Genomic DNA, 144,179 nt, shown 5'->3' on the forward strand with positions numbered 1-144,179 from the left:
ATCTGGTTCACTAATGTCCTTTAGCGAAGGAAATCTGCTGTCCTTACCCGGTCTGGCCTATATGTGATACCAGACACACGGCAATGTGGTTGACTCTTAACTGCCCTCTGAAATGGCCTAGCACACCACTCAGTTGTATAAGGTGGCTCACCACCATCTTCTAAAGGGCCATTAGCGATGGGCAATAAATGCTGGCCTTGCCTGCAATGCGCACATCCAATAAATGAGTTAGACATTTCTCTGCTCAAATACTTTTTGCACTGTAACTTACTGGGAGTGCGAACTGATAACAGTGTGGCGAGGGCAAAATGGCATCTTGGACCTCAGTCAATGGCAGGACCAACAGTGTATCTCCTTAACCAATGAGAATTAAGGATTGAGAAAGAAACAGAGGAATGACCGAGAAGGAGGGTGAATTAGAGTCAAATTAGGTACAGAAAGAGAAATAAAGAGACAGAAAGAAAGATTGGATTAAGTGAGAGAAAAAAAAACTGTAACAAAAAGGAAAAGTAAGAAAAAATTTAAAGTTTTTTTTAATTCTAAAATCTCTAACAACAATTTACCACCTGAAGGAATGAGACACCAGAGTTAAAAAAATTTCAATTTTTAGGCCAGAAAATTTGATTGGTACTGCATTAACAATGATCATGTTGTTAAAAAGTTACTTACTATGTCAATTACCAGACTTAACTTTCTGCGGTGAGTTTAATGGGCAATTAATGTGCAAATCCAGCGAGCTCTTAAAAATAACCGAGTGCCATAAATTGACCAGCAAGTTCTGGAGATTCGCAACCGACACTGTATTCTTGATCCCTGAACTTGCTGGCCAATTTTCACGGCAAACGTTGTTAACACACCATTATTTTTTTCAGCCTAAATGCTCAGAATTGGCGTAGGTGGCTGGTAACGTCCCCTTTTGAGGAAAAAAAACTTATCTTTAAAAAAAACTTAACTGAGTTATGCTGGTGCAAATTGATTGAGGAAAGTGGGGATTTTTAAGTTAGGCCAGAAAAAGCAGCCTACTCCAAAAAAAAGTGCAAATACTGGGGAAAATTGAGCCCTATGTACGAGATCTGTGGTAGTGTTTTGCCATGTAAGAAATGAACAACAGTGTTCAAGGATCGAGCTTATATTAGGGTTTAGTGTGGGAGAAGTGTCTTTGTTGCTTTGACAGGACAGGTAAAGGTTCACTTTAACTTTGTGGAGGATGTGAGGTTGACTTAAGGGAGGACGTGATGATGTTGACCCAAGAAGACTGTCTAGCAACAGAACAGAGAAACGTAACATGTGACCAGTATTTGGCAGCCACTTCTTTTAGTCCTCTTGCATAAAGTCCACACACGGCTGGTGGCATGTCTTCCTTTAAAAATGGTTTTACATAGATATAGAAACATAGAAAATAGGTGCAGGAGTAGGCCATTTGGCCCTTCGAGCCTGCACCACCATTCACTATGATCATGGCTGATCATGCAACTTCAGTACCCCTTTCCTGCTTTCTCTTCATAACCCTTGATCCTTTTAGCCGTAAGGGCCACGTTTAACTCCCTTTTGAATATATCTAACGAACTGGCCTGAACAACTTTCTGTGGTAGACAATTCCACAGGTTCACGATTCTCTGAGTGAAGAAGTTTCTCCTCATCTCGGTCCTAAATGGCTTACCCCTTATCCTTAGACTGTGACCCCTGGTTCTGGACTACCCCAACAAAGGGAACATTCTTCCTGCATCTAACCTGTCCAATCCTGTCAGAATTTTATATGTTTCTATGAGGTCCCCTCTTATTCTTGTAAATTCCAGTGAATATAAGTCTAGTCGATCCAGTCTTTCATATGTCAGTCCTGCCATCCCAGGAATCAGTCTGGTGAACCTTCGTTGCACTCCCTCAATAGCAAGAATGTCTTTCCTCAGATTAGGAGACCAAAACTGTACACAATATTCAAGGTGTGGCCTCACCAAGGCCCTGTATAACTGCAGTAAGACCTCCCTGCTCCTATACTCAATTCCTCTCGCTATGAAGGCCAACATGCCATTTGCCTTCTTCACCGCCTGCTGTACCTGCATGCCAACTTTCAATGACCATGACACCCAGGTCTCGTTGCACCTCCCCTTTTCCTAATCTGTCACCATTCAGATAATATTCTGCCTTCCTGTTTTTGCCACCAAAATGGATAACCTCACATTTATCTACATTATACTGCATGAGTACTTGTTGCTTCAGTACTTGTTGCAATGTTTGTGGCGAAGGAACAGCAAATGAGGGTATGGGGCCCAGAGGAGCCGAAGTCCCAAGGGCAGCACGGGCCAGCCCACACTGCGATATGTGTGTGCACGAGGTCCGTGCAGCAGTCCTGGTTAACCCTTGCCACTGGACCAAGACCTAGCTCTGTCAAGCTCGTGTTGTGGCTAATGTGCAACGGTCACCACACGTTAAAAAAATCCACGCACAGGCATCTTCCACCCCTTCAATTGGAGTTCAGGACTGGAATATCGGGTCCTTCATTGAAACATCTGTGAACTCATGTGGAAGCAAGTCATCCTCATTCGAGGGACCACCTATGATGATGATGATGATGATTTTTTTCCCCCCAGCAAGATACGGCCCAATAGTGGATCAAGTAACAGTGCAAAATGCTGCAATAGTAACAGAAAGAGGTGGAGTGAAGTGCACTGCAGTGATGAGAGGAGAGTTCTGGTAATCGGGGAAGAGGTCATGCAGGCTAAGCAAAGAGTAATGGGAGATATGAGTTAGGAGGCTTGCCTTAGCTGTCCTGGTGAGGTCATTACATTTTTTAACATTGCAGCCATGACCTGAGGGTAATGCTTCTGGTATTCATGCACTCTACTAACTCTGTCCACTTGTGCCGGGCAGCTTGCCTGGATATCTTCCTGAATATTTCTCTCCTCCAGCTACCAAAACCTCCAATGCAGCATTCGAAAACCAGGGGGGGGGGGGGGGGATCGAGACAAGCTAGCAGGTATAAACGTCTATTTAAACTCACCCACCCTCTACACCCAGACAATCTGAAGGCGTGTAGTTGCACGCCTGTTCCCTCTCCAATTTTCAGGTGCAAGGTCCAACCACGAAAATGGCCTGCACCTGAAGTGCTCCTTGGTCGGAGCAGGAAGATTGCATAGTCCTCTGTGATGACAAGCACACTACACCAAAGATTGCCTGTTAGATGTTCAGTGGGAACCCACAGAGGAAGGTTGGTCCCTCTAATTCAATCAGTCTATCCATTTGTCACATACTTTCCCCATCAATGTGTGCCATCTTCTACATTTGTCAGTAGGAAATTTCCCGTCACATTTGTTAACCCAATCGCATAAAAGATTTAGGGATAGAGTTTCTGGTAGGTTGCACTAGTTAAATCAGCGCATTTGAGGTGAAATCGGCCAAAACAGCGTAAAAGATTGCGGAAACTCAAGCATAAGTTATGTTAAACGTAAATCGAGTTTCTGCGATTTTTAACGCTGGTTTAAAAATAATTTCAGCCAAAGCCGGCCCTGCCCATAAATGGCCATGTCCCTGATCGAAATAATGACCTTGGCAAGTTTCTGCCAATTGCATCGTTTGTGGCCATTTAAGGAAGGTCTTCAAACTGAGCTGGTATTCTTAGGTGCACAGGCACTAATAGGTATGTTTTACATATTAAAAACAATTTAATTTACTAAGAAGCTGACTAGTGTACACCAATGAAACTAGTAAATGGTTCTGTAGAGCTTGCTAAAGTCATTTTCAGTGATTTAAAAACAGGTGGAAGAGTGTACGTGATAATGTGTGTGTAAGACAATGTGTGAGAGAGTGTGTGAGAGTGTGCGAGAGAGTGTGTGAGTGAGTGTGTGAGTGTGTGAGAGAGTGTGAGAAAGTGTGTGTGAAAGTGTGTAAAACAGTGACACACACAAACTCTCTCACACTCTCTTACACACACTCTCTCCCACACTCTCTCACACACACTTTCTCTTAGTCTCTCTCTCACATGCGATAAACCCGTTTTCAGCTGTATTAATAAAACTGCACCAGGTTACTATTCTGAAATCATTTAATGAATATTTTTTAATGCAAAAGAGAAGAAAATAAATGATTAAGTTCTATTACACTGACCGATTGCGCTGGTTCATGGATGATCTTACGTTTGTGATTATGCAGATACATTTTAGCAGAAACTTGAACTGTAACCTAACCAGCACAATTTCAAGTGCAACTTGCGCCCAATTTCCCGATTGTGCACAAAGCGGAAACTCTACCCCCTAAATCCTTCTTCAATTCTTTCACTTTCTCCTCTGTGCTCAACTTTCTCCCTTCTCCTTTCTCTTGAAAGAGTTGACATCTTGCTGGACTTATGGATCCAGAAGTCTACTGCTACTTCACCCTAATGACCACTCTTCACGTGTGAATCCTGGCAGGAGATCTGACTTTTGGGGACGTTGCAGCTGAGCTAGATTCTGTCTTCACCCAATCTCCACACACACACACACACACACACACACACACACTTACAGGTGAGTTTGAGCAATAGTGATCTAGAGCCATCTCACCCATGTCAATCAATAGTGCAACTTTGCCCATTGGTTTTATACATCTTGTAGCTTAGAGAGGTGGTGGTATGCCTTATAAGGACATTTCAATTAATGATTTGTAGCTCATGAACCTGTTAGCAGACTTGAGCAGGAAAAGGGGCAAGTGTATTTTTAAACGTATTTTCAAGAGTACAACAGAGATTGAACACAGAGCCTCATGCTTGGGTTTCCCCACTGGGATGCAAGAGCTGGGCCTCAAGAAAGGACTTGCGAGCTCAACTGTTCGGTATGAATGGGTCCATACATGGTACGACATGTTGCTGTGTGAAAGCCTAATGAAATGGGTTCAGAGACCTTGAAGGAGGAAGTAAAGATGTTCTGGGAAAGTGAAAGGACAACATTCTGAGATGAAGCCATCTCACCCATGTCAATCAAAAGTGCAACTTTGCCTTTTGGCTTTATACATCTTGTAGCTTAGCGAGGTAGTAGTATGCCTTATAAGGACATTTCAATCAATGATTTGTAGTCCAGAAAGGTATAAAAACTGTAATAGGACTTTTGATTCGACATGGGAAAGTTTGCACTCAGGAGCTGTACACTCGATAGACCTCAAATCCGCGAATCGAGTTCACTTGATTTGTGAGTACTTCACCTTATTTGAAGGATTCAACTTTGAATAAGTGAAACTTGGCTTGTGTGTGTGTTCTTACCGTAATTGAATGAACTAATCTAAAGATAGCTCGCTAATAAACCCAAGAGCACGGAGATATCCAACAGCACAAATGCAAAGTACTAAATTAAGAAAGTATTAGAAACTCTCTCAGGCAGGATGAATTTATGTGAATTTCTTGCGTGTCACATTTCTCGGGTATGGAAGAGCGAGTTGTTGAAGTCTCGCGGACGCAACAGCGTTTTTAGCCGCCTCCGAAATTTCAAAGGGATCTTCAGCCTTGATTGGTGCAATGCGGATCTTTGGTTTAGCAAGTTCTTGAATCCTTTCAGTGGCGGTATAGTTTAATGCAATTTCTGATAGAAGTTGATCCAATGGTCTATTGTGAACAAAACCTGCGTAGTCTCCTTTAGGCGCTATAAAATATAAAGTATTATTTACATTATGGCATAAATATTGGGAAAAAGTAAAAACTGCATAGCCAAGTGGCTAAGTAGAACTTATTCTAGTTGTCCTCTTTCATCCATTCAAAATTTATTTTTCAATTGTTAAACTAACTTAATAAAAATGGTTTAAAATTGCTATCCAGGTTGTCTATGCATTATCCTGTAATCTAGATTTGGCATTTCCTGTTTGTGACACAGCTATTTGCTGTGTCACGATTTGACTGTTACACAATTTCAGTTACACCCCATGACAATCCTGAGTGTTAGTTTTACAATGCGTTTTATGCTGTAAAACCACACTGCCCATTATATGTACCTTTCAGCCCTCCAAAAGCTAGCTTGCACCATGGCCTTACGTGCCATAGTGTCATCTTCTTTACTATATTCTTACTGTGCTGACCTGATCCCAGGAGCATATCAGCGTGCAGAGAAGTGAAATATGAAAAAAGGGAGAGAGAGAGAGAGAGAGAAATACAAGAGAGAGAGAGAGAGAGAGAGAGATCCGAAGAGAAATGGGGAAAGAGAGAATTCAGCAGAGGCAGAAGCTTAGAGAGAGAAGCAGAATAGATAGAACCATAAGCAGAGAGTGAAAAGTAGACTATCAGACCAAGACAGTACGATGGCCGACAAAACGAGAAAGACTCGGGCTAACCATGAGTAGTGCCACACAAGATAGAAACATAGAAAAATAGCAGTAGTAGGCCATTCGGCCCTTCGAGTCTGCACCACCATTCAATATGACCATGACTGATCCTCTATCTCAACACCATATTCCCGCTTTTTCCCCATACCCCTTGATGTCTTTTTTGTCTAGAAATCTATCTATCTCCCTCTTAAATATATTCAGTGACTTGGCCATCATAGCCTTCTGTGGTAGAGAATTCCACAGGTTCACCACCCTCAGTGAAAAAATTTCTCCTCATCTCAGTCCTAAATTTCCTACCCTGTATCCTGAGACTGTGACCCCTTGTTCTAGACTTCCCAGCCAGGAAGTATAAATATATATATATATAAAAGTTTTGAAGTATGTCCATTGCAAAGTCTCACACTTTGTCACGCATGCAAAGTTTTGTGTCACACTCAAAAAAAGGTTTAGAAAAGGGAAAGAAAATCATTCATTTCTTGTTACTTTCAGTGAAACCGTCAGAGCAACACAAAATATTTTCTGAATGACCTAGGAGCACACAAGGAGGCCCATCATGCCTGCATCGCTTCTAACTCTTCAGCTGGATCTATTTACTCTCATTTCATCTCCCTGCCCTTGCCCTGTATCCTATTTTATTGTTAGTTTCAAATGCACATTCAATTCCCTTTTAAATTACATTGTGGGAGCCGAAAGGTCTTGGATGTAGGTCCAATTTGGGCGCAGAAGGCCCAGCCACGACCGGGATGCTAGTAAGACCTCATAATGCCTGGTCTCTGCTCAAAGTCCTGTTACCTCCCAATTTGAGAGGGGAATTTCTGTCCATCTCAAACATGACTCCAGACATATAAGGGGATGGAGCCAATGGGAGAGAGTTCCCATCTTGGACCTGCCTTGGACCTGATCTCTCTACTGTCCAGCAACCGGCTCACAGGTTGACTCAAAGATGTAAGTGGGGCCTAACAGGAGATTCAGGCCTGAATGTCTCAGAGAATGCTGGAATATTTCAGGCCCCTAATAAAGGGGGCTGATTTGTCATAATGTTTAAAAACTACTAGAGCTGGTCAAGGAGTGGTTTGCCTGCACCACATTTCCTGCATCCTGCCCCTTGTAGCAGGCGCCCATGATGCACATGTGTTGATGTCGTTACCCGATACTGGCAGACAAATTCCTTGACCCCACCCAGAGCACGTAAGCTCCAATGTGAGCAGGTATGGAGGCAACTGATGCCTTGTCCTGCTGCATTATACCTGCATAACGGGTCCGAGGATTTTTTCACTTCATGGTCTCTACCTCAATAGCCACTGGTGGGCAAACATTCAAGCCCTCAAATTTTCAGAGTTTCTGCTGGTCTCCCACAGCAACTCTGGCCCTGTAGAAAACAGGATATCTAGCTGTAATGTATGCACCTGTGAGTATGCTCACAGGTTTGTAGAGCTGTTGACCATTATTTGAAGGGAGTGCACCTCAAATTCTGGTTGCACTTCAGTCCCACACTCCTGATCTATGGGCACCCTGTGCGGAGGGGAGCAGGCAGGTCAGAAGGCCTCCTCGTAGGACTGCACCTGGGCATGGCCAAGGGTGCCATCAGCCTGTCCAGGCAGCGGGCAGTTGAGAGGGTCGTTCAGCCCGACTACCTGCCTCTCTTCCGTGCTTACATACGAGCCAGGGTGTCCCTGGAGATGGAGCACGTGGTGTCCACCGGTACGCTCGCGGCCTTCCGCGAGAGGTGGGCACCGGAGGGACTTGAGTGCATCATCACCCCCGGCAACCAAATTTTAATTTGATTTTATATGTTTTAAAGTTTAATTTGTTTTATTGCCGGATTTTAGTGTCCCCCTCCTCTTTTATAGGGGGGCACTTGTATTTGTGGTTTTAGTGCCAAAAAAAAGCAAAAAAAACCCACAAAAAAAAACCAAAAACAAAAAGGTACTTGTAAACTGTTTGGAGTGCCCTCCCCCCCTTTAATAAGGGGGCACTTGATTTAATGTTAATTTATTGTTTTGCAACAAAAGAGTTGTAGAGCTGTTGCCCATTATTTGAAGGGACTGCTCCTCAAATTCTGGTTGCACTTCAGTCCCACGCTCCTGATCTTTGGGCACCCTGTGCGGAGGGGAGCGGGCAGGTCAGAAAGCCTCCTCGTAGGACTGCTCCTGGGCACGGCCAAGGTGGCCATCAGCCGCTTCAGACAGCGGGCGGTCGAGCGGGCGTTCAGCCCGACTGCCTGCCTCTCTTCCGTGGTTACATCCGAGTCAGGGTGTCCCTGGAGATGGAGCACATGGTGTCCACCGGTACGCTCGCGGCCTTCCGCGAGAGGTGGGCACCGGAGAGACTGGAGTGCATCATCACCCCCAGCAACCAAATTTTGATTTGATCTGTTAGCGCCTAAAGTTTAATTTGTCCATGTTTGTCGGTTTGTAGGCCTCCTTGTAGGATTGCTCCTGGGCATGGCCAAGGGGGCCATCAGCCGATCCAGACAACGGGCGGTCGAGGGAGTCGTTCAGCCCGACTGCCTGCCTCTCTTCCGCGATTACATCCGGGCCAGGGTGTCCCTGGAGATGGAGTATGCAGTGTCCACCGGTACGCTCGCGGCCTTCCACGAGAGGTGGGCGCCGGAGGGACTGGAGTGCATCATTTCAACCGGGAGCAGAATTTTAATTTGATTTGATTTGAGAAAGATTCCCTTTATGTTGAATTGTTAATTTATGTTTTTGTTGCCCTCAAAAAAAAACAAGGGGGCACTTGATTAAAAGTTTCTGGAGTGTGACCCCTCCTTTAATCAGGAGGCACTTGTATTAATGTTCCTACACAAAATAGTTGTAGAGCTGTTGCCCATTATTTGAAGGGGCTGCTCCTCAAATTCTGGTCGCACTTCAGTCCCACGCTCCTGATCTTTGGGCACCTTGTACGGAGGGGAGCGAGCAGGTCGGAAGGCCTCCTCGTAGGCCTGCTCCTGGGCATGGCCAAGGTGGCCATTAACCGGTCCAGGCAGCGGGCGGTCGAAGGGGTCGTTCAGCCCGACTGCCTGCCTCTCTTCCGCGGGTAATTCAAGGCAGGGTGTCCCTGGACATGGAGCAGGCGATGTCCACCAGTAAGCTGGTGGCCTTCCACGAGAGGTGGGCACCGGAGGGACTGAAGTGCATCATCAACCCCAGCAACCAAATTTTAATTTGATTGTTTAAAGTTTAATTTGTTTAATTTGCTGGTTTTAGTGCCCCTTTAACAAGGGAGCACTTGATTTATAGGTTCACAAAAATAGTTGTGAAGCTGTTCCAGGCACTTGATTTGAAGTTTCTACTCAAATAGTTGTAGAGCTGTTGCATTGTGAGTGTCTTGTGATGTTCACAAGACTCAATAAAACCCCAGTCAGTTGGTGATGACGTATGCAGTTGTGAGCCAAGTGGATGAACTGGTAATGTGTAATGTGATTGTTAATAAACCAACTAGTTCTTAATAGCAATGTGTTGCTATGAATTCTTAAGCAGAGAACCCATGAAATAATTACATTTCACTAGCTACCATTTACAGTGTAATTGAAGGCCAGGGGATGGAGCGAGAGAGGGGGAACTTCATAAATCAGGTGTTTCTGGTCCTCAGGCTGGACCGGGACCCTGCATAATTATGGTGGCTGGTTGGTCAAGTGAGTGCAAGTGTACTGGCCTCCACAAGGGCATATGTGGTCCCCACTGGTGGGGCCTGGGCCAAGCAGGCAGCCTGGAGCACTGAAGTCTTTGATTTTTTTGGAAAAAAAACAATAGCAGATTGGCTATAATTTTGTAAATCCTCGATTTTAATTTTAACCACACAGGAGCAGAATTCCCTAAACAGGCAACAACGGGCACAGCTTCTTGCGTGTGAATTCGTAACATTCTGGGAGCTGTCATGGTGTTTTTATGCTCCGTCAATCCATTGTCTTAGTTCTGTATCAACAACAGGAGCAGAATGGCTGCTGGGTGACACAGGATACCCGCTAATTCCATGTCTCATGAGGCCACTTTGTAGGACCACTTGCATGGCAGAGTGCTATTGTGAAGTACATATGAAGACAAAGATAAGGAGCAAGCCATTGGTCAGGGGGTTTCCAGCGTCTGCTCAGGCCTGCGGGGGTGGGGGTGGGGGGTGAGAAGGGGGTTACCTCACAGCATGTGATCAGCACCATCTCACGAATTGTGGTCGCAGATTGCGTGCTGCAAACTTTGGCAATCAGCTAAATGTCTCAGAGGAGTGCCTGCTGATGGCACTGCTGATGTTAAGACCCAGTCCATGATGAACAGGAAGTAGCTGAAATGCCAACAACTGCTAGAAAGCTGAGAGACCCATTGGGCATACCTTCCCAGGATTTCGGCAACAGTCTGGCAGCTTGATGGTCACGGTCATTTTTATTGATATCAGCTTTATATTTCCAGATTTTATTTTTATTAGACTGAATTCAAATTCTAAAACTGCCACGGTGGGATTTGAACTCACGTTCTGCCTGGAGTATTAGTCCAGGCCTCTGGATTACTAGTCCAGTAACATAACCACTACGCTAATGACCTCCATGACATGGAGGTCTGACACAGAGACTGCCACTTCCTTTCACATGGCTCATGCCGTTGTATGGAATGGCTTCTTCCCCTGGTATTCCAACTCTCCTTCCTCTAATTTGAGCTAACTGTACTTCAAATCAGTCTGATAAATCCTCACCTTGTCCCATACAATACCAGTCATATTAGTCCCTCGTCCAAGAGCCTGCTCAGCCCTTTAACTGCATGTTGCAATTTAGATGCGCGTGTTGCCCCCTTCCTTCCAACCCCTTCCCAAATTTTCCACCCCTCGCGTCCTACAACCGGCCTGGAATATCTAGCCCCCTGTTGGTGGTACATTTGCCCTTGTCCCACCAACATTATTTAAATTATATGATTTCTGATGCCATCACATCAGTAACCCAGGGAATTTCCAGACCATGTGTTCTGTCTCAGAGGCAAGAATGCTACCAACTGACCCAAGCTGATACTTCTCAAAACTACCAATTCAACTAACAGCATCTTATCCTCTTGACTCGAATCCTATCTAACCCTCATACAGGTGGATTATACAATTGATATACTTCTGATGCAAATTTGAAAGCAAGTTTTTTTTCTCATTCTAACTGCTGCATTAGAAATAAATATAATTTTCTCAGTTAAGCATTACAATTAACATTCAACTTAAAGACCTTTTACATTTGCTGGTACACTTAAATTCAGTCATTTCTTACTTGCTAATTTCACAATCCTATTGGTTGGCTTTACAGTTTTTGCTGTTTCACTTATCTCATGGTCCCAGTAGGGGTAGTCCCACAGATAGGATTTTCGGGCAGGTGGAGGAATGTGGGTTTTATGCTTAGCAAGCATGTCCGTTCGAGATGAAGTTGTACCATATAGAACATTCTCACTGATCTGATTTTTAAAATTGTGACATAAAATAAGATTAGAATGAAAAAGCTTACAATTTGATGCTGATGATCTTACAACAACTTGCATTTATATAGTGTCTTTAATGCAGTGAGACATCCGAAGACGCTTCACAGGAGCATTAACAAATTTGGGCACCGAGCCACATAAGGAGATATTAGGACAGATGACCAAAAGCTTGGTCAGAGAGGTAGGTTTTTAAGGAGCATCTGAAAGGAGGTGAGAGAGGTAGAGAGGTGGAGAGGTTTAAGGAGGAAATTACAGAGCCTATGGGCCCAGCAGATGAAGGCACGGCTGCCAATGGTGGAACGATTAATATCGGGGTGTGCAAGAGGCCAGAAATTGAGGGAGTGCCGATATCTCGGAGGGTTGTAGGGATTGAGGAGGTGACAAAAATAGGGAAAGGTGAGGCCATGGAAGGATTTGAAAACAAGCTTGAGAAATTCAAAATTGAGGCATTGCTGGACTAGGAACCAATCTGGTCAGTGAGCACAGGGTGAATGGGACTCACATCGAGAACATGCATTCGGTGACCATTCAACAAGTGACCGAATGTCAGAACTTACAAGCTATTGAGGGTTAAATTCCATTGCGATGCAGCCACTTATCAATTTTATTAAGAATCACGTAGGCATATATTTTTATTCTGGTGGGGCAGTAACTGATGATATTGACTGATTAGTCAGACCATTGCTCCGGAACATTAAACAAAATTATCTTGTAGTTATTTCTGGATAGGACAAATTACCTTCTTCATCTGTAATTATCTTGTGATCATCAATAATCTCAGTCCTTGTTGCATTGAGTAGAAGTCATTTTTATCAGCACTTTACAGTCCCTAGTAAATTATTACAAAAATCTAGCTTGTGTCAATCATGTGATTTTTTAATAATTTTTCAAAAGAAAAGAAAGACTTGTATTTATAAAGCATTATTTCATGACCTCAGGACGTCCCAAAGTGCTTTACAGCCAATGAAGTACTTTTGCAGTGTAGTCACTGTTGTAATGTGGCAAACATGGCAGCCAATGGGCACACAGCAAGCTCCCACAAACAGCAATGTGATAATGACCAGATAATCTGTTTTTGTAATGTTGGTTGAGGGATAAATATTGGCTAGGATATTGGGGAGAAGTCCCCTGCTCTTTTTCGAAATAGTTCAATGGGATCTTTTATGCCCGCCTGTGAGAAGACAGGGCCCTTCGTTTGTCTCATCAAAAAGACAACACTTCTGACAGTGCAGCACTGCTTTAGTACTGTACTGGAGTGTCAGCCTATGTGCTCAAGTCTCTGGAATTGGAATTGAACCACAACCTTCTTACTCATAGGAGAGAGTGCTACCAACTGAGCCATAGCTGCCACCTAATATTTTATTGAGATACCAAGGAATACCACCAAGGTTGAAACAAGTAAAAGGGAGGACATGGTAAATCAAAAAGTAGCAACTAAGTGGCACCAAACAGCTTGAGGTTTCACAATCTTCAGGTTGTGTGAAGAAGGAAATGCTGAGAAGTGTATGGGAAAGAATGAATGAGAATAGGAGAGTGTACACTCCCGTAGTATTTCAATCATGCTAAACTGGCAATTTGAATGTTTTAAACCAACTCAACAGCTGAAATGAGAAGATGCAAAAAATGTTATTTAAAGAATGTTTCCGTCTATATAATTGGAAAATAACAAATGTTTTAAGTACTGAGGAGGAAGTTCAGTCTGCAATTTAGGGCTATGTGGTCGATGACGTTTGTAAATCCCCTGAGCTCTACTGTCATACTTTATGATCTTATCACAAACCTTCCAACTGAATTACAAACTTAGAATTCCCTGGCCAGCTTCCATTATGATATATATGCAAAATATAATTTCACCAGTTTCACAATTCCGGCCAAACGATGTTACTGCAATTCATTGCTGCATTTGATACTTTCACCCATGGCTAACGATAAACATGGTTCCTGAATAATTAAAAGCGTGGGGAATCATGGCTATCAAATCATGAAATAGTATAGGCATGGGAACAGATAGCCACACACTTAATTCATCTATATTATAATTCCCTCTTCTGATATACATACCGGTTTGTGGCAGGAACATTCAAAGCAGGTTATTTATTTTCAATTTGGTTTCATTGCATTAATGATATTTGCATGTTAATATTGCACAGCATGACCAATTCACTTGAGTCTATGACCTCGGCACATCAGCTGATCTCAACAACATGATTAAGCCTGTCAGTCACCATTTCTCCTGTAAAGCCTCTGGAAATAACTATTTTAAACTTGGGTATCAGTTTTCACCTTATTTTAGTCATTCATCAGTAATACTGTAAATGTAGATCATAAGAACATGTCAGCTTTCAGAATGTACATTGGAAACAAGGGACCTACTGTGGGCTGAGCGAAGATTAGGAACAAAGGCATGAGATCACAAATAGCTCAATGAGTAAAGACTCTACTCAGTTGTGGTACTGAGCTGTCCCAGGTTCGATTGCTGGTCTCTACTGATTTAGAAGATGTCAGCTTGACCAATGCTAAGGCCAGCAGAATTGGGCTGAGTGCCCCCCCTGGGTGACGGAAGAGAGGAATTTGCCTGGGTGTCTACTCCTGATTCCAATCCAATGACCCCTGATGTAGACATCAGATAAGGACATGCAAAAAAAATCTAAGCAACATACCCAAAGACTATTGCCTAGATTTCCATTTGTGGAACTGGGGTATATCGCCTTGTGCAATGAGAATACTGCCTACCACAAAGTGTGCTCATGACCCTAGCCAATCTTCTAGCCTTAAGGTCATAAATAAGGGATTCCAGCAGGTGTTGTAGTAGTGCTAGCAGCCTCTGAACTGCCAAGCTTTCTACTCTTTAAAAATTCAATATTCTTCCACTGCTGCCATGGCAACATTGAACAACAGGCATCCCCTGGCATACAATGTTGCTACGGTGCAAATAACACAAAATATGTCAGAGGATGTCATCTCTTCATTTGCATATGCTTACAATATACGGGTGGGCATATTGTAGGCTGCAGGGCCCTGTACGAAATCGAGAAGGATGTAATGATGGGCATTGCACCCAGGAATACATCCCGACCCATTTTCCTCCCCTACTTGCCCCAATTATTTTGTCGTTTTTGGCGGGAGTGCAGGAAGTCCTACCCCATGCATTTAAATATCAAATAACCTACTGAATTGGAAGAAAAAGGTTATTGTCACATCTAATTTGAAAGATCCAAGCTCAGGCCCTCTACATCTTAGAAAGATAAATCCAGTCCCCAACCGTTGAAAGCCTGCCACCACTCCCTGTGTAGACTCACACATAAAGACTAGCCATATGGGAAATCCCAGGAATGATTCCATAGCACTGTATTATCAGCGCCCTTCTTTTTCTGTGAGAATCCCCAAGAATCCCACGTCCATTTGGGGGAGCCAGTTTGACCCCAGTTAGAAGATCATTGCTGATTCCTGTAGAAACATCCGCTAGCACGGATCATTGTCTTCGGGAGGAGAGGCGAGGGAGGAAAAGCATCACAAATATCTACATGGGTATGAAGCCACCTTTAGCTTAGAAAAGTTTCAAGGCCACCCTCAAAGCCTCCTTGATAAAGTGCAACATCCCCACCGGCACCTGGGAGTCCCTGGCCAAAGATCACTCTAAGTGGAGGAAGTGCATCCGGGAGGGTGCTGAGCACCTCGAGTCTCGTCGTCGAGAGCATGCAGAAAACAAACGCAGACAGCGGAAGGAACGTGCGGCAAACCAGACTCCCCACCCACCTTTTCCTTCAACGACTGTCTGTCCCACCTGTGACAGAGACTAGAATTTCCGTATTGGACTGTACAGTCACCTGACAATCCACTTTTGGAGTGGAAGCAAGTTTCCCTCGATTTTGAGGGACTGTCTATGATGAAACTCTACTTTATATCCGGTTAACTGTACCAGCAGGCCAAAATGAGGCCAGTTCCATGGACGTATACACAGGCATAGAGAACACAAAGCATCCTGTGCTTTGCAGCTAAAGGGTAGCAGTAGACCCAAACAGACAATATCCAATCGGTAGCTTATTTTATATTCAGCCTGATATTTTTTTCATTGGAGTTTAAAATGGATGGCCAATTCGCTATCACCCAAGATAAATTGCACCCACAAAGTTTCTGCAGAGCATCTTCCAAGATGAATGTGTTCACAATCACCTGCTGGCTTTAAGAATGATTTCCTTTCCCACTTTTTTCTTCTCTCTATGGTCCCAAGGACAAACCATAAAATCAAAATAAGCTCGAAGGTACTTTTCTTCTGACTGCCTATTGACCTCATAGCCTGATACTTTTCCAGGGAGAATTTCTGGTGGAACAGATTCTGACTATCTTGCTCTCAAAGAAGCAGCAGATCTACTATTTATGTCTAGAAAGTATCTAGCAAAGGTTTTGACATCTTTCTCAAGCTGGTGCAATACGACCAACGTGATGCCTCTTTTACACAATCTGACATTTTAACCTGCGTACATGAAAGTTTTAGGAAGGAACGTCATATGAGCTTAACAAACAAAGTGCTGGATTTTCGGTTGTCTAACGCCTCAATTAATAGCCAGAGAGGCTGTTAATGGGAGCGCAAGAGGTCACCGACCGAGAGCCAGCGTTTAACGCCCCGACCGAAAATTCGTTAGAGGCTCAAAGGGGGCGCAAACCAGTCGCACCTGGTTGCTGACGATCAGTCCGATCATGATGTATTCCTGGTACAACACCCACGCTTGTGCCCCGGTCGGAAAATGAGTTGCGGCCACTTCATTTAGCAGCCGCCAAGAACAACGTCTGGAAAAACAATCAGTACAGGCTTGCAGAGTCGTTAACTGGTGGCTACTTAAAAGGATGAGGAAGCAAGCACTTCCCTCGGAGGTCATGGTCAGTGCAAGGTCTACACACAGCACGGTGGTGAGCCTCCAAGTTTGCAGTGGCAGACAGAAAATAAGAGTCCAGCTTGAGAATAAGTGATTTTGAAAACTTTAATGGGTGCATTACTATGCCGCGCCTTTAAGACTCGGCTTTTCCCGGGACCTGAATCGGAGTTCAGCGCATACGCAATGACTCGGTTAAATTTAGCACCGGCATTTTCGTTAGCGTTCCCGCCGCCCGCCCAGCTCTGGCATGCAATGGCTGATTTAATGCCCCTGTCAAGGCGCTCAAAGTACCGCTCTGCCTCGATTAACGCTGCAACAGAGGCGCGACCAAATTTCCCCCCAAGAGAGTCTGAGCATCTTGCATTAGGTATCAAGACTCTGTGTATAAGCTTTTCAAAGCAACCTAAATACATCATTCAATGAGGTGCAGTGTAGTCGTTTAATAGAATATCAATCTGAATTAGGGCTTTTGTGCATCCTCCTGGTGAGCCTCTTGTGTCTATTAAAGTTTGTTAATAGGTCAAATGTCTGCTGAATCCTCTTTTCTTTGAAAAACTGTAATTTAGCATTTTTATTTGTAGTTATTTCCTTATTTAGGTGAAGGGGAGTTGGTTGGGGGGAATGTACAGTGGAGGGCTAGTCACATACCTATTTACGTATTATCAAACTTCCTGTTCTTACACCTCTGCCAGGTAAAAAGACAGAAAGAATCAATGAAACGGGAAGATATCTGAATAAGATCAATCTTCTGCCTAGATAGAGATGCAATGCAGGATACTCAATCTGAATGTATCAAGTATTCTTTCCACCTCAGTCTGGTAAGACATGAAGTAGTCTTTCCTTTGCTGGGCTGTGAGGATAATGGTTTGGTATAGATGTAGTCCACCTTTGGTATTATTTTAATATGAGTGTGTGTTCTTTTCATTCCCTCCCCTTTGCAGACTTCCCATTCCTTACATTTGTCAATTTGTAGTGGACCATAGCAGGGGGCTTTTGCCTTGGATTGTCTCTCCTGTACTTCAAATGATGGGACTCTGTTCTCCCCGTAACCCAATAATTATTCTGTTCCTCTTTTCTTCCCATCGTTTCTTTATGCATGCTGCGCTCTGCAGTATTATTCGCTTTCTCAGATTGTTCCAAATAGGAATATCTTGATAATTGGTGAGAAAATGATTGTTAATCTTTAAATGCTTAATTGTTTTCTTGTTCAAATTTGAAATTTGCCTACTTGCAATGATTGGCTTTTAGGCATCTGTGTTTTTTTTAGCATTTTATTCCTGCAACATTCTTCGTAAGAAAGAAAAAGACTTGCGTTTAGTCAGACTAAATGACCTTAGGAGCGAATATGCTTTATTTTACACCATGAATCATTATTAACTATCTCGCTAGTTTAACTAACAGTAAGATCCTATATGTATTTCCTTCCAACTTCATTTTCAGCCTCAAAAATCTTATTGTTGCTCTGTCACACCAGTGACACGGTCTTGAACTTATGGTCCTTGTCCATCTTTTATGACTTTAGCAGGAGTTGTACCATTGGTGTTCATAGTTCTTCATTATTCCATTCAGGGCCTCACAGAAATGCCTCAAGCCATCCTTATTGGACAGACTGTCAATATTACAAAAGAAAAAGGTTAGAGCAGTATTGATGTTCTGCCAATAGATGTCACTAGAACACTTTGTACAGAATACCTCTGGGGGTGAAATTACTCTGTGGGTTAAGTGTGTGTTAATGTATAGTAATTTGGTAGATTGGCATTAATAAAGCATCAACACATTTTTACTCATGTTACCAAGGTTTTTTCTGTGTCTGAACTGTATTAATACACATTAACACATAGGCCTAGTATTAATAAGCTTTTTATTTAATTTGTTAAACAGCAATTTAAGGGAAGGTTGCAAACTATTTCAGGCTTTCACTCCATTTAACAGCATGGAGAATCAACAGATTCATGGAGCAGAGCAGGAGACGCTAATGTCTTAAGGGGCTTTTAGTTTCGGCCTCTTCCAGTCTGACACATTTCAAATAGCCTCCCAGACTCTCCTGATATGTGGATCTCATATTCACCTCTTTTCTGATGACACGATGTTCGCTTCATCCTCCAGGCATTGTAGCTTGCCCCTCCACTGCACTGCACTCTCATACCATCTACTGTGATCTGCAGATCCTGATCCATAAATCTTGCTATGCACCTCTCTGGGCTTTCCCTCATTTCTCACAGTAGTTGTGCACTCCACGCATGGAATGGGCCACAGTCAATGTTCCCACAAATAGATAACGAGGAGGGTCGATGAGGGTAGTGCATTTGATGTAGTTAGTCTACGTGCATTTTAGTAAGGCCTTTGACATGGTCCCACATGACAGGTTGGCCAAAAAGTAAAAGCCCATGGGATCCAAAATTGGCTCCGTGGCAGGAAGCAAAGGGTAATAGTCAACGGGTGTTTTTGTGACTGGAAGGCTGTTTCCAATGGGGTTCAGTACGATGTCCCCTGCTTTTTGTGGTATATATCACTAACTTCGGGCTAGACTTTCCATTATTGTGCAGATTGCCCAAAAATGGGCGTTATTTCCAGCGCTGGTGTTTATTATGGATTTTGAGATCGCTGGATTATCGCCCATTTTCAAAACCCCAACTTACCACTTTATAAAATGGGTGTTAGCGGGAGTGATCTGAAATGGGCGTTAGTGGTAATTTTTTTTTTCTTCTGCCGTAAAATGTCAGCGTCCATAGCAGCGCCATGGCGACGGTCATTTCCCGCGTGTCAGGAGGTCAGGGGCCATCAATACATGGGGAGAGAGAGAAAGAGAGAGAGCAGAGAGGAAGTGGAAGCATGTGTGGGTGTGTTGTCTGGTTGTTTGGCTGTTGTGGGAGGTAGGAAAGATATATTGGAGGAGTAAGAAGAATTGAGAGCACAAATTAGTTAGTTTACACCGAAAGTTTTGCGAAAAAAATTATTTACATGGAAGGCATGGAGGAGGCGAGACAGCACGATGTGAAGGGGGAGGAGTCTGGTGAGAGCAGTGAAGTAGGAGAGGAAATCAAAGTGGGAGGACGAAAATGAGCTGGGAGATTCTCCGACATGGTAAATGCTGCCCTACTGCAGTAGTTGGAGTCATGCTGGGGTCAATTTGGGCCGACATAGCTGAGGTGGTCTCGTCGGTGACGCACGAGGTGCACGAGGGCAACCAGTGCCGCAAGCACTGGAACAACCTTGTCGGATCTGCCAGAGTAAGTATTACATTTATTTACTTTTACTTATATATTTATATAATTGGAATTGTAAGTATAATGAGTGAATAAATTCAGATCTGATGTATTGCACTTAGACCGGGAATATTTAACACAAAGCCTACATTTATGGTGTACACGTTTAGGTTAATAATGATAATAATAATTATAACGTCTGTTAGTTATGTGTTGTATCAGTTTCTGTGACAGTACCTAGCAATGATCTTACGCAATGATCTTATGCCATGTCGTGCTGTTGTTACCTTTTGCAGAAGAAGCTTTCGAAGAATAGGGCCGAGCAGCGGCGCACAGGTGGCGGCCCACCAGTCATCAGCGAGCTGATCAACCTTGAGGAGCGGGCGCTGGCACTAGTGAGGAGCCACCCCCGGTCAGCCATGCAAGCTGCAGCAGCAAAACCTGATGTGATGCCACGTGAGTAAAGTACACACCACTGCGTGATGTAAAGTCAATAGATGCCACACCCACTCATATCTGAACAATAATATATGATAGATGATTGATGAAAGTGTTATCTAATTAATGATGGGCTCATGAAAATCATTGTAATGCACAATTTGGTTATGTTCATGAAATGTGATGTCTGTGATCATTTTGATAGAGGTAGTGCTTTTGTGGTGCATATGCTGTGTAGCGGTTGAATCACCCTGTGATCCTAGCACCCGCTTCTCCTCTAATAACCTCAAATTTATGTATTGTAGCTCAGCCAGCAGCGCAATCCCGGGCAACACCACTGAGGCAAGGTACGGATTCGGCGGCGGATCGTCATTCTGGTGGTTAGGAGCCCCGAATCTCGCCTGTAGAGCTACAGGCTGCCTTCTCCACTGACGACAGTGCGCATTTGAGGAGAATGCAGCAACAAGCTCCATCATCTCTACAACCCCGATGACATTTAGTGTTTCTGCGGCCATATCCTCCTCCACCGTAGAGGTAGTGGGCGCAAGCAGTTTGCCGCAGGGCACCCCAAGTGTCTCCATGCCAATGCCGACCCCGTGGAGGTTGGTTCGACGCAGCAGCACTGCTCCATGAGCGGCAGATCTAAGCGGGGACATGGTTAATTTGTCCAGGAGGAGCGTTGAAATAGGTCAGCAGATCCTCCAGACAGTGGGGGGGCATATCCCAACAGCTGGCCACCATGTTCAACACCATGACAGAGTATATGCCGTGGATCGCGGAGGCCCTGGAGGTGATAGCCAGGAACACTGGTGTCACAGGGCTACCAGCGGGCCCGGAACGCGGCACTGAACCCCAAGGTGCCGCACCCCCATTGCTAACGACACAAGCGAGCCAGAAGGAAGCGCTTGCTTCTGGCTCGGAGGCTGTTCCCTCCTCGGGACTGTCTGCTCCAGTATCCGGCCAACCAGCGGATCTGCCGTCATCCCCCCTCAATGAAGCAGCGCCTGAGGAGCACTTCTGCAAGGTGGCTTGAAGTCGAGAGGGGATGGGGAAGGCGTAAAGGTGGGGAGGAAAAGCAGGGGCGGGGAAAGGAAAGTGAGGTGTATGGCCGCAGGTGTTGTACCTTGTTTTTTTGCATTTGTGTTCTGCGTGTTTAAAGTGATGTTGGAAGTGTTAAAAATATTATAGATGATTTAAATGTTTTAATTTTGTTGTGGGGTGGGGTGGATTGTTTTGTACAGTTCTCAGTATGACTTAATACACATATATTAAATTGATTTTATTTTACATAACATTGTTGCGCATTTTCTCAGATAAGACCGCTTCTCCCGGTAAGTGCGTCGAGTGTACGTTCTCGTCCTCCTCCTCCTCAATCTGCCACCTCTTTGATTGAGCGCATAATGCTCTTCAATCAACCTTTTGCCATCTCTAGTCTGCAGCATGTGCATAGTCATCAAGACAGGCTGAGAAACGACAGGCCCCATTACAATAACTATCAGTATTGGATCTATTGTTCACAAACAATCAATTTACCTACTGAAACAAATAAAATAAATTCCAATCGTCTACAGCATGATAAGTTGTTTGTTCAGATGTTCAAATCACCTTAAAATAACTCCAGATTACATCAAAGCTCCCCAGAAGTTGAAGAAGCCTTTTTTATGAAAATCCCTCTGATTTACAACATGGCGTCCATGCCACTGGGTGTAATTCAGGTGAGAGCAATTTTTTCTCAGCGTTTGTTTCGGCGAGCGATATTTTCGGTGATATGTGGTCGAGATGCCGAAAGTAACGCTCGGCGATATTATGGGCATTAGTTTCCATTTTTCTGATGTTTACGGCAGGAAAAAATGGGCGGGCAGTATTATTAATTCTCGGTGTTAACTAAATGCCGAAAGTAACGCTGGGTGATAAGTGAATGATAAATGGGCATTAGTTTCCATTTTTTTGTGAAATGGGCGATATCTGGGCGGTATACCTCATCTCAGCATTAAAATGGATGTTAAGTGGGCGGTAGCAATGCAAATCTAATGGAAAGTCTAGCTCTTAGACTTCAATGTAGGGGGCATGATTAAGAAGTTTGCAGATGATAATTGGCCGTGTGGGTGATAGTGAGGAAGATAGCTGTAGACTGCAGGAAGATATCAATGGACTGGTCAGGTGGGCAGAAAAGTGGCAAATGGAATTCAATCCAGAGAAGTGTAAGGTAATGCATTTGGGGAGGGCTATCTAGGCAAGGGAATACACAATAAATGGTAGGATACTGAGAAATGTAGAGCAACAGAGGGATCGGAAAAACCAAAGGCGAGATGATGAAAAAATGTGTTATGCAGCAAGTGGTGGTGGAGCCAGGTTCAATCGTGGCTTTCAAAAGGGAATTGGATAAGTACCTGAAGGAAAAAACATTGCAGGGCTACGGGGAAAGGGTGGGGGAGTGGGACTAGCTGAAGTGCTCGTGCAGAGAGTCGGCACGGGCTCGACGGGCCAAATGGCCTCCTTCTGTGCTGTAACCATTCTATGATTCTATGACCTTAGAGTGTGTAAGGGGGTGAAAAATACAGAGAGATTGTATGTAAAAATCGCTTATTGATAATAGAAAATGGCCATATAACTTAAATGGAAACTTTAGATTTTGGGGGAACACATAGAACAGGCTGAAAAGGCTAGAGCAAGGTCAAAATTGGAGAAACAACACATTCCAAAAATCTGAGATTGATTCCGTTTTCTATTGAAGATGAAGAGATTGCAAACCACTCAGCAGCCAGTTGATAAGGGTTAACCAATCAATGTCACTCCAATGATTAATTGTGGACCAATTAGTGGTTGTGGTTTAGTGTTCACGAGGCCAGCATGCCTCGAAAACAGTATAATTGTGTGTGAAACCTTTGTGTTTTTGGAAGATCCTATCTTAGGCTGCTAAGACTGAGAGCTTCCCCTGCATATGTTGGAATAGTGATCGTTTCAAACCTATCTCTGGAGTCTGTCATCAATCGGGCATCGATCCTCTATTTCAGTGGGTCCACTCGGGAGAAAGGAAGATTTCTCCACAACAATTCCACCCGAGTGTGGCCAGCAGAGGCGAACCAAAAGGGGTGAGTATTTTAAGTTACCACCCAATAGTTCAACCCAATGCTGGTCGGCCGGTAAGACCGAGGTATCCAAACAAATTTGAGACAGACCCAGGAGAAGGTGCGGTCAGGTCGGAACGTACTTGTAAAGCTGCGTAACTAAAGAGCGAACCACAGAGTCAGACTATGAAAGAGCAGAAAAACAAACCGCGCAAGAACCACCCGAAAGCAGTGGTCGGGAGAAACCCGCTAGGCTTACGATTTTAAAGGGGTGGCCGAAACAACCATGATTGGGGACCCGAGTGATCGATTGCTATGTTCTTAGCTAATGGCCGAAACATCCATTGGGGAACCAAGGGGTCGATTACTAAGTTTTTAGCTGAGAGAGATAAGAAAAAAATAGAAAGATATGAAAGTGTGTGTCTTTTTGGAAGTTTTCTTGACTGTGGAATGTTTGGGATGGGAGTTAATGAATTTTTCATTTGTCTGAAAGCCTGTCTTTTAAAAAGAAAAAAGAATCTGTATGTTTGTTTTAGCTCCCCCACTTTTCGGATATGGAGCTGAAAGCTTTTTTAACCCTTTGTAATGTTGTACTGGATCTGGGAAAATTATGTACCTAGAATTGAACTAGATTTTAAGTTAGAAATGCAGGTGCGAATTTATTTTGATGATGATTTACGGAGCCATGAAACACACAAAAGACAGGTTGTTTAACAAAAGATAAAACTTCAGCCTTGAAGTTACAGTTGTTAAAAAAACCCACAATTTTAGTTGGATTACCTAAAAAAAAATTCCGTGGTCTTGTTTTAAATCAATTTGAATCATAACAAAGCACAGTCTTTTCAATTTGGTTATTGCAAGCAAATCAATTTGAACGTTTAAAAAGCATAGTCTTCTTTAGTGTCCCTTTTTTTAAAAAGCCGGCATAAATTTCTCGGAGCTACATAGAAAGATAGAAAATAGGTGCAGGAGTAGGCCATTCGGCCCTTCTAGCCTGCACCGCCATTCAATGAGTTCATGGCTGAATATGCAACTTCAGTATCCCATTCCTGCTTTCTCGCAATACCCCTTGATCCCCCGAGTAGTAAGGACTTCATCTAACTTCTTTTTGAATATATTTAGTGAATTGGCCTCAACAACTTTCTGTGGTAGAGAATTCCACAGGTTCACCACTCTCTGGGTGAAGAAGTTTCTCCTCATCTCGGTCCTAAATGGCTTACCCCTTATCCTTAGACTGTGACCCCTGGGTCTGGACTTCCCCAACATTGGGAACATTCTTCCTGCATCTAACCTGTCTAAACCCATCAGAATTTTAAACGTTTCTATGAGGTCCCCTTTCATTCTTCTGAACTACGAGCTAAGGGAAGCTCTGCTCTCTTTTCCCTTTTGTGTAAAATGTGTGAAGTTTGCTACATATAAAAACTAATTCAGTATTTTTCCAGTTCATTGGAAAGGCTTCCGAAGAAAGAAGAATACGGAAACTGATGTCAAATTTTATCTGCTTTGTATTGTGTTTAGTTAATAACATATTGGCTACAGAAAAAAAAACATATTGGTCTGAATTTAATTAAGGTTAATTAACCAATGAAAATCAGACTTTCATTGTGGTCACAGTGAAATTCTGGTTATTTCAAAGTGTGAATGCCCCTAGTTCCAGATAGGAAGCGTTCACAACATTGGAAAAAGAGATAAAAGACCTTCTATGTTGATAATGATTTTTGCTAGGAAAAATAAAAGTTGCCGTTTGGTTGTTTGGGAAATTATATTCTAAATTACGGGAAAGTTTCTAGATCGGTAAAATAAATTTTAATTTTGGGGTTGGAAACCTTTTTAAAATGGATGATACTGGACAGTTTGGAAATAATGCTGGAAAGTTTAGATGCAATCTAAAATGCCTTATTCTCTGATGAGAGACAGTCGTGCTCGAGGTGGCGAGATCGAGATGAATTGTGAGCACTTGTCTCTCATATCAGGAAAGGTTTTTAAAAAAAGAAAGAATTACGCGAAGTCACGTAATGACATCATGCCTTCTTACAAACCTGCAAAGGAGTTAACCCTTTCCGCTGACAGCTGTTTTATTTACTGACACCTGGGAGTCCTTGGCTGAAGACCACCCTCGGTGGAGAAAGTGCATCCGGGAGGGCGCTGAGCTCTTCGAATCTCAACGCCGAGAGCGTGAAGAGGTCAAGCAGCGGAAGGAGCGTGCAGCAAACCAGTCCCACCCACCCCTTCCCTCAACGAATGTCTGTTCCACCTGTGACAGGGCCTGTGGCTCTCATATTGGACTGTTCAGCCGCCAAAGAACTCGCTTCAGGAGTGGAAGCAAGTCTTCCTCGATTCCGAGGGACTGCCTATGATGATGATGACTTTTTGGACAACAACGTTAGCATCGCTGCATGAAATTTTAAAATATTGGACATTATTAATTTAAATTTCTTAATTGGAAGTGAATGTTTTCCAACGTGCCAGAAGGAAAATAAATAGCAATCGTTTTTTAAAATATTTTTAAAAATGTATAATGACTGGGACCAAGTTAGAATGTTTGATCTATGTTTTCTATCTTTAATGGAATGTGTAAAATGGAGAGAGGAAGTAAACATGCTTAAGGTACAGGGAGAAGCCACTCCGCAGGAAAAGGAGGGGTGGAAGCCAAGGGGATTGGTAGAGGCCGCAGGGCTCTCCATAGAGGCCGCAGTAATAAAAATAAAAGTGCACCACACGGTAGAATCCCCGGAACAGTTAGGGAATCAATGTAAGAATAAAAGTGTTTATTAATGATTAAAATTGATCATGTGCATGTATAAATGTTAAAAGTGTAGATTAACAGAAAGGCCTGTTTGTGTTGAGATAAAATGGAATCCCACAGATTGCCAGCATGGGCTAAGTTTTGTAAGAAATAAAATTAAAGCCCCCAGAGCTGCCGCATGGGTTTTGTGTATTGGAAAGCCATTTAAACTAATCAGAGTTGGCTGAGCCAGACCAGACAGCCACATGTGTGAGGAGAGCCAATAAGAAGCTGCCCTGGAACCAAAGTCCAATCGGGAGACTTTGAGGACAATGGCCTTGAGGAATATAAAAAACGCAAGCCAGGAACTTTTCTCTCTCTTCTCTCCCTGCTGGACGGCTAAAGGGATCAAGGGGTATGGAGAGAAAACAGGAAAGGGGTACTGAGGTGAATGATCAGCCATGATCTTATTGAATGATGGTGCAGGCTCGAAGGGCTGAATGGCCTACTCCTGCACCTATTTTCAGGGCCCATATGAGGTGCTTATGACCAGTGACACCTGCGCATATGTAGACATGGAGGAAAGGGAAGATGGAAGCATTGGACACAGCTAATACCGTACAAATAATTAACCGATGACGACCGGATTATCTTTTGTTACAGACAAGTGGCGATCCTACTATCATTCCATATGATGAAACTGAGAAGTACTATAGAAGACACTGGGACTGGGAAAATAAACTAATTGACGGAACTATATAGTCAATACCGGGGACCATAACAATATCTGTAACAACTGTGCTGCTTTGGAAAGTCTGGCTAGAAAGACGACAGTGGAGAGGCATCAATCACCGGCAGGAGTTCGAGCTGGTGCGAGTATAAAATGCAGTTAATGATAATGATAACATTGGTGATCAGGATCCTCCGGGGGAGCATGGGTACTATACCCCTGATTTTGGGAGCTGTATCAATGAAACTACCATATCCGTGCCAGCTGATACTGGACTTCAGCTGACATGTGAAGGCCCAATAACCCTATATTCAAGGAAAGATCACGGCCCACGGCCTCTTCTTCCACACCAATGGCGAATCCATTGTGACAAGGTGGAACAAGGATGGCAGCCAAGTGACCAAGCACGATGGGTAGTAGTCACTCGCAGACAGCACAGGCTCGTTAGGTCCGGGTGAAATGCGAACCTAAGACCACAATGGGATGGTGTAAAAGGAATTCAGCTTTAGGCTCCTCGTCCTGTGTTAACCCACAAGAGAAGTACACATTGATGCTGGCACAAGGGGCAAATGAGCCATGGGAAACTATATATTACAATAACATGCCCGCTAACACATATAATAGCCAAACTAAATGGCAAGAGACGATGGTATGAAACTGTACCAAGAGACATAGAGGTGTTGGGATAGAATGGCGGAGAAATAGTAAGAAAACGGAATGTGTAACATGCTCAGAGACATCTGTTTCAGTCATTATGGCATATGATACCAAACAGCAACAAGGAACAAGCTCAGGAGAGTGAGACCCAGGAACGCCAAAGTGAGAAATATCTGATTGGCCAGACAATTCAGATCCCCTGACTAAGACAATGACTAAGTTTAAAATAACAGGAATGACACGGTCAAGAATGTCACAAGGGTGCATACAAAAGGGGAAAGAGGGAATTGTCGTGTGCATAAAGCAGGAACAGTGTCCACAACCACCAGGTATAACGATGGTAACAAGGGACGAGCCTACCACCCCATCCCCAACAACCAGGTCACAGGCAGCTGAACTAGATACACCGTCAGTGTCTGATAGGCGGGTTCAGTGCCCAGAACACTCACCAGGGCTACAAAATAAATTGGTGTTAGTGAAATGTGAAGAGCTATTATATTATGTGAAGAGATAAGATAAAAGTTCATGGGGTTGGGGGTAATATATTAGCATGGATAGAGGATTGGCTAACAGAAAACAGAGAGGATAAATGGTTCATTCTCTGGTTGACAACCAGTAACTAGTGGGGTGCCGCAGGGATCAGTGCTGGGACCCCAACTATTTACAATCTATATTAACAACTTAGAAGAAGGGACTGAGTGTAACGTAGCTAAGTTTGCTGACGATACAAAAATGGGAGGAAAAGCAATGTGTGAGGAGGACACAAAAAATCTGCAAAAGGACATAGGCAGGCTAAGTGAGTGGGCAAAAACTTGGCAGATGGAGTACAATGTTGGAAAGTGTGAGGGCATGCACTTTGGCAGAAAAAAATCAGAGAGCAAGTTATTATTTAAAAAGATTGCAAAATGCTGCAGTACAGCGGGACCTGGGGGTACTTGTGCATGAAACACACAAAAGGATAGTATGCAGATACAGCAAGTGATCAGGAAGGCCAATGGAATCTTGGCCTTTATTGCAAAGGGGATGGAGTATAAAAGCAGGGAAGTCTTGCTACAGTTGTACAGCGTATTGGTGAGGCCACACCTGGAATACTGCATGCAGTTTTGGTTTCCATATTTACGAAAGGATATACTTGCTTTGGAGGCAGTTCAGAGAAGGTTGATTCTGGAGATGAGGAGGTTGACTTATGAGGAAAGGTTGAGTAGGTTGGGCCTCTACTCATTGGAATTCAGAAGAATGAGAGGTGATCTTATCGAAATGTATAAGATTATGAGGAGGCTTGACAAGGTGGATGCAGAGAGGATGTTTCTGCTGATAGGGGAGACTAGAACTAGAGGGCATGATCTTAGAATAAGGAGCTGCCCTTTTAAAACTGAGATGAGGAGAAATTTCTTCTCTCAGAGGGTTGTAAATCGATGGAATTTACTGCCTCAGAGAGCTGTAGAGGCTGGGACATTGAATAAATTTAAGACAGAAATAGACAATTTTTTAAACGATAAGGGGATAAGGGGTTATGGGACCGGGCAGGCAAGTGGAGCTGAGTCCATGGTCGGATCAGCCATGATCTTATTGAATGGCGGAGCAGGCTCGAGGTGCCATATGGCCTACTCCTGTTCCTATTTCTTATGTTCTTATGATAGTGTTCCCCATGATTTGGTACCCACTGTGTTAAATTTGACTAATCTGGAACTCCCTGAATAGTGTTCTTAAAGAACGCAGCAGTTGTACCGAGGATTGGTACAATAAATCCTCAGACAAAGTAACTATGCCAACAGGGGGCCAATTAGGTCCCGTTCTCATAGACAATAATCAAGGAAGAGCATGCAGCCTCTGACCAAGCAGCTAAGAATGATGTCTGCAGTATAATCGGGACCTGGGTAGTAGAACAGACAAGGGAAAATTTAGCACAGATCCACCGAGGGGAGGTTCCCCGAAGGATCAGCAAAGACCAATTGGTCAATTTGACCATGCATTCAAAGGAAACACAAGGATGTCAATTCAGGGGGATGATACGCGTCTATCTCGCACAAGTGGAATGTAATAATGATAAAGGGGACTAATAGGATTGGTACTGGCCATTCCAGTAATTATGGAAGGAGATAACCCAAAAGAAGTGTATGAAGTACAAAAATAGGGATTATTAGAGAAGGTGTGTATATAGCTTATCACGAGATGCTACCATATGCTGTAACTTACGGAGACAGTTTGATAGGAACAAAATTGGAAGGATGTGTTACTCATCAGGTCACCACGATATGCCCTCATAAAATTAGCTGTGATCCTGAGGCGGCTTGCGGATTTAATATTACAAGTACGCAGGTAAATTGCACCATGGAAACCGTGGATGCACAATGGAGAAAGACATACGTGGTGTATGTAAGCAACGGAGAATACTGTGTAACGACTAAGCAGAAATCCTTTAAGTACAATCAGCAGGAATGCCAGATCCCCACTGCTACATTCTGCTTTGTTCCGGAAATACCTGTGAGAATCATAAAGGAGGAATTGGTAGACATTCATCGACGATTGTCAACATCGATACAGGTGTTAGGAGACATAAAGGAGGAGCTCGCCAAGTACGTGACCATGTTTGGGGATGAGGTGCCCCCATTACCAGAACACCTCATCAAACTGCGAGAAATAGTTGTCAAGAGTCAGAGAGCCTGCTACACTCTCAGGTAAAACAACCAGGACATTCGGAAGGATATCATTAAGTTCACCACATGGTGGGATGATCTATGGAACTGGGGACTGAACATTCAAATTCATTCTTGGATAAATATAATATCTCATGTACTTATCGTGCTTCAATTACTGATTGTGCTATATTTGTTGTGTTTGCAATGTGCTGCAGCAAGAAAACGGAAGGCCCGACGACGAGTAAGGGCAATTAAGGCTAGGTCAACCTCGGGGCAGGAAACATAGAAACATAAAAAATAGATGCAGGAGTAGGCCATTCTGCCCTTCGAGCCTGCACCACCATTCACTACGATCAAGGCTGATCATTCCCTCAGTATCCCTTTCCTGCTTTCTCTCCGTACCCCTTGATCCCCTTAGCCGTAAGGGCCATATCTAACTCCTTCTTGAATATATTCAATGAACTGGCATCAACAACTCTCTGCGGCAGGGAAAATATTTATGAGCAGAGGATGGACAAGGGGCGCACTGTTTGAGGTTTGGAGAGACACGTGATGGTACTCCAGGCTAGGTGGCCACTGGTCAAGGAAAACCGGAGGGTGTTCTTAAACAAATCTCAACGGTATGGCCTGCTTGTGTATAGCCAAGGGCCATAAGGGGAGATTGTAAGGGGGTGAAAAATACAGACAGATTGTATGTAAAAGTCGCTTAGAAATGATAGAAAATGGCCGTATAACATAAAATAAAAGCGTTAGATTTTGAAGGAACACATAGAACAGGCTTGTATGTTTATCTATTAAAGAATACAGAACAGGCTGAAAAGGCTAGAGCAAGGTCAAAATTGTAGAAACAACACATTCCAAAAGGCTGAGATCAATTCCATATTCTATAGAAGATGAAGAGATTGCAAACCACTCAGCAGCCAGTCTGATAAGGGTTAACCCATCAATGTCACTCCAATGATTGGTTGTAGACCAATTAGTGGTCGTGGTTTAGTGTTCACGAGGCCTGAATGCCTTGAAAACTGTATAGTTGTGTGAGAAACCTTTGTGTTTTTGGAAGATCCTGTCTTAGGCTGCTAAGACTGAGAGCTTCCTCTGCATATGTTGGAATAAAGATCATTTCGAACCTATCTCTGGAGTCTGTCATCAATTGGACATTGATCCTCTATTTCAGTGGGTCCACTCGGGAGAAAGGAAGATTTCTCCACAACAGAATGTATGTCCACAAATCCCTGAAGGTAGCAGGACAGGTCAATAAGGTGGTTAAGAAAGCATACGGGATACTTTACTTTATTATCTGAGGCATAGAATATAAGAGCAGAGAGGTTATGTTAGAACTGTATAAAACACTAATTAGGCCACAGCTAGACTACTGCGTACAGTTCTGGTCACCACATTACAGAAAAAATGTGATTACACTAGAGAGGGTACAGAAAAGATTTATGAGGATGTTGCCAGGACTGGAGAATTTTAGCTATGAGGAAAATTGCATAGACTGGGTTTGTTTTCTTTGGAACAGAGGAGGCTGATGGGATAATAAGAACATAAGAAATAGGAGCAGGAGTAGGCCATATGGCCCCTCGAGCCTGCTTCACCATTCAATACGATCATGGCTGATCCGATCATGGACTCGGGTTCACTTCCCTACCCGCTCTCCATAACGCCTTATCGTTTAAGAAACTGTCTATTTCTGTCTTAAATTTATTCAATGTCCCAGCTTCCACAGCTCTCTGAGGCAGTAAATTACACAGATCCACAACCCTCTGAGAGAAGAAATTTCTCCTCATCTTAGTTTTAAATGGGCGGCCCCTTATTCTAAGATTATGCTCTCTAGTTCTCATCTCCCCTATCAGCGGAAACATCCTCTCTGCATCCACCCCGTCAAGCCCCCTCATAATCTTATACGTTTCGATCAGATCACCTCTCATTCTTCTGAATTCCAATGAGTAGAGGCCCAACCTACTCAACCTTTCCTCATAAGTCAACTACCTCATCTTTGGAATCAACCTAGTGAACCTTTTCTGAACTGCCTTCGAAGCAAGTATATCCTTTTGTAAATATGGAAACCAAAACTGCACGCAGTATTCCAGGTGTGGCCTCACCAATACCCTGTACAACTGTAGCAAGACTTCCCTGCTTTTATACTCTATCCCCCTTTGCAATAAAAGCCAAGATTCCATTGGCCTTCCTGATCACTTGCTGTACCTGCATACTATCCTTTTGTGTTTCATGCACAAGATACTTAATTGAACAAAGAAATGGCAGACCAATTGAACAAGTACTTTGGTTCAGTATTCACTAAGGAGGACACAAACAACCTTCCGGATATAAAAGTGGTCAGAGGGTCTAGTAAGGAGGAGGAAGTGAGGGAAATCTTTATTAGTCGGGAAATTGTGTTGGGGAAATTGATGGGATTGAAGGCCGATAAATCCCCAGGGCCTGATGGACTGCATCCCAGAGTACTTAAGGAGGTGGCCTTGGAAATAGCGGATGCATTGACAGTCATTTTCCAACATTCCATTGACTCTGGATCAGTTCCTATCGAGTGGAGGGTAGCCAATGTAACCCCACTTTTTAAAAAAGGAGGGAGAGAGAAAGCAGGGAATTATAGACCGGTCAGCCTGACCTCAGTAGTGGGTAAAATGATGGAATCAATTATTAAGGATGTCATAGCAGCGCATTTGGAAAATGGTGACATGATAGGTCCAAGTCAGCATGGATTTGTGAAAGGGAGATCATGCTTGACAAATCTTCTGGAATTTTTTGAGGATGTTTCCAATAAAGTGGACAAAGGAGTACCAGTTGATGTGGTATATTTGGACTTTCAGAAGGCTTTCGACAAGATCCCACACAGGAGATTAATGTGCAAAGTTAAAGCACATGGGATTGGGGGTAGTGTGCTGACGTGGATTGAGAACTAGTTGTCAGACAGGAAGCAAAGAGTAGGAGTAAATGGGTACTTTTCGGAATGGCAGGCAGTGACTAGTGGGGTACCGCAGGGTTCTGTGCTGGGGCCCCAGTTGTTTACATTGTACATTAATGATTTAGACGAGGGGATTAAATGTAGTATCTCCAAATTTGCGGATGACACTAAGTTGGGTGGCAGTGTGAGCTGCGAGGAGGATGCTATGAGGCTGCAGAGTGACTTGGATAGGTTAGGTGAGTGGGCAAATGCATGGCAGATGAAGTATAATGTGGATAAATGTGAGGTTAGCCACTTTGGTGGTAAAAACAGAGAGACAGACTATTATCTGAATGGTGACAGATTAGGAAAAGGGAAGGTGCAACGAGACCTGGGTGTCATGGTACATCAGTCATTGAAGGTTGGCATGCAGGTACAGCAGGCGGTTAAGAAAGCAAATGGCATGTTGGCCTTCATAGCGAGGGGATTTGAGTACAGGGGCAGGGAGGTGTTGCTACAGTTGTACAGGGCCTTGGTGAGGCCACACCTGGAGTATTGTGTACAGTTTTGGTCTCCTAACTTGAGGAAGGACATTCTTGCTATTGAGGGAGTGCAGCGAAGATTCACCAGACTGATTCCCGGGATGGTGGGACTGACCTATCAAGAAAGACTGGATCAACTGGGCTTGTATTCACTGGAGTTCAGAAGAGTGAGAGGGGACCTCATAGAAACGTTTAAAATTCTGACGGGTTTGGACAGGTTGGATGCAGGAAGAACGTTCCCAATGTTGGGGAAGTCCAGAACCAGGGGTCACAGTCTAAAGATAAGGGGTAAGCCATTTACGACCGAGATAAGGAGAAACTTCTTCACCCAGAGAGTGGTGAACCTGTGGAATTCTCTACCACAGAAAGTAGTTGAGGCCAATTCACTAAATATATTCAAAAGGGAGTTAGATGAAGTCCTTACTACTCGGGGGATCAAGGGGTATGGCGTGAAAGCAGGAAGGGGGTACTGAAGTTTCATGTTCAGCCATGAACTCATTGAATGGCGGTGCAGGCTAGAAGGGCTGAATGGCCTGCTCCTGCACCTATTTTCTATGTTTCTATGTTTCTATGAGGGGCCTAGATAGAGTGGATAAGAAACACCTATTTCCCTTAGCAGAGAGGTCACTAACTAGGGGGCATAGATTTAAAGTAATTGGTAGAAGGATTAGAGGAGAATGGAGGAGAAATATTTTCACCCAGAGAATGGTGGGGTCTGGAGTTCACTGCCTGAAAAGGTGGTAGAGGCAGAAACCCTCATCACATTTAAAAAGTACTTGGATATGCACTTGAAGTGCTGTAATCTGCAAGAGCTGGAAAGTAGAATTAGGCTGGATAGGTCTTTTTCAACCAGCGCAGACAAGTCGGGCTGAATCGCCTCCTTATGTGCCGCAAATTTCTATGATTCTATGAAGCTACATAAAGTAAATTTGGGCATCCTGTGAATGCATTAAAACAGGGCAAAGTTTTAATTTCCATTTAACATATTGCCTATGCACTGAGTAATTTCACCCCCATCATACACAAGACATCTGGCAAGCACATCAGCATTATTCTTTCACTTGAAAGTTGATCAAAGGAGTCGAAATGTGCTCTATAGTTTCAATATTCTAGATCCAATAGTGAATTATGGTGACACGTTTATGGACTGAACTATTAAGACTTCTTCTGGGCACCAATATTTTGTTTACTTGGTACAGATGCAAAAAGAAAGTTAGGAGCTACACATCATTGGTCATGACTATGAGGTGCTCCAAACACACACAGGATTTTTAAATAATAATAGAAACTGAAATAATCAGCAGGTCAGGATATTTCAGGTCGATGAGCTTTCGCCAGTGTTCTGATGAAAGGTCATCGAGCTGAAACATTAACCCTGTTTCTCTCTCCTCAGACTTGCTGAGTATTTCCAACATTTTCTCTTTTTATTTCAGATTTCCAGTATCGGCAGTATTTTGCTTTTGCAATAGGATTTTTTTTTTTTTTTAAGTGTATTATCAAGAGTTTATAGGTTATAAACTTTCTGTCGACAAATGGTGAAATTCAGTATGCCGGATCTTTAACAGGCCATTTGTTGTGAAGCACAAATAATTTACAAACAGGAAGAAATGTTGATGTTCCTTCTCAGCACCTCCATGTTGCCCTCTATTTGTCAAGCTGAGAGAATGGTTTTCAAGCCATTCCAGCAGAGCAGTGATTATTGCAGCGTAGCACTGTAACAAGATGGAAGATGACTCTGAACCTCTTGAGCCTGATAAGGAATGAACTTTTTATGCATACAGACGTTCCGCAGGGGTTCCCCAATCTCTTGCCACAACATTGGTGGAAATTGCAGAGAAATGGAGTAAACGGCTGGTTGCAGCGTGTCCCTGGGGTGTCCACCAGTTTTCTACCAAGGTTATGCCGGGAGATCACGAGGGAAGCCCCCTTGGAGCATACTGCCAGTGGAGCACAAATCAGGTGGCAAAATCCGAGCTAACTGCGAAGTGAGTGACACTAGTGAGAATCACTCCTTTTCACTATTGGACCCTGGCATTGGATTCAGGCTGCCCTACAAATGCAGCAGGGTGAAATCACTTTGCGCCGATGCTAAAGTTGTAGTGTGAACGCAGCTTAAATCCAATTCATAAATTTGAGGGTCCTATATCTTTCTTTATTTGGGTTGCATTAACTGAAAGCAGTCATTTTGCTCGTTAAAAAAAAATGATTTTATGTTCTTGCCGCCTTCTGCACCATGATCCATGTCTCACTAATGTTCCCTCGTGATTTCTGATGAATGACCAGTCATCCAGAGATTGATACTCAAGTTTAAAATGATTCAGCTGAGATTCTGTTGAGAAAATTGACTTACCTAGCTCAAAATGAATTGTAATCTCAGTTTTCTAATTTCATCCTGGGCATGCTAACCGAATAATTATCTAAAATTCACGTCAGATTATAATTCCAATCAGAGGATGCCTAAACGAAAAGCCCTTGTGGTCTCTTAAATCTTTTGGAAGGTGATACAGTGGAAAAAGCTCTGAATTATTTTCAAAATCAACAGACATATTACTTGCTCTGATTAAGAAAGAATATTTCGAAAATTAATGAGCCATGTTATGGTCTGATAACAAATTCTCCTTTATTTTAACAAACCTGTTTATTTTAAAGAGATTAGCACATCAGCTAAAATAACAGTGAGGAATTTCAGATAAATGTGTTCAACATTTGTACGTTGGTGTTCCATAGCATAAATTCAGGGCTAGTATATACTAAACAGTTGTGGCGAGAGAGTTAAATAAGTTGTGCACACCTACCGTAGTGTAAACTGATCGGTCTGGCAGCCAATCCTTGTGGACCTGTTTTGGTTTGGCTAGTTCATAGATCCTTGAACTGGGCAACGCTCTCATTGTTTTACGGCGCACAGGCCAGATAGGTGTCGATCTACATCAGAAATGCTCATGTTAGCTTTGGCTTATTCCGACTACAATGGATTCAAATAATGACAAGCTCCCCTGTAATACAATCCCAGCACAGCATCCGATAGTCACCACGGAAATCTTAGCTAACCAAAAAAACTACATTCACACACGCACGCACGCACGCACACATATACATACAAATTACAGGCACACTCTGCCAATCTGTGGCTTTCTGGTATGTACGACATGGGGGTCATTAAAAAAATGATGTTCTGTTGTTGCTTGCCAAACACAAGTCTCACTTCTCAATAATCAACCAATTTATCTGTTTTGTCTTATAACACTGCTGTGAAGCGCCTTGGGTCATTTTACTACATTATAGGCGCTTATATAAATAAAAGTTGTTGTTCTTCTTCTTCAATATGCAATTATATTTGATGGGTTTATCAGAATTTCATTCAGTTGCTTTTCAAGCAGCCATCTTACAATAAAGTTGCTGTGTGTGTAGAACGTTTAATAAGAGAATTCCATTTATAAACATGGTGTTTGCAGTAATATCGTTGCTGCGGTTGGTTGTCTGTGGAATGACCGACACCTTGATAAGACCACCCGAATACCTGAGGTGTATCTTCTATCTTGAGCTCCTGTATGGCTCACATGTGTCCTGTTACCTTCTAAGCATGTTGGAATGATTTTTTTCATGAGATTTTGAAGAGAATTTATACCATTCAAGTTGCTCGATGTGGGGGGCAGAGTGTTATCACTACAGAGTGTGGTTCCCTATTAGCGGATTCCATCTATTGTAGCACAAAGATTTCCATGACAGCTTTACCACACAACCATGAGCCATCAAGAAAATATATATTTTACTCATACCTGGGGAAGCTGTTACGTAGTATCTCTCTTGCACTCTTTGACAGGATACAAGAGAAAGCTTATCAAATGATAGCCAGTTCTTCTAGCTTCACAACCTTTCTTGTCTTTCTTGTCTTGGAATTCTCTACCACAGAAAGTAGTTGAGGCCAATTCACTAAATATATTCAAAAGGGAGTTAGATGAAGTCCTTACTACTCGGGGGATCAAGGGGTATGGCGAGAAAGCAGGAAGGGGGTACTGAAGTTTCATGTTCAGCCATGAACTCATTGAATGGCGGTGCAGGCTAGAAGGGCTGAATGGCCTGCTCCTGCACCTATTTTCTATGTTTCTATGTTTCTATGTCTTCCTGTTTCACCAATGCTACTTTTATCACTGCTCCTCCGACCTTTCTTCTCTTAAGTTCCATATATGATGTCCTACATGTTGTCCTGTCACCGCTGTCTTGAAACGAAATCCCCGATTTTAACCAGGAATTGAGCAGGTGCAATGTATGCCGTTTGCAGAGCTGTTGAGTTGGGAGTGGCTTAGCCAGTCACGCGATGTTCACAAGACTCAATAAAACCCCAGCCAGTTGGGTTTAGGGGATCCAGCTGGTTGCAAGCCTGGTGGATGAACTGGTAATGTTCCGGAGGAGGCGGGTTCCCCAATGGAGTGCACTCTATGCGGGAGTCCTCCCTCTATTTATTGGGGACTTGGCCTGGAGCAGTCCCGTGCAATAAGTTTTTAAGTCAGTTCATGGGTTCCCAGGCCGCCTGCAATTTCTGAGGTCTGGAAGAGTCCGTGTTCCATGTTTTTATCGAATGTGCGAGGTTGCAGCCCCTGTTCCATTATTTGAAGGGGCTGATCCTCAAATTCTGGTTGCACTTCAGTCCCACACTCCTGATCTTTGGGCACCCTGTACGGAAGGGAGTGGGCAGGTCGGAGGGCCTTCTCATAGGACTGCTCCTGGGCATGGCCAAGGGGGCCATCAGCCGGTCCAGGCAGTGGGCGGTCGAGGGGGTTATTCAGCCCGACTGCCTGCGTCTCTTCCGCGGTTACATCCGAGCCAGGGTGTCCCTGGAGATGGAGCACGCGGTGTCCACCGGTGCACTCACGGCCTTTCGCGAGAGGTGGGCGCCGGAGGGACTGGAGTGCATCGTCACCCCCGGCAACCAAATTTTAATTTGATCATTTAAGTTTGAAGTTTAATTTGTTTAATTTGCCGGTTTTAGTGCCCTCCCCCCTTTTAACCGGGGGCACTTGTAAAATTTCTGTTTTTAGTGCCCTAAACCCACACCCCACCGCCCCCAAAAAAAAGGGCACTGGAAAAAAATTTATTTTGGAGTGTGACCCCCCTTGCAGGAGGCATTTGTTTAAAGTGCACAACTAAGACAGTTGAACTGGTAAGGTGTAGTGTGATTGTTAAACCTTTGCTAATAAACCAACTAGTTCTTAATAGCAATGTGTTGCTATGAATTCTTAAGCAAAGAACCCATGAAGCAAATGCATTACAGCGGGTAGGGTGTTCGATGAGTGCCAAGTCCCTGCCCCCGCCCCCCCCTTCCACCCACCCCCGAATCTTGGCAGTGTGAGGCCGGGACAATTTTAACACCTGGGCCTCAACTGCATTCAACCAGTCAGCAGCCAGTCTGAAACGGGCAGGAAATGGCAGCTAGCCAGTGGGCAGGTGCGGAATTTTGGGCGGCAGGAGGTACCAAAGGAACAGTCACTGGCAAGGAGAGTCGCGGGGAGGGGGTTTTGGGAGAGTCTCGTGGGAGGAAAGTTTGGGGGGTGTGGGGCGGTGGTGAGAGAAGCCTGGAGCAGGGGAGGTCTAAACTTTCCTTCTCAGGCTGAGAGAATCACTCTTCCTCCTCCTGGCCCCAAAACGAAAGTAAAAAATCTTAGCTGTTTTTAACCTATCATGACCTCGGATCCCCTGATGACATCATCAGAGCCCGATTTGCATATTTAAAGAAGGACCCCGCGGTTTTCAGGAGGTTGTCCTTGGCACCTGCTCAGAAGAACAGGTTAAAATAGAAAATGGTGGGATGGTGCGGTACATCAGTGAATAAATCACTCCGCCGATTTTAACTGCCCGCCGACCTGATTTCCACTGGATAGGTAAGGTTAAAAGTCCCTTAAGACTCATTGCAGCATCTCCTATTCTTATCATTCTTTTCTATGACCTCAGGACTTTACCTCCCTTGACCTTCCCTTCCTTCTACAATGTACAAGCTTTGAAAACCCAAACGTGGCATTATCTAATGACACGTTCTTGATTTGACTCATTTCCTCACCTACTCTTTTTGACTTTCATGATGTCCGACTCTGTGGCCTCAAAGTTTCACCTAGATTTCTCAATAAGAAATATGCTTTTCCAAGATTGTGACTGGGATTCTTAACTGCGGATGAGTGGGTGGGGACATTAATGTAAATCATGCCTCCCTGCCAATCTTACTTGGTCATTGGTCAATATAGAAAACAATTAAAGTCTGCATTGGTACTGTTGAGAGATTTAGCAGGACAGGTTAGGTATGAGGGAAAGGATATGGCCAAAGTGCCAAATTGATACGGTGTACTCAAGTGCCAGTAGTGCTGGGTAGAGATGTGGCTAAAATTGATTCAATAGAAATGTGCAGAAATGGTCTCATTCTGTGGCCTCTCCGAGTAAGACTGACAATTCTGTGTCAATTAATGCCAAACCTTGCTTAAATCATGCTCGCGAAGAACTGGGCTGAGACTGTCCAAGCTCTTTCATATCGGATCCTTATAAACAGGAGGCAGCCAAAACTTTCACGATACAGTTTGGAATCAATTTAAATGTAAACCAAGAATTGAAAGGCCTAAACCACTGCACCATCCAATCCCTGACTACTTAAAAAAAAAAGTGTATAAAATAAAAATGTTCTTTGCTTTAACTTTTCTGTTATTGCTATCAAAATAATGGAATAGGCCAGTGTGCCATTAGTGTGTTAATACCCACGATGCACATGAGACGAGGGCCTAGATATTGGTCCATTTAGCACCAGTTTGTGGGGCACTTTTCAAACTACAAAGGCCCCAATATGGCGGGCAAAAAGCTGGCGCATATTTCCAGCCTCCCATATTGGGTAAGGACAAAAAATGCGTCCTTTATCCCTACCTGAACCAAGCCATAGGCCCTTTGCATATGCAAATAAGAGGCCTAGCGCCTGTTTGAGGAGCCCGCTACAAGATTGGTCTGTCCATGGACAGCCAGCGCTGGCTCGGGCCAACCACGATGGTAAATAACTTTCCTGAATGCCTTCTGACCCCACATTAAAGAAAGCAAACACCGCCACTCCCCCACAATTGTTGCCGTTCCCCCATGTCGCTGCCGCCACCAACGCCGAACTGTCCTGCTCCCAATCCTGACTCCCAATCTCCCCACACCCGGCCCGACCTCCTGGTCCCGACCCAAACTCCCCTCCCTAGACTCCAGCAACCATACTTCCTGACTGCGCCACCCCCCCCCCTCCTCCCCCCACCACCCATCCACGATCCCCGACCTGACCCCTGGCCCCGATCCCAGATCCACAGCGATGCTAGCAACAGCCCAATCTTGTACCACTTTTTGCCCGTGAGCTCTGATGCTGGGCTGACTTCACTATAACGAGGCCCAATGCCCAATATCTGGGATACTCGGGCCTCACCAAACAGCCACACTTTATGCCTGAATTTTGGGCCAGAGAATGAGGGTGGCACATCACCAAGCATTTTTTTTTTGATTTAAAAACTAGTTTCAAGTAGGAAAACATTCCTCTTTGTGACAACTGTCCTTGATCATTTCCCTGAAATTAGGAAAAAAAAACACAGAAAGTGGGAAGATTTGGTAAATGGGGGAAGGGTATTAACTTCTGTGCAGAACAATAATACAACGCAAAATAACAAAAACAAAGGATTTCTGTGCACCAGCAACAGTAAAATTACATCTAGAAAAATGTGCCCTTAGGCAAAAAGCAAATAGCCTAGGTGTCAATAGATACTTTGCATCAGTTGTCACGATTGAAGACAATGTTAAGGTGCCAGTAGTACTTGACAGGACTGCTGATAACGATTTTACAGTAGAAGTAAGTGCAGAAATGACCTTAGCTAGGAACTATTGTTCCTTACTAAATGCCTGAATGTATTTACCTGTTTGACTTATAACCTTCGGCGAGCTTTTTGGGTTCACTGAGATAAATGAATCTTGGTACATCAGCTGAAGGAAATAAAATTATTCAAGTAAGTGAAAACAGCAAATGCTCACTCCTGTCCTATTAGCTAATTCAACAACATTTTTTTAAAAACCCATAGGGGTGAACTTGACCTTGGCTAGTATCTTCTCCATAAGAGAAAAAAAAGAGTGTGAAGCGGGTGATCAAGTCCCTATCACCCATTTGCGCTACCGCCCCAGACCAATTTCAACACCCCCCCCACCCCGCTGTTTCTTTTCTTGTGGTTTGGTCCAATGTTACAAACACCCATGGGCCTACCTCAGGTCTCTTTGTTGGAGTCTTTTGACAGAGATCCTTGCTGAAAAGTGCCTGTGTAGATTTCAGGTGGGAATGGATCAGGTTCAGCGGCAATGTTGTCCATAAATGAACAACCTGTTAACACTCATTGTCTGCGCTCCAATATGAAGAGAGGCCACTTGGGTAAAGTATGTGGGGGTGGGGTCTGGAGGAGAGGAAAGAATCTTCCTTTTGTCTGTTGGGGTCTATTACAGAAGCCTGGTGCTCAGGTTCTTGTTAAGTCTCTCTCTCTCTTCAAGGTCATCATCATCATAGGCAGTCCCTCGGAATCGAGGAAGACTTGCTTCCACTCTTAAAATGAGTCCTTAGGTTGCTGAACAGTCCAATACGAGAGCTACAGTTGCTGACACAGGTGAGACAGACAGTTGTTGAGGGTAAGGGAGGGTGGAACAGATTTGCCGCACGCTCTTTCCGCTGTCTGCGCTTGATTTCTGCATGCTCTCAGCGATGAGACTCAAGGTGCTCAGCACCCTCCCGGATGCACTTCCTCCACTTAGGGCTGTCTTTGGCCAGGAACTCCCAGGTGTCGGTGGGGATGTTGCACTTTATCAGGAAGGCTTTGAGGATGTAGCTTCTTCAAGGTGCAGATGGAAGCAAAGCCTGTTGCTTTGCTCATTTACTGAAATTCTCTGCACCTCCTGTGAATCTGACTGAGGGAACTACAGATCACTCCCTCATAGAACCAGAGAAGTCTACAGCACAATTCGGTTCATCGTATCTGAGTAATCTAAAGCTAATCCCAGTGCCCTTTTTCTCCCCATAGCCCCGTAAATTCCTCTGCTTCAAATATTTAAACCAGTTTCTCGTTAAAAGATGCAATGATCTCTGCCTCAACTATTCCCTGTGGTAAAGCATTCCATGCTCCAGCAACCTTCTGAAATTTCTCCCAACCTTTCTCCTTACTCTCTTAGTGACAATTTTAAATGGTTGACCCCTTTTCACTGATTCCCCAAACAGAGGGAGCAACCTTTTCCGATACACCTCATCAAAATCCTTCATAATTGAAAAAATCTCCATTAAATCTACAGTTTCTTATCCCTGGCGTCATCAGGTTGAATCTATGCTGTATGTTCCCAATGGCTTTAATATCTTCTCTAGAATGGGATACTTAAAGATGCACACAGTACTCTAACCACGGCCTAACTATTGCTTTGTACAGAATTATCATTACAAGAATACTCTATGTTGTGTATGTATATACCCTGTACACTCAATGTACAGTTACATAAGACCAATGAATGTATACAATATACCTGCAACAGGTGGAAACCTAGAGGTCACCTGCACACCACAGGTAACCAGGTATAAAAGGGTATCCACCTTACTGTAACCTCATTCAGGAGCTGCAATACATGGATTAAGGTCACAACAGTTCAAGTGCAATACCTTGCCTCGTGGAGTCATTAATAAAGTGCCTGCAAACACCACAATTGGCGACGAGAATATGAATTCCATGCAAAAAATGGCTAACCTTGACAACTTTCAACAATTTGCTGATGGAGAAGATTGGGATGTCTTTGTGGAAAGGCTAGAACACTACTTCATCGCGAACGACCTGGCTGGAGACACACCGACCTCGCTGGCTGATAAGCGCCGAGCCATCCTGCTCAGCAGTTGTGGGCCCACCGTTCATGGCTTTGTCAGGGAGTTGCTAGCCCCAGAAAAGATGACCACGAAAACGTTCGTGGAGCTCGTAACCCTGATACAGGAACAGCTTAAGCCAAAAGCCAGACACCGGTGCTACACACACCGGCGGCCCGAAGGCCAAGAAATCGCAAAATATGCTGCAGACCTGAGACGATTGGCTGCACCGTGTGATTTTGGTGACCACCTCACCAAAGCACTGAGGGACATCTTTGTTATTGGAATCGGCCACAAAGGCCTCCTCCATAGGCTGCTCTCTGCGGACACCACCGTCACCCTGCAGAAAGCAATTAACCTGAGCCAAGCATTCATGGCTTCGGCCTGCGATTCCAGAAGGATGATGACTCAACTCCAGGACTCCAACACAGAAAGTACAGTGAACCAAATGGCGTCTTTCAGAGGCAAGACTGTGACCCCGAGCCCCACAACCCTGAGTCTGCCGCAGGGGCCCAACCGGCCAGCCCCATGCTGGCGCTGTGGAGGAAATCACAGAGCCCACCAATGCAGATACAGAGACTATACTTGCAAGGGCTGTAACACTAAAGGCCATCTCCAGCGAATGTGTGAAAGAAATTTTACTCACCGAGTCGCTGAAGAGTTGGCCGATCACCCGGGCTCCAGCGCTGATGAAGACGAAGAGAGTCCAGGAGGCAGCTCAGCCCCAGGAAGAGGTGTATGGAGTGTTTACCTGCTCCACCGAGAGTTCCCCGTTGAAGATAGAAGTTGAAATCAACGGTGTTCCAGTCTCGATGGAGGTCGGCGCAGGGGCGAGCCAATCACTGATGAACTAGGCGGCCTTCGAGAAACTCTGGGACAACCCTATCGAACAACCTAAAATGTTATCAATGCAGGCGAAGTTGCTCACTTACACAAACAACACCATCTCAGTCGTTGGCAGCGTGGATGTCCAGGTGTCCTATGGCGGCACGATGCACAAGCTACCTTTGTGGATCGTTGCTGGTGATGGTCCAATGCTGCTAGGAAGAAATTGGATGAAGCAAATCCAAATCTGTTGGAGCTGGGAAAGCCTCCAGGCCTCAGTGATCGATGTCCTAGGCGGCCCCAAATTTGGATCCATCGCAGCACCTGAAGAGCCTACCGTCCAGCTAGACTGCGCGCCGATGATACAGACCGCACTACCCAGCGGCGAGATGATCCAACCCGAACTAGCAGAACACACCTTGCGGGCCGAGGCAGGACTCCAAAGGGAGAAGATTGACGCAGAAGGTGTTTCCCCAGCTTCAGTGGCAGAACCTGGGGAGAGAAGGATCACCGCAGCCTACCTCGAGGAGAGTGAAAAGATGGCGCCCGCATCACAAGGCAAAGTGCCTGAAATCAAGATGGCTGCGACCAGAGCAGCGAACCGGATTGGGGTAAAGATTGTAAGGCCCTCTTAAAGGAGACCGGCAACCCAGAACAATTAAAGGGAAGTCTTTTTGTACAGCGATGCCAGTGATACTAATGTGAGACATGTAATTAACAAATGCAAGTATTTAACTGAACCGTTGAACAGCGATGCCATTAGGATACGTGGAAAAGGTGTAATTGATGAACACATGTATCTAAATGTAACATTGTACAGCGATGCTGGCAATATACAGGGAAAATATGTAATTGAGGGTAAAGATGTAATTGACAAATGTGAACTTGTACCTGAGCGATCGGAGCCAATGTATCATGAATGTAAACGATGGAATAATGTGTGATGCCGGGTTCAAGATGCACGGCGACAAAACCAAGGGCAATCTCCCGTTTGAAGCACCCAGGTCCAGCAGGCTACCCAATCATGTAGCCTGCGCCTCCGGGACCAAGGTGATGCCTCAGGGAGTGTGGCCACACACAGTGGGAGCTTATTCACTGCAGGGCCAGCGATCAGCAGATGGCACAGGCACCACAACTGGCACCCTGTCCCAGATCGGCCCTACCCCTCTGGCCACTAGGCCCAGCACCAGGAGCAAGAGGCCAGCACCCTCCAGCCCTCCCGATGGGACCTGGGATGACCAGGGTCCCACTACCGCTGAACGGCAGCAGGGAGACTCTGCAGCCCTCAAAGGAGGACAGGGGGGTCACACATTCCTGTGGCTCTGCCCACCACTAGCAAAGGCCCTGAGACCCAGCCAAGGGAGCGATTCGAGCCCACCCAGCTGGCAGGGAGTGCAGTGCCGCCATCAGACAACCTGGACACAGTCCGGTCACTCAGGAACTAGTGTCCTCACCCACCTGCACCTACACCCCAGGGGCAAGACTGTAATACCACGTATGTACCTTATCTGTAAAATGTACTTGCTCCACTACTGCTAAACCTAAACAGTCATGTAACCAATCCTATTTTTTTGTACATGCATGTAAGTGCAACTGTCGAGCCACACACATGGTCTATGTATGGGGGGGTGGGGAAATGGGGATATGTAGCCATGGATACATGGCTCACACCCAGAACCCACTCAAACCCCCACTTCAACCTCCAATCGTCCACTGCTGACCATTTCCCAATGTTGTGTCAATAAGGACTTGGGGATCCAGAGGGAGAGAGCCATTCCCAAGCACAGACAAAATGCAAGGGCTTTGGGCACTCAAGTCGAGGGCCAGAACACCCAGTGCAAAGGCCAGTGGCACAAGACTTAGGGGGGAGTGATGTTGTGTATGTATATACCCTGTACACTCAATGTACAGTTACATAAGACTAATGAATGTATATTTACACTGTATACAATATGCCTGTACCACCAGAGGGTGCAATAGGTGGAGACCTAGAGGTCACCTGCACACTGCAGGTAACCAAGTATAAAAGGGAGCTCACCTTACTGTAACCTTATTCAGGAGCTGCAATAAATGCACTAAGGCAGTTGAACAGTTCAATTGCAATACCTTGCCTTTTTGGAGTCATTACTAGAGTGCTTACAGACACCACACTCTATGCCCCTATTTATAAAACCTGAAAAGCTGCTGGATGAATAACATTCTTTGAGAACTCTGGTAAAAGACCCTGTTAGCAAACGATGATTACATTATGAGAGAGGGCATGTTGCCACCCCATACAGAAGCCTCACCACACGTTGGCACCGACACTATTTTCTTCATATAGTTACTATCAAATGATTGACCCCCACTTTGAATTCAAGTAGCATCCTCTGTGGCCGAAGACCAAACAGTGAAAAGCACTTAAAAAGCATTGGTGCTTCCATAAAGTACATGGATTGTGGAAACTCATGAGAACAAAGTGCAATATATAACCTCAAAATGAAGTAGAACAGTGCATAATTTACATTAAAAATGTACATAGTGGGGGGAAAAAACAGATGAATTATCTACAATACCTGTAGTTCCTTGCTGTTTATTTTACTCAATTATTCATTTCCATAGTTTATATTTACTTCTCTCCTGCCTAGGCGCAGCCATATAAAGGTGATTCACCAATCCTAGCTCCGAGCAAGGATTGCTACAAGAAGGGAGTGTGAGTTGAAGAATCAGCACTACAATGCTACCTCTCCCTTTGAGCATGGTCCCCTTGGTGGAAGCACATGGTTGCTGAATTTATCCCATTGCCTCTATAAGTTTCTAATAAGTATCATCTCACCAGAGACCTATTTTTATTAAATATCTTTTACACTAAGTTTTACATAATACATTCATTATATCATTTAGCTTTCGAATGTGCAGTGTGCCATGCAAGCCCCTCCAAGTATCACTTTGCTAACATACCATAAATGTGGTGTCCTTTATTACTCCGTGATGTTTTGCCTTTTTGACTGTTAAAATAGGATACAGGTTTTAGTGAAGAATAACTAAGCGAAAAAATACTGTCAATCAGTAACATTATCTAAACAAGGTCTTACAGGCCGGGACGGTGCCGGGCCGTTGCACGCTGCTCCCTCTAATGGGAGCAGTGTGTGGTGGCCCGGCCCAGAAATCGGCACAGTCTCGGCCTGCAAGATCATCAGCAGGCCTGGGCCATCCGAGGGAGCAGCGTGCGGTGGCATACCACTGCAGGGAGCAGCGTGTGTTGCTGCAGGAGGGCGACGGCTGATTGCAGTGCGGGTAGCTACAGCAGGAGCGGTGAGGTCAGGGCAAAGGAGCAGCAAGAGTTTGTAGAGGGATGTGATCGGGGCCCAGAAGAGGCGAGGGCCCAGGGGCAGCACGGGCCAGCGCACACTGCGAAATGTGCACACTCTAGGTCTGTGCAGCAGAGCTGGTGTCCAGTCGTCTTGGTTAATCCTTGCCACTGGACCAAGACCTAGCTCTGCCAAGCCCGTGTGGTGGCTGGTGTGCAACGGCCAACACATGGTAAAAAAATCCATGCACAGACATCTTCCACCCTTCAAGATGTAGTTCGGGATCTGGAATATTAGGTCCTTCATTGAAACACCTGTGAACTTATCCCTTTTCGGCATGGAAGCAAGTCATCCTATGATGCCTATGATGATGTTGATGACTACTCAAGGGTAGGCAATACATGTTGTTAATTGATACGACCTTTACTGCTGCCTTCCGGGACCTATCGCCATCTTCCCTAAGGCAACCCCTGGAACAGGTGGAGGATGGAAATCCTCTGGGGACCCAGGCCCTTGCCTCGTGCGAGACTCTTGTATTCTGTGGGCAAGGGAGGCACTTCCAGCAGGGCTGGGAGGTCCCAGTCAGGCGGGTGAGCTGATGGTAACCTCACTCACTTCAATTCTCCCTCATTCTCCACCGTCCTCTGTTAAAATCTGTACCAGAAAAATGGCTGTTAGGCATCTGGCAACTAGATGCTGATCATTTTAATGAGGTCCCCTGCCGCTGATGGTCGGGTCTGCTCAGCGTTGACAGACCCGACATTAGGAAAGGTGGTGGCGGCAGGTTGACTGCGGAGTCCCGACCCACTGTGGAAAAAAAACATTCCCGCCCCACCCACTAACCCCCAGGATAATTTTGGCCTGTGTGTCTTGCACTTAAGAAAAATCTTAAAATGCACTCTGACAGGACCAGAATGAACAGATTATCAGACTGTGGATGTTGCACAACTGCTTATTTTTCATCCATGCTGAAGGCCCTTATGCCTCATTCATTCCTTTAGCATGCAAAGCAAAAGTAATATTACAAAAATAAGCTTTCTATTATGATAATGCGCCAGTGTACTTCATTGCATCTGGACCTCAAACTCAAAGCCGGTTTTGCACTATGGGGAAAAAAATAGAACTACTGTGCGGAACTCATTCCTGCAGCTTCATAACAGATTGGATTGTCTGAGTCCTGTCATGACCATAGCCACAAAGGGCTCACACCAATGTCCTCATTCCATCATTTTTTTTGCTACCTTTTGTGTCTCTTCCCAGGTCATGTTACCTTCCAGGAGATCCTGGCTTTGCCGGGACATTCTTGGAACACATTCTCTATGCTCCATTTGGCTGCCATTAAAGTCTTGAATCTTCAGCACATGACCCAGCCAAGTTGAAGACTGGATTATAAATTAATGGTTTATTCCAATATATTTCATTTCAAATTAATCTCTAACTTTCCTCATACCAGGAACATTGAAGGAGTATCTGGCGACTGCATTTTAACATATGATTAGTTTTATATTTCTATATATAGATCTTACCCATCACCAGCCTTTAACTTGTCCTGGAAAAGAATAGTGAATTTAATTAATGATTCAAGCAAATGTTTTGTTATATTTTATGGCTTAAGTTTGTTGATAGCCATGTTCTACCTCAGTGTGATTGAGGTATCTTTTTCAGAGGCTGCAGATGATGTATGAGGGGTCATCTAGCGATATGGAGAAACGCAATTGGGAGTTAACAGACATCATGTTTGCATAGAGATTTTAATTAACATACCACAAATCTGGAAGTGCATGCATGTCATATCCAACTAAGTGCATGATAATGGTGACATACACTTTAGGTTTATGCATTTTAAACAATCAAATCCCATCAACAATACACTTAAAATCTTCAAAATTCATCTCCAGTAATACCACCTTCATGAAAAGCTTATTGGTAAACCACTTTGAGAGTATTTGCAAACAAATGACACAAGTGATATAAATCATTTCGAACAGCATATAACATCGACCTGACAAAATAACTATCTGCTGGTATCATCATGTCTGCATGTATCAGGATGGGAAAAGGCGAAAAGATGCTCAGGCAAGAAAAATAAATACTGTTAACTAGCAAAAATTAACTCCCTGAATGAATTTCCTGTCTGGTCTCAACATTGGGGACAAATTGCTCTGGTCACTATGGTGCAGTGACACTGTAAATGGATTCATAAAGATTTGCTCTGGTTGGAATTCCTGGTGAAGTTGTATGCATTCTTTCTGAAAGTACTTGGACTGGATTTTCGGCTTTTGAGATTTTGGGGCAGTAATGGGGGGGTGGGGGGGGGCTGCGGGGGGGCAGTCCTGATACTGCCTGGAAAAACTTTGTGCCCTTGTCTGCAAAATTCGGCAAAAAACTGAGGTTTCATGATCGGGGGCGCAAAATCAGGCATTACACAAGGAAGTTTTTGCGGTCTCCCCCTGCAGCCGAAAATCCCAGCGTTAAAAAAGTTTGGTTGATTTAAGGGACTTCATTGTTGTTCAGTGCCCTGGAACATAACATTGTATATTGTATGGTTTTATTTGGGGGGGGGGGTTGAGTTTTTGTTACTTTGTTGCAGTAAAATTTATGATTCATACTTTGCCATTGGTGTCTAGTGTATCATTGCAACGTTCACCAGAAATGCAGCTTTATGGGGTCACATAGTGTGTCCAGTATTAGCTCCATCCCTCAGTTTCCTCCATTTAGGAGAACTGGTCCACTATGAGCTGGCGACGTGCGACTCTTGGTCCGGCAGCATCTCCACGCTGCCTTCCCCGTGGATGGTGCGGCTATCCAATGGGGGCCTTCGCCAGGCTCCTCTTCGTTGTCCTCCTCCTCCTGAGGTGGGCCTGCGATCCCCACTGGCAATGCCTGGCCCCTCATGATGGTCAAGTTGTGCAACATACAGCACACCACAATGAATTCAGAGACCTGGTGAGGGGAGTATTGAAGGCTGCCTCGAGAGCGGTCCTGGCATTGGTCTGCCTGTAGGAGATGGCGCCAATACTGGAAGCGCAGTCTTCCCACACACTGCTGCTCAGAGAGCTGGAGGCATGAGCGTTGGTGCCTGTAAACCCGTGGGGGGTAAGCCCTCCTTCCCAGACGTCATCGGCCTCTCCTCATCTGTGGGCCGACATGGCCAAGAGCCCTTCTTCTGGCTTGATGCTGTCTGCCAATAGCATGGAGCATAATATGCTGTCGAACTAGTATGCCCCCATGAAATACTCCAGACATTTCCTGGGGTGGGCGTTAAATAAGCTGTTAGGGCCGAATTTTGCATCCGGAGTGGTAGTGGAGCATTGCACGATGAATGGCATCATGATCTCAATGAAACTAGAGGGCGGGGCGGTAAGTTTTTGTGCCGCCGCAAACCATGAGCCAAATTTTTCGGCCAGACGATAAAAGTTGGACGCCCACCATAATGCCTACAAACACCATCTACCGCCCCTCCGGGGCACTAACAGAGGCGCAAGTGAGCCCTAACAATGATCTCCAATATGGTTTCTTTCCAGTATCTATATTGCAGAGTAGAAAGAAAGTAAAAGCTATGGAAATTCTGGTAGGAATCCCTCCGATCGATCACATCTCTTTGTGACCTCAGGGACCTTACTTGGGCAGATGGAACTTCTGCCTGCCCTTGGCACAGGTGGGGATCTGAAATGTTCATGTCCTGTTGCTTTTCCTTCTCCCTGGGCCTCTGTTACCAGTTTTATCCCACTACATTGCACCTCAGATCCCAGTGAAGTTTAGAGCCAGATATTTAACCAGTTGTACATCCTAATTACAAGTTATTTCCTTATTTGGCTGCTGGGAGCAAATATCTGGATATTTCTATGGTCCTAGTAGCTCAGAGTCTTTCATGTTCCACACAAATGCACCACATTTCTAACTAGATATTTATACCGTTCTTTTTTTTAAAGTTGTTAACTAATTAACTACTTGAATAGGGGAGTCTATCGCAAGGATCACAAATCTTTGTAAAATAAATTCCTTCCAATATCAAGTCATTCTGGAGACTTGTTACTGATATAGTCTTGTCCTTTTTTTTAATGCTTGCAATGCAAGTTACATTGGGTATTTGCACCTATTTGTCTGTTTTTATTAAAGATGGGGATTGTGTCTTCCATCAAAATTTTTTCTTCAATGTAAACAAGTTCACTTATATGAGTCACCCTTCAGGGCGTCTTCAGAATTAGAACCCTAAACTTTGGAATTATTCTTACTGCTCGCCCTTCATCCTCTCCAAATCATCAATGTCCTTGTCAAGGTCGGTTACCCTAAATTGTATACAATATTCCAAATGTAATCTCACCAATAATCTTTTTAAGATTATTTGATTTGTGGTAAATGGTAAATTCAACAATACCTGCACCCGGTGGATAGTCACATTTGAAAGGGGGCATGGGGTCAGAGATAGGGTTAAAAGGCCTTCATCCAACCTGTGCCCCCTGTAAGTTTACATTCCTCACTGTGTGAACACAGGATTACTGAACTTACCCTATAGAAGGCCCTTGATAATGCATGCCTGTACCCGATTAGCCTTTCTGATAACATCTTGAGAGAGGCTGCCACATATTTCAGCCCTCTGAGGATGGTTTTTATTGTTATTGACATTATTATATGATTTTTTCAAAAATATGTTTATGTGGGCATCAATGGCAGCATTTATTGCCCATCACTAATTGCCCTTGAGAAGGTGGTGGTGAGTACCTTCTTGAACCTCTGTTCTTTGTAGCAGTTTAGTACAATTGAGTGCCATTTCAGAGGGCAATTAAGAGTCAACCACATTGCTATGTGGGTCTGGAGTCATGGTGGGATTTGAACTCCTATCTCCAGATTATTAGTCCAGATCTCTGGATTACTAGTCCAGTAACATAACCACTATGCTATCGATCCTACTCTAATCCGTGCTTCTTCTGGTTCTAAAAAGATAATTTTGCTAATAGCAAGAGCAGTTTTGAAAATTGGGCTATGATGCTGTAGCCAACACAGCTTCCTTACATAAAGCACATAACACTGTCCCCCTTATGTCTTTCCCTAGTTGGGTTTCATTAACCGCTGAGAGAGAGGCCTTTAAACAAAATTTTGCAGACAGGATCATTTTCACATCTTCGTCTCTGTAACCTTCCTTGTTAATGTTTGATGAGGTGCATCGAGACAAATACCCAATGCTTTAACAGACTTTCTGAGAAATTATATTTACTTAGTCACAAATTCACGGGTAAAGTCATTTTTTAAAATGTTATTCCAGGCAAGTGTTTTTTAATAAGTAGATTTAAAATGCAAAAAGGATTATAACTGTTAACTAGAGGAGAGTTAAAAAAAAATTGTAGGCTTCCTTGTGCATTTTTTAATCTTTTAGAACAGTACTGTGGAATAAAAAATTGAGTATTCTTTTTCAAGCTTAGCTAAGAGAAATTATATGCTATAATTGCCAAAGAGTGCTGATCAATAGTTTTTCTTCTGCATGCTGAGCGGAAAGATTTAAGCCAAACAATCGAAAAAATAAGTTGAACGTTTTTACATTTTACATTAATATTGTTCGTTAGTTTAAAAAGAAAATGAACAGTGTAAACCAAACCGAATAGTTTACAATGACAGAGTAAAGTAAAATTGCACATATTTACCTCGCCGTAAATTGATCGCTTTGACGTGGAGTCTTTATGAATTGACTTTGGCTGAACGAGTTCATAAATTCTGGCCGAAGGGTTAGCTCTCATTGCAGCAGATTTCACAGGCCAAATGACTGGTCTACATTGTAAATGAAAATGTTAGTTTTAAATGTTGATTGCACGTCACAATGAAATCTTTAATTGTATATGTATTATATATATATATATATTTAGAATACAATACTGACAATGCCATTCCTCATACAAGCACAACATGGCCTCTGATGGTTACCATGGAAATATTAAACAAATAAAATGTGCTGATAAAATAAATACGAGAAGATATTAACAAACCTGCAGAATGGGCATGTAATTGGCAAATTAATTTCATTGGAGATAAGTTTGAAGTGGTGCATGTTGGTAGGAAGAATAAGGAGGGCACATACGCCTTGGAAATTATGAATCTAAATGGGGTAGAGGAACAAAGAGATCTAGGGGTACAGATGTACAAAAAAGGGAACATCAATAATCATGGGTATTTTAACCTCCATATTGATTGGACAAATCAAATTGGTCAAGGTAGCCTTCAGGAAGAGTTCATAGAGTGCATAAGGGATGGGTTCTTTGAGCAGTATGTAACGGAACCAACTAGGGGGCAGGCTATCTTGGATCTGGTCTTGTGTAATGAGACAGGATCAATAAACAGTCTCCTAGTAAAGGATCCCCTTGGAATGAGTGATCATAGCATGATTGAATTTCAAATTCAGATGGAGGATGAGAAAGTTAGATCTCAAACCAGCTTACTAAGCTTAAATAAAGGAGACTATGAAGGCATGAGGGCAGAGTTGGCTAAAGTGAACTGGGAAAATAGATTTAAGTGTAGGACGGTTGATACAACAGTGGTGTACACTTAAGGAGATATTTCACAACTCTCAAGCAAAATATATTCCAGTGAGGTGAAAAGGGTATTAAAAAAAAGATGGCCATCCATGGCTAATAAAGGACGGTATCCAATTAAAAACAAGGGCATACAAAGTGGCCAAAACTAGTGGGAGAACAGAAGATTGGGAAGCTTTTAAAAGCCAGCAAAGAATGACTAAAAAAATGATTAAGAAAGGGAAGATAGACTATGAAAGGAAACTAGCACGAAATATAAAAATAAATAGCAAGAGTTTCTATAGGTATATAAAAAGGAAAAGAGTGGCTAAAGTAAATGTTAGAGGATGAGACCTGGGACTTAGTAATGGGGAACATGGAGATGGCAGAAACTCTGAACAAATAGTTTGTATTCAGTCTTTACGGTAGAGGACACAAACAATATCCCAACAGTGGATAGTCAAGGGGCTATAGGCAGGGGGAGTGGGATAATGGGACTAAAGGCAGATAAATCCCCTGGACCTGATGGCTTGCATCCTAGGGTCTTAAGAGAGGTAGTGGCAGAGATAGTGGATGCATTGGTTGTAATTTACCAAAATTCCCTGGATTCTGGGGAGGTTCCAGCAGATTGGAAAACCGCAAATGTAATGCCCCAATTTAAAAAAGGAGGAAGACAGAAAGCAGAAACTATAGACCAGTTAGCCTAACATCTGTAGTTGGGAAAATGTTGGAGTCCATTATTAAAGAAGCAGTAGCAGGACATTTGGAACAGCATAATTTGATCAGGCAGAGTCAGCATGGATTTATGAACGGGAAGTCATGTTTGACAAATTTGCTGGAATTCTTTGAGAATGGAATGAACTGGGTGGATTAAGGGGAACCAGTGGATGTGGTGTATTTGGACTTCCAGAAACACAGAAACATAGAAAATAGGTGCAGGAGTAGGCCATTCGGCCCTTCGAGCCTGCACCACCATTCAATAAGATCATGGCTGATCATTCCCTCAGTACCCCTTTCCTGCTTTCTCTCCATACCCCTTGATCTCCTTAGCCGTAAGGGCCATATCTAACTCCCTCTTGGATATATCCCATGAACTGGCATCAACAACTCTCTGCGGCAGGGAATTCCACAGGTTAACAACTCTCTGAGTGAAGAAGTTTCTCCTCATCTCAGTCCTAAATGGCCTGCCCCTTATCCTAAGACTGTGTCCCCTGGTTCTGGACTTCCCCAACATCGGGAACATTCTACCCACATCTAACCAGTCCCGTCTTGTCAGAATCTTATATGTTTCTATGAGATCCCCTCTCATCCTTCTAAACTCCAATGTATAAAGGCCCAGTTGATCCAATCTCTCCTCATATGTCAGTCCTGCCATTCCGGGAATCAGTCTGGTGAACCTTTGCTGCACTCCCTCAATAGCAAGAACGTCCTTCCTCAGATTAGGAGACCAAAACTGAACACAATATTCCAGGTGAGGCCTCACCAAGGCCCTGAACAACTGCAGTAAGACCTCCCTGCTCCTATACTCAAATCCCCTAGCTATGAAGGCCAACATACCATTTGCCTTCTTCACTGCCTGCTGTACCTGCATGCCAACTTTCAAAGACTGATGTACCATGACACTCAGGTCTCTTTACACCTCCCTTTTTCCTAATCTGCCGCCATTCAGGTAATATTCTGTCTTTGCGTTTTTGCTCCCAAAGTGGATAACCTCACATTTATCCACATTATACTGCATTTGAAAAGGTGCCACATAAAAGATTACTGCACAAGATAAAAGTTCACGGGGTTGCGGGTAATATATTAGCATGGATAGAGGATTGGCTAACTAACAGAAAACAGAGAGTCGAGATAAATGGTTAATTCTCGGGTTGGCAATCAGTAACTAGTGGGGTGCCGCAGGGATCAGTGCTGGGACCCCAACTATTTACAATCTATATTAATGACTTGGAAGAAAGAACCGAGTGTAACGTAGCCAAGTTTGCTGATGATACAAAGATGGGAGGAAAAGCAATGTGTGAGGAGGACACAAAAGATCTGCAAAAGGACATAGATAGGCTAAGTGAGTGGGCAACAATTTGGCAGATGGAGTATAATGTTGAAAAGTGTGAGGGCATGCACTTTGGCAGAAAAAAAATCAAAGAGCAAGTTATTATTTAAATAGAGAAAGATTGCAAAACGCTGCAGTACAGCGAGATCTGGGGGTACTTGTGCATGAAACACAAAAGGTTAGTATGCAGGTACAGCAAGTGATCAGGAAGGCCAATGGAATTTTGGCCTTTATTACAAAGAGGATGGAGTATAAAAGCAGGGAAGTCTTGCTACAGTTATACAGGGTATTGGTGAGGCCACACCTGGAATACTGCATACAGTTTTGGTTTCCATATTTACGAAAGGATATACTTGCTTTGGAGGCAGTTCAGGAAGGTTCACTAGGTTGATTCCGGAGATGAGGGGGTTGACTTATGAGGAAAGGTTGAGGAGGTTGGGCCGCTACTCATTGGAATTCAGAAGAATGAGAGGTGATCTTATTGAAACATAGATTATGAGAGGGCTTGACAAGGTGGATGCAGAGAGGATGTTTCCACTGATAGGGGAGACTAGAGCTAGGGGGCATAATCTTAGAATAAGGGACCGCCCATTTAAAACTGAGATGAGGAGGAATTTCTTCTCTTAGACGTTGTACATCTGTGGAATTTGCTGCCTCAGAGAGCTGTGGAAGCCGGGACATTGAATAAATTTAAGACAGAGATCGACAGTTTCTTAACCGATAAGGGATTAAGGGGTTATGGGGAGCGGGCGGGGAAGTGGACCGAGTCTATGATCGGATCAGCCATGATCGTATTAAATGGCGGAGCAGGCTCCAAGGACCATATGGCCTACTCCTGCTCCTATTTCTTATGTTCTTATTGTTTCACCAGTGCTGAATTCAAGGAATTCTGCCCGTTCTGCCTGGCCGTTGGATGCGGACTTGAACGGGGCAGATGTGACATGCTTGATCCCATTGCGGGTCATACGTTCCTTGAATTCAGCACTGGTGAAACATGGCCCATTGTCGCTGACTAGGACATCATCAGGCCATGCGTGGCAAACATGGTTCGTAGGCTTTCAATAGTGACTGTGGACGTGCTTACATACATTATTGCACATTCAATCCATTTTGAGTAAGCGCCCACGACAACCAAAAACATTTTGCCTAGAAATGGGCCTGCATAACCCACGTGGATCCGAGACCACGGTTTGGAGGGCCACGACCACAAACTTAGTGGTGCCTCTCTGGGTGCGTTGCTCAGCTGAGAGCAAGTGTTGCACTGGCGCAAGCAGGACTCTAAATCTGAATCGATGCCGGGCCACCACACATGGGATCTGGCTATGGCTTTCATCATTACAATCCCTGGGTGGGTGCTGTGCAGTTCACAAATGAACGTATCGCTGTTTTTCTTGGACAAGACCACGCGATTGCCCCACAACAGACAGTCCGCCTGCAGGGACATTTCTTCTTTGCGCCTGTGGAACGGTTTAATTGCCTCCTGCATCTCCGCTGGGACGCTGGACCAGCTCCAATGGAGGACACAGTTTTTTTTAAACTAAGGACAGTAAAGGATCCTGTCTGGTCCAGGTCCTGATCTAGCAGGCCGTAACGGGGAACTTTTCATTTTCGAATGCATCCATTACCATGAGCAAGTCCGCTGGCTGTGCCATTTCCACCCCGATGGTGGGCAATGGCAGCCGATTGAAAGCATCTGTACAGTTCTCTGTGCCCGGTCTGTGGCAGATTACATAGTTGTATGCCAACAGCGTGAGTGCCCATCTTTGGATGTGGGCAGAGGCACTGGTGTTAATCCCTTTGCTCTCAGAGAACAATGATATGAGTGGCTTGTGGTCAGTTTCAAGCTCAAACTTGAGGCCAAATAAGTACTGGTGCATTTTCTTTACCCTGTAAATGCACGCCAGAGCCTCTTTTTCAATCATGCTGTAGGCTCTTTCGGCCTTGGACAAACTCCTGGACGCATAAGCAACCGGTTGCAAAATCCCCGATTCATTAGCCTGTTGTTACACACACCCGACCCCATATGACGACGCATCGCAAGCTACCACTAATCTTTTACAAGGGTTATACAGGACAAGCAGTTTCTTTGAACACAACAGATTTCTGGCTTTCTTAAAGGCAGCCTCTTGTGAATTCCCCCATACCCAGTCATCTCCCTTGCGCAGTAGCGCATGTAGGGGTTCTAGCAGGGTGCTTAACCCAGGTAGGAAATTACTGAAATAGTTAAGGAGTTCCAGGAACGACCGCAGCTCCATCACGTTCTGTGGTCTCGGCGTATTCTTGATGGCCTCCATCTTGGCGTTGGTGGGTCTGATGCCGTCTGCTGCAATTCTTTTTCCCAAGAACTCGACCTGCTGCACCAGGAAAACACACTTCGAGCATTTCAACCTGAGCCCCATGCGAACCAACCGACTAAGAACCTCTTCCAGATTCTTCAAGTGCTCAATTGAGTCCTGAGCTATAACCAGTATGTCGTCCTGGAAAACCATGGTGCGAGGAATCGACTTTAGCAGGCTCTCCATGTTCCGTTGGAAGAGTGCCGCAGCCGACCGAATCCCGAACGGGCATCTGTTATAGATGAACAGACCTTTGTGCGTGTTGATGCAGGTGAGGCCTTTCGAAGACTCCTCCAGCTCCTGCATCATGTAGGCTGAGGTCAGGTCCAGTTTGTCTTCCCTCCAGCCAGGGTCGCAAATAGGTCGTCTGCCTTGGGTAGCGGGTACTGGTCTTGTAGTGAAAAACGGTTAATCGTTACTTTATAGTCCCCACAAATTCTGACCGTGCCATCCTCTTTAAGTACCGGGACAATCGGACGAGCCCACTCGTTGAATTCCACCGGCGCAATGATGCCTTCTCTCTGCAGCCTGTCCAGCTCAATTTCCACTTTCTCACGCATCATATATGGTACCGCCCGTGCCTTGAGGTAGATGGGTCGCGTACCGGGAACCAAATGGATCTGCATTTTCGCCCCCGAGAAGCTTCCAATGCCTGGCTCGAACAACGATTGAAACCTGCTCAGAACCTGGGCACATGAGGCGTCGTCGCCGGATGAAAGCACTCGGATATCGTCCCAGTTCCAGCGGATTTTTCCCAACCAGCTTTTACCAAAAAATGCGGAGCCATCCCCTGGCACAATCCACAGTGGGAGTTTGTGCGCTGCTCCATCCTAGGAGACTTTGACTTCTGCACTGCCAATTACAGGGATTAGTTCCTTGGTGTAAGTCCTTAGTTTGGTGTGAATGGGGCTGAGCTTGGGCCTTTGTGCCTTTTTGCCCCACAGCCTATCGAAGGCCTTTTTACTCATTATGGACTGATTCGCACCCGTGTCTGGTTCCATAGATACTGGAATTCCGTTCAGTTCAACTTTCAACATTATTGGTGAACATTTTGTGGTGAATGTGTGTACCCCGTACACTTCTGCCTCCTTGGTACGAGTCTCCAATTCAGCCTGATCCACAGTGGATCGATCTTCCTCTGCAACGTGGTGGTTTGCAGGGTTTACAGCTCATCTGCACATTCGCTGGAGGTGTCCCATTGTTCTGCAACCGTTGCACGATGATCACCTCCACAGCGCCAACAAGGTGTTAACTGGCTCGCATTAATGATTGATGGCGGACTCTTGGTCATCTGAGGTCGGACAGCAGCAGCCGGCGTGTACGTTCTGCCATGTATATTCCTGCTCTAAAACGGCGTTACTTTGTGCACAGTACTAGCCGAAACTTCTTTACTCTGTGAAATCTGTTTGGTGTTGTCGCTGGTGGACATAAATTCCTGGGCTATTGTTATGGCTTTACTTAGATTTGGAGTTTCAACAGTCAACAGTTTGCGAAGGATTACCTCATGGCCAATGCCCAGTACAAAAAAGTTTGAGTATTTGTTCTAGGAATCCCTCAAATTCACAATGTCCTGCGAGGTGTCTTAGTTCAGTGACATAGCTCACCACTTCCTGGCCCTCCGACCATTGACACGTGTAGAACCCGATATCTCGCCATCAAAACACTTTCCTTAGGATTTAGGTGCTTCCGGACCAGCGTACACAATTCTTCATAGGATTTAGCTGTTGGTTTTGCCGGAGCGAGGAGATTCTTCATGAGGCCATGGGTTGTTGTCCCACAGACAGTTAGGAGGATCGCCCTTCGTTTGGCAGCGTTCTCGTCCCCTTCCAGCTCGTTGGCCACAAAGTATTGGTCGAGTCTCTCCACTAAGGCCTCCCAATCGTCCCCTTCTGAGAACTTCTCCAGGATACCAACTGTTCTTTGCATTTTCGCGCGGTTATTCGTTACCTCGTCACCAATTGATACGTTCAAAATAAAGGATGAAACTGAGTACTGTGTACAATAAACAATTGTGACCTTAGCTCCTTTAATAAGACTCCAGAGTGCAGGTACCTCATGGGTGGTTTGCTTATATACCGTGCTCCCACTGGTAGGCCCTCTGGTGGTAGTGTAATATAGGTTGCAAGGGGTTAAATACATAGCACTTATGTTCTTATGTAAATCACTAAAAGTAGCAACACAGGTTAATAACTACGTGTTGATTGGCAAAAGTTTTTTTTACATTACTGATGCTATGCTGTTTTCTGAGAAAGTTGAGTGAGACTATTTTATTTATAAGTCAACTCAATTTATAAATATGCCATACACAATAACGTGACTGTTCATCATGGTGTCTGTCCTGTATTAAATGTTGATTGATTTGTTTAAGCAATGGGATAAAGAAATTGTACCAGTGAAATTGCTCTTACTGCAACAGAAGTGGGGTTTCATATTAATAGGCTGCATCTGCTGTAGCACCAACATTACCATAAGGATCATCGCAGCTTTACCGCACAGACTATTCACTGATGAAATCTATCAGCCCCAAGAGAATAGTTACACTGGAATCCTTACCTAGTTAATTAATAGATCAATGCGGGGGGGGGGGGGGCAAAGTTAACTCATGCCTCCTATCAATTTAAATGGAGCATGATCAATACATGTCTATCTTGTTCAACTGGGAATTCTATGTAACGATAGCTTGTATAGCACCTTTCTTGAAACACCTGCATCCTTTTGATATCCAACTTTGTGGTTCTTACCATGCCACATGTATCTGATGATCTGACTATGTAGGTCAGCAAGATAGTTTGGTGAATCCTTACTTGGAAGCATTTGAGAACAATTTCAAAAACCTGGGCTAGATGTTCATTTTAAGAACGCTCAATACCTCTAGAAGGGCTGCTTGGAAGGATATCCAGCAGGCCATTCCTGCGTTTTCCCAGTAAATTTGCTTCTTAGAGATTTTGATGTTCAGGACATACTTTAATCCCAGATACCTGAATCCTGCCAGGTCTGTTATAATGATTAGGGGACTTGTGCTTCTATTGGTGGTACTTCTCAATTTTTAAATAGATAAAATTGCAACAGAGCTCAATGTTAAATTTTGAGATGAAAGGTATAAAACGCCACTTAAAAAGTATTTTGTTTCAGCAGTAAAAACTGTACTACATGGACATTAATTACAAGGTTTGAATGTGTTAAAAGCACGTGATGGGTTTCAAATTGTACAGCAGAACTCCACTCCAACTATTTTTTTAAATTACAAAATTCGCAATAATTAAACTATCTTTTACTGCAAATGAAAAAACACAGCATAGAAGTCACTGGGACTCAGGGAGCCGATGGATCTTGGCAAGACTGGGGAAGATGAGTGTACGTGACTTTGTGCGGGAGTTCTGGATTAGCTGCAGTTTTTGACGGATGGAGGCAGGAAGGTCACCGAGGACAGTGTTCAAAAAGACCATTTTTTATGGTGATCAAGGGATGGGCTCTTTGCAGTTCTTTCAGTGGAAACTATTGCACGTTTTAGGAATGTAGAATTATATTCCTGAGGAAACTGCTGATTCGCTGGATGCCAAAGTACTAATCACACTAATTATATGGTATCAAAATATATTTCTATATAAAGCCCAATTAAATATTGATAAGGACATGATTTTGTTTTAAGTGAACATATTTGATGGCAACAGAAAAGCCTACGTCAGCACAATTACACTGATGAATATGTCTATGAAATGTAACAGTTGCAAGTTGCTGTTGTGCCGGCTATTCGCATCACACCACATGTTGCAATCACACAGACATACGAACGTTATCAACCAACTCTCGCACAAAATTAACAAGTCAGCTTATGGGGGTTGTTTGGCACAGGATGTTGGAAGATTGTGCTTTTAGTGCATGCATGTGCCCAGAATTTAGAATTCATTTAAACTAATTCATTGATCTTATTGTGGAAAGCGATATGAATGGAGCGTGTGTTGGATAAAAAATATTCGGGATTGTTCAGGAAATGTAAGGGAGGTGACCTATGATGTGCCTGATCTATGAGCGTTTTAAAACAGGGTAGAGGGAAAACTGATAAAGGTCTGGTGGAGTCGTATCTCTCAAAGATACTGAAACGCTACAACTCTATTATTGTATTGAAATAGAAATATTCCATTACAGCATCACAAATACTTAAAAGATTTGTATAAGATTCTCTGATAAGATGAATCGCAAGCTACTGATCTCAGTTCATTGGCTGTGGATGAGATACTGCCTTTCCACATTACAGGAATGATGTGATTGCACTGGGAACAGTGCAGGGGAGATTTACAAGAATGTTGCCTGGACTGGAGAATTTTAGCTATGAGGATAGATTGGAGATGCTGGGTCTGTTTTCTTTGGAACAGAGGACGCTGAGGGGAGACCTGATTGAGCTGTATAAAATTATGAGGGGCCTGGACTGAGTGGATAGGAAGGACCTGTTTCCTTTGGCAGAGGGGTCAACAACCAGGGGGCATAAATTTAAAGTAACTGGGGGAAGTAAAGAGGAGATATAAGGGGACATTTCTTCACCCGGAGGGTGGGGGTGATCTGGAACTCACTGCCTGAAAAGGTGGCAGAGACAGAAAGCCTCACCACATTTAAAAAGTACTTGGACGTGCACTTAAAGTGCTGTAACCTATAGGGCTACGGACCAAGGGCTCAATTTTCCCCAAAGCTGTTTTTTGACGTACTTGAAAAGTTACACCCATTTTTGGGGGGCCCAAGTATGCCCAAAAAAATCTTCCAAGTTTCCCCGTTTGATTTCTTCATTTTGGCGCCACCTAGCCTGTCGTTTAGTTTTGGGGGTGGAGCCTTGGTCTGCGCCAAAAAGATGGGATTGCCATGGTAACCAAGGGCACAATGTGGGCTGAGGCTGGAAAATGAAACATACAGCGAGCTCACAGCAACGTGCACAAGCACATTAAAATACAGTGCAGCAACTTACCAAGCATAAGCACATTACAGCAACTTACCTCCATTAAATGATTAAAGTCCCATCCCCCCCGTCCCCCTCACGATCCCTGCACCTATCCCAGGCCGAATGGCCTCCTTCCGATGCCAGTCCCCGCACCTATCCCAGGCCGAATGGCCTCCTTCCGATGCCAGTCCCTGCACCTATCCCTGGCCAAATGGCCTCCTCCCTCCCGGTCCCCGCTCCTATCCCAGGCCGAATGGCCTCCTCCCTCCCAGTCCCCGCACCTAACTCTACCCGAAAGGCTACCCCCTTCTCTTATCTCTCCTGCTGTTGCTGTCCGGGCATCTGCTGCGCTGATTTGCTTACCTGCACCGATTTCCTTAACTCACCAGAAGGTTTTTCTACAGAGGCCACATACGGCGGCCTAAGAAGAACTGGAGTAACTCTGAGCTGGCCAAACTTGCCTAACTGGCCAGAATTGGTACAGGTGGCAGGTTACGCCTCCTTTGACTGAAAAAAAAAACTAACCTAAAAAAATCATAACTAACTGAATTACACTGGTGCAAATTGATTGGGGAAACTTGTATTTTTTAAACGTAGGCCAAAAAAAGCTGCCTGAGCCAAAAAAACGGTGCAAATCGCTGGGGAAAATTGAGCCCCAAGAACTGGAAAGTCATTATCATCATAGGCGGTCCCTCAAATGAGGATGACTTGCCTCTACACCAAAAGGGGTGAGTTCGCAGGTGTTTCAATGAAGGTCCTGATATTCCAGTCCTGATCCAGGGGTGGAAGATGCCTGTGTGTGAATTTTTTTAATGTGTGGTGACCATTGCACATCAGCCACCACATGGGCTTGACAGAGCTAGGCCTTTATCCAGTGGCGAGGGTTAACCAGGACGACCTCGAAGTCGGATTAGGCTGGATAGCTCTTGGTCGGTCAGCATGGACATGATGGACCGAAATAGCCTCCTTCTGTGCTATGATTCTATCAGTCATTTCTATCAATCAGGATCTTCTGAATAATAATCAGAAATAGTTCTTGAAGTAATATGAGTTCTGCACACAACGCGTCACTGTCTGATATTTTGTCATAAAGCTATGTAAAATCTCCGTTTTGTTATTTTATCAAGGTTTTCTGTCTATGAACATACTGTACCATACAGTGGATGGACAACTGTAAGCCTGCAAATTGGACATGCGCCTGAAATGCTGATAGGTGATCATAGAATCATAAAAATTTACAGCACGGAAGGAGGCCATTTCCGCATAATGCTCTGAGCTGGAAATGCTAAAGTTGAAAATTTACCCCACTACTGATTTTGGTGAACATAACCCAATTGTGCTACATAATACTAAACAAGTTTTAATGGAGTTGCAAAAATTAATGTAATCTATAATTTTCTTTTTAATATGGTCACCACTCTTCACAAGAGACAAAACATATTTACATAATTTTTCAAAATATCCAAAAGTCCAGGAAAATGACAAACCATTAAGAAAGTTCAAAAATAGCTACAGTGCATAAAATTTCAAACCGGAGATCGATTGCACCGGGAGGCCACTCAGCCAGGGATAGGGGCGGGCATCGGGTCCCACATACACAGTGGCTGCAGCACGCACAGAGAGACTGGGGGCGAGGAGCTACTGCGCATGTGCGGATATTCCACTGCACATGTGCAGACGTCCTGGCACTGTTTTCAGCGCAGGACGCTGGCTCCGCCCCCGGCCCGACTGGCCACACTGCGCAATGACCGAGGAGAGGCCGGACAGTGGCCAAAGCGGGGAGCGTTTTTTTTCCCCCCTAGCGCACTTATCAACGGAGAAAAGCACGCATCTCCGGTAAGTGCGCCAAAAAAAAGGGGTGGGCCAAATTTGAGCTCTTTATGACTTATTTTGCCCCAACAAACGCTTTTCCCTTTCTCCTTCCTGCTCCGTGTCCTCTCACTATCTTCAAAGCACTTTACAGGACAGTGATGTTTCTCATTACATAATGAATACTACATAAATGTCAATGGGTGTGATTAAATATTGACCCTGGATTACCTAGTCTTGGTGTAGACCCTCATTAAACTGTAACAAGTGACATGCATGATGAAGTAACCCCACTAAACTTTGAACCAATCATGAACAACAAGGGGTAAAGCCATGCTTGAATGAGCCAATCATTGAGCTGTACACGTGAGAGCCACGAGAGAAATTTTCAACACAAAAAATATATGAATTGATGCAATATCCTAGCTCTTTACTGCAGTCGGCTAGGATAAATGTATCCTGGTCTAATGAAGAGAAGACATCTAAAGATTCCAACAGACTTCAAGTCATCATTGGTTTGGCCACCGGACGCTTGAAGACTCCAGAACAGGTAAAGTTGGGTTCTTATTTAATCCGTATGTTAGTGATTAAGTAAAAGATCTCTGGGAAATAGTGTATCTGGGTTTTCTGTTAAAGGTGGGTTCAACAACAATAACAATTTTTTATTTATATAGCGCCTTTAATGTAGTAAAACGTCCCAAGGTGCTTCACAGGAACGTTACAAGACAAAACAAATAAATTTGACACTGAGCCACATAAGAAGAAATTACAGCAGGTGAGAGGTAGGTTTTAAGGAGCGTCTTAAGGGAGGAAAGAGAGGTAGAGAGGCGGAGAGGTTTAGGGAGGGAGTTCCAGAGCTTAGGGCCCAGGCAGCTGAAGGCTATGAACCTCACTCTAACACCTAATGTGGGAGGTGTGAAAGTCATAAATTCCTACACTACCGTAACATTGGTAGAAGATCTACAGAAACCCCAGAGAAAGGTGTAAATCGCCGTTTATACTGGTACTTCTGCTGTAGTTATGGCAGAAGATTGAGAGGATCCCTGTGAAAATCCTACCTGCCCAGCATCAAATACTCTTTATAAGTTCTCTACAGGACAAGTGTCCTTAATCATATTCCTCCATTTATAAACAAATAGAAAGAAATGGGATAAACAGGACAATTCCTGACTAGTGTTCAGGACAAAATTGAGCCAGAATGAGTTGATGTGACAGAAGAGTCATATAAGGTCACACTTTTAATATGTAATTATAATGAAAACATAATAAAATCACTTCTGCATTCCGTTAACTGTAGCCATACCTATAAAAATGCATTAAGAAATTTGTGACCTTTGCTATCCATCTATTTTTAATACATATCAGGGGAATTCTGAGGAAAGGTCACAGACCTGAAACATTAACTCTGTTTCTTTCTCCACTGATACTGCCTGACCTGCTGCGTATTTCCAGCACATTCTGTTTATATTCAAGTATTTACCTGTTTGGTTGAAAACGTTTGTGGAGTTTTTTGTGTGCGCTGAGTTTGACGAATGTTGGCATGTTGTCTGAAGGAAATGAAATTGTTGAAATTAGCAAAATTCTGGCCAACTTATAATTTAAACCTGAAATTTGTTGGGCTGGTACAATTACATAAATAGATTCTGGCATCCATCGCAAGAGAAATTTGGCCCAATATTTTTTTGGGAAGGCAGCACTGGGTAGCCAGCACAGATTTGGTGCTCTTTGAAAGGACTAAACTGAAGCCCTGAGTCTTGTACACTTTCCTTTTTTGCTCCAGAATAGCTGCACTGTCAATGAAGACTGGCAGACACGGTGTTAAAAAAGTTACATTATAATGCAGGTTTTAATTCATTCAAATAGCTGTTCTGATGGCTCTCAAAACTGTGAGTGCGTCATTACCTGCAGACCTGCAGCCCCTGGCTTGATTCAAAGTCTGTGCTGTTCTCCGCTGGGGTAGCAATGGGGCTGCTGCAGCTGACCTTATCGTCCCCATGTGGAAAAAGGACAATCAGCCGGCCTTCTCACTCGTGGGATGGGAATTTCCTTGGAGCTGCTCCTGCTCCGCTGCCGTAACTTCGATGCAGGTGTGGCGGCTCAAATGCACAAATATGGCATCCGCCACACTTCCGCGAGGCTACGGCAGCAGAGTGGGAGCACCTCCGAGGAAATGCCCGCCCTTGATCATCGCCCAGAGATCGCTAATGGGAAATGTACGTGTGTGGACACTTCCCCGGGATTTTTGCGGTGGTAACGACGGCGAAACTGTTAGCATTCGCCGTCATCACTCCTCGGGAACTGACAGCAACCTCTGGAGCTGGTGCATGCACAGATAGACGAGGAAGTTGCTGTCAATGATTCTGTGCTTTTCCATAGGGTGCGCTGTTGAACACCCTCCGCAGCTGGCAATCTTTGAGAAATCACTGGACTGGTGAGAACTTAAGATTTTACCCTCGACTTGATGCCAGCATGAACTTAATGCTGGGAAAGCTGAAATTCACGCCACAAAGATTGGTAGATTTTTGTGGACAGCTTTCTTCGAGATCAGCGGTAAGCGCTGTTGCTTTGCTGCTGACCGCAAATTCAAGACCATTTTATTGGTTTAGGACAAGGTGGGGCTTTTCAATGCCCTCCTTGGAAAAAAGACCCATGAAGGTAGAAATCAACAAGTAAAGTTTGGGGACTCTTCAAAGCTCTCGAACACTTCACCAAGCGCCTGTTTATATGGTTCTACCTTTCGCAGGCTGGAGTAAAACAAAGACATTTCCAGGCAGTGTGCCACCAAGTGAGTGACGCTCCGATGCAAATGAGCCTGGCGGGGCTTGCCTGAGTGGATCATCAAAAAAGAACGAGGGATTTCGAGTCTAGTGCATTAACGTCACATAAACGGCGTATTGCATTGAACACGAGTTTCCTCGTCTGTTCGAGCGCAATAACGGCATTAGTGCTGAAGATAATGAGGAAATTCAGGGCAGCGGTCCGTTACACATAATGGGGAGAGTGATTCCTCCCCCACACTGGGAGAGAATTTCTGTTGAGATTCTCCAAATCTATCATTGTAGATCCACGTAAACCTCAGATAAGTAGCATAAACAGCAGCCTAAATGATTGGCAATTGTTTTTAGCTATGTTTGCAGTACTTTGAAGGACCAACATGCAGCACCATCATGTACAGGAGTACAGAACTGATTTCTCCACTCCATGCATTCCTAACTTCAACAGTGATGTGGGGAGACATCAAGCACAGGACAAAGGCACCTCCTCCCAAGGAGGTGGGAACAATTGCTCTGAGCAGGCTGCTGCCATATGTTTCCAGGCAATGATAGTTGTAGTGGCCTGGGACTCAACTGCTCGCAAATCCAAATGATTGCAGGGGACGTATGGCCTGGTGTAGGAGCAAAGAGGGTTACAATATACACTGATATACTTACACAGCTCTGCTTCAAACAAAGTGACTGTCACAAAGTGCATTTTGCATGTAGGCAATTTTAACATTTCCTACCTTGTCCAATGCGCGGCCCACATGGTACATAGACATCTGTGATAAAAATGAAAATATATTTATGTTATTTCTGATCTTGGGACATTCACTGGATATGTGCATATCATGTTGTTCTATGGAGGCCAAGAGGCCAAGTTCTTTGTGCTTGGCTGTTGATTTACAAGTGGTGATATAAAACTCATTGAGGCAGCAATTGGACCTTGGTGTGCCCATTTTATGGCCAATTTCAGGCACCAACATCCCATGTCCAAGGGCTGCCTGAAAGACGTCCAAGCTGATATTGGGCCCTTGACTTCCAAATAGCAGAGGAAGGAAATTCAGAAGAATGCTTTTAGCATTTGTATACTAATATACCAAAGCATGATTTCATGCCAGTGGAAGGTTAATAATGGGTTAACAACTTTTAAAACAATGCATGATGATCTTTTTCTGCTGCTCTGCAGACACTGACAGCACGGGAGGAGGCTGCCATTGATATCATTGGCAGGGAGAGGGCACACTGCATTGGAAATGGTCAAGCTGGCGGCCAAGCACTGTGGTGCGTTTGGACATCTTTCCTTCATTTTTTCTTTCGACTTAACTGTCTCACTCATACAGCTTAACAACCTGTTGGTGCATTTCACTGCTACTGATCTGCAACTGTTTGTCCTTGCCACGACCTGCTAACATTTGTCTCCCTTCTCCTTTTCCTAGGTCCAACGGATGACTCAGATGTTGTAGTCACACAGATTGAGGGAGGGGGGTGGGGGCGGGAAGCACCCTCCCGAAGATGAACTGTCACTCACTTTCGCCCTTCTAAGTACCAGCACAGAAATCGGCACCCTACGGGGCATTGATAATGAGTTTGAGGGGTCTGCACTGGGTTATTCACCGAGCACCAGTGAACAAGGATAGGAAAGTATAGCCAAGGCAACAGCTCACCACAGGGCCAGCTCACAACCTAGTGCTGCTGAAGATGATCGAGATGCAGGGGCCGAATTCAGGTGCGCAAGAAAGCTGGTGCAATTTATATGATTTTTTTTAGTGGCACTTCCCGCTGGGATCCTTGATGCGGTCGGAAGAGCCATTTTCAGGACTTCGACATTTTTTCTAAGTTCCAGAGGAATTGAGTTGTAATGGGGGCAGGCCATAGACTGAAAGCCAGGCTGAATGGCTGAAAATCGGTCGGACAGAGACTGCGCGCTGTCAATCAGCGGTGGAGTAGTAGTAGTGGTGACCTCACAGTGCATGTGCGTCACCACGCTCTCTCCCCTCCGTTAAAGGGAAGAGTCTCTGCTATTTTTTTCATCTTTGGCCACTGGGCCACCAGGGAGAGTTTCGGCTGGGCCAGCAGCCTGGCACCCAAGAGAGGGTGCTAGGTTGCCCGTTGGCGGCCCAGTCGAACCCAGGGGGAGGGGGCACTATTGCTGGCCGGCAAAAATTTTAACATGCTGGACACGGCAGTGGGCCCTCCCCTTTAATGACCGCTGCGCTGTCGTGCTGCACTCATTCTTCAGAAGGTGCACTGACAGAAAAACTTGCCGGGGGCACCACGCAGCAGGGGATCGACGAGTTCAGCTGAATTTAGGGAGGTAAGTATTTGTCTTTATTAAAACCGCCGGTGCACTAGCTGATGACTCGCTTTCGGTGATCATCCGAATCGGGCGGGATCAGGTCAAGGCCGAAAAATCTCCGACCCCGATCCCAAAGCGGCGGTCATTCGATTTTGATGAATGGCCGCAGCAGACTCTCTGAGACCCTGAATTTCAGCCCTGCAGACTTGAGAGGCCCCGCTTTGAAAAGAAAAATGATTTCTGTGTACCACCAAATTGCTCAATGCATTGGGTTGCCTACCAGGGAGCCTCAGCAACATGTCAGAGTGTGTAGAGGATTCCACTACCAACTTGTGTGGGGTTCTGGTACATGTCATCGGCACTCTGCAGTCAACCATGGAGCATGTGGTCGCCACAATGGATCCTGCACCTGAACCCTCCCTGTAGGAGCCTGTAGAACCAATACGAGCACCTCTCAAGGATGTTCATATTGGGGCTCTGGGCTCAACCATCTCCTCCGTCTTGGACAGGCTAGGAGACTGAAGGGATCAGGGCTTCAATTTATTGGCCGATGTCCTACAGTCTGCTCTCCCACAGGTCGAAGTTCGGAGATACAGCCAGATAGCAAGCCAATGACCTTGGGAGAAACATATTTTCCAAAAGATATTCTATTTCTTTAGAAGTATTTTCCTCTAAGCAGGTATATTTATTGGTAAGTCATGGTAATATCATGCAATGGGAATGGAACATGTTACCACCCGCCCTCAGCCAATGCCTGCCCTGACGCCAGAAAGCTAACTAGGCCAGACTGCCCCAGGAGTTGCTGAGTTACTGCAGGTTACAGCTGGATCCTCTCAGGCCTCAAGAGGTGACTGAACCTGAGCACCTAGAGGTCAACCTCCCGTTGTGCTTGAATATTTTTGTAATCGCTTAAACCTAAAAACTTCGACTAGTTATTTTGCCTTTTCCATTACAAAGCTTTAACACAGTTTAATACAACAACAGAAATTTTAAACATTCTGAATCAATTATATCGTTTTCAGATGCACACTGAGTCTTTTTCAGGCACAAACACAGTGTTAGCTGTGGCTCAGTGGATAGCACACTTGCCTCTAAGTCAAAAGGTTGTGACTTCAAATCCCACTCCAGGAACTTGAGTACATAAATCTAGGCTGACACTCCAGTGCAGTGCTGAGGGAGTGCTGCACTGTCAGAGGTGCTGTCTTTCAGATGAGATGTTAAACTGAGGCCCTATCTGCCCTCTCAGGTGGATGTAAAAGGCACAATTTCAAAGAAGAGCAGCGGAGTTATCCTTGGTGTCCTGTCCAATATTTATCCCTCACTCAAATTAACAAAAACAGATTATCTGGTCATTGTTGTTTGTGGGAGTTTGCTGTGTGCAAGTTGGCTGCCACTGTGCACCAGTGGTGGAGGGACTGAAATGTTTAAGGTGGTGGATAGGATGGCAATCAAGCGCCTTGTTCATTACTTTCACTGCAGCCACCAACTCTTTTCTCACATGGTACCTATTGCAGAACAAATAACTCCTCTGATGATTACTTCCTCCCTTCACACTCCAGCCACTTACTTTCCGTTCGAACACCACCCCCATCCTATTTGCATGTTGCATCTTCTCCTGCTCAACATGAGTAAACCAGATTATCTGGACAGTATCACACTGCTGTTTGTGGGAGCATGCTGTGCACAAATTGGCTGCTGCGTTTCCAACATTACAACAGTGACTACACTCCAAAAAGTACTTCATTGGCTGCAAAGCGCTTTGAGACGTCCGGTGGTTGTGAAAGGTGCTATAAAAATGCAAATCTTTCTTTTTACATACCAGTATTCCTGGACGATTTGTGCCTGCCTTTGCGATTTGATCGTCTGTTAAAAGACAGGAAAGGTTTTAGTCGATAAGAATAGCTTTGTCAACAAATATTGTCAATCATAATCTAAAAAATAATGTTGGTGATATTTAATGACAAATGCTTAGTGGCCTTGCATGCCACGTCCACTATTTTAAAATGGGTGTTAACTTATTTATTTTAACCTTCTGCTGAAACAGCAAACACTGAAATGTCATATGAATGTGTTGAGTATTCATTTGCCACTAACAATAATTTTCGAGCTAATTTGTTCACCATAGATGATAAATTGTTTTATGCCTTCATGCTTGAAATTAATTGAAATCTGTTCTATGACTTCACAATTGTGGAACGGCATTGTAAATATAAGCTTTTTTAAAAAACTGATTTTATCCTTCACTAAACCCAAATCAGAATTCCTCTATCAGCAATGCGATTAATTACTATTTGTGGTGAAATTTTAGGCATATATAAATTTGGACAAATCCAATAGCTTTCTTCATTTTTTGCCTCCAATTCTCTCCTGTGCATTGATTTGCTAGGGTACAAGTTCACTGGGCATATCAGCCAAGAGGCTATTCTTTATGTGTGAGCACAGACAGTATGTGCTGATAAACCTCTCTACCGTGAGGGTTCCAGAGCCAAGCACGATTCCGACTTGATCAGATGTGTATAATTGGGAACTTTCCACCAGCAGTGGGGACCAGGCCTGATAATTCCCTGCTGAGTATTTCAGATTTCCAACGGCCGCAGTATTTTGCTTTATGTGCTGCTATTTCCCTTCCTACGATAGGAGCTCTGGGGTCAATGCCACTGTCCTTGCTGCCTGAGATCAGCTAACATCACAAGCAGATGATTGTACTTGGGACCTCCTTGTTCTGTACAGTAAAGTTCCATACTGAGCAGTTGGCTTATGAACTTATAAATTATGAGACAGACTCTTTAAAAATCATGAGATTTGCTGATTTTCGGTTTTGGTGATTTCGGGGCGGTAATGGCGGTGGGGCGGTAAAGTTTGCGCCCAGGAACAGTTTGCGCCTCAGTCAGCAAAATTCATCAGCTGGGCCTTGAGTGTGGGGCGGAGCGCTAAGGAGGTGTTAGACACCTCTTTTAGGGCGCAAGGCCGGCTAAGCAACGGAAAATACGTTGCTAAACAGCCGGCCTTGGTGCGCCCCAAGAAAGGCTTCTGTCGCAAAAAAAAAAATCGGACCTAAAAACACAAAAAACATCCCCAATACCTTAAACACCCCACAATAAGCTACATCACAAAAATAAAACTAAACTAAACAATCAAACTTACCTCATTCACCAATTCCATCATTCACCGCTGCCGGGACAGCTCTGGCCACCTGGATTTCCAGGCGGTCCCATCACGGCGCACTACTGGGCGCTTTAGGGTGAGCGCAAAACAAATTTCATGGCGCAGTCAAAATCGGCAGCGTTGCATGCCAACTCGACGCTCCCAGGCCGTGCCGCTCGAGGCAAAACTGCCAATTAATTTCCTGGCGGGGCACGAGGAGCTGGCCGCCCACCTGGAAGCCATCCCCGCGGCCATTACCGGCCCTCCGGAATGTGAACAGAGGCGGCAATGTACAGAAAATCCAGCCCATCATGCGTTGCTACTTTTTCCAAATATAGACCCGTTCGTTTATAAACCTCATTGGTGGCTTGATTTAACCTCTACCAAGTCACAGCTCATTACGGGGTTAATAGTTCATTCTCTGGTTGGCAATCAGTAACTAGTGGGGCGCCGCAGGGATCAGTGCTGGGACACCAACTATTTACAATCTATATTAATGACTTGGAAAAAGAGACTGAGTGTAACATAGCTAAGTTTGCTGATGATACAAAGATCGGAGGAAAAGCAATGTGTAATGAACAGGGTGGATAAAGGGGAACCAGTGGATGTGGTATATTTGGACTTCCAGAAGGCATTTGACAAGATGCCATGTAAAAGGTTACTGCACAAGATAAAAGTCCACGGGGTTGGGGCAATATATTAGCATGGATAGAGGATTGGCTAACTAACAGAGAACAGAAAGTCGGGATAAATGGTTCATTCTCGGGTTGGCAACCAGTAACTAGTGGGGTACCGCAGGGATCAATGCTGGGACCCCAACTATTTACAATCGATATTAATGACTTGGAAACATAGAAACATAGAAACATAGAAACATAGAAACTAGGTGCAGGAGTAGGTCATTCGGCCCTTCGAGCCCGCACCACCATTCAACAAGATCATGGCTGATCATTGACCTCAGTACCCCTTTAATGCTTTCTCTCCATACCTCTTGATCCCTTTAGCCGTAAGGGCCATACCTAACTCCCTCTTGAATATATCCAATGAACTGGCATCGACAACTCACTGCGGTAGGGAATTCCACTGGTTAACAACTCTCTGAGTGAAGAAGTTTCTCCTCATCTCAGTTCTAAATGGCTTACCCCTTATTCCTGAGACTATGTCCCCTGGTTCTGGACTTCCCCAACATCGGGAACATTCTTCCTGCATCTAACCTGTCCAGTCCTGTCAGAATTTTATATGTTTCTATGAGATGCCCTCCCAGCCTTCGAAACTCCAGTGAATACAAGCCCAGTCGATCCAGTCTCTCCTCATATGTCAGTCCTGCCATCCCGGGAATCAGTCCGGTGAACCTTCGCTGCACTCCCTCAATAGCAAGAACGTCCTTCCTCAGATTAGGAGACCAAAACTGAGCACAATATTCCAGGTGAGGCCTCACCAAGGTCCTGTACAACTGCAGTAAGACCTCCCTGCTCCTATACTCAAATCCCATAGCTATGAAGGCCAACATAACATTTGCCTTCTTCACCGCCTGCTGAACCTGCATGCCAAATTTCAATGACTCCTGTATCATGACACACAGGTCTCGTTGCACCTCCCCTTTTCCTAAACTGCTGCCATTCAGATAATATTCTGCCTTCATGTTTTTGCCACCAAAGTGGATAACCTCACATTTATCCACATTATACTGCATCTGCCATGCGTTTGCCCACTCACCTAACCTGTCCAAGTCACCCTGCAGCCTTTTAGCGTCCTCCTCACAGCTCACACCACCACCCAGCTTAGTGTCATCTGCAAACTTGGAGATATTACACTCAATTCCCTCATCCAAATCATTAATGTATATTGTAAAGAGCTGGGGTCCCAGCACTGAGCCCTGCGGCATCCCACTAGTCACTGCCTGCCATTCTGAAAAGCACCCATTTATCCCGACTCTCTGCTTCCTGTCTGCCAGCCAGTTCTCTATCCACGTCAGTACATTACCCCTAATACCATGTGCTTTAATTTTGCACACCAATCTCTTGTGTGGGACCTTGACAAAAGCCTTTTGAAAGTCCAAATACACCACATCCACTGGTTCTCCCTTTTCCACTCTACTAGTTACATCCTCAAAAAATTCTTGAAGATTTGTCAAGCTGGATTTCCCTTTCATAAATCCATGCTGACTTGGAGCGATCCCGTCACTGCTTTCCAAATGTGCTGCTATTTCATCTTTAATAATTGATTCCAACATTTTTCCCACTACTGATGTCAGGCTAACCGGTCTATAATTACCCATTTTCTCTCTCCCTACTTTCTCAAAAAGTGATACATTAGCTACCCTCCAGGCCATAGAAACCGATCCAGAGTAAATAGACTGTTGGAAAATGATCACCAATGCATCCACTATTTCTAGGGCTACTTCTTTAAGTACTCTGGGATGCAGACTATCAGGCCCGGGGATTTATCGGCCTTCAATCCCATCAATTTGCCGAACACAATTTCCTGCCAAATAAGGATTACCTTCAGTTCCTCCTTCTCACTAGACCCTCTGTCCCCTAGTATTTCTGGAAGGTTATTTGTGTCTTCCTTCGGGAAGACAGAACTAAAGTATTTGTTTAACTGCCATTTCTTTATTCCCGATTATAAATTCACCTGAATTTGACTGCAAGGGACCTACGTTTGTTTTCACTATCTTCACATATCTATCGAAGCTTTTGCAGTCAGTTTTTATGTTCCCAGCAAGCTTCCTCTCATACTCTATTAACCCCCTCTAAATTAAACCCTTTGTCCTCCTCTGCTGTATTACAAAATTCTCCCAGGTTTGCTGTTTTTTCTGGCCAATTTATATGCCTCTTCCTTGGACTTAACACTATCCTTAATTTCCCTTGTTTGCCACGGTTGAGCCATCTTCCCCATTGTACAATTGTTGAAGTTCGTCCATGTGATCTTTAAATGTTTGCCATTGCTTATCCACCGTCAACCTAATGAACAAAATGTTGAATCATTGTGGGTGGAGATTAGAGATAGTAAGGGGAAAAAGTCACTGGTGGGCGTAGTTTATAGGCCCCCAAATAATAACTTCACGGTGGGGCGGGCAAGAATCAAGGGAATAATGGAGGCATGTGAAAAAGGAACGGCAGTAATCATGGGAGATTTTAACCTACATATCGATTGGTCAAATCAAATCGCACGGGGTAGCCTTGAGGAGGAATTCATAGAATGCATACGGGATTGTTTCTCAAAACAGTATGTTACAGAACCTACAAGGGGGCAAACTATCTTAGATTTGGTCCTGTGTAATGAGACAGGAATAGTAAACGATCTCCGAGTAAAAGATCCTCTCGGAATAGTGATCACAGTATGGTTGAATTTGTAATACAGATTGAGGGTGAGGAAGTAGTGTCTCAAACGAGCATACTATGCTTAAACAAAGGGGCTTACAGTGGGATGAGGGCAGAGTTAGCTAAAGTAGACTGGAAACACAAACTAAATGGTGGCACAATTGAGGAACAGTGGAGGATTTTTAAGGAGCTCTTTCATAGTGCTCAACAAAAATATATTCCAGTGAAAAAGAAAGGCAGTAAGAGAAGGGATAACCAGCCGTGGATAATCAAGGAAATAAAGGAGAGTATCAAATTAAAAACCAATGCCTATAAGGTGGCCAAGGTTAGTGGGAAACTAGCAGATTGGGAAAATTTTAAACGACAGCAAAGAATGACTAAGAAAGCAATAAAGAAAGGAAAGATAGATTGCAAAAATAAACTTGCGCAAAACATAAAAACAGATAGTAAAAGCTTTTACCGATGTATAAAACGGAAAAGAGTGACTAAAGTAAATGTTGGTCCCTTAGAAGATGAGAAGGGGGATTTAATAATGGGAAATGTGAAAATGGCTGAGACCTCAAACATTTATTTTGCTTCGGTCTTCACAGTGGAAGACACAAAAACCATGTCAAAAATTGCTGGTCACGGGAATGTGGGAAGGGAGGACCTTGAGATAATCACTATCACTAGGAGGGTAGTGCTGGACAGGCTAATGGGACTCAAGGTAGACAAGTCCCCTGGTCCTGATAAAATGCATCCCAGGGTATTAAAAGAGATGGCAGAAGTTATAGCAGATGCATTCGTTATAATCTACCAAAATTCTCTGGACTCAGGGAGGTACCAGCGGATTGGAAAGCAGCTAATGTAACGCCTCTGTTTAAAAAAGGGGGCAGTTAAACGGCAGGTAACTATAGGCCAGTTAGTTTAACATCTGTAGTGGGGAAAATGCTTGAAGCTATCATTAAGGAAGAAATAGTGGGACATCTAGATAGGAATAGTGCAATCAAGCAGACTCAATATGGATTTATGAAGGGGAAATCATGTTTAACTAATTTACTGCAATTCTTTGAGGATATAACGAGCATGGTGGATAGAGGTGTACCGATGGATGTGGTGTATTTAGATTTCCAAAAGGCATTCGATAAGGTGCCACACAAAAGGTTACTGCAGACGATAAAGATACGCAGAGTCAGAGGAAATGTATTAGCATGGATCGAGAATTGGCTGGCTAACAGAAAGCAGAGAGTTGGGATAAATGGGTCCTTTTCGGGTTGGAAATCGGTGTTTGTGGTGTGCCACAGGGATCGGTGCAGATGACACAAAGATTAGTGGGAAAGCGGGTTGTGTAGAGGATACAGAAAGGTTGCAAAGAGATTTAGATAGGTTAAGCGAATGGGCTAAGGTTTGGCAGATGGAATACAATGTCGGAAAATGTGAGGTCATCCACGTTGGGAAAAAAAACAGTAAAAGGGAATATTATTTGAATGGGAAGAAATTACAACATGCTGCGGTGCAGAGGGACCTGGGGGTCCTTGTGCATGAATTCCAAAAAGATAGTTTGCAGGTGCAGCAGGTAATCAGGAAGGCAAATGGAATGTTGGCCTTCATTGCGAGGGATGGAGTACAAAAGCAGGGAGGTCCTGCTGCAACTGTACAGGGTATTGGTGAGGCCGCACCTGGAGTACTGCGTGCAGTTTTGGTCACCTTACTTAAGGAAGGATATACTAGCTTTGGAGGGGTTACAGAGACGATTCACTAGGCTGATTCCGGAGATGAGAGGGTTACCTTATGATGATAGATTGAGTAGACTGGGTCTTTACTCGTTGGAGTTCAGAAGGATGAGGGGTGATCTTATAGAAACATTTAAAATAATGAAAGGGATAGATAAGATAGAGGCAGAGAGGTTGTTTCCACTGGTCGGGGAGACTAGAACTAGGGGGCACAGCCTCAAAATACGGGGGAGCCAATTTAAAACCGAGTTGAGGAGGAATTTGTTCTCCCAGAGGGTTGTGTATCTGTGGAATTCTCTGCCCAAGGAAGCAGTTGAGGCTAGCTCATTGAATGTATTCAAATCACAGATAGATGGATTTTTAACCAATAAGGAAATTAAGGGTTATGGGGAGCGGGCGGGTAAGTGGAGCTGAGTCCACGGCCAGATCAGTCATGATCTTGTTGAATGGCGGAGCAGGCTCGAGGGGCTAGATGGCCTACTCCTGTTCCTAATTCTTATGTTCTTATGTTCTTATAACCCTTTAAGTATTACTCGCCAGTCTATTCTAGCCAATTCACATCTCATACCATCAAAATTACCTTTCCTTTAGTTCAGGATCCTAGTCTCTGAATTAACTGAGTCACTCTCCTTTTTAATCAAGAATTCTACCATATTATGGTCACTCTTCCCCAAGGGGCCTTGCAAAACAAGATTGCTAATTAGTCCTTTCTCATTACACATCACCCAGTCTAGGATGGCCAGCCCTCGAGTTGGTTCCTCGACATATTGGTCTCGAAAACCATCCCTAATATACTCCAGGAAATCCTCCTCCACCGCATTGCGACCAGTTTGGTTAGCCCAATCAATATGTAGATTAAAGTCGCCCATGATAACTGCTGTATCTTTATTGCACATATCCCTAATTTCTTGTTTGATGCTGTCCCCAATCTCAGTACTACTGTTTGGTGGTCTGTACACAACTCCCACTCGCATTTTCTGCCCTTTGGTATTCCGTAGCTCCACTCATACCGATTCACATCATCCAAGCTAATGTCCTACCTTACTATTCCTCTTTAACCAGCAACACTACCCCACCTCCTTTTCCTTTCTGTCTATTCTTCCTAAATGTTGAATACCCTTGGATGTTGAGTTCCCAGCCTTGGTCACCCTGGAGCCATGCCTCCGTGATGCCAATTACATCATATCCGTTAACTGCTATCTGCGCAGTTAATTCGTCCGCCTTATTCCGAATATTCCTCGCATTGAGGCACAGAGCCTTCAGGCTTGGCTTTTTCACACACTTTGCCCCTTTAGAATTTTGCTGTAATGTAGCCTTTTTTGCTTTTTGCCTTGGGTTTCTCTACCCTCCACTTTTACTTTTCTTCTTTCTATGTTTTGCTTCTGCCCCCATTCTACTTCCCTCTGTCTCCCTGCATAGGTTCCCATCCCCCTGCCATATTAATTTAACCCCTCCCCAATAGCACTAGTAAACACTCCCCCAAGGACATTGGTTCCGGTCCTGCCCAGGTGCAGACCGTCCGGTTTGTACTGGTCCCACTTCCCTCAGAACCGGTTCCAATGTCCCAGGAATTTGAATCCCTCCCTTCTGCACCATTCCTCAAGCCATGTATTCATCTGAGCTATCCTGCGATTCCTACTCTGACTAACATTGGTAGCAATCCTGAGATTACTACTTTTGAGGTCCTACTTTTTAATTTAGCTCCTAGCTCCCTAAATTCGTCTTGTAGGACCTCATCCTGTTTTTTACCTATATCGTTGGAACCTATATGCACCACAACTGGCTATTCACCCTCCCTCTTCAAAATGTCCTGCACCCGCTCCGAGACATCCTTGACCCTTGCACCAGGGAGGCAACATACCATCCTGGAGTCTCGGCTGTGGCCGAAGAAGGGACTGAGTGTAATGTAGCCAAGTTTGCTGACGATACAAAGATGTGAGGAAAAGCAATGTGTGAGGAGGACACAAAAAATCTGCAAAAGGACATAGACAGGCTAAGTGAGTGCGCAAAAATTTGGCAGATGGAGTATAATGTTGGAAAGTGTGAGGTCATGCACTTTGGCAGGAAAAATCAAAGAGCAAGTTATTATTTAAATGGAGAAAGATTGCAAAGTGCTGCAGTACAGCGGGACCTGGGGGTATTTGTGCATGAAACACAAAAGGTTAGTATGCAGGTACAGCAAGTAATCAGGAAGGCCAATGGAATCTTGGCCTTTATTGCAAAGGGGATGGAGTATAAAAGCAGGGAAGTCATGCTACAGTTGTACAGGATATTGGTGAGGTCACACCTGGAATACTGCGTGCAGTTTTGGTTTCCATATTTACAAAAGGATATACTTGATTTGGAGGCAGTTCAGAGAAGGTTCACTAGGTTGATTCCGTAGATGAGGGGGTTGACTTATGAGGAAAAGTTGAGTAGGTTGGGCCTCAGACGAATGAGAGGTGATCTTATCGAAACCTATAAGATTATGAGGGGGCTTGACAAGGTGGATGCAGAGAGGATGTTTCCACTGATGGGGAGACTAGAACTAGAGGGCATGATCTTTGACTAAGGGGCCGCCCATTTAAAACTGAGATGAGGAGAAATTTCTTCTCTCAAAGGATTGTAAATCTGTGGAATTCACTGCCTCAGAGAGCTGTGGAAGCTGGGACATTGAATAAATTTAAGACAGAAATAGACAGTTTCTTAACCGATAAGGGGATAAGGGGTTATGGGGAGCGGGCAGGGAAGTGGAGCTGAGTCCATGATCAGATCAGCCATGATCTTATTGAATGGCGGAGCAGGCTCGAGGAGCCGTATGGCCTAATCCTGCTCCTATTTCTTATGTTCTTATGCTCTTATTACAAAACTATTTTACTGCATCTGAAAACGCTTTACAAAAAAAACTTTTTTAAAGTCCTACCCATTATCACCACATTGCCATGCATCTCAGTTGGATGAATTTTCATTAAAAATCGCATTACTGTGAGCTACAGGAGCAAAGTCCATTTTTTGCCACTGACAAGCTGACTTTACAAGCTGTGCACCCACTCGGCCTTTTTTTGATGGACCAATAAGAGTGACACTGGATTGCCCCAAAGTCACCAAACAAGAACCATCACAAATGTCCCTTTTAGGGCACCACTAATATAGGAAAGATACGGGCTAGAAATTCGGTCGCGCCCCGTTTGCCATGCTAATTCTGAAATGTTGAAAATATAGCACCAGACGCTAATGATTGAGCTTCCAGTAAGTTGCCTGTTAGCGCTCAAAGAAAGGACTAGAACGCTAAATCAAGCGCTAATGTCTCACTAGGGCGCTAAGCAGCTCTACCAGCAGAGCGATAATGAATTTCAGGTGCAATGAAATCGGGAATGATCATTCACACTGGTTCCCTCCAGCTCTTAAAGGGGAGGTTCCTTCATTGTGCAGATCCTCATTATCAACATTGACTGTGAAGGCGACCTGCAAGCAACTCAATCCGGTAATTGTCATGGCCGATCCCAGTCCCAGGGAGCGAGCTCGCCGTTTCACCGACCAGACATTGGAGACATTGGTCGCGAGAATGGAATGAAGGAGGGCAGTGCTGTTCCCAGCCAGTGGAAAGAGGCCATTGCCCAGGTCTTCAGGGCAATGTGGAGGGAAGTGGCCCAGGAGGTCTCAGCCAGCAGTGTGGTCGTGTGGAGCCTGACACACTCCCGCAATAAATTCAATGACCTCACTCGGTTGGTCAGGGTGAGTAGATGCTGCAACAGGTTCTATACAGAACTTCAGTCTGTACACATTGCACAAACCATTGCCCCACCATCACCCATCAAGCATCTGCACTTACTAAAACTCACATCCACATCTCATGCCTTGCCTACAATTACAATTATTCAACTGTGGCACATACTTCTCCCAAATACATAGCTGCACTCGTACTCACACACATTTGCTGCTCTTGCAGGCCAAGATGGCCCACAATAGGAGGGAGTGATGCGCAGATCCGGCACCTTACAGATCTGGAGGAGTGACTGCTGCGACTCATTGGGCACCAAGTGGTGGGCGCCATGACCGTCAGCGATGTCGACCCTGCTTGGGGCAACAATGGTATCTTCATCCCCTCTCCTTCTCTTATCCCACTTCCCCCTCACACCGGAAGCCTTTCTCACTTTCCAGCTCGTGATGCTGTCTGCCTTCCTTGCTCCATTCCTGCCCCCCTGCCCTCACCTGAACACGAGTCTTGTGCATTTATGCTTTCAGATAATCAGCAACCAGATGACCAGCCTGTCCCTGAGCCTCCCAGTGAGATTGAGGCGGGAGAAGAGGAAGAGGAGCAAAGTAGCGCGTCACTGCATCTTTCACCCGCAGGCACCACCTCAGAGACTGGCACTACGCGATCTTTAGAGGCAAGTTTAGTAGAGGGGTCTGCACTGGGTGATGCACTGGGGACAAGTGAGCTGCAGCAAGGCCAGGGAGAAAGAGTAGTTCTGGAGCCAGCTCCCTGGAGGATAAGTTTGGAGAGCAGTGAGAGAGTTGGCAGGTAGAGAGAAGAAAAGGATAAAGGTAAATTGATTGATTTTTATTCCCCAGAGGGGTTGTCTGGCATGGACTGGGAGACAATCCTTGAGGATTTGGAGGGGGAAACTGACAACAGTTGGTGGGTGGAGGTTAACCATTAATTGAGGGCAGGATGTCATGACGTTTGTGGGTGGCGAGTGCTATTGGAACTGATAAACCCTTAACCCCCAGCATCTTGTCTATACTGAGGGAAAGGGTGGGAGCTTCAACTGTGAATCCCTTAGCTGCTGAGCAGGATTCAATTGATCTGACTCTGTTTACGCTCCAACATCAACATCGCAATGAAATGAAAACCGATTTGCTGTGACGCTAAAGTTGCAAACACACTTGGAAGATTCTCTCTCTACCCTTTGAACGATTCCATTTATAATGGTACCAATGTTTCACAGCTGTTTCTGTTCTTTTTGGCTGAATACAGTGGTAGGTGATGTAATTTACATCATATTACTAGCATCTATGATGTACCAAAATGCAGTGCAATCTAAAATAGAGTGGATTACATTACATTAGTGCTAGTTTCTAGTTTTTTTGAATCACTATGTTGAATACTTTGCAAAAAGTATGGTGCTTTAAACCTTATCTTAAGAACATAAGAAATAGGAGCAGGAGTAGCCCATTTGGCCTCTTGAGCCTGCTCCGCCATTCAATAAGATCATGGCTGATCTGATCATGGACTCAGCTCCACTTCCCTGCCCACTCCCCATAACCCTTTACTCCCTTATGGCTCAAAAATCTATCTATCTCCATTTTAAATATGTTCAATGACCCAGCCTGGAGCAGAGAATTCCATAGATTTACAACCCTGAGAGAAGAAATTCCTCCTCATCTCAGTTTTAAATGGGTGGCCCCTTATTCTACTATATTCCTAGTTTTAGTTTCCCCTATGAGTGGAAATATCCTCTCCGCATCTACCTTGTCGAGCCCCCTCATTATCTTACATGTTTTAATAAGATCACCTCTCATTCTTCTGAACTCCAGTGAGTATAAGCCCAACCTACTCAACCTTTCTTCATAAGTCAACCCCTTCATCTCCGGAATCAATCTAGTGAACCTTCTCGGAACTGCCTCCAATACAAGTACAGGTATATCCTTCCTTCAATAAGGAGACAGTAGCAGTATCTTGGACAGTGATAGGAGAAAACAGCAGCAACAGAGGGGTACGGTAGCATAGTGGTTATGTTACTGGACTAGAAATGGACGAATGATTTGAAGATGTAAGTTCAAATCCCATGGCAGCTGGAAATTTAAATTGTTAAATAAATCTGGAATACAAAGCTAGTATCAGTAATAGTGACCATGAGACTGCCAGGTTGTCATTAAAAACCCATCTGGTTCACTAATGTTCTTTAGGGAAAGAAATCTGCTACCTTAATTTGGTCTATATGGACCACCTTCTCAAGGGCAATACATGCCTTGGCAGTAATGCCTGCATCCTGTGAACGAATATTTAAGCAAAATGCACAGGCACTGGCCACAAGGCAATTAAGTAAGCGGAGAACACTAGTTAATTATTATTAGTCGTCCAGTGTGCCACATTCAAGAAACACTTGGGCTAGATTGTGCATTGCTATTTATCTATCACCTCTGATAAAGACCCTAATTCATTTCTCTTTCATGAGTCCTGTGTCATATGTATATATGCAGCAATATGCTGGGGTGGGGCTGAAATGAGTGTTTGGTGTATTTTAAATGCCAGGAAAAAAAAAAGCTAACGAAAATTTAGTTCGTAAATGCCAGTAGATTGGTTAACTTTCATCTTAAATCCATGCATAACTCTTTTTTCTGGAGGGGGGTGAGGAATGAGCAGAAGTGGCAGGAGCTGTTGTACTTGACTTAGCTCACCTATCGCCAGTCAGCGGGCAATCTGGGCGATCGCTCTCAGGATCCATTGGCCGCTGCAGTGAGCGCAAGAAGCGACAGCCGCCACCGCGGTTACTTCACTGGTGGGAGTCAGCCCGGGAATGGGTTACGCTGTACTGATGTCCATTCCTGTCCACCGCCTCTCGGTGACTACGCAAGGCGGCGCCGACACTGCAGGTGATGCATAGATGTGCTGCCTAGCAACTGAAAGGGGTGGGGGGTTGCTAGGTAATGGACGCTGGAAAGGATGTCATGGCAAATGCAACCAGCCAGTGGATTTTTGTCGCTTGCGATTGTCTCGTTTCCAGCAACATGGGAGGGTGGGAATGAGCTGCATTATTGCGGTACTTGAAGTGATCAGGTCAGGCCCACAGCACACTTCAAATCTTTAGAGTTGATCTCCAATAGCACACAGTTAAAGGCCAAGCGATGCTGTGTAAGAGTGATGAACAAGCCTTTTTTGTGTGTATGTTTGCAAATAAAGAAATTAAAAAGAAAGATACAGCATCTTTCGTGACCTCAGGACGTCCCAAAGCGCTTTAAAGCTAACAGTCATTTTTGGAGTGTAGTCACTGTTGTAATGTAGGAAATGCAGCAGCCAATTTGCTCATACCAAGCTCCCACACACAGCAATTTGATAATAACCAGATAATCTATTTCAATTATGTTGGTTGAGGGATAATTATCAGCCAGGACACCGGGGAGAACGTCCCTGCTCTATTTTGAATAGTGTCACAGGATCTTTTACCTCCCACTGAGAGGGCAAGCGGGCCTTGCTTTAACACCTCATCTGAAAGACTGCACCTCCGACAGTGCAGCACTCCTTCAGCAACAAGGTAGGATGGGGATGACATACAGTGGGTCAAACCCACAGCATACATCTTTAAAGTTGATCTCCAATAGCACACTGTTAAAAGGTACTCCCTCAGCACTGCACTGGAGTGTCAGCCTAGATAATGTGCTCAAATCTCTGGAGTGGGACTTCAACCCACAACCTTCTGACTCAGAGGCAAAAGTGCGACCAACTGAGTCCCAGCGGACACCTAAGTGCTGCAACAACACAACTGTATCAAAGCCAGTTTGGTAACATTATTGTGTCTAAATGATGCAAAACAGTCTGGTATCACTTCCCCTCTAAGTATATAAAGACTTTAATTAAGCAGGTGCTCTTTTTAAAGCTGTTTACATATTTGTAAGCAGACGAGGATGTATACATGTAATGTGTATGATGGCATTTTATGCAACCAAGATTTGTTTATTTATCGTATACATCTTTTGCTTATCAAGATAAAACTTGATAATGTTACCATATTATGAAAGTCAACACAGCATCAGATCTGAAACCATACAAAATTAATGACAAAACGAGGCTATTTGTTCCATCATCTCTGTGCCAGTTCTTTGCTAGATACAATGCAAAATGAAGTACTGCTTGGCTTTCTCCTGTATCCTCCTCTGCTTCAAATCTTTATCCAAGTTTCCCTCAAATGGTGCAGTGGATTATGCCTCAACCGTGCGCTACTGCAAAGCATTCTGTGCTCCAACCATGACCTAACCATTGTTTAGTACAAATCTATTAGTACATCTTTAATCTTAAACTCAGTGCCCTTATTTATAAAAGCCCCAAATGTTGTTGGCCTTTTTTATGGCTTTATCTACATGCACTCCCACTTTCAATGAGTAATGTAAATGAACTCCTAGACCGCTTGGTTCATCCATACCCTTCAGTACCTTTTCATTGAGTGCATATCGCTGGTCCTTGTTTTTCCTCATACTTATCCACATTAACTTGCATTACAACAGTGACTATGCTCCAAAATTATTTCAATTGGCTGTAAAGCACTTTAAGATGTCTGGTGGTCATGAAAGGCATTTTATAAATGTAACTCCTTCTATTTTTTCTTTGAACTGTTTTCCCTTTCCACTCACCTGTCTATGTCTTCCTGAAGTCTTTTACTGACCTCCTCACTGTTTACCAAACCCCCTACTGGGGGTTGTCAACAAATTTTAAGATTCTACCCTCTATGTCCAAATTATCTATCTATATATACCTAGAACAAAAGTGGACCCAGCACTGACCTCTAGGATATTCCAATCTGAGCAAAATCCATTTATCTTAAATCTTTGCTCCTTCTCTGTCAACCAATTGACCACCCATGTTGCCCGAATTTGTGTACCAAGCTTCTTGTGAGACACTTTTATCAATCACCTCCTTAAAATCCATAAGCACTACATCTCCTGCATTCCCTCTATCCATCTGATCAGTTGCTTTTTCAATAAACTCTCTTCAATTTGTCAAACATCGCCTTTGACAAATTCATGCTGGCTGTCCTTAATTAATCCATGCATTTCTAAATGCTCAGTAATGTTCTCTGATATTAGACTAACTGGTCTATAATTGCCCGATTTATCCTTCTCTTCCCTCTTGAACAAAAGTGTTGCATTGACTACTCTCCAGTCCCATGACACAATAATGCATGTTTAAGAAAGATTGTCAAAATTCTGCTCACAGCCTCTGCTGACTAAGCTTATACAACAGCTTAGAGTGCATGCCATCAGGGTCCAGCGACCTAGAGTTCTAATTTATTAATACTAATTACTTCTTCATAACACATACTGCAATGCAAATCTGCCAGAGTAGCCAACATGGTGGAATCACAGCAGTGTTTTTTGGAGTCTGCCCTTAAACTCATCATCATCATAGGCAGTCCCTCGAAATCAAGGAAGACTTGCTTCCACTCTAAAAATGAGTTCTTAGGTGACTGAACAATCCAATACGAGAACCACAGACTCTGTCACAGGTGGGACAGATAGTCATTGAAGGAAAGGGTGGGTGGGGAGTCTGGTTTGCCGCACGTTCCTTCCGCTGCCCGTGCTTGATTTCTGCATGCTCTCAGCAATGAGACTCGAGGTGCTCAGCGCCCTCCCAAATACACTTCCTCCACTTAGGGCGGTCTTTGGCCAGGGACTCCCAGGTGTCGGTGGGAATGTTGCATTTTATCAAGGAGGCTTTAAGCAAGGAGGCTTAAACTACCCAACATAGCAACACTACCCCTTTAAAAGACTCTGTGCGGCCATGAATTTCTGAATGGGGCATCTGTGGAATTAACAATTATGATGGAAATAGGCTGGACTAGAAATGTTCTAATAAAAATACACATAGATATGTTCAGCAGTCTTTATATGGATTTTATTTTTAAATCTGGAATGCATCTCATAATAGTGGTAATGCCTTTAGAAAAGAACAAATTAGGACACTGACATAGGAAATGCGACTGAAAGAAAGTTTTTAACAACTACTTTCAGTCAGATGAATTTTAATAGAAAGGTAACAGCTCCTTTAGTTTATCCTTCATTTAGAATCTAAACAATTTGTCTTCTGCCTGAGACCCAAGTGACAAGCTCTGTATCAATTATGGTTGGCTATTTCCTTTTTCAGTACACTCAGTGCACTAGGTGGCAGTCTGTTTTAACATTGTATTTTCTGTCCATGTGAATCCCAAGATTTAAATTGATTTTAAAGAGCCAGGATATCAAACTGGCCTGGAGGTCATTTCAAGGCGTACAACCATAGGAAAACCACCACTGCTGAATTTGCAGCAGCACCCAGGCAATATTCTTCCAGTCTATAAATTATGTCACTAGTTATAAAAACCATGCTTAAAAATCCTAAAATTCCTCTGTGATTGGATCATTGTCAATACTAATTGAGTAGATCACAGCCGTTTTATATGTAACCAATTATATTACTTCAACAAAAGGAGGGAAAACATTCCTGTGGTCGCTATGTGTAGAGGCATTGCAAATACGTTTGTGTAGGTTTTCACTGTCCATTACTTCTTGTGAAATTGTAAACACAACCTAAAAGATTGTGTTTATCATTAGGTTAGAAATACTGAACAGGAGTTTTTCCAATGCTTTTGCCATTGCTACACTTGGCAACCAGAGGAAATCTTACCCCAGAAAGTTTTAAATCCTACTTCAAATGTGTTTTATCTTGGACACGAATTGTGTAAAATTATAAAAGGGATTACTTGTCTAACTAACATTCATCCCTCAACCAACAGCACCAAAACAGATTAACTGGTTTGTCAGTTAACCGATTAACCGTGTCAGCTAACCAATTAACCGTGTCAGCTGTGACTCAGTGGGTAGCACACTCACCTCTGCGTCAGAAGATTGTGGGTTCAAGTGCCACTCCAGGGGCTTACGCACAAATAATCTAGGCTGACACTCCAATGCAGTGCTGAGGGAGCACTGCACTGTCAGAGGTGCAGTCTTTCGGATGAGACGTTAAACCGAGGCCCTGTCTGCTCTCTCAAGTGGACGTAAAAGATCCCATGGCAGTATTTCTAAGAAGAGCAGGGGAGTTATCCCTAGTGTCCTGGCCAATATTAATCCCTCAATCAACATAACAAAAAAAAAAGAGGTTATCTGGTCATTATCACATTGCTATTTGTGGAAGTTTGCTGTGCACAATTAGGCTGCCGCATACCCTACAGTACAACTGTCACTACACTCCAAAAGTAATTCATTGGCTATAAAGCGGTTTGAGACATCCAGTGGTTGTGAAAGGCGCTATATGAATGCAAGTCTTTCTTCCTTTTTGACAATGAAACTGTCATTACATTATTCATCTGTGGCGGAGCCATGAATGACTGACCATAACTTTATGATTTAGCACATGGGCAGATATACGTGGAAATCCTGAGGTTTGATGCCGGTCATTCACTGCTCCACCACAGATAGTGCAATCAAACTCCCCAAAGCCGGCAATTAGTTGAAATCACATATAATGATGAAAATCTCCCCTTTTGCGATGGAATATCGCTGTTTAAAAAAAAACCACTAAGACGTTAAGCCTTGTTGAAAGAGGTGTAACTGGGGTTTTAATGACGTAATGACTGCTGAACAATTGTTCTGGTCCTGAAAAATGAACTTTATATTTATGGAATGTCAAATTTTTCCATTAATATGATTAAGAACTACACTGTTTTTAAAATATATTTTTTTAAGTTTGTTTATATTTCAACTTCTACCTTAACCCGATGTGTATGTCCCAATCTTTATTTTGTTCTCTGAAAAATTTATAACAAGTAAAAAATAGAATCTATCCATTTTACTTCCTGGTTTGCTGTCTGTGAGAATTCTGCAATGTGATTGGCTGCTTAGCCAGCTTGATGACATCACTGTTACTGGACCCTGCAGCTCCACTGGATTTGGCGCTAGATTCAAACAAAGGTGGGGAGAGGTGAAATTCACATCCACAGAGATCGCTAGATCTTTGTGGGCAGCTTTCTTCGAGGTCAGCAGTGAGCGCCTTTGCTTCATCACTGAACGCAAATTCTGGGCCAATGTATCCTTCTCTGTGCACTGTGTGCTGATAGCACATTTGGTTTAGGTGGTGAGTGACAGACATGCCTGCTGACTTGCCTAGTGAGAAGGACCAAGCCTCTGTTTGTCACCTCTCTGTGTGGTATGACAGAGATCAAAATGCATTTGATCTGGGAGTGTGGTGAAAATTCCATATCTTGTTTTATATATGATGCAGGAAATTGGAGTGCCAGGAAAATGCAATAGTTACTTTTTCCCCTTCACTTCCCTCCACTGTTGCATCTATCTCATTTTCATTCTTCTCCCTCCTGCTTTATAGTTGTTTTAGTGTCTGCCTCACCTTTCATCCTTTTTTCGTTGTTTATGTCATTTTCTCATTGCTTCGTTTACCCAGGTAGTTTCAGTGGTGTTAAGCATTACAGCGTTCAGTAGAGTCGATTTTCTGCTCCTTGCCTGAAGGCGGTATCTTGCCGTGGAGCAAGACTTCGACAAACATAAGGACATAAGAAATAGGCAGGAGTAGGCCATTCGGCCCCTCAAGCCTTCTCCGCAATTCAATATGATCATGGCCGATCTGATCTTGGCCTCAACACTTTCCTGCCCGCTCCCTTGACTCCCTTATCATTCAATAATCAGTCTATCTCTACCTTAATTATATTCAATGACCCAGCCTCCACTGCTCTCTGGGGTAGAGAATTCCAAAGATTCACGACCCTCTGAGAGAAGAAATTCCTCCTCATTTCTGGTTTAAATGGGCGACCCTAGTAGATGAGCACAACAAACTGATGCAGCACAGAGTGGCAGTGGGACTGTTTGTGGCCATGACCATCAACATTTCCACTTTCCAGTCCCAGCCAGGTCTATGAGAGAGATGCAGAGTGAATGAAAAGCACTTTAGCAATGGCATGGAGATGCAATGGGGGAATTACCAGACTGTGAATGATTTTCTAGCAGTCAGGATAGCATTGATGAAGATCACGTAGCTGTGCTTTTCATAAGGAGCTGACACTGAAGAGTATAAATAATTAAATGAGAAAAAATATAAATTGCAATACACTTTAAAAATTAAAAACGAAGTAGGCTTACAGCAGCTCTATCAATTTAACACTCCGTTTTGGAGTATTCTACTCATACATTCCATTTCAATTCAGGGTGAATAATCTAACAGGCAGAAGAAGGAACAGTCGAGGTAAATACATCCTCTACATTTTATATAACGGACATCCTGTATAGTCTTACCAGTGGGATAGCAAGAATAAGATCATCTGGTACCTCAAATATATCAACCAGGTAACTGTTGTTTCAGTCAGGAGAGCTGAATGATATGCAAGTCTTTTCCTCTTGACCAATTACAGCAACAAAAACAAAACTTAGCGTTTTCAACCTCAGTAGGCCCTGGCTTTTCTCTTTACTTTCTCAGTTAAAGAAAAAGACAGAAGTCTGTCCCCCTGTTAGACCTTTATATCTCTTAGGGAGGTGCTGACTGCATTCAGCTGACAAAACTTAGCTGGACAGAAAATTATGGGCACAAAACACACCTAAGGCCCAGTCGCCAATTTTACATTCTTCCCACGCCCATTCTTAGCCTTGCCAACTCTGGCTAGACGTATTCCTCGAGGTTTCATCACATGGCCTCCCATTAAAACAGCCATTTTACCTATCTCTAATATTCCATCACTAATAAATGAAAATGCTCAAAGAAATTGAAAACAATCACATTATTTTAATGCCACTGATTTTTCTCCTGGGTTTGCTCGCAGCTGTGTCCAGGAGATTAATCTTCATTTGCTGGAGACTCCAGGGCAAACCTGGAGGGGTGCCAACCCTGCCCATTCTGTGCCTACACAACTGCCACAGCTGAGTGCAAAGTCTCCCCTTACATTCTCAAGTGAACGTGTAGGGCATCCTGGTCTGTCGCATGGCACACAGGAGTGTTGCTCGACACAAAATAAACCCTGCAGGGAGAGAAATTGGCCAGCCTTGAGCACGTTTTTCTCGGCGATATTTTGCCTTTTTTGCACCGCGGAATTTCTATGGAGGTGCAGGAGATCGGCGGTGCACCGCCGGAAAAATCAACGAGGTAAATTTCGCTGGCAGCAGCCATTTGACTGCAAATCGGCGGCCACTCGACTCAGCCACTTGGCAGCCGCTTTCCGACGGGAAGAGGTCTTTTCAGGAGGCTGAATTTCAGCCCCTAGGTCTTCGGCAGTTAAAGGCACGGTCGCCAATGTTGGAGTGATTAAAATAGGGGATGGGTAAGTGACCAGAATTGGAGGAATGCAGATATCTCGGAGGGTTGTAGCGCTGGAGGAGGTCACGGAGAACAGGAGGGGGTGACATAGAAACATAGAAACATAGAAAATAGGTGTAGGAGTAGGCCATTCGGACTTTCGAGCCTGCACCACCATTCAATAAGATCATGGCTGATTATTCCCTCAGTACCTCTTTCCTGCTTTCTCTCCATACTCCTTGATCTCTTTAGCCGTAAGGGCCATATCTAACTCCCTCTTGAATATATCCAATGAACTGGCATCAACAACTCTCTGCGGCAGGGAATTCCACAGGTTAACAACTCTCTGGGTAAAGAAGTTTCTCCTCATCTCAGTCCTAAATGGCCTACCCCTTATCCTAAGACTATGTCCCCTGGTTCTGGACTTTCCCAACATCGGGAACATTCTTCCCGCATCTAAGCTGTCCAGTCCCGTCAGAATCTTATACGTTTCTATGAGATCCCCTCTCATCCTTCTAAACTCCAGTGAATAAAGTCCCAGTTGATCCAGTCTCTCCTCATATGACAGCCCAGCCATCCCTGGAATCAGTCTGGTGAACCTTCGCTGCACTCCCTCAATAGCAAGAACGTCCTTCCTCAGATTGGGAGACCAAAACTGAACACAATATTCCAGGTGAGGCCTCACCAAGGCCCTGTACAACTGCAGTAAGACCTCCCTGCTCCTATACTCAAATCCCCTAGCTATGAAGGCCAACATTTCATTTACCTTCTTTACTGCCTGCTGCACCTGTATGCCAACTTTCAATGACGGATGAACCATGACACTCAGGTCTCGTTGCACCTCCCCTTTTCCTAATCTGCTGCCATCCAGATAATATTCTGCCTTTGCGTTTTTGCCCCCCAAATGGATAACCTCACATTTATCTACATTATACTGCATCTGCCATGCATTTGCCCACTCACCTAACCTGTCCAAGTCACCCTTGCAGCCTCTTAACGTCCTCCTCGCAGCTCACACCACCACCCAGTTTAGTGTCATTTGCAAACTTGGAGATATTACACTCAATTCCTTCATCTAAATCGTTAATGTATATTGTAAAGAGCTGGGGTCCCAGCACTGAGCCCTGCGGCACTACACTAGTCACTGCCTGCCATTCTGAAAAGGACACGTTTATCCCGACTCTCTGCTTCCTGTCTGCCAACCAGTTCTCTATCCACATCAGTACATTACCCCCAATACCATGTGCTTTGATTTTGCACACCAATCTCTTGTGCGGGACCTTGTCAAAAGCCTTTTGAAAGTCCAAATACACCACATCCACTGGTTCTCCCTTGTCCACTCTGCTCGTTACATCCTCAAAAAATTCCAGAAGATTCGTCAAGCATGATTTCCCTTTCATAAATCCATTCGGACTTGGACCGATCCTGTCACTGCTTTCCAAATGCGCTGCTATTTCATCCTTAATGATTGATTCCAACATTTTCCCCACTACTGATGTCAGGCTAACTGGTCTATAACTGGTCTATATGTTTTCTCTCTCCCTCCTTTTTTAAAAAGTGGTGTTACATTAGCTACCCTCCAGTCCATAGGAACTGATCCAGAGTCGATAGACTGTTGGAAAATCATCACCAATGCATCCACTATTTCTAGGGCCACTTCCTTAAGTACTCTGGGATGTAGACTATCTGGCCCCGGGGATTTATCGGCCTTTAATCCCATCCATTTCCCTAACACAATTTCCCGCCTAATAAGGATATCCTTCAGTTCCTCCTTCTCACTAGACCCACTATCCCCTAGTACATTCGGAAGGTTATTTGTGTCTTCCTTCTTGAAGACAGAACCAAAATATTTGTTCAATTGGTCTGCCATTTCTTTGTTCCCCATTATAAATTCACCTGAACCCGACTGCAAGGGACCTACGTTTGTCTTCACCATGGAGTGATTTGAAAACGAGGGATGAGAATTTTAAAATCGAAGCGTTGCTCAACCTGGAGCAAATTTAGGTCAGCGAGCATAGGGGTGATGGGTGAATGGGACTTAGTGCAAGTTAGGATACGGGCAGCAGAGATTTGGACAAGGGTGGTAGATAGGAGTCTGACCAGGAATGTGCTGGAATTGTCAAGTCTGGAGGTAACAGAGGCATGGATGAGGGTTTCAGCAGCAGATGAGCTGAGGCAGGGGCGGAGTCAGGCAATGTTACGGAGGTTGATGTAGGCAGTCTTAGTGATGGTGCGGATATGTGGTCGGAATCTCATCTCCGGGTCAAATATGACCCTAATGTTACAAACAATCTGCTTCAACTTCAGACAGTTGTCAGGGAGAAGAATGGAGTGGCATGGGGACAATGGCTGCAACTTTGCTAAGTGTCAGCCGTGGCTCAGTGGGTCGCATTCTCACCTCTGAGTCAGAGGGTTGTGGGTTCAAGTCCCACTCCAGATACTTGAGCATAAAATCTAGGCTGACACTCCAGGGTAGTACTGCACTGTCAGAGATGCCGTCTTTCGGATGAGACTATTTCGAAGAAGAGCAGCCTGATGTCCTGACCAATATTTATCCCTCAATCAACATAACAAAAACAGATTATCTGGTCGTCATCACATTGCTGTTTGTGGGAGCTAGTTGAGTGCAACTGCTGTCACATTTCCCACATTACAACAGGACTTCATTGACTGTAAAGTGCTTTGGGACACCTGAGGTCATGAAAGGTGCTGAATAAATGCAAGCCTTTCTTTCATTCACCAGAACGATGAACCTGAAACATTAATGCACCTTTTTTTTTTCCAGGTGCTTGCTGACCTCTGAACATTTCCAACATTTTCTATCCTTAATAACATTTCACTTATGGCTGCACTGGGGAACTGTTCGGCAGATTTGTGTGAGGGAAGGACAAATGTAAGAAATAATACAGTTTGAGCAAAAGGTATTCATTTTCGAAGAACGTATCACCCAACCAATAATTTCTAAAAAACTGGCAGAGGCTGTTAACAATCATAATTAACCTGAAGGCAAAATAAGAAGAAAATAAATTGAAAAGATTTTTCAACAAGATTATTATGGGAAATAGATCCCCTGTGCCACGTGTAATGAAATTGTTAACCTATTCTTTCGGAACGGGTTTGCAGAACCATTACCTCTAGCAGGCAAAGGGAATTTTGTTCCCTACTCTCCAATGGGAGTCACATGTATTTTAGTGCCATATTGTATTTTCTACATAGGGTTGGACCTGGTTCATTCTGGCTGTGTGATAGTTGGATAGTTGCCTCAGTGTTTTATTAGTTGCCTTTGTGAGTTACAGTGCTGCTGTTGGCTGGTGTAAAATCTTCCTCAGGTTGCACTAAGTGTATCAAGAGAGTCTGGTACCCTCTAGAATCCAGTGCCGAAGTTGCCCTTCAAGCAAACCTCCAGAAAGATGCTCATCCAGATGTTAGGGAATTTGGGCAGGGATGTTTCTACCTTAGAATTAGTCACATCTGCCCGGGTTGGCTCGTTACCATTCAACTCTTTGAACAGAATATTTAGTTTTTTTATTTTCCTACGTGAAGGCCCATAATGCAGGAAATAAAAAAATAGGAGTAAGGATGAGGTAAATCAAGATGTAGTGATTAAGCAATGTTAAGCTTGGGTTTTAGGGGCTTCATAATAATTTACAGCCATTAAATTGAATAATCCAATGTCATCTGTGGGACAGAAACGCAAGCGTAATCACTATTGGTATTATAGATGATTTCAGCAATTTAAGACATTACAGGTTGAATCTCCCTTATCCAGAACTCCCTTGTCCGGAATCACCCCTCGTCCAGAACCAATCCCGGCCACCGGGTGACGCATGCGCAGAACACCGACATGAACAAATTGAAGTCCTTCCTCGCTGCCGACTCCCGTAATTGCTGGCCTGACCCCAGCAATCGACCACTGCCACCCTTAACCAACCACCCCCTCCCCACCCCATGATCTCTCTGCCACACTCCCAGCCCCAAGCCAGCCAGCCCCGATATCCCCTCGTCCGGAAAAATTCCTTATTGCAATCAGGCTAGGTCCCGAGGGTTCCGGATAAGGGAGGTTCAACCTGTATTAGAATTCCATCCCTGCATTTATACAAAAAGAACTGTCTGCTTGCCTATCTAATACCCTATAAGATTATAATCAGTCACTGTGCTTTGCAGTTTTTCATTCCTTCTCACATGAAGGTGCTTTCACAGCAGAGGAAGTTCCTGTTTCGGTGACCTTTGTGTGTGTACCATGCGCCTACTGTTACAGTTGGCATAAGATGCCAATTTCCTTTGGCATGCTGAACTCTGCCAAGTTATGGGGCCCAAGTTTCGGGTGGAGTTGCTCCAATTTTCTTGGAGCAACTATTTTAGTTTGGAGTATCTTAGAAATCGCAATTCTCGGCACTTGGTTTGCTCCAGTTCTAGTGAGTTAGTTTAGGTTCATTTTAGTTCAGGTATTTATTTTCAAAAGGGGGTGTGTCCAGCCACTTAGGCCTGTTTTCCAAGTTTCGGCAGCGAAAACTTACTTCAAACTAACTTAGAATGGAGTAAGTGGCCACTTTTGTAAGTTCTGAAAAACCTTACCTAGAGTTAAGTTTAGTGCAGGCACAACCAGAGACTGCGATTAAGAAGCATTAAACACAAAGGACACATCAACATCACATCAGGGGCGGGGGGGGGGGGGGGGGGGGGGAGGGAAGTTAGAGGATTTTCCATAAACACCTTCACAATAACATTAAAGAAGCAAAGTACATTTAAAGCACTAAGCACTAAACAAAGCAGTACATTTAAAGCACCAAGCACTAAATGAAGCACAAAAAGTAATAAGCAATTAATTAATAAAAAATAGAAGGAACCCTGCACCTAAAGCACCAAGACCAAAATAATAAGCAATCAATCAATAAAAATAGAAGTCCTACCTTTATGTGAAGGGAAGGTGTCTCTGTCAATGTCTCTCTCTCTCTCTCTGTATCTGACAGTGAGGGGTGGGGGGGGGGGGGGTGGTGTGTATGTGTGGGGAGGGTGTGTGTGTGTGTGGGGTGTGTGTGGGAGGGTGTGTGTGGGGGGGGTGTGAGGGGATGTGTGTGGGAGGGGGTGTGTGTGGGAGGGGGTGTGTGTGTGGGGGGGGTTGTGTGGGAGGGGGTATGTGTGTGTGGGGGGTGTATGTGTGGGGGGGGTGTGGGAGGGGGTATGTGTGTGTGGGGGGTGTGTGTGGGGGTGTGTGCGTGGTTGTCAGGATTGGCTGTGTGTGTGTGTGTGTGTGTCTTTGTGGGGGGGGTGTGTGGGGGGTGGGTGTGTGTGTGTGGGTGGGGTGTGTGTGTGTGTGTGTGGGGTGGGGTGTGTGTGGGGTGGGGTGTATGTTTGGGAGGTGTGTGAGTAGGGGGATGTGTGTGTGGGGGGTGGGGGTGTGTGTGTGGGATGGGCATGTGTGTGTGGGGTGGGGGGGGGGTGTGTGGGATGGTGTTGTGGGGGGAGGGGAGGTTGGAAGGAGGCACCCCTGCTCTCTCCTCTGGCCCTTCAATCATTTCGAGTGCCCTCCAACCCACGCTCCTCCATCCCTTGCCACACTCCTCCATCCCTTGCCACGCTCCCCCTCCATCCCTTGCCACGCTCCTCCCCCACTGATCACCTCCCCAGTGCCCCACTCCCACGCTCCTCCATCCCTCCCCGGTACACACACCATTCAAACACAGACTGGAGGAAAACGCCCTGCTGAGCCATTGCGCAGGAGCGCATGCTCCAACGCGCCTGCGCAACGCTGCCAAGAATGCTGATCCCTAGCCCCGCCCCCCCTGCAGGCTGCGATCGGCTTGCTCCGCCCCAGGGAGACTACGCTGCGCTACGCCACGCTCCAGGAGGACCGGAGAATTGCTCAAGAAGATTCCGGCGCACCTTCGAGCCCAGGCAGGTCACGTAAGTCTCGGAGGTGCGCCGTTTTCGCCAGAGCCGGAAACGTGGACCCATATGGTGACCCATTTGGAGTACTTAAGATGTCCATTGCTTTTTCCCATTTGCAATACTTTACACTTATTCCTATTGTTTAATCTGCCACTGTTCTGCCCATTGTTATAATTTATCTCCTCCTTCTGTAACTCCTTGGCAGTTTACTCATATTCAACAGCCCCCTCTTCCCTTTGGTATCGTATGCATATATCACTGATTAGCATTGAACTTCTGAAACAAAGTTACTCAAGTACATAAAATGCTGCAGGGCTCCCAACACGGATCCCTGGGAAACTGCATGTGACACAAACAAAACCGTTTTGTCTGAGATTTAACTTGGCTTCTTTAATTCTGTCATGGTGCATAAAGAGTTAAAAGCCAGATTCATGCACACAAGTCATAACTAAGGTTAATACAGTTACTGCAACAATTAGTCAGTTTCTCTGAGGCAAATGTGTGTGGGCTGGGTCAAGCTACCCATTTCAATTCAAATATAAACATGGTTATTTTGGGGGATTTTTTAAGAACTTTTCCACTGAAAAGATTTTAGAAAGAGTTACTTTTAGAAAGAAAGAAATATTTGCATTTATATAGCGTCTTTCACGGTGATACTTTTAATGAGATTTAGTCAGGCTAGCTTCTGTAGATGGCAAGAAGAGGAAATGAACAACTATGTAACAATAACTTGCATTTATATAGCTCCGTTAACATAACAAAACATACCATACACTTCACATATGCATTACTGTTATCTGTTGATGCTTGGGGTCACCAGACACCAGAGGGCACCACTGTCAGAGGTCATCGGGCTGTATGCGCGTGTGCGCGGTCACTGGTATATAAGCGTGGGTATTGTGTCACGCGGGTACTTTGGGCGCGAATAAAGTTGGATCAGGTTTACACCTGAGGCAGTTTACAGTAACAAGTCATTACATTTGGCGTCAAGGTAACTTAAGAACCTTCGCAAGTACAATGGGCACTATTGGAATTCTGGAGAGATTCGTGGTGGGCGGATTTTATCGACCGCCTGGATCAGCATTTTGTGGCCAACAAAATGGAGGGAGAGGCTGATGCAGTTAGGCACAGGGCGGTTTTCCTCACTTTTAGTGGTCTGAAAATTTATGGCCTCATGAAGAACCTTCTCTCGCCTTTACGTCCAACGGACAAAGAGTACGAGGATTTGTGTGCTTTGGTGTGTGACCATCTTAAGCCAAAAGTGGGGATCATCATCTCACGCTATCGCTTCTATACGCATGTTTGTGCTGAGGGCCAGGATGTGTCGGGATTCATCGCCGACCTACGCTGTCTTGCTGAGCCGTGTAAGTTCGGGAACATGTTGGAAGACATGTTGCGAGATTTCTTCGTGATAGGCATCAACTATGATGTGCTTCTCCAGAAGTTATTGGCTGAAGAGAAGCTGGATTTAAGCAAGGCCATCATGACTGCCCAAGCATGCATGACGACTGATGGTAATTTGAGGCAGATATCATCGAAGAGTCAGAGCTCTACGGCAGGTACTGTAAACAAGATTGTGTCGTCTGGCAGAGCTGCTAATGGCAGGGCCTACTCGACTGCTTATGCGAAACCTGTCGCTGCTCAGAGTCCGCCAACTGGTACGAATCTGATTTCACCCTGTTGGCGTTGTGGGTGCAATCATCGGCCTCATCAGTGTCGGTTTAAACAGTACTCCTGTAATGGCTGTTCGAAAGTGGAGCACAACCTGAGGAGGAAGTGTATGGTCTGTATTTGTTTTTGGTAAAGAGCCAGCCGATAATTGTCAATGTGAAGCTGAATGGCGTGCCTGTGTCAATGGAGCTGGACACGGGTGCAAGCCAGTCGATAATGAGCCAAAGGACATTCGACAAGCTGTGGGACAGACACGGGTGCGAGCCAGTCGATAATGAGCCAAAGGACATTCGACAAGCTGTGGGACACTGAGGCTGTGAAGCCTAAGCTGAGTCCAGTCAATGCCAAGTTGTGTACCTACACTAAGGAACTCATACCGGTGATTGGCAGTGCAGTAGTCAAGGTGTCATATCATAATGTGGTTCAAGATCTACCATTATGGATCATCCCATCATTGTTCGGCAGGAATTGGCTCGAGAAAATCAAGTGGAACTGGAATGATATCAAAGCGTTGTCCTCGGTGGATGACACTTCGTGTGTTCAAGTGTTGAAGAAGTTTCCTTCTTTGTTTGAACTGGGCATTGGTAATTTTACTGGAGCCAAGGTGCAGATTCACCTTGATTCTGATAATCATAAAGCTCGGTCTGTTCCTTACTTGATGAGGGAGAAGGTTGAAATTGAGCTTGACAGACTCCAACGTATCACCGGTTGAGTTTAACGAGTGGGCCAGTCCTATTGTTTCTGTGTTGATGGCACTGTCAGGATTTGTGGAGACTACAAGGTTACGATTAACCGATTTTCGAAACAGGATCAGTATCCGTTACTGAAGGCTGTTCGCCATGCTAACTGGTGGAAAGTCATTCACTAAACTAGATCTGACGTCGGCCTATATGACACAGGAGTTTGTCGGCACTTCGAAGAAACTCACCTGCATCAACATCCATAAAGGGTTGTTTGTCTACAACAGGTGTCCTTTTGGAATTCGTTTGGCTGCAGCCATATTTCAGAGGAATATGGAAAGTCTACTGAAGTCCGTTCCTAGAACTGTCATGTTTCAAGATGACATTCTGGTCACAGGTCGCGACACTGCTGAACATCTGAACAATCTTGAAGAAGTCCTACATCGTCTGGACAAAGTGGGACTCAGGCTGAAACGTTCGAAGTGTATCTTCATGGCACCTGAAGTTGAATTCCTGGGGAGGAAGATTGCTGCTGATGGCATCAGGCCTACGGATTCGAAAACCAAGGCCATCAAAAATACACCCAGGCCTCAGAATGTGACGGAGCTGCATTCATTCCTTGGGCTACTCAACTACTTCGGTAATTTCTTACCCAGATTGAACACTTTATTAGAGCCACTGCACATGCTTTTCAGAAAAGGCGATCACTGGGTCTGGGGTGTGTCTCAAGATAGAGCCTTTGAGAAAGCTAAGAATCTGCTCTGTTCAAACAAGTTGCTTGTTCATGATGATCCGTGTAAGCGTCTTGTATTGGCCTGTGATGCTTCATCATATGGAGTTGGCTGTGTATTCCAACAAGCAAATGAGTCGGGTAAGCTACAACCTGTTGTGTATGCTTCGAGAGGTTTGTCGACAGCGGAAAGAGCTTACAGCATGTTAGAAAAATCTTTGGTCTGTATATATGGGGTCAAAAAGATGCATCAGTACCTGTTTGGTCTTCATTTTGAACTCCAAGCGGATCACAAGCCACTCATTTCATCTTTTTCGGAAAACAAAGGTATTAATACCAATGCATCGTCCCATATTCAGAGGTGGACGTTGATATTGTCTGCCTATGATTATGTTATTCATCATAGACTTGGTAGTGAGAATTGTGCCGATGCACTGAGTCGTCTGCCTTTGCCCACACCTGATATGGAGACGCCCTCAACCTGCAGATCTACTGTTCGTGATGGATACTTTTGAGAGTGAAGGAACTCCTGTCACTGCTCAACAAGTTAAGATCTGGACCAGTCATGACCCTATTTTATCAGTTGTGAAACGTTGTGTCCTCAGTGGTGATTGGTCTGCAATACCTATGGAGATGTGTGATGTGACCAAACCTTACAACCGTCGCAAAGTTGAGCTGTCCATTCAGTCAGATTGTTTACTGTGGGGTAATCGTGTCATCATGCCGAAGAAAGATAGAGAAAAATTTGTACATGAACTACATAGCACTCATCCCGGTATTGTCATGATGAAAGCCATTGCTAGGTCTCATGTATGGTGGCCTGGAATTGACTCTGATCTGGAATCATGTGTGCATCAGTGCAATACTTGCATGCAGCTACGTAAAGTACCAGCGGAATCTCCGCTGAGTCTTTGGTCGTGGCCATCTAAACCACGGTCAAGGATCCACATCGATTTTGCGGGTCCTTTCCTGGGAAAGATGTTTTTTGTGGTGGTGGATGCATATTCAAAGTGGATAGAGTGTATTATTATGTCATCCAGTACATCTACAGCTACTGTTGAGAGCCTTCGTGTCATGTTTGCTACTCCTGGTTTGCCTGACATTGTTGTGGGTGACAACGGATCTTGCTTCACAAGTCTTGAGTTTCAGGAGTTCATGAAACTCAATGGTATTAGACATGTGAGGTCAGCTCCATTCAAACCTGCTTCTAATGGTCAAGCAGAGCGTGCTGTTTAAACGATCAAGCAAAGTATGAAACGTGTAACTCAGGGTTCACTGCAGACTCGTTTGTCATGTATATTGTTCAGTTACACAACAAGATCTCATACGCTTACTGGAGTTTCCCCTGCTGAACTACTGATGAAGAGAAATCTCAAGGCCAAAATTTCTCTTGTTCATCCTGATTTGAATGATCGTGTTGAAAACAGATGTCAAAGTCAGCAATGGTATCATGATCGTGCTGCTGTGTCACGTGCTATCTCTGTCAACGATCCAGTTTATGTACTGAACTATGGTCAAGGTCCAAAGTGGATCATCGGTACTGTTATAACCAAGGAGGGTAACAGAGTGTTTATTGTCGTGCTCAAGAATGGGCAAACATGCAGGAAACATGTTTATCAGGTCAAACTGTGACACACGGATGAACTGGAATCATTTGAGGAAGATGCAGTCAGTGAGCAACCAACCAATGTTCAGTCATCAGAGGACTCTACTGTCATTACTGAACCTGGACCTTCACTCTCTGATGTGGTCATTACCATTCCCATCAGATCGGTTACTCAGCCTTCAGTCACAATTGACTCAGAACGCTCGCCCAGAACTAAAGTTGAACTGAGACGATCAACTCGTGAGCGGAAAGTCCCAGACCGTCTCAATTTGTAAAGAGACTGATATTAAGATCTTGAAAGGGGAATGTTGTTATGTATTGATGCTTGGGGTCACCAGACACCAGAGGGCGCCACTGTCGGAGGTCATCAGGCTGTATGCGCGTGTGCATGGTCACTGGTATATAAGCGCGGGTACTACATCACACGGGTACTTTGGGTGCGAATAAAGTTGGATCAGGTTTACACCTAAGGCAGTTTACAGTAACAAGACTCTTGAGTCATTACAATTACCAAGCCACGTATGGAGATATTAGGACAAATGACCAAAAGCTTGATCAAAGAGATCAGAATACAGGGGATAGCCCAGGATATAAACTCCAGGGCTATGTATTGAACCGGGTCATAATACAAGGGATGGTCCGAGATATACACTCTAGGGAACATACTGAACTGGGTCATATAACAGGGGAGGTTTCAAGGAGTGTCTTAAAGGAGAGATTTTTTTCAAAAAAGATAGAGTGAATGAAAAGGAACCAACATACTAAAACAATCCACTGGAGGGATACACTGAATGAGGATGTAGCGTCCAACTGAATGTGTTAGAAAATGTGGGAATTCTCCCTTAAAAGGTGCCAGAATCTGTTGGAAGTCTCAATGAAACCCTTGGATTTTGCCTCAATGTCTATGTGCTGTTCTGCTAAATGTGTTGCTTGAACAAACACAAGAGCATCTGGCCTGTTTGTTAGTGATTTTGACTGGCACTGTATGTTGTTTCGGACTGCTGGCACGAGCATGCTTCTATTTATACTCAGTTCCTGGGAGCATTAGCACTCTACCACACCACAGTACCGACTGTTAATTTGGACAATTATTTTATGATGGATTCTTCTTACCAGTTGTCTCCCCACCCCACCTGTCCTGAAGGCATTGACTTTTTGCTCGAGTTCAAATAATATTCAGGGTGGTAGAGGCAGATTCAATTGTAACTTTCAAAAAGGAATTAGTTAAACTCAAAAAAGAACCATTTACAAGGCTACGGGGAAAGAGTCGGACTGATTGGATAGTTCTTGCAAAGAGTTGGCACAGGCATGATGGGCCGAATGGCCTCCTTCTGTACTGTATGATTCTATGATTTGTTAAAAGGCTAAAATATATTCTGCATTATATATAATAGCCTGTGAAATCAGTTTCTAATTATTCATGCGTGAGCACTTAAGTCAGTGTTGGTAGGCTGCGGGGGTCTCACAATCAAGATTGGTCCTGTTCTCACCTAATATTGCTAGACAATGATCATTACTGGGAATCCTGACCCATTTTCTCTTCCTCACCCGGGGCACTGAGGCCAACTCAGATTAGGTAATTCAACGTAGATCACAAATTAATGCTGGGATTTTCCTGATCCGTATGGTTTGATTTCCATACTGATGATTTTCTCCCCTTTACCCCAGCCTTAATTCCTGTACTGAAATTATCTGAGCAATGGAAATGTGTTTAGGGGTTCTGACTAATTACTAAAGTGTCTTTGAATATTACTTAATATAAATGAATGAGTGGTAGAGGCAGATTCAATTGTAATTTTCAAAAGGGAATTGGATAAACTTGAAAAAGAACCATTTGCAAGGTTATGGGGAGAGAGTGAGCGATTTGGACGGCTCTTGCAAAGAGTTGGCACAGGCACGATGGGCCGAATGGCCTCCTTCTGTGCTGTAAGATTCTATGATTTCTTAAAAGACTAAAATATATTCTGTGTTATATATTGTAGCCTGCGAAATCAGTTTCTAATATTATACTTGTCACTTTTAATTTCATTTTCTGCATGTACAGTATATATACTAAAATAATTATTCTCAATTTCTATATTTCAGACTGTGGTCCATTCTGTTCCAGTACATTGCATCATCTACCTGTATCTCCTCCTCTGTTTTTAATCACCCTCTGTTCACAGCCAGAAGAAAAGGCCTATCAGGCCACCCCCTACTGAGTGCTCGGGGCGACAGACTTCCCAATGTGGGGCCGAAATTCATCATCTCACCACCCGCTGCCGTCGACATTCCTCCTAAAGTTCCGCTCAGTGCCACTTTGGGGGTGGCCTGGAGCGGGCTGGAGGAGAGAGCCGCCGGGAACCGCCTGCTCACGTTCGCGTACGGCCGAGTGCCACAACCGAGCTCCCGCCCGCTGAGCTCCCATACTCCTGCAGGCGGGACTCGGCGACAGAACGGGGGTGGACTGCTGCGAGGAGGCCGGTCTGTCCCCGACGGTAAGTATGAAGAACCTGAAAAAAAGGTAAGTGAACATTTTTTTTTTTTAATTTCCACAGAGACTTACCTGGATAGGGTCCCCTGAAGGTCTTCCGCTAGTTTTTACATTTTTTACTTTGACTTTGTTTTTCAGGTCTTTGACCCTCCGTGGGCCCGACTCCATCCTCGGCGGCACTTGGGCAGCAAGCACCTCTGCCGCCGAGAATGCGACCTCCAGCCCGCTGCCGCCCAGATTGGCGGTGCACGTCGTCCATTTGCCGCCCGCCGACCTTCGACGGACCTCGCCAATGAATATCCCGCCCAAAGTACCGTCTGTTACCTCGGCAGCACTTGGGCGGGTGGAGGCCTTGATAAAAATCGGCCCCAATGAGTGTGAGGTATTTACTGATTACTGAGACAAGCTAACGAGTTTCTTAGAATGTATAGTCTTTGAAAAGACAACATCAATGCTGAATTCATTAGCATCCCAACAAGCTTTAATTTTCATTTAAATATGTGCAAATATACTTTACTTTAAAAACCAAACTGTTAAACGAAATCACAAAACGTGACAAGCCTGAATCACATCCTCAGGACTTCCCAAAGCACTTCATAGCTAATGAATTATTTTGAAGTGTAGACACTGCTGTTATATGGTGGCTGGGTGTGCAACGGCCACCGCACATTAAAAAAATTCATGCTCAGGCATCTTCCACCCTTCAACGTGTAGCTCTGGACCTGGAATATCAGGTCCTTCATTGAAACTCCTGTGAACTCATCCCTTTTTGGTGTGGAAGCAAGTCATCCTCGATACAGGGACCGCCAAAGAAGAAGATAGTTCAACGTTTCTGATTGCTTCAGTGAAAGAAATTTAGCAAATGCAACAATTATTGGCATTTTGTTATTATTTTTGTGTTTTTCCCGTGTTTTTACCAATGCTAATCCTCTCCTCCTTGGTCCCTCAGTTACCGTTTCCAGCAGCCTAGTCCGAGCCAGCATCTGTAACCATCCCTTTATTGCACCGTTAAAATCTGGAGCACTGCCCTGAGGAGAATCACGAATATTAATCTTTGTCCTACCTTGATTTCAAAATTTTTATCCTTGTTTACAAATCTCTCCATGGCCTCGCCCCTTCCTATCTCTGTAATCTCCTTCAGCCCCACAACCTCACAACCCCTCCCCCCCACCCCCAAACCCCGAGATATCTGCGCTGCTCAAATTCTGCCCCTTTGAGCATCCCTGATTATAATCGCTCAACCACTAGTGGCTGCGCCTTCAGCTGCCTGGGCACTAAGCGCTGGAACTCCCTCCCTAAACCTCTCCATCTCTCTACTTCTCTTTCCTCCTTTAAGATGCTCTTTGACCAAGCTTTTGGCCATCTGTCGTAATTTCTTCTTATGTGGCTTGGTGTCAAATGTATTTGTTTTTGTCTTATAACACTCCTGTGAAACGCCTTGGGATGTTTTACTATGTTAAAGGTGCTATATCAATACAAGTTGTTGTTGTACTGCACTGGGGCAGCAATTTTAGTCTGGATAACTGGGACACAAAGAGTTAAGCAAACCGTTTGATCAGAAACAGCGTAAGCTGAGAAAAATGTTTAGGCAAAAGGCTGTCAGCTTTCCTGTTACTAAAGCCGTCAAGATAAGGTCTGAAAAATCTGTTTAAAATACACAGTGCGCACAAGTAGGATTGACATTTTAGATTAGTGTTAAAATTCAGTGAAAACATAGCAACTGTGGTGGCACAGGCAAAACTGCTGTCAAGATAATTGCCATGGCAGTGTGGGAACTTTATGAAGAGCCAGCTCTCGGGGCTGTGGGGGGTTTTACCCGAGGCTGACGTTTGAGTGACAGACACCAACAGACTGATAAATGTGTCTTGACTGAGGTGAAAGGCAACAGCAACAGGTCACAGGGTTAGATAACACTGCGAGCCCATCGCTGAGCAGTGAAGAGATTCGATTCCTCGCACAAGGAATTTTTAACTCGTCACTTTACTGAGATAGGAGGGAATCCAAAGAGACAGAGCAGGGGGAAAGATACTGCAAAGCAGTGATTAAAAATAAAAAGCATATTATTAGAAGATAAAAAGAAATGAGGGTTATAATCAGAAAAGTGCCATGAATTTCATGCCTGATTCTCCAATGAGGACTCCCAGTGAGGAAGACGCCACACCTGGAGCTTCAGCCCTCCGAGTTTAGCTGATAATATATAAATTATTGACTGCTTACACAAATAGTACCAATATGCAATCAAAGTGATAACTTACTTACCTTCCAAGCAAATCTCACGCTATAGATGTAACTGCACAGTGTAAATACATCAAAGCTATTAATAAACCATTTTGCTCCTAATTTTATCATTGTACATTGTGCATTAATTCAAATCCAAATCTTTGCCTGGTGTTGAAGTTATGCACTCACTGGACACCTTTAGGGTGAAAACACGTTGTACAAAGTCAGCAAACAAATAAAAGTCTGAATGTAGATGTGATGAATTTAATTCTGATTTGGAATCATGTGATTGGTGATATTATTTGAGGAAGGATTGTTCTGGGAACTGAGACTATTTTGTGCTCTTTCAAATAGTGTCATGGGATCTTTTAATGTTCACCTGAACAGGCAGAATGGGTCTTGTCCAAAGGATAGCACCTCCAACAATGAAGCATTCTTTCAGTAATACACTGGAGTGTTAAACTAGATTATGTGTTCAAATCCTGGAAGGGAGTTTGAGCCTGCAATCTTCTGGCTCACAAATGACTGTGCTATAAACTAGTTTAGTTGACACTATATGGGACATTGAACCCTTATACATCTGTGTTATAGATTGGAACTAATGCAGGATCCCACCATAGACTCCCGATTGCTCTGAAAAATGGAAACCCTTTCACTGGCAGACCATATTGCTCAGGTTAAAGCTATCAATTTCAATTTATTGTATAAAAACATAGAAACATAGAAAATAGGTGCAGGAGTAGGGCATTCGGCCCTTCTAGCCTGCACCGCCATTCAATGAGTTCATGGCTGAACATGCAACTTCAGTACCCCATTCCTGCTTTCTCGCCATACCCCTTGATCCCCCGAGTAGTAAGGACTTCATCTAACTCCTTTTTGAATATATTTAGTGAATTAGCATCAACAACTTTCTGTGGTAGAGAATTCCACAGGTTCACCATTCTCTGGGTGAAGAAGTTTCTCCTCATCTCGGTCCTAAATGGCTTACCCCTTATCCTTAGACTGTGACCCCTGGTTCTGGACTTCCCCAACATTGGGAACATTCTTCCTGCATCGAACCTGTCTAAACCCATCAAAATTTTAAACGTTTCTATGAGATCCCCTCTCATTCTTCCGAACTCCAGTGAATACAAGCCCAGTTGATCCAGTCTTTCTTGATATGTCTGTCCCGCCATCCCGGGAATCAGTCTGGTGAACCTTCGCTGCACTCCCTCAATAGCAAGAATGTCCTTCCTCAAGTTAGGAGACCAAAACTGTATACAATACTTCAGGTGTGGCCTCACCAAGGCCCTGTACAATTGTGGCAACACCTCCCTGCCCCTGTACTCAAATCCCCTCGCTATGAAGGCCAACATGCCATTTGCTTTCTTAACCGCCTGCTGTACCTGCATGCCAACCTTCAATGACTGATGTAGCATGACACCCAGGTCTCGTTGCACCTCCCCTTTTCCTAATCTGTCACCATTCAGATAATAGTCTGTCTCTTTGTTTTTACCACCAAAGTGGATAACCTCACATTTATCACATTATACTTCATTTGCCATGCATTTGCCCACTCACCTAACCTATCCAAGTCGCTCTGCAGCCTCATAGCATCCTCCTCGCAGCTCACACTGCCACCCAACTTAGTGTCATCCGCAAATTTGGAGATACTACATTTAATCCCCTCGTCTAAATCATTAATGTACAATGTAAACAGCTGGGGCCCCAGCACAGAACCTTGCGGTACCCCACTAGTCACTGCCTGCCATTCTGAAAAGTACCCATTTACTCCTACTCTTTGCTTCCTGTGTGACAACCAGTTCTCAAGCCATGTCAGCACACTACCACGTGCTTTAAATTTGCACATTAATCTCTTGTGTGGGACCTTGTCGAAAACCTTCTGAAAGTCCAAATATACCACATCAACTGGTTCTCCCTTGTCCACTCTACTGGAAACATCCTCAAAAAATTCCAGAAGATTTGTCAAGCATGATTTCCCTTTCACAAATCCATGCTGACTTGGACCTATCATGTCACCTCTTTCCAAATGCGCTGCTATAACATCCTTACTAATTGATTCCATCATTTTACCCACTACTGATGTCAGGCTGACCGGTCCATAATTCCCTGTTTTCTCTCTCCCTCCTTTTTTTTAAAGTGGGGTTACATTGGCTACCCTCCACTCGATAGGAACTGATCCAGAGTCTATGGATTGTTGGAAAATGACTGTCAATGCATCCGCTATTTCCAAGGCCACCTCCTTAAGTACTCTGGGATGCAGTCCATCAGGCCCTGGGGATTTATCGGCCTTCAATCCCATCAATTTCCCCAACACAATTTCCCGACTAATAAGGATTTCCCTCAGTTCCTCCTTCTTACTCGACCCTCTGACCCCTTTTATATCCGGAAGGTAGTTTGTGTAAAATTTTACAGAAGCCAGAATAATTTCACAGTTAAAAATAACAATATAACTCATCAGTACTTAAAACTATTTTTGAGACAAAACAACAAAGCCCTTCGAGATTTTTGACATCCTTTGATAATTTTACATGGAACACCTCAGAGTTCCACCTCGTCACAGTGCCTTAAACATGTGGCTCAACCTAGTCAACTAAAGCAAGACCTCCTTTATCTTCAGCTTCGGAGGCCTTTGAATACAGAGCTGTCAATCAAGACACAGTTTGAAAACGCAGGAGCTGCCTCTCAAATGTCTGATTTGAAGCAGATTCTCACACCTCAATGACAAAGCAAATCTGCCACAATAGGCAATTGGTGTTGGGTCAACGCCTGGTAAACCAACCATAATAGATTTCAGCTCCGTCATGGTGACAAACTTGCAACAATGGCCCTGAAATTCCGGCGTCCCCGGGTCCGTATGGAGTGTGTATGGACCCAAGAAGGTATCGGAAAAGCTGGTTTCCGGCGCGCAATGCACATGCGCTGAAAAACGGCTTTTCCGACCTATCAAGCTTCTGGCCTGACAGATCCTCCACAGATCAGGAGTGAGGACATTTGTAAGTGCAAATTTCCGATATTTACGCTTACAACTGTCCTCAAAAATCTTGCGCCTGAAAAAGCAGGCGCAAAGCCTACTTTTACAGACTCAAGTGCTTTAAAAAACACAAAAACATATAAAAATAAAGATATGAAAATATATTTTATCATTAAAAACCCTCCGAACAACAGTAAGTTTATTTTTTTTTAAAACTTTAAAAAAAATTGGGAAAGTATATATTTTTTAAGACATTAACTTTAATTTCAATGAATGTAGTGTATATTTTCTATTTTTTTATTAGTGTTTTGGGTGTTTAGGGCTGTTTCTCAATCAATGTAATAGGAGTTTAGGACCTTTCAGAACTTCTATTACTATGATACTTTACCTGATTGGCTGCCCAGAGCCATGTGTCTCCAGCTCCAGGCCTGCGTACGTCCCGACATGCACGCGTTGCGACGTGCAGTCAGCTCAGGCCACAGCATCGGAAAGTCAAATTTGGGAAGCAGCTTAAGGTAGGTGCGCATTTTTTCTCTAAAATGCCCGCGGGAAGGCCAAAACGGAATTTCAGGGCCATTATCTGAGGTAATAATCAAATCTGATTTTGTCCTAATGAGGGGCTGCTTACAGACAAAGACATCATCATATCATCATCATCATAAGCAATCCCTCAAAATCGAGGAAGACTTGCTTCCACTCTAAAAATGAGTTCTCAGGTGACTGCACAGTCCAATATGGGAATTACAGTCTCTGTCACAGGTGGGACAGACAGTGGTTGATGGAAAGGGTGGGTGGGAAGTCTGGTTTGCTGCACGCTTCTTCCGCTACCTGCTCTTGATTTCTGCATGCTCTTGTCGACGAGATTCGAGGTGCTCAGCGCTCTCCCAGATAATCTTCCTCCAACTAGGGCAGTTTTTGGTCAGGAATTCCCAAATGTCGGTGGGGATGCTGCAGTTTATCAAGGAGGCTTTGAGGGTGTCCTTGAAATATTTCCTCTGCCCACCTGGGGCTCATTTGCCGTGAAGGAGTTCCGAGTAGAGCGCTTGCTTTGGGAGTCTCGTGTCAGGCATGCGAACAATGTGGCCTGCCCAACAGAGCTGGTCAAAGACATAAGCAAAGGTGGGACATCCTCTTTGAATATCAATCTCTACTCTCGACAGGAAGTGCCGATTACATTGCACATAGGCCCTCACATCAAGACTAATACTTAATAGATGCAGCGACATTCATGATTTCTTAGTGCCTAGTTGTAGCTTATACATTTTGCATAAAAATGTGCAACATAGATACTGTTGAAAAAGAACAGGTCTGGCTCTATTGTGTCATATATGTTAACACAGGTATAAACCTTTTTATTTCAAATAGCCTCTATTTAAAATAATGGGCAGGAGGAGGATGCCATACAATTATGTTAAGCATTTTTCCACTGATATCATCAGTCATCATTTCTAGGCTCAGGTGTTCATAATTGTGTATAATTGTACCAAGCTGCTGGAGCCATATGTACAATTGATTCGATGAACTGACTTGTTACATGTGATGGATCTGTGACTCATAACAGCTGGAATTTTTTTTCTACAATTTACAATGTTGTTAGTGGAAATACCTCCAATCTTAAGCCCAACCTAAGGAAGCTTTTATCGGAAGCGAATGTAATCCTCACACACTCGGGGATTATACATATAGGATTGTCTCTTGGGCTTGTCAACAAAGTGTAATTAAGTGATATAACCGTGTAAAATCAATGAGTGACTGATTCCATATTTGCAATACAATGGCAGGTGTGGAATGACAGCACAAGCAGCCCCTTGAGAGGTGAGGTTTGCTTGTAACATATACGTTAGAGCTTGCCTTCTGGGTCCCATCGTGAGGGAACTGAGAATGTCTTTCACTTCAAAGGTTTAAACAATCTTAAGTTTGATTTAATATCCATTTTCTGTGGTGTTTTAATCATTGTTGTATTTCTTAAGGTAACACTATTATTCATTCATTCATAGGCAGTCCCTCGAAATCGAGGAAGACTTGCTTCCACTCTAAAAGTGAGTTCTTAGGTGGCTGTGCAGCCCAATGCGGGAATTACAGTCTCTGTCACAGGTGGGGCAGACAGTGGTTGCAGGAAAGAGTGGGTGGGAGTCTAGTTTACCGCATGCTCCTTCCGCTGTCTGCGCTTGATTTCCGCATGCTCGAGGTGCTTAGCGCCCTCCCGGATGCTCTTCCTCCATTTTGGGTGGTTTTGGGCCAGGGATTCCCAGGTGCCAGTGCGGATGTTGCACTTTATCAAGGAGGCTTTGAGGGTGTCCTTGAAACGTTTCCTCTGCTCACCTGGAGCTCATTTGCCGTGTCGGAGCTCCGAGTAGAGTGCTTGCTTAGGGAGTCTCGTGTCGGGCATGTGGACGATGTGGCCCACCCAACGGAGCTGGTCGAGAGTGGTCAGTGCTTCAATGCTGGGAATGTTGGGCTGAGTGAGAACACTGACCTTGGTGCGCCTATCCTCCCAGTAGATTTGCAGGATCTTGCGGAGGCAGCGCTGGTGGTACTTCTCCACTATTATTAGAGAAGAGACCAATGCTGCTGCTTTAACCTTTTGATCTGGTTTTGAGAGAGCAACCTCCAGGTGCCTTTTCCCCATGTATGTGAATCTCCAGATGCCTTCTGGGCGCCGATGCAAAATAAGAGGGTTAATTCTAATGTGCATTAGAGGAGTGCAAATGCAGAGGATGTGGATCCCATGCCTAACTTGCTGAAGCAGAAGTTGCATATTCCAGTAGTAAATTCACAGTCCCACATTTCCTCTGCAGGTTAGGTCAAATATACTTAAATGCAGCCGATGACAGGATGTAAATGCACCTTTAGAAGCAATGTCAAATTGGCGCATTGATCACAAATGAGTGGAAAACTGGCACATTGGTAAAACATTTGTGTACCTTAAAAAAAATTGTATAACACCATTAGTTAGGGAGCTTTAAAGGTTCTGGGCTCCTGATTTTCACCCTGCTATTCACTAACGAAGAAAGAGCCTCCTCTTAACTGTCACTGCATGGCCAATGGATACATATTGATGGTGTGCTGCAGAAGTACATTGGAAACACGTTAAACAAGATTCTGTAATACATGATGATGCTTTATACCACTGATTTACTTGTGCACTTGTACAATACCAATGCACAATAATGTGTGGTGTGTCACTCTAGGTGCCGACGCACAACTATACATCACCCTACAGTTCTAAAAAGGGGGAGTTCTCTAGTCTCAGTGCAAACTTTCACTTTCTCTTCATCCACAAAGACATCAGCCCACACATTCCACATTAAGCTATAGTTAAGGTCTGAAGATGATAAGGGCCAATATTATGGACAGAACAAGTCAAATGATGTCATAAAATTGTTTCCCACGACAAATACTAACTGTTTGTCGTGCTATTTACTAGCTGAGCACTACAGTTGTACATAAAAGATCCTGGAGTCAAGTGTCTGAGCAATAGCCAACCTCCTGCAGATAAAAATTATTTGTCTTAATAATGACGAGTGTTTCAGCTGTTCTCCCCCCTGACAAAGACAAGGGGAACGATTTTTGCCCAAAACTTTAGGCGCTAAAGAGCCTCCAAAGTGGCTAAGGTGGGGTCTTAAACTGCAACGCTAGTTTAGCCCACATTTAGTGCAAGGGGCCATCTTGGTAAAGGAGTTGAAGCCAGCACTAGGAACGCCGCCCAGAGGCTCGATAAACAGCTGATTGCCACTTAAAATGCCTGATAGCGCTCATTAAAGAGGCTGCATGGCATTTTGATGGCTAGCACTTCAACTAATGCCCTCTCCTAACAGCGACCAATTGTTTAGGAGTAAGTCACGGTGTTGATTGAGATTTCAAGCACTAATGAAAGGGATACTCACCATTTCATGTTCATTGTTGCTGGTGCTGTGAAGAGGAACTCTGAAACACATCAGGAGACTTTCTGGGAGACTTTGTCAGGACTTCACCAACACTAGAACAACATTTATTTGGCAATTCTCTGAGGACTTTACCTAAAAGGAGTAAGTGCTGTGCTCCTCCACCATATAGGAGTCACTAGGAGAAAGGGAGTGTTTGCTAGGAATCCCCTTTGGTCTGGACAAGGAATGGGAGGAGGACATGAGGCCAGGCAGTGCAGCACCAGCTGCCTCAGGAGAGATGGACAGGAGGACAAGGTGGCATCCTTCCCCTTCCCTGCAGGTACAGGACATCCCGACTCCTCTGGACCTCCTCCAGCAAGACCTCCAGTGCCGCATCAGAGAACCTGTGCACCCTCTCCCTCAGTCCCTGAACCATCCTGCAATGTGCCATTGTGTGTTAGCCAGAGCATTCCATACTTTCAGTGAAAGTGGGTGCGTGGAGGCCACATCTAACCGTTCCACGAAAATTGCGTCTAATCAGTACTTGAGTGCTAAACCTGCAAGTTTCTGGTTTAGCAACTCCAGGCAAGTTCAAATTATGGTATATTATTAAATCAGCAATTAGGACCAAAATTGAGTGCTAAATCCAGACTTTCAAACATGCTAGTCTTACTTGCTCCGCACCCATTTAGTGCCTGTTTTCACCCTTTGGCCAAAATAACCCCCAAAGCCTCTTAAAGGGGTTTTGTGGAAAGTACCCCACTGATCATACCTTTAACCGAAGGCTTTTATTCACATGTTTTGATGTTATTGTAAATGTATTCTCTGACTACTGGTTCTGGAAAATGCGAGATAACAACAACAACATGCAAGATAGCATAATTATGTCGAGTGTGAGATCTAACAAACAATGTCACAGTGGAATAATGAATTCAAATTAATGAATAGTAGGGATAGATAACATTTGAAAATGCTTTTATATATCACTGCAGTAGAGCATGCTGGACTTTTAAAATATAACAAATGTCATTGATAAAAATGAACCATCTATAGCATATTAAAAATGTATGTCCTTCCTGTCAACTTTTCCATTACACATTACTTTGTCCAGATTTATAATGGAACTTGCCCATATAAACTTGTCGTCGTACTGTAATTAAACTCTTTCCCAAAAGCTGTTGAGGCTGGGGGTCAATTGAAAATTTAAAAGCTGAGATTGATAGATTTTTGTTAGGTAAGGGTATTAAGGGATATGGAACCAAGGCGTGTAAATGGAATTAAGGTGCAGAACAGCCACGATCTCATTGAAGGGTGGAACATTATTGAGGGGCTGAAAGGCTGACTCTTGTCTGAGGCATTGTCTCCTTCAGAACAATATGTTATAATATCTCCAACAAGAGAACATCTAACCACCGCCCTTTGATATTCAACAGCATTACCATTCCCCAACATCAACATCCTGGGGATCACCATTGATTAGAAACTTAACTGGATCAGCCACATAAATACTGTGTCTACAAGAGTAGGTCAGAGGCTGGGTTTTCTGCGGCGAGTGTCTCACCGCCTGACTCCCCAAAATCCTTCCACTATCTACAAGGCACAAGTCAGGAGTGTGATGGAATACTCTCCACTTGCCTGGATGAGTGCAGCACCAACAACATTCAAGAAGCTCCACACCATCCAGGGCAAAGCAGCCCATTTGATCGGCATTCCATCCCCACCTTAACCATTCACCCCTCCACATTGGCACACTGTGGCTGCAGTGTGTATCATCTACAAGATGCACTGCAGCAACTCACCAAGGCTTCTTCCCAAACCCGTGACCTCTACCACCTAAAAGGACAAGGGCAGCAGACTCATGGGAACATCACCTCCAAGTTCACTTCCAAGTCGCACACCATCCTGAATTGGAAATATATCGTCATTCCTTCATCGCAGATGGGTCAAAATCCTGGAACTCCCTCTCTAACAGCACTGTGGGAGTACCTTCACCATACGGACTGCAGCGGGTGCAAGAAGGTGGCTCACCATCATCTTCTCAAGGGCAATTAGGTATGGGCAATAAATGCTGGCCTTGCCAGCGATGCCCACATCCCAGGAACGAATGAAAAAAAACAGAATTTTGTTCCTGTAAATGATATACAATTATATTCACAACAATTAGGGCTAGAAATTCAATTCTCAGCAAAAATGGTATTTTTTCGCCAAAATCACCATTTTCGCTTCGCTATCGCTACCAGGCCGGAAATTCAACCTTTAATTTGCGCAGCGGTAAAAATAGGCGTTGCACGAGGATTCGCGGCGCAAACCATGAACTTTAGTCTGAAGCCGATACCGCTGCAAGTTGGGCCTTGGGAGGGCGGAAAAACACCAACAAATAAATTGGAAAAAAAAATTCACAAAACATTTACAAGACACTTATCTATCGAATCGTTGAAAAAGAATGAAAAATTAAAAACTTTAACTTACCTTTTTTTTCAGGTCTTCATACTTACTGCTGCTCCAAGGACTGCAATGCAGCATTTTACATGTCGGCATTTTTCTCGCAAAATGCGGGTGCGTATAGAGTCAAATTTTGGGCAAAAGCGCTATTTAAGGTCTTGCATGGTGACGCTCCTCAACCCAGCGGTACTTGAAAACCACCGCTGCAAAACATCACCGTCATTCCCGCCGACCGGTTTTTGCCAAATATGATGAAATATAGGCAAAATAACGGTCGCAAAGTCAGCGAATTTCTGGCCCCAAATATGTAATTGATCAGTCGATAATTAAAATAAGGATGTAGTTACATTTAAAAGTGCTTGCAAAACACTTGCAATTGTATTGTGCCAGTTCAGATGCTTCCAACTAGGTGATAGTTATGGAATAAACCATATATTTCATAATAATTATATTTTTAAACAAGATTTTATTATTTAGGCAGTGAATGTGCCTAAACCAGATTGGGCAAAGAGGCTAATAACTTGCTGAAGTGAACAGAGTTGTACATCAGTATACATATGTTTTAGAGGGGGAGGACGTGATTTTTATAAAGCTCTGCCATGATTGATAAACTAAGCTCAAAGGAGCAAGCTCTTCATGTTAACAGGGCCCTTTATTAATGAAGTGGGACCATATTAGTAGTGTGTGCTACTGCCCTGCTTATTTATTAACAGCTGACTGGCCAGACCAAAAGTCATTTGTGAGAAGAGACAGTTAGCAGAACATCTCCCTTGAGTACTTGCTGTGTCAAGAGCACAGACAGTCTGCTCCTCCCACACATCAATGCTGCAGCTCCCCAAATGGCAACCGTTTGTAGTGAGTGATGAGGTAGATATATTAATAAGCCCACCCATCTCTCAAGGGCTTCAAGATATAAATCATCTAAATTTACTAAAAAAAAATGTTTTAAAGAAACGTTTAGCTAAGGTAAGCTCCAATTTTATGACACTACCATCAATGCAGATTCTCGCTGTGGGCGTTCCAATCAGGCCCGATTGGCAGCTAGCTAAATTTTGTGACTGCCACTTTTGGTGGACAAGGCTGTACCACTGGTAAGGCCAAACTGAACTTTCAAGGAATACTTATTCAAATGTGCTCCCACACTGAAGGTTTGACTGAGCTGTATCCCAGTGTCCCCCTTGCTCACATAAGTTGGATGTATCACCAATCCACAGGCTTGGTCTGTTTTATTTATCTTTTTAAAGCTAGGTTGTTGGGACTATTGGGCTTGAAAGTTGTATTTTTTTGTGTGACCTTGATGTAATGTATTTGCTTCAAGGGTTCTTTGCTTAAGAATTCATAGCAACACATTGCTATTAAAAACTAGTTGGTTGATTAGCAAAAGGTTGAACAATCATACTGCACATTACCAATTCATCCACTGGACTCACAACCACCTGCCTCATCGTGGATTTCCCGAACCCAACAGGCTGGGGTTTTATTGAGTCTTGTGAACATCACATGACTGGCCAAGCCACTCCCAACTCAACAGCTCTACAACTCTTTTGTTGCAAACCAAAAACGTTAATCCAAGTGCCCCTTTATTAAAGGGGGGGGGTGCGGGGGAACTCCAAATACTTTTCAGATGCCCTTTCAACAGCTCTACAAACCTGTGAGCATACTCACAGGTGCATACATCACACCGCGTTACCATGTGACCTGTATTTATCTCTCCCTGCCAGGACCATAGATAGCCTCTCCTTTCCTGCCTATCACATATAAACAGTGGCAGAGTGGAGAGCCTGGGTCCCAAGCAGATTTCCCTTCTGATCACCATTGTTACCGCCACCTCCAAGGCTGCCGTTGGATAGAAGATGGTAGACCCCAGAAAGCGGCCTTGAGGTCCCCTCATTGAGAGAGGGTGCCTTGTCTTGGGATGGTAATTCCAATCTTTGTGGTACTTCTGCCCCTTTAAGGTCCCCGCGGCAGCACTATTGGGCATTGACTGGTGCCCTGTTGGTGGCAAGAATCCCACCGGAAGTCCGCCACACATGTCTAATGAGCTGCAATCCAAGGAAATTGGTTGGGGTTGAGGTAGAATTGAAGGGACAAGCAGAAGTCCCAATCCGCTGGAACCATGCCCTGAGGAGGACAAGCCTGGCCAGCTAACTTCAAATCTCTCTGAAATATAGCACCCTGATAGACTATTTGCTCAGGTTGCAGAGTACAAATCAGATTTATTAAGAGATAAAATTAAACAAAAACAAGAGGAAACAATTCAGATTTAATTTGATTACAATAAAGAAAGAAAGACTTGCATTTATATAGTGCCTTTCACAACCACCGGACGTCTCAAAGCGCTTTACAGCCAATGAAGTACTTTTGAATTGTAATCACTGTTGTAATGTAGGAAATCCGGCAGCCAATTTGCACACAAGCAAGCTCCCACAAACAGCAATGTGATAATGACCAGAAAATCTTTTTTTTTTGTTATGTTGATTGAGGGATAAATATTGGCCAGGGCACCGGAGATAACTCCCCTGCTCTTCTTCGAAATAGTGTCATGGGATCATTTACGTCCACTTGAGAGGGCAGACGGGGCTTCGGTTTAACGTCTCACCCAAAAGACGGCATCTTCGACAATGCAGCACTCCCTCAGCATTGCACTGGAGTATCAGCCTAGATTACGTGCTCAAGTCCCTGGAGTAATAAAGGAAAGACCTGCTTTCTCGCCAGTACTTTAAACCCATTTCAAAATAATGGACAACTCCAAACTTTAATAATTCTCATCAATTAGGCACAGCTGTAAAGGATAGCTTACACGTGAAATTAGATATTCATGAAATGTCTTCATTAGCTCCAACTCATTTGACGGCCTGGTAAAGCAAAGATGCTTTTCAGAGCCTAGATATGAGAAGTCCAAATTGAAACAAAAGGCATCTTTCACAATTAGTCAAGAAAACTGTGACTAAAGATGTTAGACAGATATTGCTCATAATTAATTATAAACGACTCATTGTAAGACACCTCTTGCAGTATCAGATCTATTTATAAAATTAAGTTTCACAACTATCAAGAAAGCAGCACAGCTACCATCCTCAGGCCAATTGACACCTACAGCACAAAGCAGAGCTGAGTGTTTTGGTGAGCAGGCCCTTCATTGCAACAGACAATCACAATTGATCGCTCTTTGAAGGCTTAGTACCATAATACGTGAAATAAAGTGCAAAATTAGGCAGATCACAATCCATTGATCCTTATCAATTAATCCGGTCACCTGGAAGGGGTTGAGTCTTCCCTCACATGTCGATCAGTCTATCTAAACAGAGGTGAGCCATCTACCTTTGAAGTTGCAGTCAGCTTACCAGCTGGTGATGTGGGTTCTCTCCATTACAGAACAATGAACATTGTAAGACGTCCCCTCGGGCCGTACTTGTAACTTCTTTTTTTGTGTACATGGAGCACCATGATCTGTAAACACCTATGTAGTGCCATGTACAATGCAAGGTCTGTTTCGTAATGCACGTTGAAAAGAAAAAAATGTAAATGTACCGTCACCCATTCCATGTACTGTATAGTGACACATGTAATGTAATTTGTCGAATGTACTACAATGTATCCCGTATTGTAGCGAATTGTACTTGAACTGAAAAGCAAGGAAATGCCGTCAGCACCCAAATGTAGTGTATGGGATTGCTGACCGCAGCTAAATGTACTGAACTGGTTTTGAATATACTGTACAAATTTTTATATGAATAAAGTATATTTTGAAATTTAAAAAAATGTAAGACGTCTCAGGGTGTTTCACAGGAACGTTAGCCGAACAAAATTTGACACCGAGCTACATAAGGAGATACCTTGCATCACCTTTCCTAACAAGAATTCTGCCAACCTACACTCTCTTCTCCCCACTATTCAGCCACCTAGGCTGTACCTTCTGGAATTAAACTTCCTAAACCTCACTGCCTCTTCATCTCTTTCTCCTCCTTTAAGACCCTCTTTACAATATACCTCTTTGACCAAACATTTAATCATTCCTCCTAGCAGCTCCTTCTTTGGCTTGGTGTCAGTGTTTGTCTGATTATGCTTCTGTGAAGTGCCTTGGAAAATGCTTGTTAAAAGCGCTATATAAATGCAAGTTGTTGTTGTTGTCTACATCACGCCTTTAATGTCGAAAAATTACCAATGCTTCACAAAGGCTAAGATCAACCACACATTAAAACAGATTAATGAAAACAAAAACAAATTATCTGGTCATTATCACATTGCCGTTTGAGGGGGATTGCTGTGCGCAAGTTGGCTGCCGCGTTTCCCACATTACTACAGTGACTACACTCCAAAAAGTACTTAATTAGCTGTAAAGCGCTTTGAGACATCCGGTGGTCATGACAAAAATAAATAAGAGTTGCATTTATAGCGCCTTTCACAACCACCGGACGTCTCAAAGCGGTTTACAGCCAATGAAATATTTTTTGTGTGTAGTCACTGTTGTAATGTGGGAAACGCGGCAGCCAACTTGCGCACAGCAAGCTCCCACAAACAGCAATGTGATAATGACCAGATAATCTGTTTTTTTTTGTTGTGTTGATTGAGGGATAAATATTGGCCAGGACACCGGGGATAACTCCTCTGCTCTTCTTCAAAATAGTGCCATGGGATCTTTTACGTCTACCTGAGAGAGCAGACGGGGCCTCGATTTAACATCTCATGAAAGGCGCTATATAAAAGCAAGTCTTTCTTTTCTTTCTTTTCTATCCCATGGTTAGGCACCTTGCAAAAATCAATCTGTTATGTGACTAAGTGTCAAATGCCTTCCTAAAATGTAGATATATACCCTCATCACCAGATTGCCAACCTCTTCAAAGAAACCCAATAAGTTGGTCAGACAAGGCCAGCCCCTTGTTAAACCATGCTAATCAAGCACTGTCTCTCAAGGTGATCGCTTGTGCGATCCTTCATCAAAGTCTCAAATACTATCTCCACTTCTGAGGTAAGGCTCACAGGGCTGTAATTTGCCCCTTTTTAAAAAAAAAGATGAGAGGTTGCATTTGCTACTTCCCAATCTATTAGAATGTTACCAAATTCCAATCTCTGTAAATAGGCTTATGAGCAACTAAAGACTAGGCTCAAGTACTCTACCTTCAGCATCTAGCTATCCGACTTTTAGAAGATATCCGGTGTAACAACGTGGGTACCTTGTAAACTTGTGGAATGTAAATGGGAATTATTTCCTGTGGTTCCCCCTGAAAGAAAATCAATGGCCTGGAATTTGCGGTCAGAGGCGTACCTCCGCAGTAAGCCTCCGACCCGCTAAAAATGTACAAACTTACCTTCTGGCTCCCGGGCTGTGGAGAGCTCGGGTCCTGGGCCTGCTGGCATACATCTGCATAAATGCCCATGGACCCCAGAGATGCAGGCAGTTCGGAGAGTCCCTAGGATCATGTAGGGCAGGTCCTCCAATCAGAAAGACTGCTTCCAATGCTGTCATTTCCGAACAGAATCCCCTAATGACAAGCAATGGAATCCCCAAATAATTAAATAATTTAAACAATTCTAATAAAAATAAATGTTCTCATTTTCAAATTTAATTAAAAATCCCTTCAGTACTTCAAATGCAATAAAAATTTAATTAAAAAAAAAATTATTTTAAAGATTTTAATCCGGGCCAAAATTTACATTAAATATTTTGAAGTGTTTGTGCTTTGATTTTTTATTAGTTTATTTTTAATTTAAGATTTATATTAACCCTTACGCCACTGAAAGCAGGCCCTATGCCTGTTTTTACCAGGCATAAGAGTTTCGTGGGCATTTGCTGGGCAATATCGCCCAACCCTGGGCAAGAGAAAGTGATCTCTCAATCGGTGCGATTTCTCAGTCGCAGCACATGTGGAAGCCCTGAACCTGTGGGGTCTTTCAGAAGGCTTATAATGGTGTACGCTGAGCGTTTGTGTCGTCATCAGGACAGCAAATTACAGGCCAATTGAGCAGTGAGGTACCTACTTTAATTTGGGAGAGAACCATTGCCACCTTTCATAAATATTACATCCTATTAGGATGTTCTAGTGTCCTGTGGTGCACACTGAGCTCTTTTTTTCACTTTTGCTAATTCCCCTTCTCTCCCCCTTGTATTTCATTTATTAGCTCTTGTCTTCTCTTGTCATTTTCAAATCTGTAGTGTCCTGCACTTCGGCTATACCTCGTGTAATGTATTTGCTTCATGGGTTCTTTGCTTAAGAATTCATAGCAACACATTGCTATTAAGAACTTGTTGGTTTATTAGCAAAGGGTTTACAATCACATTACACATTACCAGTTCATCCACCAGGTTCACAACCACCTGCCTCATTGTGGATCCCCTGAACACAACTGGCTGGGGTTTTATTGAGTCGTGTGAACATCACGTGACTGGCTAAGCCACTCACAATTCAACAGCTCTACAACTATTTTAAGTAGAACATAAAATCAAATGCCCCCTTTTGGCAAGGGCACTAGAACCCACAAATTTCCAAATAAAACTTTAACGGAAACTTAGACCAAATTAAAATTTGATTGCCGGGGGTGATGATGCACTCTAGTCCCTCCGGTGCCTACCTCTCGCGGAAGGCCGCGAGCGTATCGATAGAGGCCGCGTGCTCCATTTCCAGGAACACTCTGGCACGAACATAGCCACAGAAGAGAGGCAGGCAGTCGGGCTGAACGACCCCCTTGACTGCCTCCTGCCTGGACCAGTTAATGGCCACCTTGGCCAGGCCCAGGAGAAGTCCTATGAGGAGGCCCTCCGACCTGCCCGCTCCCCTCCGCACCCAAAGATCAGGAGTGTGGGACTGAATAAAATTGAGGAACAGCTCCTTCAAATAATATAAGATCAACAGCTCGCATACATTACACCTAGGTTTCTTAATTGAAAAATAAGTGCAATACTGATTCTAGCATATGCTTAGTATTTTTTTACTTCCCATTGGGATTCTCATGTAACACTTTCTGAAAAACACAAGCAACCTCTAAATCTATATTCATTTTGGGTCATGGACATTTTCTTCGCCACTTATTCCTTTGTACATACATAGAGACATCTCCTGTTTTGCCATTGTCTTGACCTTGGCATGTACTGAGCTACAGGGAAAGTTCCCCCCTTCATCTTCTCCGTTACCAAACTTTAGTAACAGATTCTTAACCCAAATTATAATTCAGCACCTAGCTCTAATGAAATTGATTTAATAATCAGTGACAGGGTTGTGAGCAGCGGAGGACATATACTGTGTCCCCAACACTGTCAGATGTGGCACTTCTGACTCAAGTAATTAAAAGAAGCTTGATTGACCTCTCAGAGAGTGATAAATATATATGCTGATCAGACGGAGGGATAGGCCCAGTAATTTGTTCCAATCTTTAACACACACGCTCTTCCCTCCCCACTTTGCCTAATACAAATGAGACCAAACAATGAAGGCGTGATTTAATTTGCCGGGCCTATAAAACTCTATATTATATATGTATATTAATCAGTTTACTGGAATGATTATTTTTATCTGTCAGAAGTAAAGACATCTCGCTGAGTAGAATTCTTGATTTACATTTTCTGCAGTGGGCCAACTACAGAGCATAATGCAACATATTGAAATGAAAAGGGAGGAACTCGTTTTCTTAACTTTCACCCAGTTGAGAATTGAACTTTGGCTTGTCTTATTTCTGTTTTTGAGAAAAATAATGAATAAAGCAGATTCCCACAGTTTGGTGTTTCACGCAAAATCTTATTCAAATTCCTGTCGAAAAGACTTGCATTTATATAGCGCCTTTCACGACCACCGGACGTCTCAAAGTGTTTTCCCCCAATGAAGTACTTTTGATGTGTAGTCACTGTTGTAATGTGGGAAACGCGGCAGCCAACTTGCGCACAGCAAGCCCCCAGAAACAGCAATGTGATAATGACCAGATAAACTGTTTTTGTTATGTTGATTGAGGGATAAATATTGGCCAGGACACCAGGGATAACTCCCCTTCTCTTCTTCGAAATAGTGCCATTCCCATGACCAAAGAGGGCAGACAGGGCCTCGGTTTAACGTCTCATCCGAAAGACAGCACCTCCGACAGTGCAGCGCTCCCTTAGTACTGCACTGGAGCGTCAGCCTAGATTTATGTGCTCAAGTTCCTGGAGTGCGACTTAAACGCACAACCTTCTGACACAGAGGCGAGTGTGCTACCCACTGAGCCACAGCTAACACCAAAGGATACAAAAGGAAATCTTTATGAATGCATTTATGATGTTGCTACACATAACGATCAGAGATTTTCTATTCTTTCAATTCAAATCCTAGAGGTCCTGGTTGAGCTGTGGCTTTCATTTAAAATATTCTCCCTGTGTTTCATTCGACAATGTTCTCTCCCTCCCCTGAGGGTGGTGACTTGTGCTGTGATATAGTTCCATGTACACTGATAGTTCTTGGTTACCTTGTCAAGGAGCCATTCTTTGCACGTGCAACTAGTTATTGAGTATCAGTAGACCACTCAACCATGGGGATATTACAGCCAAGCTCACTCCTGTCCTCATCCAGATATGCGTACTTTCCAATCGTGTCACGGGTTAATGACGAGAATTGGGAACTCTGCCAGTTTTTTTCTTTTCCAGCCCAGGGTCACTGAGGCTAATTGCAGCACCCTCATCACTACCTCAGATGAAATTAGCTGGCTCAGCACTGAATGTGAACTACTTTATGTTGTTCCCATTGACTCATATCGAAATCAATTGAAAATTCAACATTTCAGGATTTCAATATAGTAGCCTATTCATAAACTAACACTTTGGCTTGACACATCATTTCACACCCACATGCCATTAAGTATTAATAGAAGTATTTAGACTTTTTCAGATTTGCTCTGATGGAAAGAGCCCCACTCCTGGAGTTGAGTTGAGCACATAATCTGGGACTGACCCTTCAGTGCAGTACTGAGGGGGTGATGCACTGTTGGAGGTGTCGCTGTTGGAGGTTAAACCACCTGCTCCACCTGTTCAGGTGGATGTAAAAGATCCCTCCTTATTACTAAAGAGCAGAAAGCTTTCTGGTTGGCAAACAGTAACTAGTGGGGTGCCGCAGGGATCAGTGCTGGGGCCTCGACTATTTACAATCTATATTAATGACTTGGATGAAGGGATGAACTTGTAATGTAGCCAAGTTTGCTGATGATACAAAGATGGGTGGGAAAGCAAATTGTGAGCACACACAAAATCTGCAAAGGGATATAGACAGGTTAAGTTGAGTGGGCAAAAATTTGGCAGATGGAGTATAATGTAGGAAAATGTGAGGTTATCCACTTTGGCAGAAAAAATAGATAAGCAGATTATAATTTAAATGGAGAAAAATTGCAAAGTGCTTCAGTACATAGGGACCTGGGGGCCCTTGTGCATGAAACACAAAAAGTTAGTATGCAGGTACAGCAAGTAATCAGGAAGGCAAATGGAATGTTGGCCTTTATTGCAAGGGGGATAGAGTATAAAAGTAGCGAAGTCCTGCTAGAACTGTACAGGGTATTGGTGAGGCCACACCTAGAGTACTGCGTACAGTTTTGGTCTCCGCATTTAAGAAAAGATATACTTGCATTGGAGGCTGTTCAGAGAAGGTTCACTAGGTTGATTCCGGAGATAAGAGGGTTGACTTATGAAGATATGTTGAGTAGGTTGGGCCTATGCTCATTGGAGTTCAGAAGAATGAGAGGTGATCTTATCGAAACATATAACATAATGAGAGGGCTGGACAAGTTGGATGCAGAGGGTATATTTCCACTCAAAGGGGAAACTAAAACTAGGGGGTCTCAGAATAAGGTGCCACCCATTTAAAACTGATGAGGAGGAATTTCTTCTCTCTGAGGGTTGTAAATCTGTGGAATTCTCTGCCCCAGAGAGCTGTGGAGGCTGTGCCATTGAATATATTTAAGGCGGAGATAGACAGACTTTTGAGCGATAAGGGAATAAAGAGTTATGGGGAGCGGGCAGGGAAGTGGCACTGAGTCTATGGTCAGATCAGCCATGATATTAAATGGCGGAGCAGGCTCGAGGGGCCTACTCCTGCTCCTATTTCTTGTGTTCTTGTGTTCCCTAGTCAGCATTTATCCCTCAATCAACACCACCAAAAATAGCTCAACTACTTGTTTGTGAGACCTTATTGCATGAAAATTAACTGTTGCTGACTACACAACAGCACTTCAAAAGTCATTTGTTTGCTGTGAAGCACTTTGGGATGCCCTGAAGGTGAAAAGTAAATATATAATTGCAAGTCTTTATTTCCTTAAACTACAAAGGAGCATAAGATCATACAATAGCTACAGAGAAGGGCCATTCGGCACAGTGCATAACAACAATAATAACTTGTATTTATATAGCGCCTTTAACGTAGTAAAACATCCCAAGGTGCTTCACAGGAATTTTATATAACAAGAAATAATTGATACTGAGCCACACAAGAAGAAAGACCAAAAGCTTGGTCAAAGAGGTAGGTTTTAAGGAGCGTCTTAAAGGAGGAAAGAGAGGTAGAGAGGCGGAGAGGTTTAGGGAGGCAGTTCCAGAGCTTAGGGCCTAGGCAACAGAAGGCACAGCTGCCAATGGTTGAGCGATTATAATCAGGGATACGCAAGAGGACAGAATTAGAGGAGCACAGATATCTCGGGGGGGGGGGGAGGGGCGGGTGTGAGGCTGGAGGAGATTACAGAGATAGGAAGGAGCGAGGCCATGGAGGAATTTGAAAACAAGGATGAGAATTTTGAAATCGAGGCGTTGCTTAACTGGGAGCTAAAGAAGATCAGCGAGCACAGGGGGAGTGGGACTTGGTGCGAGTTTTGGATGACCTCAAGTTTACCTAGGATAGAATGTGGGAGGCCAACCAAGAGTGTGTTGGAAAGGTCCAGTCTAGAGGTAACAAATGCAGAGATGAAGGCTTCAGTAGCAGTTGAGCTGAGGCAACAGCAGAGAAGGGTGCTATTACGGAGGTGGAAAGAGGCAGTCTTAGTTATGCCACGGATATGCGGTCTGTAACTCATTTCAGGGTCAAATATGACACCAAGGTTGTGAACAATGTGGTTCAGCCTCAGACAGATGTTAGGGAGAGGGATGGAGTCAGTGACTAGGAAACGGACAGAAAGTTTGGTATTACTCATTTTATACTGTCATCCAGTTAAAATTACTTGCAGTGTTTTTTCAACAGCATAGCTGGCTCAAGGAGACAGAAGGCTAAGACTGGTGTTAAACTGCACTGACTATAAACTCAAACTGGTGCAAGGCAGCCACCTGGAGGGATTCTCACACTTCAGGGCTTTAGTGACTCATAAGTGTCCTGAATTATACTGGTACCTTTGCACTGGCGTGCATCCAAAGGCACTTTGAATTGATGTGAAAACAGCAGTATAACTGCTTGAAAACAAGTGTACATCATAGCAACAGACTAATAGGGTAAGCACATCATGGATATTTGAACACACTAATATCAGGGAGGGAGTTGGGCATGGATGCTTTTACACTGCTGGTATCTAAGGTATTTTATAGATATCTTAAACACTGTGCCAGAACTAGGTAACTGTACATCGAGTTCATTCCATGGTATGCTCTCATTTTATCTCGTCTTGTCAGAGGCCTGACCTAATTTCAAGCCATACAATCTAATCTGTGTCCCTCTCCAAGTGACAAACTGCATCGGGCAGAGTGCTGCCACTTATTAAGTACTGCAAGTCTTTAAATTGCTGTAACCTACTGACCAGCCAATTGTCCATGGTGTGTGAAGATTCATTCATTCACAATCTGTAGAGGAATCAGCGGACAGGAGTAGCTGACGGTCTAATTTATGATATGTGCTGATGTGACTTTGCCAGGTTCTTACACAGACAGATTGGATTGCTTGCAGTTCAAACAACAGCCTTTAGCAAACCAACAAAAATGGTGCTTTTCTGAGGAAGCAGAGCTTTAATAGCACCCTGTGATAAAACAATACGATACCCTTAGAGCATAGTCAATCAAATCTCTGTGAGTAAGTAACTAGTAAGGAAAAATGTGTTCATGTAGTGCGCATTACACTGTAAAGCCAATATAATGAAAATAAAGTAACTCCACACCTCAAAAAACACCGGGATATCAAATTACATAGAATTACATAGAATGTGCAGGGCTGAAACAGGCCATTCGAGCCTCCTCCCATCTTACTTCATCTAACCCTATCTGCATTTTTGTACACCTCTGTCAACTTTGCACACCACTGCATACCATCACAGAGCTGCAAGTCATGAAGAGATGCCCATTTTGACTACCAGGAAATTGGAAATGAATACGGAAATGGTAGAGATGAATTCCCTCATCAGATATGTCACAGTCAGACAAAAGAAGCCCCATCATAGGGATGACTAAAACAGAGGCGAGGGTACAAAAAGAACTAGAGGTCATAAGCTCTGGGAAATAACTGACATGCATAACTCTATACAGATCCCAGATATGAAAAATAAATAAACCAATACTGTATATAATTACTTTTTGGACGTGCTGATGCCACAGACCCACTTGAGAGATCAACATGGGAAGGCTGCTGTTACCAAACCAAAATTAAGTGGTGCTGTGCAGTTACAGAATGACAAACAACAGATTGCTCACTGCCCATGCCTTCTGTTATTTTCCCTGAAGTACTATTTAGCACAGAACTGCATCTGGAAAAAAAAATCCAGCCTTGTAGATTTTGTATGGACAGAATGCAGATTATTATCAATTGTCAAATAAAACTTGCCAGAAGGTTGAAGTAGAGATCAATGCTGGGAGTTGAAATGAAAACAAACACCTGCTGGAAATACAAAACAGATTTGTCAGCATCTGTAAAGAAAAAAAGGTAAAAGCGGGAACCTTAACTGGCGTAAACGAGGTGGATGGAAAGTTAAATGTCCCATGCCACTCACCCATCGGAAAACCGCCCGGATCCTGCCATTTCCAATTTTAATGGATGCTTCTGGACAGGCAGCTGGGCCTTCTGATCAAAGCCAGCGAGGTTTTAATTCACATATGCTAATCATGGTTCCATGACCCCGTCGGGCCTTACCCGCGATGGTAACTTCAGCCTGCATGTGTAAGCTGCATTGGCATTCTCGCCAGGTGAAGGCCAGGGTGAGTAGGATCGGGAAGCTGAAGAGGCCCTCTAGGTAATTGTTTTTGTTTCCTTTAGAAGCCAGGAGGAGCAGGAGTGCACCTCCAGGCCCCATAAGGAACGTTTAGGTCTTCCCTGCCACGGATCCACACCCGCCATCAATCCTTCCCTACCCCGAGATCCTCCAGAACCCCCTTCCCCACATTGACCCGAGTGCCGGCAAGCAGCCTAGGCTTGCCCAATCTTTCGGAGGCTTGCAACCGCTTCATGCCCAGGTTAAAATTGGCGTGGCTCCCATACTGCCGCAGGCAGATGGGAAACAAATTAAAACCAGCTGTCTCCCAACGGAAACCCACTGCCGGTTAAAATTCTCCCCCTGCCCACCCCCCCCTCCCCTCAAAGTGTAGATCCTCATCTGTATTGAAAATGGGATGATCAGAAAGCCCTTATATGGGACTAAACCAAACAAAGAGAAGAGGTAGAAAAGATTAAAGCTGTGACTCAGACAGGATAATGACATCAATAACAAGCATGTCATGGGCTTAACAGTCTGTATAAAACCTGGAAACAAAAAGTACTGGATGGTGTACAAAGACAGTTCAAATATTAAAAAGACGAAACCTATAACTCCTGATTTCAGCCAGATTACAGATAAACATAAATGAGAGAAGTCATTCACCCCGTCGAGCTCTTCTTTCTAGAAAGCTACAATTCGCTATCCCTCATCATCATACCTAACTACATCTTGAATAATTCTAAAGTTTTTCATCTACCCTACCCAGGGAATCATTCAATATATTAGCTGCTCAGGTTTCAGCCGCAGTAGCAGCCTTGCCTCTGAGACAGAAGATCATGGATTTAAGCCTCCCTTTACAGACTTAACTGTGTAATCCAGGCTGACACTTCAGCACAATACGGAGGGAGTGCTGCACTATTGGAGGTGCCATCTTTCAGATGAGACGTTAAACCAAGTGCTCTGTGTGCCCTCTCAGGTGGGCGTAAAAGATCCCCTGGTATGATTCAAGGAAGAGCAGGGGAGTTCTTCAGGTGTCCTGGGAATATTTCTCCCTCGACCAGTATCATTAAAACAGGCAATATGATAATGTATTACATTGCTGTTTGTGGGACCTTGCTGAGTGCAAATTGGCTGCTGCATTTCCCTACACTAACTATATTTCCCCCTTTTGGCTAAGATCTGCATAACTAACCTGACCAGCCACCATGACCTCCGGGTGGTTTCTCCCTGGTCAGGAAGGTATATGCTTACATTTTTGTAAACAGGAGGTGGGTGGGATGGCTTGACCCATCCACCTCCACGGAGGTGTGTGGGGGACCTGACCCATCCACCTCCATGGCACGAACCTGGTATTGCAGTACTTCCAGGAACGGTGCAGTGGCTCTAGGCCTTTTGGCTAAGAGCATTGGCGCAGAGTGATCCTTGACTGGTGCAGGGTGACCTCTGGCGTTTGACAAAGAATTGGAACGATTGGACACGAATATTAAAAAAAAAACTATATTTCAAAAAAGTACTTCATTGGATGTAAATGGCTTGCTGAAGTCATGAAAGGCGCTACATAACTATAAGACCTTTCTTTTCATGAGAATATCACTCCTGGCTGCATGTGTACACTTGTCAGCATGTAGAGCAACACTGGCAGAGATCTGGGAGCAGGTTACTTGACCACTCTGTCAGCCGGACTTGGGAAGGAGAGAAAGTTTAAAAAACTTGGCATGGCAATTGTAACTTTAAGATGTTTATACCAGTACTTGAGAAGGTTTTACCTCATTCCTGGAATGACTGTGATTAGTGCTGGGGGAATATCTGACAATCTGTTTGCTCTAGTTTTAAATTGGTCATAGATTTACCCTTATTTTAAAAGCATTGTTAAAAATTAACCCACGACACACAGAGTGATGTGATGTTGTCACTCTGTCCTAATGAGATCATTGTTTACACTTTGCTTGCAAATTATGTGAGTTATCTTGTGAGAGGCTGTTAAAAATAACATTTGCTTCTTCCTGAACTGAAAAAGGGTCTCCAGCCAAAATATTAACTTGCCTTCCCTTTTTGGATACTGACAGATCTGCTGTGTATCGCCAACATTTTCTGCTTCAGATGTCTAGAGGTTATTTCTTTTTATCTCTGGTCTCTTTAAGTAGCTGTGATACAGTAAAGTTGAGCAGAGTTGGAAGCTTAAAGAGTGATGTGGTTTGGTGAAACTTTTGTAAATGCCAAATATATTCTGTTCATATCAGGTAATAAGTGATAATATCAGCAAGTTATATCAAAGGGAATATAAAATGGCGGAGTGAAGAACTGACATTATTGCCTAAAAAATGCAGACGTCCTTTGGGCTGGCAACAATAAGCTACCAGTTTATTATGAAGCAATAGAAAGCAGATAACAGATTTCCTAGTGTTAGACTGCAGGAGATTAAACAGTCTGCCCCCTTGTCAACCGGTCACAAGTACCGATATAATTGATAACTTTCCTTCAGTTGCCACACACAGTATCTCTTTACAAACTTAATTACCGCAATCCTTTGTGGAAACATCCATACTTTCCTTATTTAAGGTTCAAATTGCAATGGTGAGCAAAGGGGAGAGTGAGACATGATGAATTGTGACATGTCACCCACCTTCTCATCACAATATGAACAACTATGGCATGGCATTTGCTCAGTAAACAGCTGAGATTAAAGTATTTATGCTAGTGACTGACAATGATAAAATTAGTAATACAAAATAATAAGATGAAATGGATCCTTATGCAGAGTGCCAATTTAGCATTTACCTTTATTATAGAAAGCAATATTTCACCACATTTAAATTCAGTTCTTTAGTCTTCTTGGAAGTATTGCGTTTAATCAGAACAGCATATGAAAACCTAGGGCCATAAATTACACTGTGCAATACTTAATGTGTTTCCTTAAAATTCCTCTGTCTGCTACCTCAGCAGAAACCTTGAGCCATTTAAAAGATATTTGAGCTAAACGTTAGTATCCCAAGATGCATTTTCAGGGCCCAAGTCACTGCTCCTGGTTGTACTGATTCACACTGAATGGGTCAGTAAAATTTCAAGTTGCCTTATTTTCAGTTTTGCCCATTAAATGCCTGGAACAGTTTGACGATTATTTTGGGACAGATTTTCCTGCTTGTGTGTCTGGGAGCTATTAGATTGCCAGGGCACAGCAAATACAGGAAAATCAGGTGGAGACTGCCAATCTACTGCCAAAGTTCTGGTGGGAGATTGGGAGAACCCCACAGAATGTCCAGGTCCATAAATCTAATATTTTCTGGATTTTTAAAATCACAATTCTGCACAATTATGCTGATGGATATGACAGAACTCAATAATTGCAAAACTACATGCATATCTTTATAATACAGTCCACCAAAGTACTGATCTCTGGCTATAAGGTAAAATTCTTTTGTAGTATTGAAAGGAATGAATGACAAAAAGTATTAGCTGTTGGGACAACAATACATAATGGCCCAGAAATCCCGGTTGGCTGCTTCCTGCGGGCGATCGGGTAAAAAATGTTTTAAAAAAGCGCACTTACCTGAAGCTGCTGCGCCCACATGAGTTCCCGGTCCTGAGGCCTCCACTGACTGCGTGTCGCAGCGCGTGCACGTCAGGACGGGCGCAGGGCTGGAGCTGCAGTCACATGGCTCTGGGCAGCCAATCCAGGTAAAGTATGTTCTCATTCATAGAAACAGAGAAACATAGAAAATAGGTGCAGGAGCAGGCCATTCGGCCCTTCTAGCCTGCACCGCCATTCAATGAGTTCATGGCTGAACATGCAACTTCAGTACCCCATTCCTGGTTTCTTGCCATACCCCTTGATCCCCCGAGTAGTAAGGACTTCATCTAACTCCCTTGTGAATATATTTAGTGAATTGGCCCCAACCACTTTCTGTGGCAGAGAATTCCACAGGTTCACCACTCTCTGGGTGAAGAAGTCTCTCCTCATCTCGGTCCTAAATGGCTTACCCCTTATCCTTAGACTGTGACCCCTGGTTCTGGACTTCCCCAACATTGGGAACATTCTTCCTGCATCTAACCTGTCTAAACCCGTCAGGATTTTAAACGTTTCCATGAGGTCACCTCTCATTCTTCTGAACTCCAGTGAATACAAGCCCAGTTGATCCAGTCTTTCTTGATAGGTCAGTCCCACCATCCCGGGAATCAGTCTGGTGAACCTTCGCTGCACTCCCTCAATAGCAAGAATGTCCTTCCTCAAGTTAGGAGACCAAAATTGTACACAATACTCCAGGTGTGGCCTCACCAAGGCCCTGTACAACTGTAGCAACACCTCCCTGCCCCTGTACTCAAATCCCCTCGCTATGAAGGCCAACATGCCATTTGCTTTCTTAACCGCCTGCTGTACCTGCATGCCAACCTTCAATGACTGATGTACCATGACACCCAGGTCTCGTTGCACCTCCCCTTTTCCTAATCTGTCACCATTCAGATAATAGTCTGTCTCTCTGTTTTTACCACCAAAGTGGATAACCTCACATTTATCCACATTATACTTCATCTGCCATGCATTTGCCCACTCACCTAACCTATCCAAGTCACTCTGCAGCCTCATAGCATCCTCCTCGCAGCTCACACTGCCACCCAACTTAGTGTCATCCGCAAATTTGGAGATACTACATTTAATCCCCTCGTCTAAATCATTAATGTACAGTGTAAACAGCTGGGGCCCCAGCACAGAACCTTGCGGTACCCCACTATTCACTGCCTGCCATTCTGAAAAGTACCCATTTACTCCTACTCTTTGCTTCCTGTCTGACAACCAGTTCTCAATCCATGTCAGCACACTACCCCCAATCCCATGTGCTTTAACTTTGCACATTAATCTCTTGTGTGGGACCTTGTCGAAAGCCTTCTGAAAGTCCAAATATACCACATCAACTGGTTCTCCTTTGTCCACTTTACTGGAAACATCCTCAAAAAATTCCAGAAGATTTGTCAAACATGATTTCCCCTTCACAAATCCATGCTGACTTGGACCTATCATGTCACCATTTTCCAAATGTGCTGCTATGACATCCTTAATAATTGATTCCATCATTTTACCCACTACTGAGGTCAGGCTGACCGGTCTATAATTCCCTGTTTTCTCTCTCCCTCCTTTTTTAAAAAGTGGGGTTACATTGGCTACCCTCCACTCGATAGGAACTGATCCAGAGTCAATGGAATGTTGGAAAATGACTGTCAATGCATCCGCTATTTCCAAGGCCACCTCCTTAAGTACTCTGGGATGCAGTCCATCAGGCCCTGGGGATTTATCGGCCTTCAATCCCATCAATTTCCCCAACACAATTTCCCGACTAATAAAGATTTCCCTCAGTTCCTCCTCCTTACTAGATCCTCTGACCCCTTTTATATCCGGAAGGTTGTTTGTGTCCTCCTTACTGAATACTGAACCAAAGTACTTGTTCAATTGGTCTGCCATTTCTTTGTTCCCCGTTATGACTTCCCCTGATTCTGACTGCAGGGGACCTACGTTTGTCTTTACTAACCTTTTTCTCTTTACATAGATATAGAAACTTTTGCAATCCGCCTTAATGTTCCCTGCAAGCTTCTTCTCGTACTCCATTTTCCCTGCCCTAATCAAACCCTTTGTCCTCCTCTGCTGAGTTCTAAATTTCTCCCAGTCCCCAGGTTCGCTGCTATTTCTGGCCAATTTGTATGCCACTTCCTTGGCTTTAATACTATCCCTGATTTCCCTAGATAGCCACGGTTGAGCCACCTTCCCTTTTTTAATTTTACGCCAGACAGGAATGTACAATTGTTGTAATTCATCCATGCAGTCTCTAAATGTCTGCCATTGCCCATCCACAGTCAACTCCTTAAGTATCATTCGCCAATCTATCCTAGCCAATTCACGCCTCATACCTTCAAAGTTACCCTTCTTTAAGTTCTGGACCATGGTCTCTGAATTAACTGTATCATTCTCCATCCTAATGCAGAATTCCACCATATTATGGTCACTCTTCCCCAAGGGGCCTCGCACAATGAGATTGCTAATTAGTCCTCTCTCATTACACAACACCCAGTCTAAGATGGCCTCCCCCCTAGTTGGTTCCTCGACATATTGGTCTAGAAAACCATCCCTTATGCACTCCAGGAAATCCTCCTCCACCGTATTGCTTCCAGTTTGGCTAGCCCAATCTATGTGCATATTAAAGTCACCCATTATAACTGCTGCACCTTTATTGCACGCACCCCTAATTTCCTGTATGATGCCCTCCCCAACATCACTACTACTGTTTGGAGGTCTGTACACAACTCCCACTAATGTTTTTTGCCCTTTGGTGTTCTGCAGCTCTACCCATATAGATTCCACATCATCCAAGCTAATGTCTTTCCTAACTATTGCATTAATCTCCTCTTTAACCAGCAATGCTACCCCACCTCCTTTTCCTTTTATTCTATCCTTCCTGAATGTTGAATACCCCTGGATGTTGAGTTCCCAGCCCTGATCATCCTGGAGCCACGTCTCCGTAATCCCAATCACATCATATTTGTTAACATCTATTTGCACAGTTAATTCATCCACCTTATTGCGGATACTCCTTGCATTTTCAGGCTTGTTTTTTTAACACCCTTTGTCCTTTTAGAATTCTGCCGCACAGTGGCCCTTCCTGTTCCCCGCCCCGGGCCTCTCCGCCCCCCACCCCCCACCCCCATCTCCCCTCCGTCTCCTGCCTCTGCCTCCCTTTTGTCTCCCACTGTCTCCCTGCATTGATTCCCATCCCCCTGCCATATTAGTTTAACTCCTCCCCATCAGCACTAGCAAACACTTCCCCTAGGACATTGGTTCCGGTCCTGCTCAGGTGCAGACCGTCCGGTTTGTACTGGTCCCACCTCCCCCAGAACCGGTTCCAATGCCCCAGGAATTTGAATCCCTCCCTGCTGCACCACTGCTCAAGCCACTCCATAAGTTGGAGTTCCCATTATTATGATTGAAAAACTCCCCCCCAAACACACAAAACATTAATAAAAAATAAAAAAAAATACACTACATATTTAACATTAATTCAAATTAAAGTTATTTATGTATTATTAAAAATATATACTTTTCCGATTTTTAAATACGTTTTTAAAATTATGCTTTAAAATAAATTTAACGTAGTGGGCAGGGTTTTAAAAAAATAAAACGTGTTTTTTTAATATGATTTTTTATGTTTTAAATGTGTTTTAAAACTCTTACGCCTGTAAAAGTAGACTATGCGCCTGCTTTTATCAGACGCAAGAGTTTTCAGGACATTTGCTGGGCAAGATATGGGTAAATATCGTAATCTTGCCCATTCAAATGTCCTGGCTCCCGAGATACGGAAGATCTGTCAAGCTCCAGGTTTTCAGCGCATGTGCATTGTACGCTGAAAATCGGCTTTTGCGATGTCTTCTCGGGTCCGTGCATACTCCGTGCATGCTCACCAGAGTTCCTGGTCCTGAGGCCTCCTCTTATAAGAACATAAGAAATAGGAGCAGGAGTAGGCCATATGGCCCCTCAACCCTGCTCAGCCATTTAATACAATCATGGCTGATACGATCATGGACTCAGGTCCACTTCCCTGCCCGCTCTCCATAACCCCTTATTCCCTTATCGTTTAAGAAACTGTTTATTTCTGGCTTAAATTTATTCAATGTCTCAGTTTCCATAGTTCGCTGAGGCAGCAAATTCCACAGATCACAACCCTCTGAGAGAAGAAATTTCTCCTCATCTCAATTTTAAATGGGCGGCCCCTTATTCTAAGGTTATGCCCTCTAGTTCTAGTCTCCCCTATCAGTGGTAACATCCTCTCTGCATCCACCTTGTCAAGCCCCCTCATAATCTTATATGTTTCAATAAGATCACCAATTATTTTTCTGAACTTCAATGAGTAGAGGCCCAACCTATTCAACCTTTCCTCATAAATCAACCCCCTCAGCTCTGGAATCAACCTTGTGAACCTTCTCTGAAATGCCTCCAAAGCAAGTATATCCTTTCGTAAATATGGAAACCAAAACTGCACGCAGTATTCCAGGTGTGACCTCACCAATACCCTGTACAACTGTAGCAAGACTTCCCTGCTTTTATACTCCATCCCCTTTGCAATAAAGGCCAAGATTCCATTGGCCTTCCTGATCACTTGCTGTACCTGCATACTAACCTTTTGTGTTTCATGCACAAGTATCCCCAGGTCCCGCTGTACTGCAGCACTTTGCAATCTTTCTCCATTTAAATAATAACTTGCTCTTTGATTTTTCCTGCCAAAGTGCATGACCTCACACTTTCCAACATTATACTCCATCTGCCAAATTTTTGCCCACTCATTCGCCTGTCTATGTCCTTTTGCAGATTTTTTGTGTCCTCCTCACACATTGTTTTTCCTCCCATCTTTGTATCGTCAGCAAACTTGGCTACGTTACACTCAGTCCCCTCCTCCAAGTTGTTAATATAGATTGTAAATAGTTGGGGTCCCAGCACTGATCCCTGCAGCACCCCACTGGTTACTGATTGCCAACCAGGGAATGAACCATTTATCCCTACTCTCTGTTTCCTGTTCATTAGCCAATCCTCTATCCATGCTAATATATTACCCCCAACCCTGTGAACTTTTATCTTGTGCAGTAACCTTTTATGTGGCACCTTGTCAAAAGCCTTCTGGAAGTCCAAATACACCACATCCACTGGTTCCCCTTTATCCACCCTCTTCGTTACATCCTCAAAGAATTCTAGCCAAACATGACTTCCCCTTCATAAATCCATGCTGACTCTGCCTGACCGAACTTTGCTTTCTTGTGCAACGGAGCACGTTCACATTGGGACATCCGTAGGAGTAAGTCCGAAACTCCTATTACTATGAATGAGAAACAACCCAAAATACCCAAACACTACATAAAACATTAAAAAGAACACCTCACATAAATACATTATAGAAATTAAAGTTGATAGAAATGTTTTTGAAAAAAGAATTACCAATTTTTAAAAAAAGTTTTAATTATGGTTTAAAATAAAATTACCTGAGTGGGCAGGGTTTTTAACATAAATATGTATTTTCAAATTTTATTTTTATGTTTTTGATATGTTTTTAAACTCTTACGCTGGTAAAAGTAGGCAATGAGCCTGCTTTTATCAGGCGCAAGAGTTTTAAGGACATTCGCTGGGCAAGAGATGAGCAAATAGCCGAATCTCTGCCGTGGGAAATCTCCTTCTCCCCGAGATGCGGCCTTCTGTCAAGCCAGAAACTTGACAGATCAGAAAAGCCGGTTTTCGGCACATGCGCATTGCGCACCAAAAACCGGCTTTTGCAATGCCTTCCCGGGTCCGTACACACTCCGTAAGGACCCGGGGAGGCCGGAATTTCAGGGCCATAGCGTCTTTCATGATCTCAGGATACACCAAAGTGCTTTACAACCAATTAAGTACTTTTGACGTGTAGTCACTATTGTAATGTGGGAAATGCAACAGACAATTTTCACATGGCAAGGACCCACAAACAACAATGCGATAATGACCAGATAAAATTTGTTTTAGTGATGTTGATGGAGGGATAGATATTGGCCAGGACACCAGGGAGAACTCCCCTGCTGTTCTTCGAAATAATGCCATGTGATCTTTTAATTACACCTAAGAGGGCAGACATCTCATCTGAAGGACGGCACCTCTGACAGTGCAGCACTCCCTTGGTACTACACTGGAGTTTGGATTCTACGATATAGCTTCAAAGAGACACACAGACATACAAAAACTACAACCATTACATACTGTAACAGACATTTCTATTGGACTCAGAATCTACATAAAAGCGAAGGTATATCTGGGTCTTAATTCCTTTACTGTGTAACTGTCTGATAGTATTGTGAAATCACTTCAATCTTCATTGAAGATGTGAGCACCAGCATTGTACGAGTCACTTTGAAGAACAATGTCACATGGATCACTGCAAATCCCTACGTTTTATCACAAATCTGTTCATTAATGAATTCTATTAATTTCACGTTTGAAAAGCATTTATTGCAACTAAACTACAGTCGGTTTCAGGATCACCGAGGGTGAAATTCAAGTGACAGTAGCGCAAAATGGGCAATAGTGAATCGAGCAGCGGTACATAAGAACATAAGAAATAGGAGCAGGAGTAGGCAATACGTCCCCTTGAGCCTGCGCCGCTATTTAATATGATCATGGCTGATCAGATCATGGACTCAGGTCCATTTCCCTGCCTGCTCCCCATAACCCCTTAATCCCTTATCTGTTAATAGTGAATCGAGCAGCTTAAGACGGGCAATGGTGAATCGGGCAGCTGTAAACGGGCAATAGTGAATCAAGCAGCTGTAAAACAGGCTGCCAATTGACTGTCATCCACTTTGCAACAGCACCCAAGTGAAAATTCAGTTGCATTGCCTGTTAAAGATGTTTATGGGAGTCGGGGTGTTTTAGATTGAAAATACTCTCAAATGAAATTAATGTAAATGCTATGTATTTATATATCAGACAGGATACAAATTTTAGTGAAGGGATTTTGTACAGGATAGGATATAAGGGTAAAATCCATACGTGAAAATGAAGAAAATCAGAGCTTTCATCCAATGACTTTTTCCTGGGTTATCAGAACTTGCAATCACATGTAGCATAAATTCAGTAGCATTCTTTTAGTCAGGAGGTTGTGGATGTAAGTCCCTTTCCAAGTCTTGGGCACATATTTAGCACTTCAGTGCTTTGAGATGTTTCTGAGAATCCTGATAAGGTGCTATCTGAATGAAAATTATTTTTTTTAATTTCTTCCATCATGACAACTTCTGTAGAGGAAATCGCTATAATACTTTACAATGGATGGGGATAGTTGTCTTTAAATTATGCTTTTATTAAATCAGATAATGTGATTACCTAGTTCCAATCCTATTACAACAACAATTTGTATTTGTATAGCGACTTTAACATAATGAAACATCCCAAGGCGCTTCACAGGAGTATTATGAGACAAAAAAAATTGACATTGAGCCACATAAGGATAAATTAGGGCAGGTGACCAAAAGCTTGGTCAATGTGGTAAGTTTTAAGGAGCGTCTTGAAGGAGGAAAGAGCAGTACAGAGGTGGAGAGGTTTAGGCAGGGAATTCCAGAGCTTGGGCCTAGGCAATAGAAGGCACGACCACCAATGGTTGAGCGATTATAATCAGGGATGCTCAAGAGGGCAGAATTAGAGGAGCGCAGATATCTCGGGGGATTGTGGGGCTGAAAGACATCACAGAGATAGGGAGGGGCGAAGCTAAGGAGGGATTTGAAAAAAGAATGAGAATTTTGAAATCAAGGCGTTGCATAACCGGGAGCCAATGTAGGTCAGCGAGCACAGGGGTGATGGGTGAGCGGAACTTGTTGCGAGTTAGGACATGGGCAGCCGAGTTTTGGATCACCTCAAGTTTACGTATATTGAAATGTGGGAGGTCAGCCAAGAGTGCGCTGGAATAGTCAGGTCTAGAGGAAACAAAGGCATGGATGAGGGTTTCAACAGCAGATGAGCTGAGGCAAGGGTGGAGACAGGCGATGTTATGAAGATGGAAACAGGCGGTCTTAGTTATGCTGCATATGTGTGGATGAAAGCTCAGTTCGGGGTCAAATATGACACCAAAGTAGCAAACAGTGTGGTTCAGCCTCAGACAGAAGTTGGAGAGAGGGATGGAGTCAGTGGCTAGGGAACGGAGTTTGTGGCAGGGATTGAAAACAATGGCTTCGGTCTTCCCAATATTTAATTGAAGAAAATTTCTGCTCATCCAGAACTGGATGTCGGACAAGCAGTCTGACAATTTAGAGACTGTGGAGGGGTTGAGAGAAATTGGAGTGAGATAGAGCTGGGTCATCAGCATGCGTGTGGAAACTAGTACTGTGTTTTGGATGATGTTTTGGACATAGTCTCAGAATAAGGGGCCGCCCATTTAAAACTGAGATGAGAAGGACTTTCTTCTCTGAGGGATGTAAATCTGTGGAATTCTCTGCCCCAGAGAGCTGTGGAGGCTGGGTCATTGAATATATTTAAGGCGGAGATAGACAGATTTTTGAGCGATAAGGGAGTAAAAGGTTATGGGGAGTAGGCAGGGAAGTGGAGCTGAGTCCAGGATCAGATCAGCCATGATCTTGGTAAATGGCGGAGCAGGCTCGAGGAGCCAAATGGCCTACACCTGCTCCTATTTCTTATGTTCTTATGTCGCCAAAGGGCAACATGTAGATGAGAAAGAGGAGGGGTCCAAGGATAGATCCTTGGGGACATCAGAGGTAATGATGCGGGAAGAGAAGCCGCTGCAGTCAATTCTCTGGCTACGATTAGATAAGAATGGAACCAGGCAAGTGCAGTCCCACCCAGCTGGACGACGGTGGAGAGGCATTGGAGAAGGATAGAGTGGTTAACTGTGTCAAAGGCTGTAGACAAGTCAAGAAGGACGAGGAGGGATAGTTTGTCTTTGTCGCAGTCACAAATTATTACCAGCTAAAACTGATGCCTAGACTTCCTATATTTTTTAACTCATCTCCTGTTTCCTATGATCCATACAATTTGTCATAAAGTTTTGAATTAAAATTTGCTTTATGTTCTGATCCTAATTGGATTTTACATTACTTTTGGGCTGAATTTTCGGCTTTGATGATTTTGGGGTGGTAATGGCGGCAGCGCGGTAAAGTTTGTGTCCAGGAATAATTTGCACCTCAGCCATCAAAATTGGGTAGCTGGGCCCTAGCGCTAAGGGAGACGCCTGGGGAGAAAAACACCCCACAAAAACATTCCCAAAACATTGTCCATGCCACAACATAAATCGCAAAAAAAACTTAAAAGAAAAAACAATCACACTTACCTTAGGACTGCATTACTTGCCTCTCTGCAGTTGGTATAGGTTCCCCGCCTGATTTCCCAGGCGTTGACTGCGGGGCGCGATGCGGGGCGTATGGGTCGGGCGGGAGTCAAAACCCGCGCCGGTGTGTCGCAACCAGGGGTGTTGCACACTAGCGCAGCTCTTCCGGGCGTTGCTGCCCAGCGCCACCGCAAAACCGGCCCCAAAAATCCCTGCGGGGTGCCGGAGGCTGACTGCCCGCCCAGAAGACCTCACCGCCGCCATTGCCGCTGCTCTAGGGTGAAAATCGGAGCGCAAAGGACTGGAAACTCTGCCTCAAAAAAATATGTTTTCGAGAAATGCTGACACTAGTTAAATAATGGAGAGTAAATAAATCTTTGGCGGTAGCACAAAGCAGGCAGTCGCGAATCGGCAGCCTGGTTTACATCCCGCCCACCTTTCTTTTCCACTAACTTCAATGGAAAAGAAAATCAGGCAGGGTGTAAAATAGAAAAGCGGATGCTGCAAATCCAAAATAAAAACAGAAAATGCTAAAAATACTCAGCAGGCCAGGCAGCATCGGCGGATAGAGAAACAGAGTTAACGTTTCAGGTCGATGACCTTTCGTTAGAACTGGAAAATGTTAGGGATGTAGCCAACATTCCCGCTAAGCTGCATGGCCATACGGAGTACAATCCAGTGTGATGTCAAACTTGGTATAAGCAATGCGTAGCTGATCCTTTAGACCTCTTCGACTTAAATGTTTTGAGAATAGAGATGCCTCTGTCGCTACTGTCTAAAATGTTTTAAATGTTACTGCTGGGAGGGGAGACGCACATTAGCAAAATTAAACTTTCAGCCAGGCAGTATAAACAGGATACTGTCTGTCTAAAACCTGAACTGCAGCTGCCAATCTCAGACCAGTAACTATTTACTAAATACACCCTGAAACTGGCTCTGACTCTGAATTCAGGTTGCACTTTTACTAAAACTGCAGTGCTGATGCATAGTAAAACCAATGCTACAGTAAGGTGAATACACACTTTTTAAGTGAGAGAAATATACTGAAAATAATCGATCCTTGAAGCATAGTACCATACGCTGTTAATCATTAGATTAATGCAAAACATTTAACAATCATAAATAACTTTGTGCATTGTCTACCAGAATTATCTTTGCACAATTTAAATTTTGACCCTTCCCAATGTATTTGTAAAAAAAATCAAAACATCCGAGCAGCTGTAACAAAATAATATTGTATTTATTGTTGAAATAGTTGTTGTAGCATGTTTTAGTAGCAAAAGAAGTTACTCAATAATTTTAGTTTGCAAAACCTTGTCACTTTTCAACATACACTCTGGAGATTATGTATACAGTAATTTTATACATAAATGTATATTGTCAATACTGTTAAATTCATT

At 43.9% G+C, this 144,179-nt stretch overlaps 1 protein-coding gene across 1 annotated transcript; it reads right to left on the reverse strand.

Moving 5' to 3' along the window:
• Window positions 1-4,087: 4,087 nt before the first annotated feature.
• Window positions 4,088-72,008, reverse strand: LOC139228572 (sperm microtubule associated protein 2-like). Its single transcript, XM_070859704.1, has 10 exons — window positions 71,981-72,008; window positions 68,609-68,644; window positions 66,587-66,653; window positions 53,124-53,247; window positions 49,011-49,033; window positions 47,135-47,181; window positions 41,409-41,475; window positions 36,297-36,423; window positions 11,516-11,696; window positions 4,088-5,603 (listed from the first exon to the last, which is right to left on the reverse strand). Exons 3-10 carry the CDS (start codon window positions 66,646-66,648, stop codon window positions 5,353-5,355), a joined length of 882 nt encoding a protein of 293 aa, XP_070715805.1. The 5' UTR covers window positions 66,649-66,653; window positions 68,609-68,644; window positions 71,981-72,008; the 3' UTR covers window positions 4,088-5,352.
• Between the last annotated feature and the right edge of the window lie 72,171 nt (window positions 72,009-144,179).

Source organism: Pristiophorus japonicus, chromosome 18 (assembly GCF_044704955.1).
Source record: "Pristiophorus japonicus isolate sPriJap1 chromosome 18, sPriJap1.hap1, whole genome shotgun sequence".
Classification (NCBI taxonomy): domain Eukaryota; kingdom Metazoa; phylum Chordata; class Chondrichthyes; family Pristiophoridae; genus Pristiophorus; species Pristiophorus japonicus.

Coding starts and splice junctions, on each gene's coding strand:
- LOC139228572 (XM_070859704.1), bottom strand. CDS start 66,648: ATGCCAACATTCGTCAAACTCAGCGCACACAAAAAACTCCACAAACGT. Junction 49,034..53,123: donor AGCGATCAATTTACGGCGAG/GTAAATATGTGC, acceptor ATTCTTTTCCAG/GACAAGTTAAAGGCTGGTGA. Junction 5,604..11,515: donor TAGGATTGTGAAATTAGCAA/GTAAGAAATGAC, acceptor TATATTTTATAG/CGCCTAAAGGAGACTACGCA.